Source organism: Chrysemys picta, chromosome 17 (genome assembly GCF_011386835.1).
Source record: "Chrysemys picta bellii isolate R12L10 chromosome 17, ASM1138683v2, whole genome shotgun sequence".
In the NCBI taxonomy this organism is placed as follows: domain Eukaryota; kingdom Metazoa; phylum Chordata; order Testudines; family Emydidae; genus Chrysemys; species Chrysemys picta.
The window spans coordinates 14,300,407-14,444,585 of record NC_088807.1 but is presented as its reverse complement, the minus strand read 5'-3'; the positions used below and the strand labels follow the sequence as shown (position 1 = coordinate 14,444,585).

The 144,179-nt window shown below is 49.0% G+C and overlaps 1 protein-coding gene, 2 long non-coding RNA genes and 1 pseudogene across 4 annotated transcripts in view; 2 read left to right on the top strand and 2 right to left on the bottom strand.

Annotated features, from left to right (window-relative positions):
* Positions 1-10,297, top strand: part of LOC135976336 (uncharacterized) — a 12,053-nt gene extending 1,756 nt beyond the window's left edge. The window contains exons 2-4 of the long non-coding RNA XR_010593489.1: positions 406-432; positions 857-1,420; positions 9,777-10,297. This is a non-coding gene — a long non-coding RNA (uncharacterized LOC135976336). The remainder of the gene's footprint in view (positions 1-405; positions 433-856; positions 1,421-9,776) is intronic.
* Positions 10,298-47,163: 36,866 nt separating this feature from the next.
* LOC135976335 (nuclear factor 7, ovary-like) lies at positions 47,164-48,241 on the bottom strand (annotated as a pseudogene).
* On the bottom strand, positions 48,226-96,356 carry LOC112060997 (butyrophilin subfamily 3 member A2-like). The gene is made up of 17 exons (XM_065571467.1): positions 96,118-96,356; positions 87,820-87,910; positions 86,269-86,616; positions 83,734-84,018; positions 70,086-70,187; positions 69,804-69,860; positions 68,444-68,470; positions 67,257-67,283; positions 66,495-66,521; positions 62,343-62,369; positions 61,590-61,616; positions 57,140-57,166; positions 56,110-56,145; positions 52,470-52,526; positions 49,467-49,487; positions 49,291-49,317; positions 48,226-48,638 (listed from the first exon to the last, which is right to left on the bottom strand). The coding sequence occupies exons 2-14, from the start codon at positions 87,887-87,889 to the stop codon at positions 52,495-52,497; spliced, it is 1,092 nt and encodes a 363-aa protein (XP_065427539.1). The 5' UTR covers positions 87,890-87,910; positions 96,118-96,356; the 3' UTR covers positions 48,226-48,638; positions 49,291-49,317; positions 49,467-49,487; positions 52,470-52,494.
* A 43,394-nt stretch (positions 96,357-139,750) lies between these two features.
* The window catches only part of LOC135976343 (uncharacterized), a 9,550-nt gene continuing 5,121 nt past the window's right edge, over positions 139,751-144,179 (top strand). The window contains exons 1-2 of one of the 2 annotated variants that reach the window (XR_010593495.1): positions 139,751-139,806; positions 144,078-144,127. This is a non-coding gene — a long non-coding RNA (uncharacterized LOC135976343). Of the gene's footprint in view, positions 139,807-144,014; positions 144,128-144,179 lie in introns of those variants that run through there. The other variant, XR_010593494.1, reaches the window with a different exon arrangement.

Here is a 144,179-nt window from a genome sequence, read left to right as displayed (position 1 = left end):
CCATCTCCCTTGTTGCTGCAGCCCATTTTCATCTCTCTCGTAGCAGGGAAGCCAGCAGCTCCAGGGAGAGACAATGCAGCTCCCCACACTGCCGGCCTCACCACACATATTCCCTAGTGATCTGCTGTCTCTGTCTGAAGCTGAGGAGTGAATGAAGCATGGAACAGACCTGGTGACTCCACAAGAGCCACAAATGGTCCCCAAAACTGTACAATAACCACAGTGTGTGTCTGTGTACCATTAGTGTGCTTTACTTTCTCTTTTCTGCTCAAGTAAATCATTCTGTATTGTGTCTGACATCCTCAGTTATCCTCAACCTGGGGCATTTCTGCTTCCCAAAGGTGGAAAATCAGCAGTATGTGCCTCTTTGAATTCAATGTCTATTGTTTCTCACTTTGATTTCAGATTGGAGAAGGACTCACAAGTATGCAGGTAATAGAATACACATCTCTCCTGGTAAAGAGAAATCATCTTCTTATTTAAAAAAAAAAAAAAACTAGAAACAGAACATATTGCTATCACAGAAATGAAATCTGAGGCCCTACTCCATTTCATCTCAGGCTTTTCTCATTCAGTTTCTTCAACCAGTGTAACTTATATCAGAATCTCGCAAAATATATTTGAGTATCAATAAGATAAACATTCCAGGATCCCTTCCATTTTTGAGTCATGTTCAATCAAATATCAAATCTCTGAAATATTTCAGTGTAACCAAATTGTCAGACTAGAACAAAACCCATTATCAGTCGGCATTTTGCCTGAGTAAGGACAGCAGGAATTGGTCCACAAGCCATATCTCCCATGCCTCAGTTTATACTGCAATTAGACATGGGTTTCTTAAATTCTCTCTTTGCAGATGACATCACTCTTAATCCAGACACAGCCCATCCCAATCTCTCCATTTCTGAGGATAAGAAGAGTTTTACACATGAAGTCCAACCTCAAAAAGTTCCACCAAATCCAGAGAGGTTCGATTCGACTGTCTGTGTGTTGGGCTCTGAAGGATTCTCCTCTGGAGAGCACTATTGGGAGATGGATGTCAGGAGAAGCACTGACTGGGACCTGGGAGTTGCCAGAAAATCAATAGTGAGAAAAGGAAAACTTTCCCTGTCCCCTAAAGAGGGATTCTGGGTTCTGGGTCTGAGTGGGAGGGATTACTGGGCAAAAACTGATCCATGGACCCGGGTCATGGTGCAAAAAAAGCCCAAGAAAATTGGAGTTTACCTTAGTTACCAAGACAGGCAGGTGACCTTTTTCAATGTAACTGACATGTCTGTGTTGTTCACATTTAATGATTGTTCATTCTCAGGAGAGGTTTATCCATTCTTTAAAAATTCCCACAAAAAAACATCAATGGGAATTCGTTCTATAAGCGAAGATGAATGAGCTTAAAGTGGCACTGCCAGTCACTTATGCCACTGTACCTCTGAAATCAAATTTCCCATCAACGAATTTGAATTACATTTTGCCTCTATATTAATTCTGTGGTGCCGTCTCGAACAGCACTGTTACTCGTTTTATGGCTGTGAACCTATGACATCAAGTTTCTTTCCAATAAAATTTGAGCTGTAGTTTTTACCCTGTACTTTGTGAGGTGCCATCTTAATTACTTGACTCATAGACTCATAGACTTTAAGGTCAGAAGGGACCATTATGATCATCTAGTTTGACCTCCTGCATGATGCAGGCCACAAAAGCTGACCCACCCACTCCTGGAATAATTCTCTCCTTTGACTCAGCTGTTGAAGTCCCCAAATCATGATTTAAAGACTTCAAGTTGCAGAGAATCCTACAGCAAGCGACCTCTGCCCCATGCTGTGGAGGAAGGCGAAAAACCTCCAGGGACTTTGCCAATCTACCTGGAGGAAAATTCCTTCCCGACCCCAAATATGGTGATCAGATGAACCCCGAGCATGCAGGCAAGATTCTCCAGCCAGACCCTCCGGAAACTGTTCTCTGTAGTAACTTTTAATATCCCATCATTGACCATTGTTACTAATTACCAGCGATGGCACGTTATTGACTAAAATCACGTTATCCCATCAAACCATCCCCTCCATAAACTTATCAAGCTTAATCTTAAAGCCAGAGAGGTCTTTCGCCCCCACTGTTTCCCTCGGAAGGCTGTTCCAGAACTTCACCCCTCTGATGGTTAGAAACCTTCCTCTAATTTCAAGCCTAAACTTCCCGACGGCCAATTTATATCCATTTGTTCTCGTGTCCACGTTAGTACTGAGCTGAAATAATTCCTCTCCCTCCCTGGTATTTATCCCTCTGATATATTTAAAGAGAGCGATCATATCCCCCCTCAGCCTTCTTTTGGTTAGGGTAAACAAACCGAGCTCCTCGAGTCTCCTTTCATACGACAGGGTTTCCATTCCTCACATCATCCTAGTGGCCCTTCTCTGTACCCGTTCCAGTTTGAGTTCATCCTTTTTAAACATGGGAGACCAGAACTGCACACAATACTCCAAATGAGGTCTCACCAGTGCCTTGTATAACAGAACCAGCACCTCCTTGTCCCAACTAGAAATACCTCGCCTACTGCATCCCAATACCGCATTAGCTTTTTTCACGGCCACGTCACATTGCCGACTCATAGTCATCCTGCGATCAACCAGGACTCCGAGGTCCTTCTCCTCTTCCGTTACTTCCAACCGATGCGTCCCCAGCTTATAACTAAAATTCTTGTTAGTCATCCCTAAATGCATAACCTTACACTTCTCACTATTAAATTTCATCCTATTACTGTTACTCCAATTTACAAGGTCATCCAAATCTCCCTGCAGGATATCCCGATCCTTCTCTGAATTGGCAATACCTCCCAACTTTGTATCATCTGCAAACTTTATCAGCCCACTCCTACATTCGGTTCCGAAGTCAGTAATAAATAGATTAAATAAAATCGGACCCAAAACCGAACCTTGAGGAACTCCACTGGTAACCTCCCTCCAACCTGACAGTTCACCTTTCAGTACAACCCGCTGCAGTCTCCCCTTTAAGCAGTTCTTTATCCACCTCTGGATTTTCATATCGATCCCCATCTTTTCCAATTTAACCAATAATTCCTCATGCGGTACCGTATCAAACGCTTTACTGAAATCGAGGTATATTAGATCCACCGCATTTCCTTTATCTAAAAAATCTGTTTCCTTCTCAAAGAAGGAGATCAGGTTGGTTTGGCACGATCTACCTTTCATAAAACCATGTTGTAATTTGTCCCAATTGCCATTGACCTCAAGGTCCTTAACTACTTTCTCCTTCAAAATTTTTTCCAAGATCTTGCATATTACAGATGTTAAACTAACAGGCCTGTAGTTACCTGGGTCACTTTTTTTCCCTTTCTTGAAAATAGGAACCACATTAGCTATTCTCCAGTCAAATGGTACCACTCCCGAGTTCCACAGATTCATTAAAAATTATCACTAACAGGCTTGCAATTTCTCGCGCCAGTTCCTTTAATATTCTCGGATGAAGATCATTCGGTCCGCCCAATTTAGTCCCGTTAAGCTGTTCGAGTTTGGCTTCTGCCTCGGATACGGTAATGTCAACCCCCGCCTCCTTTATTCCCATCCGTCACGCTGCCACTATTCCTAAGACTTTCATTAGCCTCATTAAAGACCAATGCAAAATATTCGTTTAGATATTGTGCCATGCCTAGATTATCCTTAATCTCCACTCCATCTACAGTCGTCAGCGGTCCCACTTCTTCTTTCTTTGTTTTCTTCCTATTTATATGGCTATAAAACCTCTTACTATTGGTTTTAATTCCCCTCGCAAGATCCAACTTTACACGGCTTTTGGCCTTTCTCACTCCATCTCTACATGCTCTGACCTCAATAAGGTAGGTTTCTTTGCTGATCCTTCCCATCTTCCACTCCTTGTACGCTTTCTGTTTTTTCTTAATCACCCCTCTGAGATGCTTGCTCATCCAGCTCGGTCTAAATCTCCTGCCTACGAACCGTTTTCCCTTTCTCGGGATACAGGCCTCCGACAGCTCCTGCAACTTCAACTTGAAATAATCCCAGGCGCCTTCCGCCTTTAGATCCATAAATATGTTAGTCCAATCCACTTCCCTAACTAGTCACCTTAATTTATTAGTTAGCCCTTTTGAAATCGTAAACCTTAGTCTCCGATTTAATTCTGTTAATTCTTCCATTTAGTTTAAACCAAATTCCTCCATTTTGTGACCTAGGCTTCTCGCATTGGTGTATAAACATCTTAATTTATGCCGTTTAGCCTCTGTCGCATTCGTTATCCAATTTGGTATGGACACCGTACCGCCAGTATGACCTATTAGTCTAGTATCCATCCCCCCCATCCTCCTTATGTCCAGTCTCTCCCCCCCGGCTGTATTCGTTCTTATCTCTTCGTCCTCCCTCTCAATGTTATAATCTGGTGTGGAGATTAACTGGACATCTCCCAACCATCTCCCCCAAATTCCTAGTTTAAAGCTCTTTCGATGAGATGAGCCAGCCTCCTTCCCAGAAGTCTATTTCTTTCCCTACTTAGGTGAAGTCCATCCCTTGAGAACAGTTTTCTGTCCCTGAAAACCTCCCAGTGGCCATACATCCCAAAGCCCTCCTTATAGCACCACTCCCTTAGCCAACTATTTATCATCACAATCCTGTCACCCCTTTGCTGCCCTTCTCTAGGAACAGGCAGAATCCCACTGAAGATGATCTGAGCCTCGATTTCCTTAAGCGTCTTCCCCAGCCTGGCATAATCTCCCTTGATTCTCTCCAGCGAGAACCTAGCCGTGTCATTCGTTCCTACGTGAAGGATGATCAAGGGGTTCTTACCTGCTCCTTTTAGGATCCTTTTCAACCGCAGGTCCACATCCCATATCTTAGCGCCCAGTAGACAGCACACCCTTCTGTTCTCTGGGTCCGCCCTGGTCACAGGCCTGTCTAACCTCCTCAGTAAGGAGTCCCCAATTATGTAAACCTGCCTTTGCCTGGTGACAGTGCGATCTACTAATATATCCATTGTTCCCTCTAGTTGCAACCCCTGTCCATTCCTATTTTCCCTTATAATCCCCATTATGCTATCCTGTATCCTCCTGGGGCCCAGATTTGGTGCTGTCTCCATCAACTCCCCCCTCTTGCTTTCAACAACAAATTATTTTTTTTGTTACTTCTGACAAATACTGTTATTTGACTAGGCTGTTAAGGAAAGGATATTTGTGTTGTAGATTTTCAATAGAAATCAGTGCCCACAATTAGGTTTTCAAGAGCTCAGCTGCCATTTACCCAGCATGAAAATCCTTAAAAAATCTGACAAAAACTGTCACAGTGGGTGGATATTAATGGGCAAAAAAATCCATCCTGTCTCACATATTCATTTTTCTCTTAGAGACACCCCCCCACCAAACTTATAACTAATGTAGGGCTTGTATACTCCCCATACCTCTCCACAGCCATGCAGGATTTACTGTCATAGTTACAAGGCAGTTGCACGTCTGACCCTTTCTAGTCCATCTGAGAGCTCCCACTTTGAGAATTCTTGCTCTCACAAGTCTTCAACACTTAGATAGGGGTCTGACTATAGTAACTTGGCAATACCATCCACTTACCACCCTTCAGTCCAGTCTTAGACTGGGCAACTGCTTGATCCTCCACTCAGGAAACTGTGACCAATGAAACTGACCAAAAGTCTTTTAAAAACTAACTTTTATTTAGCAGTTGTGTAGTTTGTAGAAATAGAACAATATCCCTTTAAATAGTCTATGAGCCTTCTGTCTGTGGTCACCATAGTCTATGAACCAGAAGCTGCCAGAAGCGGGTCAGAGCAGCAATATGTACACACCTAGTCTTGTGTAGATTTAGTAAACTCCTTTATTTGGAATGGGCTGTGCCTGTGTGGTTTCTTTATATTGTTTTGGCTTTGTAGGGCGTAATGGGGACCAAAGCCTATAACCTGTTGTGTAGCCTGACAGCTCCTGCTGAACCAGCAGACAGAACATTTGCTGAGCTTATGGAAATTCTCCAAGATCACCTCTCGTGAAAGCCACTGGCAAATGCAGAGTGTTTCTGATTTTATAAACAAAATTAAAAAGAAAATGAAACAATTCCTGAATATGTGGCTGATGTAAGGCTATTAACAGAGTATGGCCAGTTTGGAGAATTATTGTGCAATAAGGAAAATGAAGGAATCCAAAACCAGTTATTGACTGAGGCTGATTGGACCCTACAACATGTGCTAGAACTTGCTGTATCAATGGAATCTGCTACTGAAGATGCCATGGAGCTGCAATCACATCATGTGACTTGAGCAACAAACAAACTGGCTGTCAAGTGGAAAACACAACATGGACAGTGCTAACACAAAGACTGGTTCCTTTCATTTCATAACATCATAGAATATCAGGGTTGGAAGGGACCTCAGGAGGTCATCTAGTCCAACCCCCTGCTCAAAGCAGGACCAATTCCCAACTAAATCATCCCAGCCAGGGTTTTGTCAAGCCTGACCTTAAAAACCTCTAAGCAAGGATATTCCACCACCTCCCTAGGTAACCCACTCCAGTTCTTCACCACCCTCCTAGTGAAAACGTTTTTCCTAATATCCAACCTAAACCTCCCCCACTGCAACTTGAGACCATTACTCTGCTACCACTGAGAACAGTCTAGATTTGGAAAACAGTCTCACAGTGCAACTGATTGTTGGTTTAAGGACAAACCCTGTAGGAACTGCAACAAATGGGGGCTCACGCAGTAATATGGATGTTCATGAACAATGCACAATAACTACAACATGAGGGCAATACCAGAGGATTTCAGATGCATTAGCTTGCAGGTGACAACGTGGTGTCCGCTGAGAATGTTATAACAGCTCTACAACTGTTTAGTTTAGAAGACAATAAATGACTAGATATTAAAGGGTATTCCTGGCACTCTGTGTTGGATGATATACTGGAAGCTGGTGATTAAGGACATCATGGACACCTCCCAAGATACCGGTGAGGCTGTCTGACTGTGGGCTTAGAGCAAGCAAGGAGAAATATATTTATAGATTCAATTGAGTACTTCAGGCACACCATTGATAGAGATGGGTTGTGTTAATCACGCCACACAGTAGAAGCTGTCCTTACGGCACCTTATCCACAACATGTGTCACAATTGTGTCCATTTGTGGAGATGGCCAGTTATGACTTCCATAGTTCAGGACAGCTGCACCTCTATTTCCCCTCGGCGGCCCAGCAAGGGCAACCAATCTCAGGCTTCTGAATCCCCACCCATCCTCTTTCTTGGACAGAAACCCACGTCTCTCTGTCCCTTCTCGCCAGGTTATTTCTGGGCTGTACAGTTCCCTGCCTTCACTGTGTATTTCCCAGCACAGACAGATTGCCCAGGGGCACCTGCTTGCTTTCTCTTCTCAGATAGTTAACAGGTGTAATTGCTACAGTTATAAGGTATCACACAGCATGATGTATGTACTTTATCCATAAGGTAAAACGCATTAGAGAGAGAACATATTAAAATAATAAAATAACTCACACACATGCTAAGAAGCTTATCAGTGCTCACCCCCAACCCAGCATAGAATCATAGAATATCAGGGTTGGAAGGGACCTCAGGAGGTCATCTAGTCCAACCCCCTGCTCAAAGCAGGACCAATCCCCATACAGATTTTTGCCCCACATCCATAAATGGCCCCCTCAAGGATTGAACTCACAACCCTGGGTTTAGCAGGCCAGTGCTCAAAACACTGAGTTATCCCCCCCTGGATTCCGGCAGGAGCTGTCCTTCAAACCCCCACCCAAGGGGATTCTTTTATGGTCATAAATTCATCACAACTTCAGCCCATAGTAAGCGCTCAGTTTTATGTGGCCACATTAAGCCAAGTCCTTCCAATCCTCCTTATGGACTGGGGCCATCAGTGGGCCAGAGGTCCTGTCCATGTACAGGATCAGGGAGAAAGTCCTCAGTCAGTCTAAACAGGTTATTTATCCAACAACCCTTTCTTTGTCTGCTGGTCCCGGGACATCTGGTCTGAACTAGTCTATGCGCACCTTGACCGTGGATGGCTTCAATGGCTGGCCTCAGAGGGGAAAATTTGTATTTGCAGCACCCCAAGGGATTTCCTAGGAATCCACTTCACACACACTGTTCCAAAAAGTGCTTTGAAGTTCCACAGAATCCCAGAATACTGTATACATATTTGCACTGTTACTGCAATGAAATACAGAGATATAAATCTTAATTCAATAATAACATTACTTTGATAAAAATAATTCTGGATATTACAGGAACTTATCAGCCTGTCACAATTATCGTAGGTTCTTGCCTAACACAGAGTTACATCCTCCATGTGAACTGTTGGACAGGAATGGTGCTGGCCCACACACTGTGTGGGATGGGACCAAGAAGCTTGTATGATCTGAAAGGGTCCATACACCCAATAGTGCATCTTTGTCTATAAAGTCAGCTTATGACACTTCCCCATATGAAGAGGAGCAGTGATTCCACATGCACTGGAAGACCAGAATGGAAGGCCTATTGCCTTTGCTTCTAGATCTCTCACCTCTGTAGAATATATATATATACATATATATATATGTATTCTCAAACTGATAGAGAAGCTGTGAATTTAGTCAGGGTAAGGCTTTGTGAGCCAGGGCAGTAGGGGATAGGCTGGGTTACCCAAAATAACAGTGACCCAGCTACCCCTTTGACATCCATGTAATTGGGTGGGAATAAAATCCCATTTTGTCCAATCTGGAAAACACTGGATCTCCAGAGTATCCTGGAAATATGTACTCTGTCAGTGAATCCCATATTGGTGCCCATGAACCTTGCTCTCTATTGTCAGCCAAGCCCTGCTAACTGAGCTAACAGTGACCTTTCAACAAGGTAGTTATTACGGTTGTACTCTGCAGTATTGGTTTCTATATTTTCCTTTTATTAAAATGTAGGAAATTATATACAAAAATATGTACATTATAAACAAAACATTCTATGCATTAAAAGAACATTGTTTAGGATACAAAGTCAAGCAATCACGTTAGAAAATGAAGACATATGGTTACTTGAGCAACATCAATTTACCCACCCCCTGCCCCCCCATATATGTCTGTATTATGATACAATTGTCAATGATATGATCACTTATTCTTTTTTCCATAAGACTATAAGAACAGCCATACTGGGTCAGACCAATGGCCACATCACACGATCCATTGTCTATAGCCAAGTTCTAAGATACAACCGCATTTGCTCCAATCCCTCAGACAGAGACAAACACCTACAACATCTCTATCAAGCGTTCTTACAACTACAGTACCCACCTGCTGAAGTGAAGAAACAGATTGACAGAGCCAGAAGAGTACCTAGAAGTCACCTACTCCAGTACAGGCCCAACAAAGAAAATAACAGAACGCTACTAACCGTCACCTTCAGCCCCCAACTAAAACCACTCCAGCGCATCATCAAGAATTTATAACCTATCCTGAAGTATGATCCCTCACTCTCACAGACCTTGGGAGACAGGCCAGTTCTCACTTACAGACAGCCCCCCAATCTGAAGCAAATACTCACCAGCAACCACACAGCACACAACAAAAACACTAATTCAGGAACTTATCCTTGCAACAAAGCCCGTTGCCAACTCTGTCCACATATCTATTCAAGGGACACCATCATAGGACCTAATCACATCAGCCACACCATCAGAGGCTCGTTCACCTGCACATCTACCAATGTGATATATGCCATCATGTGCCAGCAATGCCCCTCTGCCATGTACATTGGCCAAACTGGACAGTCTCTATGCAAAAGAATAAATGGCCACAAATCAGAAGCCAAGAATTATAACATTAAAAAACCAGTCGGAGAACACTTCAATCTCCCTGGTCACTCAATTACAGACCTAAAAGTCGCAATTCTCCAATAAAAAAACTTCAAAAACAGACTCCAATGAGAAACTGCAGAATTGGAATTAATTTGCAAACTGGACACCATTAAATTAGGCTTGAATAAAGACTGGGAGTGGATGAGTCATTACACAAAGTAAAAACTATTTCCCCATGCTAATTTTTCCCCTACTGTTACTCACACCTTCTTGTCAACTGTTTGAAATGGGCATCCTGATTATCACTATTAAAGTTTTTTTTTCTCCTGTTGATAATAGCCCATCTTAACTGATTAGTCTTGTTAGAGTTGGTATGGCAACACCCATTTTTTCATGTTCTCTGTGTATATATATCTTCCTACTGTATTTTCCACTGCATGCATCTGATGAAGTGGGTTTTAGCCCACGAAAGCTTATGCCCAAATAAATTTGTGAGTCTCTAAGGTGCCACAAGTACACCTCGTTCTTTTTCCAGATCATAGGGTTTCACTCCTGTCCAACTTTGCTAATAGCTATTGATGAACCTATCCTCCGATGAGGATTACTTTCTGAATCATAGAGTAAACTAAAGGAGTGGGAGCCATGTGGGCTGTGCCAGGTGTGAGATCCTGAGACAGCCGGCAGGGCCAGAATGGGAAGGTTCTGGGGGGATTGGAGACAGTGCCAGTTGTGAGGCAGTGTGAGGGATGGGCTCAGCCCAACTGCCAGTGCCTCAGAGAGATGGGGACCCTGATCCTTTAGTTTGCTCTATGATTCAGAGAGCTCCGTTACTTCCTTCCTCGCTCAGTCTCCCACCTCATTTGTTCCCTTTTCATTCCTTTCATGTACCCCTAATTTTAAAGGTCATAAAACAATGTTCCCTGGGTTCCAAATACATTTAATATCCACACTTTTTAGTGTTGAAAACTATTTATATTACATACAGAAACTATAATGAAAAATGTCAGCTCCCAGACTACTGCACTGGGCCGCACAGTATGGGGAGAAGGTGACCAGCCCTCTGTGGAGAAAGAAGTGGTTCAGGACTATTTAGAAAAGCTGGACAAGCACAAGTCCATGGGGCCGGATGTGCTGCATCTGAGGATGCTAAAGGAGTTGGCGGATGTGACTGCAGAGCCATTGGCCATTATCTTTGAAAACTCATGGCAATCGGGCAAGGTCCTGGATGACTGGAAAAAGGCTAATGTAGTGCCCATCTCTTAAAAAGAGAAGGAGGATCCAGTCAGCCACACCTCAGTCCCTTGAAAAATCATGGAGCAGGTCCTCAAGGAATCGATTTTGAAGCACTTGGAGGAGAGGAAAGTGATCAGGAACAGACAGCATGGATTCACCAAGGGCAAGTCATGCCTGACTAACCTAATTGCCTTCTATGAGGAGATAACTGGCTCTGTGGATGAGGGGAAAGCAGTGGACATGTTATTCCTTGACCACATGCTGCAGATAACTTCTGCTCAGTGACTCTCTAATGGGGCAACAGATGCACTTACCAATCCTCTTGCTTCGATCATGCTGTTCTGGGAAGAGAAGACAGAAACACAGCACAAACTCAGTGTGTGGAATTTTGAGTAGAGCAATTTGAACCCCAGAGCCATGTATCTCAGAATCAAAGGCACACTGGGTGAGGTCCACAGAGGTATATAGGTGCCTAGCTCCCATTGAAATCAATAAGAGTTAGACAACTAAATAACTTTGTGAATCCCACTTGTTGTTGTTAATGAACAAGAGCAAAGGCAGCATGTGTAACATGCAGAAAGAGCTCTGAGTCTGCAAAGTGCTGTATGTCCTTTATGGGACTGATCTGTAACATTGTGAGAGAGGCAAGGTGGGTGAGGAAATATTGATCTTGGACCAACTTCTGTGGGTGACAGACACAAACTTTCAAGCCCACAGAGCTCTAAAAGATATCCCCTCACCCGCCTTGTCTTTCTCATACCCTAGAACCAACATGGCTACAACAACACTGTAACGTGAAACTACAAGGACCTGTTTGAAGGAGCTTGGCTATTGAGTGCTTTTGTGGGTTCCTGAACTTATCATTCGCCTTTATGTAAGCGGGGGAATGGTCCTGCTATTGTGGGCAACTTTCCTGGCTTCTGCACTATCCCAGTGAAGTGGGTTAGCAAAAGGATCTGAGTCCTCGCTGCCACTTCCTTTACCCAGAGGCCTCCCTGCCCTTGAGGACTCCCCTTCCACTCTCCTTTCTGGCAGAGTCCTTGTAACCCCCGACAAAGCTGGGCCCAGGATTCCTGGGGGGGCTCAACCCGCAACCCTGCTGTGGTCACCCAGGTCAGGAGCTAGGGTGTCCCCACTCCGGGGTACTCTCTCTGCACTGGGCACCTCCCTGACCCACTGATCATTTCATACAATTTAAAGCAAATACAAGTTGTTTAATTAACAATTAATTTAAAAAAGAATAAGGAAAAATGGGAAAGGTTAAAGGAAACACATCACCCTGCTCTGTGGCCGGGAACATCACAAACAGTGTCTCTGGAACGTCAGGGCAGTTCACAGTCTGTTCCTTGTAGGTCCCAGGCTCCTTCTCAGGCCCTGGCTGTGCTGCAGAGACGCTGCGGGTTGGACACTTGCTCTGGCGGTGGCCACATGCTCTCAGGCTCTAGGTGGCAGGACCCTTCTTCCCAGCGTTGCCCCCGTCCTGTCAGGGTTACGATCCCCCTCTGAGTCTGGCCTGCAGAGCCTCTTGGCTGAGGCATCTCCCTGCACTGGGCCCACTGCCCAGGGTCCCCCTCACTCTCCCCAGCTCCTCACCGCACCCGGCTCCGGACTGCTCCAGCCCCAGCTCCACTCGGCCTCAGCATGGCTGCTGCTGCTGCTCTGCCTCCAGCTCCCTGGGCTGCTTGTCTGGCCCCTCTGGCTCTGGTTGCTGCAGCTCTCCTCCCAGGGCAGGTCTGCTCTCTCTGGGCTGTGCTCTGGCTTTGGGGCTGCAGCTCTGCTTCCAGCAGCTTAGCTTGGGCCCCTGCTCTCTCCTTAGCTCAGCCCCACTCTGTCTGACCCAGGCAATTCCAGTTCACACGGAGGAGGACGGGACACCCCTGGCCTCCTGACTCCCTGATTAGCCTGCCTGCCCTGTCAATCAGGCTGACCTGGAGCTTTGGCCTCTTCCCGTTGTGCTGGGAGCTAGCCAACCAAAACACCCCCACTGAATGTTAGTCAGGGGGCAACAGTCCCCTTACATTCCCCCTTGTTAAAATTCTGCCACAGCCACAATATTCACACCGGTATATCCGGGCCCCATAGTAACAACATATACCTACATCATTTTATATCAAAAACCCATTAACAATTATCAAAAGAACATTTAACATATTTAACATTCCACATCTACTTCTTAATACCATACATAACAATATTCATTAAAACACTACATAGAACCAATAACATAATTATCTCTAAGTCTAACAGGAAGAACACCCTTATTAGCCCTCTGGGACCTTCTTAAAACTGGTGGTTTGTTACCCATATTTTCTATTTCCCTATCCTTGGGTAATACTGGGTCAGTTTGAAGGGTCTGGCCATTCTCGTTAGGGTTTGGGTTTGCCCCATTCTCTCCCCCTCTGTATTCAGTTTGTGGGACTAGAACCATTTCCCAATTGGTTTCAGCCTCCTCGGGGTGTATTGATCTACGCCTCCTATGGTCCCTGTCTGGACTAAGGGCTGGTCTACACTGGGGGAGCGGGATCGATCCAAGATACGCAACTTCAGCTACGCGAATAGCGTAGCTGAAGTCGAAGTATATTGGATCAAATTACCTGGGGTCCACACAGCGCGGGATCGACGGCTGCGGCTCCCCGTCAACTGCACTACCGCCGCTCACTCTGGTGGAGTTCCGGAGTCGACGGTGAGTGCGTTCAGGGATCGATATATCGCGTCTTAACGAGACGTGATATATCGATCCCGGATAAATCGATTGCTACTCGCCGATACGGCGGGTAGTGAAGGCATACCCTAAGAGTGCAATGTTTCAACTGGTCCGTATGTACTACTCTCTCAGGACATTCTCGTTCAGGCTGGTTAGCGTACACTGGCAGTTCGGGATTGTTGTGGGTGACCACAGTGTGGGGATTTGGCTTCCATTTGTCCTGTATTTTATTACATCTCCGGTGTCTACAGCTATGAACTGGTACACAGTCACCAGATCTGATGAGAGCCCCACTGGACTTGCTATCGTAAGTCCTTTTCCTACTTTGGGCTGTGTCTTTAGCTGTACTGTGTCTTTAGCTGCAACTTTCCAGGCTGTCTTCAGCCTGTCATGGTGACTTTTGACCTGGTCATCATAATTGGTCATCTCATCCTTAGAAAAGACTTCTTGATGTTTCTCTGGCAATGCCCTTATGTTAGCCACATGTGCAGGAATCAGCCCTTGGCGTGCTGCTTGAACTGGAACTAGCAATCTCCCATCACGTCTTTCTTGAAGAAAGGTAACTCGTCCTCCCTTCTCCCTCGTCACCTGCAGCTCATTTCCTGGTACACAGCGGTGTTCTTCAAGGATCTTCCCTCTCCAAGGAGGAATAATGGTCTTCCGTTTTCTGCCCACTTTAACATTTCCAATATGCCTTGTGGGGCCCAGGGAATGACTCTGCCTCTCCGCTCGAGCCAGTACTCTACTCAGCACAGCATTCTTCGTAGAGTGCTCGTGACAGTTCATCCTCCTGGTTCCTTCTCCTGGTAAGAGTAGCTCCTTCAGCTCACTAATGATGTTCATTCCTAGAATCCCTGGGACTCCTTCTCCCATATGGCTCCCTTTTGAGGCTTTGTCTTCCAGGATGAAGATGCATTTTCCTGGCAGTGTCTGGCTCATATACTCTATGCCTGCTTCAAGGTACCCCACCACTGGAATTGCCAGTCCATTAACAGCTGTTAGACGTACAAACTGTGTGCTGTGCATGGTCGGGTCCTTGTCCTTCAAATATTTTTGAAAATGTGACTCAGTAATGGTGGTGACTTCTGAGCCAGTATCTAACAAACATCTGGTCTTCACCCCTGCTATACATACTTCAGCAGTTAGACAGTCTCCAAATGCTCGCTTACAGAAGTCGCTAGATATGCTGGCACTGCCCACGTTTCTCTCAACACTGTATGCAGAGGGATTTTCCACGAAGGACAGGCCTAGGAATCCTTCTGCCACTGCTTGGCCTTCTACTGTAGATGGACCACTCGCTCCCGGTGCCCCATTGGTTTTGAGTGCCTGGGTCTCTGTTCTCCTTCTCAGTGGACATTCTCAGCTAGTATGCTCTGGCCTTTCACAAGTGTAACAAACGTATCTTCCCAGCTCATCCTTCAGTGGGGCTCTTCGGGATCCCGGTGCCCTTGGATACTTTGGCATACTAATGGGATTTTTTTCTTTCGTCAACTCGGTCATCACTTTCAGCATCAACCCCTGTTGGACAGCCAGTTTTTGGACAGTTTCACTTAAGCATTCCAATGTTACCTCTGTTTGGGGCAGTGCCTTTTCCCCAGCAGCTGCGTTCACTAGGCCCCCACTTCGTGTACGGGGGTTAGGCTTGGCTGTCTTTGCCACAGGAACTTCCTCTTCTTCTGACCACATAATGACAGCCTGCATGAGTTCATGGAATTTCTTACTGGGCTCTTCTTTAAACCTCCTTTTCATTTCACGTTGGAGGAAGTCGTCACGTAGCCCCAGCACCAACTGCTCTTTCAGAACCGTATCTGGGTCTGGAACTCGCTGAGGGTCTCGCCGCTCCACTTTGCTCATTCTCTCCTGGAGGTCATATGCGTATGCCTGGACAGTTTCATCAGGCTCCTGCTTTCTCTCAAAAAACTCCTTTAGTCGGGTTCCAATAGGTACCTTGTCTCCATACACTTCTAGGAGGAGTTCAAATACCTTTTCCACATCTTTCTTGTCTGCCACTGCCATGAACTTAACTGTGGCCTTGGCCTGGCCCTTGAGGTGCTCCTCTATGAAGTCCACATAATCTTCTTAGGGTACTCTTACCACACGCAGAGCCGCCTTCACAGACTTGACCCACTCCTCTACTGTAATGTCTCCTGGTCTCGTCCGGAAGCCACCAAACTCTGTGACCTTCCACTCCCGTGGGACATAAATAGTAGGGGGTTTCTTAGCTTCTGCTGTCTGTGGTCTATTACTGCCTTGGCCAGCGATAAGGCTTCTCTCTGTTCAGTTCTAGCTTGTTGTAATGCCTCTGCTTGGTCTGATAATCTGTGCTGAAGTTCAGTAAACTGGGTTCGTAGTTCTTCAATTCCAGCCATGATAGGGTGCTCAACCAGGCCTGGAAAGTGCTACTAGAACTCAACCAGTAAACCAATGGGGTGGACCCTGTGGATAGGATCCTGTTCGTGACACCAATTATGTAAGCGGGGGAATGGTCCCGCTATTGTGGGCAACTTTCCTGGTTTCTGCACTATCCCAGTGAAGTGGGCTAGCAAAAGGATCTGAGTCCTCGCTGCCACTTCCTTTACCCAGAGGCTTCTCTGCCCTTGAGGACTCCCCTTCCACTTTCCTGTCTGGCAGAGTCCTCGTAACCCCATCAAGGCTGGGCCCAGGATTCCTAGGGGGCTCGACCCCCAACCCTGCTTTGGTCACCCAGGACAGGGGCTAGGGTGTCCCCACTCTGGGGTACTCTCTCTGCACTGGGCACCTCCCTGACCCACTGATCATTTCATACAATTTAAAGCAAATACAAGTTGTTTAATTAACAATTAATTTTAAAAAAGAATAAGGAAAAATGGGAAAAGTTAAAGGAAAACACATCACCCTGCTCTGTGGTAGGGAACATTACAAACAGTGTCTCTGGAATGTCAAGGCAGTTCATAGTCTGTTCCTTGTAGGTCCCAGGCCCCTTCTCAGGCCCTGGCTGTTCTGCAGACAGGTTCATTCCCCCTCTGTAATTCCTTATATTAATGTAACAGGGTAGCCTGGCCCTTAAGGGCCAAGAGGCCTGGGGTTAGCCAGACATGTTCAATCAGCCCCACTTGTGCCATAATTAAGTGCATCTTAGCCAGAGAGGACATGGTTAATTGTGGTCAGGTGACAGCCTGGAATGCCTGGGCCTTGGAAAAGGGCTGAGAAAACCCATTTTACAGGAGAAACTCCAGGGAACAAGGTTGGGGTAGGGGCTGGAAGAGGGGCTGAGGATGTGGGAAGGAGTCTGGGAGTCAGGTCTCTATCTCAGAGCCAAAGAGACTTAAAAGATAGTCCAGAGGGGCTGAGAAATTATGATCAATATATGACAAGTTTATACATTGATATATCACATTATCAATATCTATTATTCACACTGAAATAAAATTATTCTACTTAACTGCCAGGGGGCAAATTTGTCACATACACATGGGAAACATGCAGCATCAGCTATTGATAATCTTAACTCAGGAAGTTCCTTCGAGAGGAAATGTAGCCAAATTCCAAACCTGGAGACAATGGAACTTTCTGTGCATGCGTCCTGTAGATAACTAACTGCTTGGTTTGCAAAATAAGGTAAGGGGGGGGCAAGAAGATGAACAATAAGGGGTCACAAGAGGGGCGGATACATGTAGCTTGCTAACTATGTATGCTAATGATGGCAAATTTTAGCCAATTATGGAGCGATAGATTATCATAGTAATAGAATCATAGAATCATAGAATATCAGGGCTGGAAGGGACCTCAGGAGGTCATCTAGTCCAACCCCCTGCTCAAAGCAGGACCAATTCCCAACTAAATCATCCCAGCCAGGGCTTTGTCAAGCCGGGCCTTAAAAACCTCCAAGGAAGGAGATTCCACCACCTTCCCTAGGTAATGCATTCCAGTGCTTCACCACCCTCCTAGTGAAATAGTGTTTCCTAATATCCAACCTAGACCTCCCCCACTGCAACTTGAGACCATTGCTCCTTGTTCTGTCATCTGCCATCACTGAGAACAGCCGAGCTCCATCCTCTTTGGAACCCCCCCTCAGGTAGTTGAAAGCAGCTATCAAATCCCCCCTCATCCTTCTCTTCTGGAGACTAAACAATCCCAGTTCCCTCAGCCTCTACTCATAAGTCATGTGCTACAGAACCCTAATCATTTTTGTTGCCCTCCACTGGACTTTTTCCAATTTTTCCACATCCTTCTTGTAGTGTGGGGCCCAAAACTGGACACAGTACTCCAGATGAGGCCTCACCAATGTCGAATAAAGGGGAACGATCACGTTCCTCGATCTGCTGGCAGTGCCCCTACTTATACAGCCCAAAATGCCGTTAGCCTTCTTGGCAACAAGAGCACACTGTTGACTCATATCCAGCTTCTCGTCCACTGTGACCCCTAGGTCCTTTTTTGCAGAACTGCTACCTAGCCATTCGGTCCCTAGTCTGTAGCAGTGCATGGGATTCTTCCGTCCTAAGTGCAGGACTCTGCACTTGTCCTTGTTGAACCTCATCAGGTTTCTTTTGGCCCAATCTTCTAATTTGTCTAGGTCCCTCTGTATCCGATTCCTACCCTCTAGTGTATCTACCATGCCTCCCAGTTTAGTGTCATCTGCAAACTTGCTGAGAGTGCAGTCCACACCATCCTCCAGATCATTAATAAAGATATTAAACAAAACCGGCCCCAGGACCGACCCTTGGGGAACTCCAGTTGAAACTGGCTGCCAACTAGACATGGAGCCATTGATCACTGCCTGTTGAGCCCGATGATCTAGCCAGCTTTATATCCACCTTATAGTCATTCATCGAGCCCATACTTCTTTAACTTGCTAGCAAGAATACTGTGGGAGACCATATCAAAAGCTTTGCTAAAGTCAAGGAATAACACATCCACTGCTTTCCCCTCATCCACAGAGGCAGTTATCTCATCATAGAAGGCAATTAAGTTAGTCAGGCACGACTTCCCCTTGGTGAATCCATGCTGGACTGTTCCTGATCACTTTCCTCTCCTCTAAGTGTTTCATAATTGATTCCTTGAGGACCTGCTCCATGATTTTTCCAGGGACTGAGGTGAGGCTGACTGGCCTGTAGTTCCCCGGATCCTCCTTCTTCCCTTTTTTAAAAATGGGCACTACATTAGCCTTTTTCCAGTCATCCGGGACCTCCCCTGATCGCCATGAGTTTTCAAAAATAATGGCTAATGGCTCTGCAATCTCATCCGCCAACTCCTTTAGCATCCTCGGATGCAGTGCATCCGGCCCCATGGACTTGTGCACGTCCAGTTTTTCTAAATAGTCCCGAACCACTTCTTTCTCCACAGAGGGCTGGTCACCTTCTCCCCATACTGTGCTGCCCAGTGCAGCAGTCTGGGAGCTGACCTTGTTCGTGAAGACAGAGGCAAAAAAATCATTGAGTACATTAGCTTTTTCCACATCCTTGGTCACTAGGTTGCCTCCCTCCTTCAGTAAGGGGCCCACACTTTCCTTGACTTTCTTCTTGTTGCTAACATACCTGAAGAAACCCTTCTTGTTACTCTTAACATCTCTTGCTAACTGCAACTCCAAGTGTGATTTGGCCTTCCTGATTTCACTCCTGCATGCCTGAGCAATATTTTTATACTCCTCCCTGGTCATTTGTCCAATCTTCCACTTCTTGTAAGCTTCTTTTTTGCGTTTAAGATCAGCAAGGATTTCACTGTTTAGCCAAGCTGGTCGCCTGCCATATTTACTATTCTTTCTAACATCGGAATGATTTGTTCCTGCAACCGCAATAAGGATTCTTTAAAATACAGCCAGCTCTCCTAGACCCCTTTGCCCTTCATGTTATTCTCCCAGGGGATCCTGCCCATCTGTTCCCTGAGGGGGTCAAAGTCTGCTTTTCTGAAGTCCAGGGTCCGTATTCAACTGCATATAATGATTTGGTGTAAGTATTTTCTTTGTTCTTGCTGACTTATGAACTTGAACCCAATTGCAATTGAAATAAACTGATCACCCCTCCCGGGGCTCCTTGCTTGATTAGCTGTGTCCATCTCTCCTTATTCCTCAGCTGGAACGGACAGGAATTTCTATGACAACACCAAATGTATTAATAAACACACAATATCAATATAACATCACTACATTGTGTGTGTATATCTATCTATCTATCTACCTATCTAGTGTGATGGGGCAAGGCCAGATGTCTACAGTAAAGTAGTGAGGAACAGGTATGTTAGCCCCAGGCTAAACAAATCCCTGGTACCATGGTAACCAAATGGCAGTTGCTGCAGGTTAATCAAGACTCCTGGGACCAATTAAGATCCTTCTCGAAGGCAGTGGAGATAGCTACACTGATTGGGACACCTGAAGCCAATCAAGGGCTGGCTGGAACTAGTTAAAAGCCTCCCAGTTAGTGAGGTGTGTGTGTGAGGAGCTGGGAGCAAGAGGTGCAAGGAGCTGAGAGTAAGAGGGTGTGCTGCTGGAGGACTGAGGAGTACAAGCATTATCAGACACCAGGAGGAAGGTCTGTGGTGAGGATAAAGAAGGTGTTTGGAGGAGGCCATGGGGAAGTAGCCCAGGGAGTTGTAGCTGTCATGCAGCTGTTACAGGAGGCACTATAGACAGCTGCAATCCACAGTGCCCTGGGCTGGAACCCGGAGTAGAGGGTGGGCCCAGGTTCCTCCCCAACCTCCCAACTCCTGATCAGACACAGGAGGAGTTGACCCAGACTGTGGGTTCCACCAGAGGGGAAGATCACTGAGGTGAGCAAATCCGCCAATAAGCGCAGGACCCACCAAGGTAGAGGAGGAACTTTGTCTGTCTGTCTGTCTATCCATCCTTGGCATTAGAAAACAGAAAATTTGTCAAAGACAAAGTACATTAATGTTGTGCCCTGGTACAAGCTGGGGAGGTACTTTCATGGACCAGTACCTGGAATGCTGGTATCCAAAACAAAGATAAGGAAAGATACAGAACAAGAAGTTAAGGAACTGGGGTGAACTGCTGGGTTTGATTTTAGTGATGTGTACAGATTTTTGTAACTTGTAAAATCATCCAATAAATACTACCAGCTGAAATGTGTAACTTTGTAAGCACGCCTTCTTTGTAAGGTGAATGTACAACATTTCATGAGACAGCTTCCCAGAAACTGGTATTGTATTGAGTTTTTCTTCCTCTGCTGTACTATTATTTACTTTTAGCAATAAACTTGACTGACATGGGTTGTTTGGTCTCTTGAGTATATTTCATATCAAACAAAAGTGTTTGACAAAGACTTCCATTGACTTCAATGAGCATTGGATCAGAACTGGCTGTTGGATAGTTTGGCACTATTTTAACATACTTTAATGGCCATATGAGATTTTCTTTTTTTTAAATATTTCTGGCAGATAAGGCCATTGAATGGAAAGCATGACTAGAATTTCCTTGAATTTAGTTTCTTATTTTTGTAAACTAAATGTGTGTATTAGCAATTTATCCATGAAGAAGGCATTCATTGATTGGATTAGGAGCCCTAGAAGAAGGACTAGAGTTTGACAAAGAGCCCATTCCTGGTCTCAGTGAAGTCAAAGGAAGTTTTGCCATTGACTTCAGTGGATACAGGATTGGGTCTTGAGTCAGGAAGCCAGAAGCAGCCATTTTCATAGGTCAGGAAGATCATGTTTACAGGTTTAATATGTATTGAAAGTTATTGTATTATAAGTGATAATTGCATGTGTCTGGTGTGTGAGACTCAAGTTTCTTGGAGCAAAATAGAGTTGATTTAATAGACAAAAACTAAAATATTTTTACTCCAAATAGCGCTATGATGTCTCATGTGAGTTAACCTCTGAGTACATTATACTCCCATTCTCCTCTGTGGGCTGGATTCTCTGTCCACACTACATCTCCAATGATGCAACAGGGACTCCTATGATCAAACACCTTCCCTCACCAAGAGTGGAGACCATGGTGCTTCTCAGAAGATTTAGGCTCAAAAGGAGCCTGGTCCATAGAGGATAAGGGATGGGAGAGACACAAAGACTACAATTCCCATGAGGCACCACAGCACCATTTGGAATAAAAATATTTCATTTTTCTGTATTTTGACAAAACATTAGAAATGTCCAGAGAAAGCAGATATTCTTCGCAGAAAACAAACAAACAAACCCTCTTGTTGAACATCCAATTTTCTATCAAAAATCATTTTCACAGAGAATTTTCGATCAGCCCTCGTCCTATCTCAGTGTACAAGGAATTAGGGCCAAGGATTCCTTCAGTATGGTCTGAAAAGTGAGAGGAAAATGCCAAACAAAATATTTTAGCCAGGGCACCAAAACAATCTTCACTTATAAATCTCTTTTAAGCAGCAAAGTCCATCTGTGTGAGGAAGATGGTCAATATCCCAGTTACTCTGTGCTTGTGCTTGGGGGCAGGATTAGAAGGGCAGGGGGCAAAGTGCCCTCTGTATTATGAGGCTGTTAGGTTGGACTGAAGCATTCTCATTTGTACCAGGTCCAGGGATGCCCCCTACAAAGCGGGATATCTCGGGGGGTGGGGGGAGGAGACCTTCTTAACCACTTGAAGGTCCTTTGTGTAGCCAGAATGGCCCAATGGAAAATTCCATTTCCATGTGGCCATCCCACCAAGACCTCAACCTCTCTCTTCACCCCATCTTCATCCCTCTGGCAACAAAACTGCCACTGCCTTGACCCTGTCCCTGATTTTTAGTCACACTCAGGCCTGTCAGGCCAGCAATGCACTTAACCTGTTCAGCCATTTGCTCTGTTGCCACAGGAAAATAAATGGGGGACATCCTCCCTGGTCACTGGAAATCCCAGACAGGGCCCCTAAGGAAGCACAAGTGCCAACAACTTCCACACCCATTTACAGTATTCTGTGTGGGCTACAGCCTTGTAGAAATACTCATCCTTCTTCCATCAGGGTTCCCTCAACCACCCTCATACCAAGGCATAAAGCCCCTGCTGTCTCTCAGCTCCCCAGGTCTCTCTGAGCAGGGGAAATCAGCCAGTGCTGTTCCACACCCCAGGCATCTCTACAGAAACCTCCCCCAGGACTTTCTTAGCCCAGCATCTCTTGCAGGCTCCAGCCTCAGTCGCTATGTGAGCACATTGTCTCTTATAAGAAATCCAATGCTATGACACCTGCCATAGGAAAACCCCCTCTCACTTCACCACATCCTGGCAGAGCTCTCCCTCCCCCAGGAGCTAGAGGACTTTTTGAGTAGGGGATGGAGGAGACTGTGCATCCAAAACTGTTCCCACAGGAGGGATGGGGGGAGGAAGGAGCAGAAGATGCCCAGCAGCTCAGGGAAGGTCTACTCACTTCTCCGTCTCCCCCTCCCTCTTCTCTATTCCACAACACTAGGCCTCAGAGGTGGTGCAGAGACCCTGGATCTGCCCCTCCCCCAAGTTTGGAAAGGGAGCACTAGAGACTTCACAGGTGCAGCAAGAACAGACCTGGGCCTGGGGGGCAAGGAGCGTGCGTGGGTGCAGAACTCATGTGAGTCTGAGGCAGATGTGGGAGCAGTGGGAAGGAAATTAATTGACATGTGGCTAGGGGAGGGAACAAAATTAATTAATTGATATTGGGGTGGGGGGTTGGGGAGAAGCAGAATGCTGTGGACCAGCATTCAATACTTTGTGCAAATGTGTGCCTTTTATCTCAGTTGGATCCTCTACCAAGAGCTCCTGTTCAAGGGACCAAAACCGTCTTACTCTATACATTTGTGAAAGTTGGCAACATTGCAGTAGTCACACAAGCATTGGGGGTGAGAGGAGGGAATTAAAAAAATCTGAAGACACCCTCCAAATCACAATTTAATCTCTTTACAAAACATCTCATGATTTTGGGGACGCTCTCATGAACACTTTGGGGTCTGATTCTTTCTCTTTCAGGAGTGGCCACATTGACTTCCTCATTACGAGACACTGAACATTCTCCTCACTGGCCTGACCACACAGACAAGAACCGTTGCTGTTGGGATGATTTGCTTGAGGGATATTTTTGTCTCGTTGCAAAGCACACAACACAGCACAACTGTAAATAGGTATGAGCTGAGCTTAAGCTGATGTAATGCTGTAATTATGTCTAACTATGGACACAATTTATTTCATAATAATCCGCATGCAGAGATGTGGTCACAAAAACCACAGGATGTGGCTAGAGTAAATTAAAAAGTGCATGAGAACCAGTGAAGAAACTTGTTTCCTGCCTGTCCATAACCTCCTCAAATCCTCCACTCAACACACTCACACTCAGGACTTGTCTACATTACAAAATTAAGTGGACTTTATCTAATTCGATAGTCCCCAAATTAATGAGTTCCCAGATTAATGAAGTAGATTTTGCGTGGCCACACCATGCTCATTGTCTCAATGGAGTGTGTCCTCACTAGCAGCACCTGCATCAATGCACAAAACAGTGCATTGTGGGTAGCTATCCCAAAGTGCATCTTGCCGCAGTGTGCTTTGGGAAGTTTGTGCAATGCCTCATGGGATGAAAACATTGTCTCAGGGGAGAATGGGAACATTGCATTGGCATTCAAAAGATCCCGAGGCTTTATTAGGGGAGGGGCTGTTTCCTGTGTACCTGGCTGCAGTGTAGCAGAGTTGAGAATGATCTCCAGAGCGGTCACAGATGAGCATTGTGGGACACCACCTGGAGGCCAATGAAATCAAATTACACAATGCTGTGTCTGCACTACCTCGCAGTCAACCCATAAAAATTGAATTAAGCACTACACCTCTCACAGAGGTGGATTACAGAAGTCGACATTAGAGACAACTTGGGTTGGCGTAAATGACCCACCCAGTAGTGTAGACACATACATTAACAGGTCGACTTAAGGTGGCTTCCTTTGACCTAACTCTGTAGTGTAGACCAGGCCTTAGCCTTAGCCTTAGCCAATGTCCCTGCTGCCTTACTCCAGTGGTGGAGTGCAAGAGCCTGGAAGAGTTCCCCATGCCCTCTCCCTGCCCCAGGGCTGGACTTTGCCTGCAGAATGTGTAAATTACTGTCTTATGCTACCACTTACTTATGTTGATGTTTATATGAATTTGACATTTTAAAATTAATTTCTCCCCTGCTTTATTCCCTGCCTCTTTCTTGTTACACTGTGTGTCCCTGATTCACTCCTTACTAACCTGGGGACTATTCCGGTTTCTCTCCCCAGTTCCCATCACTCTGGATCTGGATTGCAAAGCAATAATATGCAGAGAGAGTTACAAATATTGCAATCCTCCTGTTTATTGATGATGTCTCCCAACTTTGTATCATCAGCAAATTTCTTTAGCAGACTTTTACTTTTTGTGCCAAGGTCATTCAAAAATATCAAATAAGATTGGCCCCAAGACCAATCCTTGAGGAACACCACTAGTAATCTCTCTGCAGTCCGATAGTTCACCTTTCAGCACAACTGTTAGAGAGCTTATTCCTTCACTCTCCCACTTTCCTGGTCCTTCTCGCATGAACAGAGCAACAATACCCGAAGTCCGAAGGTGCAAACAATTCGATGTTTATTGGGGTGAACTTCCAGCAAGCTTAAATCCAAGTTCCTTTTTCCTTATTTCCTGTTACTTCCTGTTTGCCCCTAGTTTATATGGTAATATTCTTAGCTATACCTTAACCAATCATTCTACTAAAATTTACCTAACCAATCCTAACATATTGTAACATGATTAGCTAACCAATTATATCCCACCACCTTAATTAGTTTACACCCAGCAAAATTAATTATACAGCAGACAGAAAAAATCACAGAACCAGACAGAGACCATGCAAATAAACAATAGCAAAGTGGGCACTATAATGACAAAACAATACAGAAGTGAGGATTTCACAACTACATCTATACAGACATAAGGGTTCCCCAGCTGTGTCTATTGATCAGTGAGTTCTTAGCAGACAGAAAACTATCAAACTAAATTTCCTTTTACATCTTCTAGGCCAGGGGTTGGCAACCTTTCAGAAGTGGTGTGCCTAGTCTTCATTTATTCACTCTAATTGAAGGTTTCGCGTGCCAGTAATACATTTTAACGTTTTTAGAAGGTCTCTTTCTATAAGTTTATAATATGTAACTAAACAATTGTTGTATGTAAAGTAAATAAGGTTTTTAAAATGTTTAAAAAGCGTCATTAAAAATTTAAAATTACATTAAAATGCAGAGCCCCCCCAGACTGGTGGCCAGGACCCGGGCAGTGTGAGTGCCACTGAAAATCAGCTCGCGTGCTGCCTTTGGCACGCGTGCCATAGGTTGCCTACCCCTGTTCTAGGCTCTTCCCATTCTCTGGAGGTGATAGATCGGATCACCTTCCTAACAGCCCCAGATTGCCTTATTTCAATGTGACTAGTCTGGAATGTGAGGATGTGACCACACGCTTCCCAGTTTATGCTGCTTAGCCAAAGGCATTGGCCTAAGAACAGGGCCTCAAACTGTCAGAGTGAGAGAAGGCCCTTACACAGATTTTTTCTTTTATACCTCAATAATTAGCTAAATGATAAACATATACCTAAATTTAGGCCTTTACAGACAGGCTTGAATATCTATATCCTAACAATAACCCATTATCTCTCCCCTTTAGCCCATTTCATATCCACTTACAATTCTTGTACTAACTTCTATCTTCTCTAATTTGACTAATAATTTCCCATGTGACATGTCAAACACTTTGCTGAAGTCCAAGTATAGAGCTACTTAACTTCTCTTATTAAAAAAAAAAATCAGTTATTTTCTCAAAGGAGATCAGTTTAGTCTGGCCTGATCTACCTTTAATAAATCCATACTGGATTGCATCCACTTTTCCATTTGGTAGGAGTACCAGTGACAATGTAGGATTCCGGCCTGTATTTTCGTCTGAGATAGAATTTTGGTTCTTGCTTACCTGTTTGATTTTTTGCATTCCTACTAATATATGTGAACAAAGGAACCCTTACTAATATGTGCAAACAAAGGACAAAGACATTGTGTATGTTGCTTCTCCCTAGCCAGATGGGTTTGTTAGTATAATGGGAACAGATAAGAGCAGTTAGGGTGTTACTAGAGCATACATTTGAAGACTGCCTCAACTCCTACCTCAAGGCAAGGCCAAGCAACCAGTGGGGAGGGACAAAAGGGGGTTGGGGGGAAGGTATAAAACACTAAAAGGCCAAAGAAATGCCTGTCCCCAGCTGTAGCACAACCTTACTCCTCACCCCTCCCATGGGGTACAAAAGACGTGGGATGAAGACTCCAGACCCACGACCTCCCAAAATGGAACATGACCATAAGTTGTAAGGGGTGGGACTGTGGCTGTGCATTTCAGGTATAATTATGCCTGCTGCAGAGGGGGGACAGGACATTGGGAAACCAGACTCTGCAGCGTCAGAGCTGGGAAGGAGGATGCGGGTAAAGCCTCTGTGGCATCAGAGCTGGAAAGGGATACTGGGAAACAAGGCTCTGCAGTGCCAGAGTTATGGGACACATGCTTGCTGGAAACTAACCCCTATAAGAACATAAGTACATAATCACATTGCCAGCGTTTCGGACTTCTGGTCTTCTGCTTTCTGTCTGCGTGACAAGAACCAGGGGAGAGGGTGAAGGGTGCCCTCTAACACCATTTATCTCCATTAACTTAATTATTCTCTCCTTCACAATTTATTCTAAAGCCTAGCATACTAACTGGGTCAGACTCTGGCCTGGCTGGGAGTGAGCAGAGGGCTGCAGGCTGCAGGGCAGAGTGACTGACAGGATCCCTGACAGGGGAAGGGATGGGGAATGAGGGAGGCTGGAGGAGTTACCTGGGCAAAGGCTGTTACCACAGGGGCCTATTGTGCATCAATGACCAATGGTGTCGCCCTGCTCAGAACTGGTATCTCCCCAGACCCTTCTCCTCTCTCACTCTCAGTTTAGTTCACTTTGGAAGTGAGTTTAGTTACTAGTTGAATTAAGGGTTTAATTCTGAGTAAGAGTGTCCACACAGGAATTTAATGCAGTTTAATTAACCGACTTTAAATTCATACCTTTAGTTAATTCAGATTAATTTTCCAGAGCATCCCTGTATAGATAAAACCTTAAAGGCTCCAGCACCAGGAGGCAAATACAAAGAACCCAACACTGATCATTTCTAAAAGTCTCTTCTTTTTTAAGCAAATCTCATGATTTGGGTGGCCTGACTTGTGATTTTTGAGCACTGGGGGTGGCAAAGCTAAAGAAAATCCATCTCCGAGGGAGGAAAGGAGGTGGGTTATCATCTGCATAAACCTGAAGCAGAAGATTCTGATCACAAAGAAGATAATGCTTTCCGCCCCCCACAATTCATTTTCTTAATTACCTGAAAGTTGAAAGCTGCCCCGAGTTGCTATGGAAATGTGCCAGGGAGCTCAAAGCCCTGCAGAAAAGGGCTTCTCTAGATGGTTAAACACCCTTAAAGAGCTTGAACTAGCAACAGAAAACAAAGGTACAAGAGGGAAAGAACGATTCCCAAATCCACCAGTGTCTGTAGTATGATCCAGTGACATTGTTCAGGTGCTGATTGTACCAGCAGCAGGGCCTCTGTCCCTCATTTAAAAGCTCACAACACAGCCAGAATTTGCAGAGTTCAGCTCTCAGTTGGGCACCTAATACAGTAGCTAGATTTTTCCAAAGCACCCAGGACCGAGCAGCTGTCAATCATTGTTCTCAAATGCGAGTTTTTATCAGCTGCTGGGTGCTGGCACTTACAGAAATCTGGCCATCAGTCTACAATTCCTGCCAAACATCAGCTCAAACCCAGACACCAAAGCGATGTAATTGCTTCATGCATTGACTGCTTTCCAGGGAGCAAAATACTGGCATGATGTTCTCTTGCATCCACATGGCTGCATTCTCTGAAGGAGGCTAAAAACAGTTTCACAAAGCCATAGCTTGTGATAAATACTTTTTGCTTGACATTTATATTTCATCACATCCCTACAATTAAACGTGACATTAAACACATCTGCAAATTCAAAGGGGACCCTGACGCTGTTGTCAGTTCTCATTATTTCACAGCACATCTCATAACATTGACTGTTTTTCTTAAGACCAACTGCTGAAGTGCTGGGATTATGTGAGAATCTTGGGTTTTGTTGAAATGCGTACGTTTCTAGCCCTCCTGGTTGTGAAGAATACCTGGAAAATCTGACCTCCAAAAGGTTAAACACCAGAAGTCAAATAAAAGCAAACAAAATGTATAATTTAAAAAATCGCATGAATTCTTAAGGCAACCTTGGGATTTTAGGGGTTTGCCTCATGATTTTTGTACGCTTTGGGTTGGCAATGGAATCTCTAAATGGAGCTAAGAGGACTTGAGAGCAGAGCTGTAGATATAAAGAGTCGGGGGATAGGAATTCAGAGTTTGGGTATTTTTCCCGACTTTATTCAGAAGAATCTTTTTTTCCAAAAGGCAAAGAGGCTGCATTTGCCCTAAGAATATTCCAGTGTACTACAGTACTTTGGGTCACTGTGCCTTGTCCTGCTGTGGCCCTGGAGAAGGTTCCCAACTTCCTTGATGCATGGGACTTACAGTTGCTTCTGATTTGGGGATATTCTTTGATGCGGCAGTGCACTGACAAGTCCTGCATTTCAGCAAGTGGAGCATTAATGACATCTGTCCTGCTGCAGAGCGATGGTCGCGTATGTCGGTGTCTCTTCTCCCTGGGGTAGTGGAAGCATTAAGATAAACACAGTAATGTTACTTTTCTGCTAAACCAGCCTAAAGCAAAACAATGTCCATCTGACATCACTGCTGTACGTACATCAGGAGCAGTTCTAATGGGAATCTAGGCTGGGAAAAACCAGCGGCCCCACTTCCTACATAAACCCCTCTGAGGCAGGCAACTCAGATTTCCCCCTCCCCAGCCTTGGTCTGGCCCTTTTCTGCCCCCCAGTTAGGACAGCTGGGCTTTGCCCTGCCACCTGCCAGCTGGGCAGAGGAGCCCTTCTCCCTCTCTCCATGCCAGCCCCATCGAGGTAGTGCCAGGTTCTCCCTGTGATGGAGTGTTACTATGACTCATAGACTTTAAGGTCAGAAGAGATAATCATGATCCTCTAGTCTAATCTCCTGCACATTGCAGGTCACAGAACCTCACCCACCCACTCCTATAACAGACTCCTAACCTCTGGCTGAGTTACTGACATCCTCAAATCATGATTTAAAGACTTTACATTACAGAAACTCCACAATTTACCCTAGTTTAAACCTGAAAGTGACCCCATGCCCTATGCTGCAGAGGAAGACAAAAACACCCCATGTTCACTGCCAATCTGACCTGGAGGAAAATTCCTTACCGACCCCACATATGGCACTCAGGTGGACCTTGAGCATGTGGGCAAGACCCACCAGCTACACACCTGGCAACGAATTCTCTGTAGTAAGTCAGAGCCTGACCTATCTAGTGTCTCATCATCAGCCGGTGGAGATATTTGCTGCTAGCAGTTGTAGATCACCTACATGTGCTTATCAAGGAAGGGATAGCTCCATGGTTTGAGCATTGGCCTGCTTAAACCCAAAGTTGTAAGTTCAATCTTTGAGGGGGCAATTTGGTAAGCTGGGGTAAAAAACTGTCTGGGGATTGGCCTTGCTTTGAGCAGGGGATTGGACTAGATGAGGTCCCTTCCAGCCCTGATGTTCTATGATTATCATACAATAAACTTATCAAACCAGTTTGGTTTTTTTGCCCCAACTGCTCCCCTGGGGAGGCTGTTCCAGAACTTCACTCCTCTGATGGTTAGAAACATTCATCTAATTTCTAGTCTAACCTTGTTGATGGCCAGTTTATATCCATTTGTTCTGGGGTCCACATGGGTACTTAACTTAAATAACTCCTCTCCCTCCCCGGTACTTATCTCTCTCATGTATTTATAGAGAGCAATCATATCTCCCCTCAGCCTGTATTTGTTTAGGCTAAACAAGCCAAGCTCTTTGAGTTTCCTCCATTCCTTGGATTATCCTAGTAGCCATTCTCTGCACCTGTTCCAGTTTGAATTAATCTTTCTTAAACACGGGAGACCAGAACTGCACACAATATTCCAGCTGAGGTCTCACCAGTGCCCTGTATAATGGTAATAACACTTCCATGTTATACACGTCCAATGGTAATAACATTGTACAATTTAAGAATGGTAATAACTCTGTACAATGGTAATAACTCATCCTAGGACTGCATTAGACTTTTTCGTGGCTCATCGTATCTGAAACAAGGATTCTTTTGTGCTGCGGGCAGTGTAGTTTTTTCCTGTCCAGTTTCATATTTTAATCACTGCTGTTATTAATGCCGATATTTATAATAATGGTTCTATGCAAGTTTTTAAACTGTTGTTATGATTAGGTGGCTCCCAACAAGCGTGTCTTTGATCGATGGGCAATCACAGTACCTTGCTGAAGTTGGTGGCTGTGACAGCCACCTTCCATTCAGGCTAAATAAGGGAACCATTAAATGCCCCTCTATTTAGTTTCAGCTGAAGCAATGGAAAACCACCGCCCAAGGACTAGACCACAGACAAGTCTGGGTGTGGCAGGACCATGTGGTCCAAGAGGATTCCTCAGGGTCTGATAAGAAAAGCAGGGTCTGGCTATTTGAGAGAAGCAGCAGAAACACCTCAGAACAACCAGAGAAAGCAACAAGAAAAACAGACACAGCCAGAGGAGCACTTGTAGCAGGACCCAGTGAAAAAGGCTGAGAGAGAAAGAAGGCTGTTGGGCAGAGTGCTGGCTGGAAACAGCCTTGGAGCTTGGATCAAAGAAAGTGCCTCCTGTTGTCTGGTTCCTGTTGTGTTCAGGGAAACAGGACTTTGTAGATGTTATGTAAATAAATGGGGTTGCATCAACAAACATACCTGACTCTGTCATCAATTTCTCCTCTCAGTGTAACTATGCACAAAACCCAGAATAATGGCTCACTGCTTGGGTCAAAGGGAAACCTATATATATAATTTTCATAGGGTTAAACCAGCTTCTGAATTCATAGGAGTCATAAATATCCCTGTAAGTAGTAACCTGTCCTACAGTCATTTACTAAAGCTCTAAGGGATAAATCAGTGTTTGTTAGTATAAAAACAGCCAAAGTAATATTAGGGAAATCTCGGAAAAGTGAATGAGACTCCATATCTCTGAGATCACTTGAGTTCTTTGTCTCCAGCTTTCAGGAAAAGATCTTTGTGGTGATTAGACATGGTTATCAAATATCATATCTGCTGGAATGGATTTGCAGGGGTGTGTGTGAAAATCAGGTTGATGATGGGATGCTAACTTTAACCTTAACTTTGAGGAGACCAGCTATACTTCCATGATAGCAGCGCATAGCTCTTCCCTTTGTGACATTGCTTTAAATGCTCAATAAAATGTTACATATTAAAAATAACAATAATACTAGGACAGAACTTCAGCGACCCAAACTCCTGGAGTGGGAGCTTGGAGGAAGGGGTGGAGTGGGGGCAGGGCCTGGGGTGGACAGGGGGTGGAGCATCCCCCAGGATCTGAGTAAGTCGGCACCTATGTATGATACCCAGGGTGTGTGCACCACTGCAGAGCGGCTGCTAGCAGTGTGATACCGTGCATGCCCCACTGACATCTACATCGCATGCAAACCCATTGGGGGAAATCGTGCCCCCACTGAAGTCAAAGGGAAACTGCCAGGATTTCATCCCTTGCCTGTCTTCCTTCCCCTTTGGGAGGCCCGTGGTGGGGGGTTACCAGTGAGTGGTGCTGGGGCTTCACTTATAGGATCCGTCTCACTAGAGCCAATTCCCGCATGGGTAACATTTCAAAGGAGTTTTTCAAACTTGCCTGGGGGATTTGACCATCCAGTTGTCAGGAGTTTTAATGGGAACTTTGAAACCTTGAAAATCTCTGCCTTGGTTGGCTGTTTGACTTCAGAGGCTGGTGAGGAAAAGCCCCTCAGTAGCTGGATAGATTTTCAGGCCATGGGGGATTCTCCCCTATTGCTGTGGTGTGGAGTTTGGAAAGGATGTTTTCCTCTCACCTGGATGTGTGTCTGTGTGATCATGGGGGGCAAGGCCTGACTGGCCAGGCTAACAGCACTTATGGGAGGCATCTACCTGCTTCTGGGTGGAGATCTGGGGCAGCAGCAGTGAGACCAGGGAAACAGACACAACCGGAAGCCTGGGAATCCTGAGTAAATCCATGTTCCAAGCCCACAGGTCACTGCCAAGCTGGAACAGGCAAACCAATCGCTCTTTTCTATCACTTAATGTTGTTGTTAATAAAAGCTGCGACTCACCCTGGCGCTTCCCACCCAATTCATGGAGGCATCTGGGGAGAGAATGACAGTTACACATTGTCACTTGGGTGTAAATACCGTTAAGGGAAGGCACCTTGCTGGGCACGAATCATAACCCCACGGCTCCTACGGCTCCCCCAGGCAGGGCAGGGCTCCCTGTGGGCAGCACTGAGCACAATGAAGCCTGATCCTGACCAGGGTTGCTAGGGGATACCGAAGCAGAAGGATTTAATATGGCTGTTGAAGATGTTCAGTGGAAACTGTCTGGCTGGGTTTCGACAGAGCTATTTTATCACACACTGATGCGGCTTTTGGCAGAAAATTTCAAGATTTTGTTCAAAAAAGGAGTGCCCCCAAACTGAAATATTTGGTCAAACCAGAAATCTTCTGATTTGAAATACCACTGTGGTGCTGCATGGGACAAGTAGTTCAGTTGCCTTGTGTTGATGGTCTCCTTTACAGGATGAGCTGCCTGACTGGGCTTCATCTCCCATGGTGCACTGCAACCAGGGAGTCCCATGATGTACTACTTCCTGTCAGCAAGAGGGGAGAATGTGGAGCATCATGGAGGAGCCAGAGAGCCTGGCTCAAAGAGACCAGGAGCACGAGGCACCTGAACTACAGCTCCCGTGAGGCACTCTTGCACCAACTTGAATCGAAATATTTTATTTTTCAGCTCAAGTATTTTGATTTTTGATATTTCACTGAAAAGTTGAAATTTTCCACAGAAAATTTTGAGAAAAATAAAACAAATTAATTTTTATCTAAATATCCCATAGGAAAAAAGTCTGTTTTCCAACCAGGTCGAGACTTTGCAAACATACTGTGTAGGTGTCGGTTTGCTGATGCAGATGCTTTGGGGAGAGTTGGGGCAAACAGCCAGATTTGGACTCTGCTAACATCAGTTCCTGGGGCTCTTGCTGCCTGGGAACCGGGCACTGGTGCTGGGCTGAGATTCCTGAAAGAGGGGTTTGCCCACATGCTGTTTATGACACCTCTGCTCCAGGACTCAACACAGAGCATAAATAACTAATTACATGGAAAGAACATGTCAGCCCAGGTGTGATGATGTGTCTGGAGCCTTCTGCCAGAGCAACAACAAATACAGTGAGTGGAGAGGGAGGATATAATTCACTGACTGACGGTTTAGCAGAAGGGGTCCATGAACTCCAGATGAAACTCTTGCCCATCAGTACGGTTTGGGATTCTCCCTTTGAAAGAGCCATTTTTCTGCCCTGCAAAGATGTTACCCAGCATTGCAATGCTGGTTAAAGTCTGGGAGCGATAGTGCCACATTGGCGAGCATGTCACCTGTTGGGTGTTTCCTCTACATCCATCATTACGGCGATTCCACTCAAACTAGGGGTTGCCCAGCCCAGGACTCACCCTTCCCCAAATAGAATCCACCGGATAAAGAAACGCTTCAGAATCAGTTACCTTGGGAGAGGGGACCCCTGATACCACCACTGCTGGCAATAAATATGTAAGAGACCAGAGCCAGACCATGGCCCCACTCCAGGCCCATAAAGAGGACGGGGATCAATTGTTCTCCATGTCCACTGAAGGTAGGACAGGAAGTAATGGGCTTAATCTGAAGCAAGGGACATTTAGGTTAGATGTTGGGAAAAACTTTCTAGAGATAATGGCAATTAATCACTGAAACAGCTTCCAAGGGAGGTTTTGGAATCCCCGTCTTCAGAGGTTAAGAACAGGTTGGACAAACCCCCTGCCAAGGATGGTCTAGGTTTATTTGGTCCTGTCTCAGTGCAGGGGGCTGGACTTGATGACATCTTGAGGTCCCTTCCAGCCTGACATTTCTATGATGTCTCTGTTCCCAGCCTATCTGGACTGGGATATCTGAGCTGAGATGGGTGAAAAATAGGAATGGGGGAGGGGTTCCCTGTGACAAATTTTGAACAGAGATGCTTTGTTAGAAATTTTTAATTTCAGATTTTGAAAATGGATGATTTTTAGCTTTAAGATTTTCAGGTGTTTGTTATTTAATTATCTGTTCACCACCCCTTTGCCATCATGCTGAGTTGCTGGGCAGGGCCGAGCTGGGATATGGGCACATGCATATACACACTGGCCTTACCAGTGATGCTGAGGTGCTGGGCAGGGCTGAGTTGGGATCTGATCACCCAGTTGTCGCTGTCCTTGATCTCGTACCCACAGAAGTAATTCCCAGCGCTGTCTCTGGACACCACATTGTCATAGCCATAGGTGACCTTCTCCTCCAAACTAGTCTGGGATGAAACCTCCTTTCCGTCCGTATAGAAAACGACCCTGGTGGCCAGGGCCAGGGAGAACCGGAGCACTGGAGCTGCACAGAGACCCCTGGCTGGGCAGACGTCTGGCTCAGGTAGAGGGTGGGGGCAAGAAGAGCGCCTGGGAAGGAGAATGGAGCCATTGGTGGCACTCGGCATTGTTAGTGGTACAGGAAGTCAGTGGTGGGTGAGTCTGTGCCACGTCTGGGATGGAAGTTCTGATTCCAGCCCAGCTGTGTTGATGAGGGGACGAGCTCTCTCGTATACTCAGGAGGTTTATTACCTGGGATTTTTTGAGTTGTGGAAGAGCCTAAGAGCTCGGCTGGGCTGGGCTCCCATTGTCTGGCACTGTGCCCTCTCCTAGAACCAGGGGCCTTGGCGTGGGCACCCCGCTGACCCAGCTGGGGCAGTACTGTCTGGAGAGAGGCAGCCCCTCAGATAGTGCGGCCACTGGCCATTGGGGAATGTTGAGAGCACGGTCCACACCTCGGCCTACCCCGATAGCCCATGCAATGAAAGCCAGTTGTTGCCTCATGGATCTCGTCAGCCAACAGCCAAGGAGCTGTGTCCAGTCCCTATCCCCTCTGACATCTTCTCTAACATCCTCCCTGTCCTTGTGCCCCTCCCGCCCCTCAGCCCCCAGATGGCACAAGAGGCACCAAGAGCAATTCCAGTCCCAGGCTAAGGGAAGGTCCTGGAGCAGCAGCAGCGACCGGATCCCCTTTTCCCAGGAATCATGGCGATGGGACCCAGCTCTGAACTTGCAGGCCAGATCAATATCTGCTCACCACCTTCCTCACCCCCCTGCTACTGCCTTGGCCGGCAGCATCCCCTGCCTAGGCAGCCAGAAAAGACACACAGCCATGACTGAAAAGCCACCTCTGGGCTTGGCCAGCCCCTGCAAGGCTGGACGCAGGATCACTGGGCGCGGCTTCCTGGCCTGGGTCATATGGGAGCTCAGCCTGGGTGAGCTAATTTTCTCTTTTGACTGTACCCTTTCGAAAGCCCCATCTTTGCTCTTCCATTGACCCCCACTCACCTTCCCGGGATGCTGAGCAGGGCTGAGCTGATATGGTGATACACACACACACACACTCGTTACCAATGATGCTGAGATGCTTGGCAGGGCTGAGCTGGGATTTGGTCATCCAGCTGTCGCTGTCCTTGATCTCGTACCCACAGGAGTAATTCCCGGAGCTGCACCCGGACACCACATGGTCATAGTTGTAGGTGAGTTTCCCCACTAAGCCCGTCTGGGATGAAACTTCCTCCCCATCCTTACAAAAGACGATGTGAGTGGCCAAGGTCCAGGAGAACACGGAGCATGCACAGAGTCCCCTGGCCAGGCAAACGTCCGGCTCAGGTAGAGGATGGGAGCAGGAAGAGCACCTGGGAAGGGGAATGGGTCAGAGCGGTCACAGGTTGTCGGTGGTGCCTGGCGCTGTGGGTGGGGCAGGAGGTAAATGGCTTGTGGGTTTGGGCCACATCTTGGATAGTGGCTCTGATTCCAGCCCAGCTGGGCAGACAGGGGGATGAGCAGCGACCGGATCCCCTTTTCCCAGGAATCATGGCGATGGGACCCAGCTCTGAACTTGCAGGCCAGATCAATATCTGCTCACCACCTTCCTCACCCCCCTGCTACTGCCTTGGCCGGCAGCATCCCCTGCCCAGGCAGCCAGAAAAGACACACAGCCATGACTGAAAAGCCACCTCTGGGCTTGGCCAGCCCCTGCAAGGCTGGACGCAGGATCACTGGGCGCGGCTTCCTGGCCTGGGTCATATGGGAGCTCAGCCTGGGTGAGCTAATTTTCTCTTTTGACTGTACCCTTTCGAAAGCCCCATCTTTGCTCTTCCATTGACCCCCACTCACCTTCCCGGGATGCTGAGCAGGGCTGAGCTGATATGGTGATACACACACACACACACACACACTCGTTACCAATGATGCTGAGATGCTTGGCAGGGCTGAGCTGGGATTTGGTCATCCAGCTGTCGCTGTCCTTGATCTCGTACCCACAGGAGTAATTCCCGGAGCTGCACCCGGACACCACATGGTCATAGTTGTAGGTGAGTTTCCCCACTAAGCCCGTCTGGGATGAAACTTCCTCCCCATCCTTACAAAAGACGATGTGAGTGGCCAAGGTCCAGGAGAACACGGAGCATGCACAGAGTCCCCTGGCCAGGCAAACGTCCGGCTCAGGTAGAGGATGGGAGCAGGAAGAGCACCTGGGAAGGGGAATGGGTCAGAGCGGTCACAGGTTGTCGGTGGTGCCTGGCGCTGTGGGTGGGGCAGGAGGTAAATGGCTTGTGGGTTTGGGCCACATCTTGGATAGTGGCTCTGATTCCAGCCCAGCTGGGCAGACAGGGGGATGAGCTCTTTCTGATGCCTGGAAGTTTCATTCCCCGGGATCATTTGGGTTGTGTAAGAGCCTAAGGGCTCAGCTGCGCTGGGCTCCCATTGTCTGGTGCTGCACACTGTCCTAGTACAAGGGGCTCAAGCACTGGCACCCCGCTGACCCATCTGGGGCAGTATGGCTGGGAGAGAGGTGACCCCCTCAGTTAGGCCGCCCCTGGGCATGGCCAACACCTTGGCCCACCCCCATAACCTATGCAGTGAATGACCGTCACTGCCCCATGGAGCTCACCCGCTGACAGCCAAGGAGCTGTGTCCAGTCCCTAACCCCTCTGACGCCTGCTCTAACATCCTCCCTGTCCTTGTGCCCCCCCCACCCCCCAGCTGGCACATGGGGCACCAGGGGCAATTCCAGGTCCAGGCTAAGGGAATGTCTTGGAGCAGCAGCAAGGAGCCCCCCTTTCCTGGGAATGACCAGGCAATGGGACCCACTCTGAACTCGCAGAGGAATTGCTGATGCTGCTGGGCAGGTCAATATTTGCCCACCACCTTCCCCACCCCCGTGGTGCCCCCTGCTGCTTCCTTGGCCGGCACCATCCCCTGCCCCTACTGCCCAGGCACCTAGCAAAGAAACACAGCCACGACCAAAAAAATCACATCCCAGCTCAGCCAGCCCCTGCTGAACTGGACACTGGGTTGCTGGGTGCAACTCCCTGGCCCGGGTCATATGGGAGCTCAGCCTGGGTGAGCTAATGGTCCCTTCTGGCCGTGCCCTCTTGAACGCCACCTGCCTGCCCAGGGCTGACTGTTAATGGTGCTGCTGATATTTAAGGACAAGGCGAAGGCTGCATCCATGTGTGTGTGTGGGTGGGTGGGGGAGAGCTCCAGAGACAGCCCTGCGGCCACGAGGGGCTGGAGCTGGTACTATGGGAAGGTAAATCCCTTGGGGTCAGAACCATGGTGTTCTCTGCTTCCCAGGACCAGTGCCCAGGGGTGAGATGGGCTGTGGATGTGACTCTCTTCTTACCCACCTGTCACACTGGCCCCAGGTCACAGGAGAGATGCATAGGGGCAGGGAGGGCTCGGCCGGGAGACCTGCACGCCGCACTCAGATCTCACACAGCCCCGTCCACCTTTTTGTGCCATTGCTGCTGGCAGCACACTGAGCAGGGATCAGCCCAAGGGGTGGTGGCTGGAGGCCTGGAGAGGGAGGATTAAAGGCCCTCCATAGATTGGGGACAGTCAGACAGACGGATTCACCAGGAGCTGAGCAGATCTCCTGGCTGCTGGGACTCAGCGCTGGGAACAGAAAGTTGACGTGTGTTCAATGCTGGGCTAGAATCTCCTCTGCTGTGAGACGCCCTGAATAGCTGATGGGGTCTCGGCTCCCCCCACGGCCCTGCTCCTGAAGTGACAGCGCCCCCTGCAGGGACTGGTTGGCTTCGGGTCTGTAACATGTCCCAGCATCCTCCCCAGCCCCATGCACTGAATGGGATTCACATGCAGGCACCTGGGAGTCTGAATGGGCAGGTGATGCTGCCAGCCAAGGTAGGGTTACCATATTTGAACTTTCAAAAAAGAGGATACTCTGGGGGGGGGGGTAGCCCCGCATCCTACCCACTCCATCCCACTTCCCGCCCCCTGACTGCCCCCCACAGAACCCCCAACCAATCCAATCCCCCCTGCTCCTTGTCCCCTGATCGCCCCCTCCCGGGACTCCTGCCCCTAACCACTCCCGGGGACCCCTCCCTATCTAAGCCTCCCTTGTCCTTGTCCCTGACTGCCCCCTCCTGAGACCCCCCCACCCTAACTGCCCCCCTAGGACTCCACTCCCTATCTGTCCCCTGACTGTTCTGACTCCTATCCACACCCCCGCCCCCGCCAGATCCCCGGGACTCCCACGCCTATCCAACCTCTGCCTATCCCCTGACTGCCCCCCCGAACCTCCAACCCATCTAACCCTCCCTGTCCCCTGACTGCCCCAATCCCCCTCCACACCCCTGCCCCCTGACAGCGCCCCCACAGAACCCCCAACCCATCCAACCCCCCCCTGCTCCCTGTCCCCTGACTGCTCCGATCCCTCTCCACCCCCCCGCCCCCTGACAGCCCCCCCATAACTCCCAACTCATCAAAACTTCTCCCTGCTCCCTGACTGCCCCCTGGGACTCCCCTTACCACCATGCTGCTCGAGCCACTGGCTCCACGTGGAGCAGGCTGCCGCGCTGCTGAGCGAACAGCCCCTCCCCCACAGAGTGCTGAGGCGGGGGAGGGGGGAGCAGGGGAGGGGCTCTAGCTGCTGGAGGCCAATGGGAGCGGCTCAATCGGGCCCAGCCACCCTATCAGCCACGCCGCACTCTGCATGGAGGGGGGGGGAAATCTCGGACCTTTCTATCTTATTACCAATTCCTCCCTGACAGCTTTTTAAAGACGAAAAAGCAAGACATGTCCGGGGAAATACGGATGGATGGTAACCCTAAGCTAAGTCAATAGCAGTCGGGTGGGGAAGGTGGTGGGCAGATATTGACCCCTCTCTTTTCAGCACAGAGGAGCATGGGGCCCGGTTCAAGCTGCAGCCATCCCACCATGGGCATCCCCACCTGCTCCATGAGGCTGTGCCAGGCACTGTACAGATCCCTGACTCACAGGTCCCCTCTGGGCCAGTGACTCCCATGGGGGTGGCCTGGAGGGTTCCCATGCCCCCAGGGGATCAGTACTGAGCGTCTCTGTACAGGGCTCTGCTAACAGCCGGGAAGCGCCTACGTTCATCCCCATCCCTGATAACTGAGCTCAGCCCCTCATTTCACCAGCAAAGCCTGCAGCAGGGAACACGCTACCAACAGACAGAGGGTCGGGGCCAGACCTGATAGGGACGTTTGAGACACAGGCCCAAAGCAGAACCCTCGATCCCAACCCCTCCTGAAAACACAGATCTAGGGTTGGATCCAAGCTGTGTGACTTGGGCCTGGTCCTATAATGAGTCAGACCCAAGCCCCAGACCCAGAACCCCCAAATTCTGGGACAATCCAGAACTGTGTGGAGCTTGTCAGACAGCTGGGCTGGTCATGGTGTCCAAGCTCCTTCCAGGGGAAAACCTCAGGTGTCGACGGGCTCCTCAGTGCAGCAGAGACAGGCAGAACCAGACCCAAGGGCTGGACGCAGAGTCTGGGCAAACTCCAGTGAGAAAGGAGGCAGCAGTTTCTCCCTGTGTGAGGGATTAACCCCCAGCTCCAGCTCCCCAGGGAAATGGGGGAGTCACAGCCAGGCTGGAGGCCTTTCTGGGAGATGCTTTAGTCAAACAAAAGTTGCTGGGCTAAGTGCAGGGGAGCTGGGGGAAGTTCTCTGCTCTGGGCTATCAGGGCGTCAGATTGGATGGGCTAATGGACCCTCCTGGCCTTAAACTCTGTGAAGTTTAACCCCAGCCTGGGCTGACTGCTAGCCCTGGCCCATCCCCAGCACCGAGCGCTGGCCCTGTGCTGGTTTGGGACAGTCCCACTCCCTCAAATATTGCAACAGCACAATCCTCTCTGCCACTAAAGGGGATTTGCCGACTCCCTGGGCCAGGGGCTGCTCTTGGTTCTGTTTCCTCCCAACCTGCTGCTAATTAGCACAGGGGTCCCAGATACTCACCGGGCAGCAAGAAGCACAGAGACAGGATCATCGGGGTGGTGGGGGAACCGATATAGACGGAAACGGCCCAGCAATGACTGCTCCTGATAAGGTCGGGTGGGGATAATCTGCAGTCACTCCCTGCTCCGACTTGCCCCCTCAGCCCTTGCCCCCTTCTCCCCCAGGGCTCAGGGTGGAGGGACCCTCTCCCTTTTCGGCATCTCTGCCAGCCCCTCAGGGCTAAATTGTGAACCCAGACACTGTTGCTGCTCTGAGTCCCCGTCAGGGCCGTATGGCTGAGGCAGCAGGGACACTGCGGCCCCTCTCTGCTCTGCCCCATCCTGTTCTCATGTCATCACTCCCCGTTTCCTGTCCACCCCGGCCACAGCATCTTTATTTAATGCCGAAAGCCTGAGAATCAAACACATGTCAAATACACCTGTAAAAACCTTCCACTGATTTAGTAATAGAGGGGAGCACAGGCCTGGCCTGGCTGGAGGGTGTAACATTAACCACACCTCCCTCATCCATAGAGCTCAAAGTGCTTTACACAGGAGGGAAACAAGTGGAGAAACTGAGGCACAGGAAGGTGGGGACATGAATGGCCTGAGGACACCCAGGAGGGCAGAGCAAGGAACAGAAGCCAGGACTCCTGATTTCCAGGCCAGTGCTCTGTCCACTAGGCAACGCTGCCTCTCTTTACCCCAGGCACCAGTGTGACAAAGATATTTAGGCACCTAGTGCTGCAGCCAGGCATATAGTGGGATTCACTAGAGCTCCTAGGCAGGCCGGGCGTATGACTCCTATTGGCAGCCAATGAGACTTAGGCACCTCACTCCCTTGGGCACTCTGTCAGTCACACAAGGCGCCCGTCTGCATCGCTGGGCTCCTGAATCTGGCCCCAGGTGCTGAAGGACCCGGAGCAGCTGAGAAAGGGAAGCTCCTTCTCCGTGCAGAGCAGGGCCAGGCAACCCCCAAACCACCTGCCCTCATGTGTGAGCCGTGCCCTGCACGGGCACTGGGAGGTCACTGCCGGGACTGCAGCTGTGGTCCTGTGTCACCTGAGGATCTCTCAGCCATCACCTCGGGGCCACATGCTGCTGACTCCGAGGAGGTGGCGCCTTCCAGTCCCCAGGCATTAGTGGAGCTGGGCTCCATCTCCCTCGCGGGGGCCCTTGGGGCAGCCAGTCCCCACCTGTACAGCCCCCCTTGGTGACAGTGGTGAAGCACTGGAATGGGTTACCTAGGGAGGTGGTGAAATCTCCTTTATTAGAGGATTTTAAGGTCAGGCTTGACAAAGCCCTGGCTGGGATGATTTAGTTGGGAATTGGTCCTGCTTTGAGCAGGGGGTTGGACTAGATGACCTCTTGAGGTCCCTTCCAACCCTGATATTCTATGATTCTATGATTCTATTAAAGGGTCTGAGCTCTAGGGCTGACAATGCTACGCCAGAGCTCAGCTCACAGCCCAGGACTCCAGTGACTTGGGGCTATTGACCCAAAGCTCCCACCTCCCACAAACCCTCCTCCATCATGTCCCTCTTGCCTCTAATGCTGGGAACAGGCTGAGCCTTGGGGAGCCTGGGCTCAGACCAAAAGCCCCTGGACGTCTCCTGTTGTGATGGCACCTAGAAAGTATAAAACCATGAGGTGTTTTGTGGACTTTAGGAAAGTAAACCCATTCCCCAGCCTGACCTATGCCCCACACCCCGAATACAAGTTACCTACGGCTTGTAACTGCTGTTCTTCAAGATGTGTTGCATGTGTCCATTCCACTCCAGGTGTGTAAGCGCCGCCAGCACAGTTGCCAGAAAATTTTCCCTCTGTGGCACCCGGTGGGGCAGCTCGAACGCCCTCTGCTGCTGCATGCTCATAGTGCTGGTATAAAGCGCTCACTTTGAGTCCTACTGAACGAGTGTAATTTATTTGAGTCCATTGATTTTGGGGTTGCACAGGGAAGACCCTTTCTTTCTCTCTCATGGGCAACGGATACCACCAGGTATCCTGGGGGGGGTGTTGTAAAGCAACTCATAACCCTGGGCAGGAACAAAGTATTTGAAGTCGGAGGAAGGGACACGGGGAGCTCCCTCAAAGTCTTAACTGGGTCCATAATGGCATCATTGAGAGGCAGGGTTACTTTTGTAGGGCCTGAAGTGGCTCAAATATCAACTAGGCTGTGGGAGGACTCCTTCACTACCTCCTTCTGTATGCCCAGATTTAAGGCCACCCTCTTCTTATGACCTTCTCATAAACAAACTAGGGAAATACAACCTAGATGGAGCTACTATAAGGTGGGTGCAAAACTGGTTGGAAAACCATCCCCAGAGAGTAATTATCTGTTGTTCACAGTCAACCTGGAAGGGCATATTGAGTGGGGTCCTGCAGGGATTGGATCTGGGTCTGGTGCTGTTCAATATCTTCATCAATGATTTAGATAATGGCATAGAGAGTACATATATAAAGTTTGCGGACAATACCAAGCTGGGAGGGGTTGCAAGTGCTTTGGAGGATAGGATTAAAATTCAAAATGATCTGGACAAACTGGAGAAATGGTCTGAAGTAAATAGGATGAAATTCAATAAGGACAAATACAAAGTACTCCACTTAGGAAGGAACAATCAGTTGCACACACACACTGGGAAATAACTGCCTAGGATGGAGTACTGCAGAAAGGGATCTGGGGGTCATAGTGGATCACAAGCTAAATATGAGTCAACAGTATAACACCTGCAAAAAAAAGCAAACATGATTCTGGGATGTATTAGCAGGAGTATTGTAAGCAAGGCACAAGAAGTAATTCTTCTGTTCTACTCTGCGCTGATTAGGCCTCAGCTGGAGTATTGTGTCCAGTTCTGAGTGCCACATTTCAGGAAAGATGTGGTCAAATTGGAGAAAGTCCACAGAAGAGCAACAAAAATGATTAAAGGTGTAGAAAAGATGACCTAAGAGGGAAGATTGAAAAAATTGGGTTTGTTTAGTGTGGAGAAGAGAAGACTGAGAGGGGACATGATAACAGTTTTCAAGTACACAAAATGTTGTTACAAGGAGGAGGGAAAAATTGTTCTTCTTAACCTCTGAGGATAGGACAAGAAGCAATGGGCTTAAATTGCAGCAAGGGCAGTTTAGGTTGGACATTAGGAAAAACTTCCCGTCAGGGCGGTTAAGCACTGGAATTAATTACCATCACTGGAGATTTTTAAGAGCAAGTTAAAGAAACACCTGTCAGGGATGGTCTAATACTTAGTCCAGCCATGACTGCAGGGCACTGGACTAGATGACCTCTCAAGGTCCCTTCCAGTCCTACAATTCTATGATTCTTTAACAACTCCTGGTGCATGTTTTAGTCATCCAGGGGAAGCGATATCCTCCCTCTCCCAAGGCTGCCTCATTGGGGAAGAGGAAGAGGAGGCCAGCACTGGCTATGGATGCTCTTCCTTCCTTTCTGCACTAGCAAAATCCCCTTTAGCCAGCTCCAGTAGTTCAGTACCAGGCTCAGTACCAGAGTCCAGACCAGGCGCTGCCTGATGGGATGGTGCCACCCTTCTTTCCGAGGTGACCAAATAGGAGTGCCTGGAAACTGGGGGAAACCCCAAGGGTTCCAAAAGGGCCACTGGACTGTGAAGGTCCCCAGTGACCTCCTGGTCACTCGATGTTACTCCTGTGCCCGGGTCCATGGAAGGGTGGAAATGCCTGGAGCAGCAGTGAAAGCGGCTCCTCAGATAGGAGGAATAGAACCCAATCTCTGACTTGGAAGAGGATGTGTGTGTCCAGCAATCACTGGGTGCCATTCCCGCCAATGCTGGAGATGGGTGCAGTGGTGGAGAGGTTTGCACCATGGCAAACATAGCTGGTTCCCCTTTTGACAGTACCGAAGGGCACGGTACTGAACGCTGAAGTGACCAGCAGATTCACTCCTGTCCACCAGCACCAATAGTGCCGACTCCTGAACTACCGGCAATACCGGTACTGACAGCAAGAGAAGGTCCCTGGCAGTAGCAAATGCCTTCAGTGTGGTCGGTACTGAGATAGTAGAGGTACTGCACGGGGCTGCAGATATAGAAGGCTCTTCTGGTGCCAGAGTTGATGGTGGTTGTCTAGATGCCGGAGTGAAAGGTGCTAACTGCTGCAGTACCGAGGTGGAGGAGTGCTTTGGTTCAGAACGCACTCTACTCTGAACCCCATGCCTGGCTGTCTTCAGTGCCGGGGATCACCCCATTTTGGCTGGCTGTTTCTTATGCCTGTTTCTAGGCACTGGGGATGGTGATTGGTGCCGGGACTCCAGTATGTAGCAGCACTCCTTATGGACGCCGAGGCACTTGGTGCTGAGTCTGACCAGCCTGGCTCAGATGCAGGTCTCAGTGCCACCTCCATGAGCTGGAACTTGAGCCGGGCCTCCCAATTATTTGTGTGAGGCTTAAAGTCCTTGCAGATCTGTCAATGGTCCCCAATATGAGCTTCTCCCAGGCACCTCAAGCAGCTGGAATGTAGGTTGCTCAGGGGCACAACTTTGTTGCAGGAGGTGCAGGGCTTAAAGCTAAATCATGATAACCAATTTACTAAACGTCCCTAAAATTAACTCACACTCACTAAAACCAACTATGACTCACTATGTACAATAACAAGAAAGTCCACTGAGAAACTGGCAGATGCCAGGAGAGCGGTTCCAGCAACCGTCTCAGGCGGTAAGAAGGAGCTGAGAGGTGTGGGGTCGGCTGGGCGCTTTATACCTGTGCTAGCAGCGCGTAGCAGCAGAGGGTGCTCGAGCTGCCCTGACAGGTGCCACTGAGGGAAAATTTTCCGATGACCATGCATGGGTACCCTAGAATGGAATGCGTATGGGCATCACTCGAAGAAGAATTCCCCTTTCCCGGCAGCTCTAGCTGGGCTAGTGCACAAATATTTTGTCAGTTATAGGGCTGTCTGCTCCTCTGTTCCCTCACTGGGTGACTCTTCAGGCCTTCCCCTCTCAGACCAGCCCTGGGCAACAGCCCCCCGTGGACTGGCTGTGCTGACCCCCAGAAGGTCTGGACTTGGTACCTGCAGTTCCACCCACTGCAGCGGTGACCAGCCATAACGGCAATGACTCAAACAGATTCTTACAAAGTCTTGTTTGATCTCAACAGCAGAAGCCAGGCACAGCCAGAGAACAGGGTTTAACACAGTAACAGGCTCCTTGCACGTCTATCTCATCCTTAGACCTAGGCAGCCTGTTCTACCCCAGGCCCTCATCTCTGGGGCTGGGGCCGTCTGGTCCCCACAGTCTCTGCCTCCCTCTCCCCGTCCTTCCGGGTGTCTGTCAGTGCAGTGCAAGGTCTCTGTTCCCTCCTGGGTCCTGAGCCTAGTTCACCGCGGGTGGCTCAGCAGGGGGCCAAATGGGATATCACAGCGGGTGGCTCTGCAGTGTCTCTTATCCCTCGCAGTGTTTGCCAGGAGGTGGGGGCAGGGGAGCAGCCAACCCCGGCTCAAATTAACCCCTTGTGTTCATGCAGTGACCCCTGCACAACAGACAAACAGAGCAGACAATGTTCAGAGGTTATTACAGGGCAGCTCCAAACTCGTCACACCCAGTGATTCTCATTTGTTCCCCTAACTCCTGGCACCAGGGTGGAAATGGTTGGTTTAGGCGCTGGCTACACCAGGAGAACCATGTTCTCACACCATAACACCTCCCTGGGGTTCACCTACACCAGTTACAGGCAGTTAAAATGCCCATGGCACAGGTGGCCTTGTCTTCACTTGGATCTGATGCTGAGAGCACTGCCTGGGTCCAGCCAGCTCATCGCACACACACCTTTTACCTAGCGTGGACCCAGCATTTGTGGGTGGTGCTGCCCAGGGCTCCCCGCCCCCCATTTTCTGCTGGGTCCCATCACAACCTGCACTAAACTGACAGCCAAGCCCTAGGGTTTAAATGCAGCACACGCAGCAGTAAAGCCAGACACGGCGCACAGGGGCATTGGGGTCACACTTTTCAGCTCTACACCACAGCCGTAGGCTAGAAACTTTCTTTTTATTTGCTTTAAACCAAAACTGAGATTTTCCCACAATCCCAGGACTCCAGGAGCTGGGGCTTTAAAGGAAGCAGCAAATACCATGTGTCATGGATCCACAGGTCTGGTGCTCTGGAACAGCACCTGGGAGGTCCCGTGCTTCATGTTGTGAGCTCCCTTCAGCGAGTCCGTCTGAACTGGACACCTGGGGAAGACTTGCACACCCAAAGGGAGCAGTGCACCCCCGATTCCCTGACTCTGGAGTGACTCTCAGCCAGCACTGTAACAGCAGGGGGTTTATTAGGTGTTTAGAACACAGTGTAGGAAGTTGTTAGTTAACACAGAGAATCGAAAGTTCCAACATAATCCATCTGGGTCAGTCCAGAGCCCTCAGACCCCTCTTTAGTCCTAGTCCAGGAGCTTCTCTCTGCCTCCAACGGCCCACACATGTTGGGTAGATGCTTTTGGATTTATTGTATCCCACATGAGCTATTTTCTTTCACTTCCTTATCTCCAGGGCCGAGTGCTGTCCAGGCGCTGGGGCTGTTTCTTGGGTTGCATGTGGCTCTGTGTGATTTTTCTTGCCCCTCTCTGTCCCTGAGGGCAGGGGGTTGTGCAGGGGCTGTGGGATCTCCCTGAATAACAGACCCACTAACTCCTAATTTCTGTGGAAATCTCAGTCGCTGGGGGAGCAGATGCTGAGGGGTTTCCCCAGGTCCCTCCCCACAGCGTGACCAGGGCTGAGGAACAGAATCAATCGCTCAGAACCTTCCACAGGAATCTCCAGGGAAAGGGCCATTGAACTGACACTATAAAATGAGAGACTCCCCCCTTCTAGATCCAGATACACCCCAACCACTGTCGGCCTCACACTCCAGGTCTGGATCACAGTGTCGGCCTCCCTGGGATGATACCGCCCCCCAGATCTCCCCAGAGCCCAGCACCCCTCCTCAGGGGGTCTCTCCAGCCGCTTCTGACTCACTCTGTCCCTCACAGTCTCACTCAGCACCCCCAGCTCCCAGTCCGGGCTGTCCCCCACCTCCACCTCCCAGTACCCCCTGCAAACCCCATTTTTAAAGTTATGTCTTCACTAGCAATGTTAAAGTGCTGCCGTGGCAGAGCTTTAACATGGCTGTGTAGTCACAGAACCAGCGCTGGGAGAGAGCTCTCCAAGCGTAAAAAACCTACCTACATGAGGGGCACATCTCCCAGCGCTAGTGCACTGTCTACCCAGCCACTTTACGGTGCTGAAACTTGCAGTGCACACCCCTGAGCGAGAACGTTGCAGCGCTGTAAAGTGGAAGTGTAGACAAGGCCTAAAGCATAATGATTCCTGGACACAAACCCCTCATTCCCCAGGGCTATCAGGGATCCAGATAGGCCAGCCGGCCATGGAGATTGGGGGTCATGTTGGACTCTTCTGCCATCCCCAGAGACGGTGATTTCAAGGTGTTTCCAAACTGTCTCCAGGATGATGCAGACTGGGGAGAGAAACCAGAATAACCCCATTAGCCACGGGTCCATCAGGGGCCCCATGATTGCACAGGAGAGAGATTCCAGCCAGCACAGACGGAGCGAAGAACAGAGTATTAAGAGCGGAGGTGACTAGTGGGACTGGCACCACTAGCCTGGATCTGGCCGGGAGCTCCAGGGCTGTGGCTGGGCCTAGCCCCTGAGCTGGTGGGGAGGTGGGGGGAGCTGGAGTGGGTTTCCTCTCATTCCCCCATGCACAGGCTCTGTCTCCGAGAAGTGCTAGGGCTCCCGCAGGGCCAAGGAAGGTGCCCAGGGAGTGAAGACTCTGCAGGCTGTGGAGGGAGGGCTGAGTGGGGCTATTGGGGGAGCTGACAGGGTAGGGATGGATCATCGCTGAAGGACCAATGGGAGATGGGGTGAGGGTGTCAGGACTAACCAAGGAGGGGGGGGTTGTGAGGGGGCTGGCTGGGGCTGAGACTTACAGCTCAGGGCAGCGTGTTCAGGACCATTCGCGGCATCCAGACCCAAGGCTTTGCAGCCAGCGCACGCCCTGCCCTGTCTGCCCCATGGGGACCCCACACTTCTGACAGCTCAGCAACGTAATGCTGATACCACTAGCCCCAGTGCAGTGTCTGCTCAGCCCCTCCCAGCCTCACTCACCCACGTAGCTCCGAGCCCTCCTGAACTCTGAAAGGGAAGAGAAACAAACATGGTCAGGGGCACGGCAAACATGGGGAAGTCGCTCCCACAGGAGGTGCTGTTCTGGGAGAGGGGTCATTGGCAAATAGAAAGAGATCGAGTGATGTGAAATGCGACATGAAAACATGTCCTCTTACCTAGCTCTCTGACTGCCCTGCCTGAAATGGAAAGAGACGGAGTTATTCCCTGTCATTTAAGCAGAGGACTCAGTTCTGGGGGCTGTTCTGTGACTATGTGATAGCTTTACACATAGTTCATGGGCCCTCGCTGCCGAAGGAGAAATGTCCCGGCTGTTTGAAGTGAGAGACAGGTAGGATGACCAGACAGCAAATGTGAAAAATCGGGACAGTGGTGGGAGGTAATAGGAGCCTATATAAGAAAAAGACCCAAAAATCGGGACTGTCCCTATAAAATCAGGACATCTGGTCACCCTAGAGACAGGCCCTTTCATCCAGAGACCAGAGATCTCTGCTAATAGTAATGACCGGCTCTCAGGGATGCCTTTATATTGTCTCAATATCGGGGACTGGAGCAAATGTTGCTCTCAGAGACATTGCTGTAAATCCACAATAACTCCGTGTGCGTCACTGGAGTGACTCTGGATTTACACTGGTGTCATCCAGAACAGAATTCAGGCCTGTAAGAAGCTGCTGTTTGGCTGTGGTGGCTCCCAGCAGATTGGGAATTTTAAAGGGACACTGGTAGGATAAAAATCCTGGGTGGGATTCGCAAAGCATCTGGCCTTGGTGGAAGACTTGAGTCTGCATCCAGATACAGCTCTGACATTCTCAACCCTTCTGTCTAAGGGGAATTCCCTTTTTGTGTTGCTAATAACCTTTTGGAGCATCAAAGCTACCCACTGCAGCAGTCACCTATAGAAAGCAGCTGACTCCTCCTATTGTATCAGAACAACATGATTGGCATTGGATTGTCAAAGGCCAGGTGACACCTGCCTGTCTATCCAGACATGAGAGCAGGTAACCCTGTGTCTGCTGCAGAGAGCTCACAGTGCTGCCTTGGGACTGGGGTGGCTCTAACGTGACAGTTGGGTGTGTCCCTGCCTCTGGATGGCTGTGTAAGTGCAGAGCCTGTCAGAGGTTCGTAGCTTGAAATCAGCATCACAGTGTGAGAGGCAGCCCAGGTTGCTGCATTTGTGGGGGGTCACTGGTCCCACAGTCCAGGTTACACCCCGGAGACCACATCACACCCACCCACACTGCCAGTGCACTAGCTCAAGCAGAGCTAGTATGTGTCTGGCTACCCGTGCCAGGAAGCTCGCTCCCACCTGCAGTGTAAACGTACCCAATGAGCCAAGGATCTCAGAACTGACAGAATGTGTGAGACAAAACTGTTGGTAATGAACAGCAGACAAAGTCCCTGATTAGCCCCTAAACAGAGCCCACAATTTGCCCCTGGGGGCAGCACCCACCGCTGATGTCACTGGAGGTAATGAGGGGAGGGAGCATCACACCAGAACATGTATCATGTAAAGAGGGGCTTGCACTGCTGCAGCCTGTCACCCGGCCTCAGATCTCCTATTTCTGTGCCAAGCAATCCCTTTGTGGTGCTGATCTGCACAAGTTTGTAACTTCAGTAGTTAGTGCTTGGCAAGAACTTAGCTGGGGAATGGCTCCATGGGGCTGTGTGGCACTGGAGTTAATGTCCACACCAAAAAGCCGTGAATTAAGGTCCTGTCTCGACTCCTAGTGGAACAATGTGGGTGGTGGGGCCCACCAGAATGCACCTCACAAAGCCCATACAGAGCATAGCAGGGTTTGGAGGCTCTTTTCATTCGAGTTCCAGGCCTAGACGAGGTGGAGAGGAAACACGACAGGACTGAAGAGCTGAGGGCTTGGATAGCAGGGAGGCTCTGGGGGACTGAGGGATGCCAAAAGAGCTGGGGAAGGAAGCCCAGGACTGGGATGTAGGGGGCTGCAGGCAGTGGAGGTGTTTGTCCCATGGGGACCCCCTGCACAGCTCAGTTCTGGGGCCCCTACCAGTGACCTGGCATGTATGGTGTGTGTGAGGTCATGCTGTGCAGAGGACACAATTCAGAGCCCAGGGCAGCACTGAGCAAGACAGAGCAGCTGACATCTGGCCGGTGAGATTGCAGGTGCCTAATGCCACCATTAGCTGCAGGTTGGGATTGAGGGGCTCTGACAGAGCTGTGGGCCTGGGGAGTTGTGAGCGGGAATAAGCAGGGGGCTGCAGGTAGGGATTGAGAGTCACAAGCAGACTTGTGTATGTGGGAGCCCAAGGCTGGGATTTTGGGAGGCTGCAGGTGGGCACAAAGGGATCCAGCCAAGCTGGGTGCAGGCAGCCCAGCATTGGGGAACAGGGATTGTGCGAGTCTGAACTGAAATGTCTTCACAGAGCTGCACAGAGGAAGTTTGCGCAGCACCTAACCAAGGGTGAGTCTACACTAGAAGCGCTACCTCGGTGCTGCTGCACCACTGTGGTGTGTCTGGAGAAGATGCTTTATGCTGATGGGAGAGAGCTCCCCCGTCAGTGTAGCTAATTCAGCTCCCTTGTCTCTGTCGGTGGAAGAGCATCTGCCCCTGACATAGCACAGTTCACACCTGGGCTTAGGTCGCTGCTTTTTGACACTCCTGAGCGACGTCAGTTATATCACCCTAAGCCCTAGTGTAGACCTGCCCCGTGTCCTGCCATTCCCTTTGCACTACAGTCACTTTCGGTCATTAAGCAGATACTGAAACCTGAGCTGCAAACTCTTCTGGTTTTGTTTATTTCCCGGGAATGGGGAGATGATCATGAAGGTGACTGAAATCCATACAGCGCATGTGATGACTTTCCTATCACATGACAGTGTGAAAGCCCAGACACACGTTTACTAGGGGTTAGCCAAGTACCTGATTGCAAGAAATGGTCACTCACCCTGTGCAGGAACTGTGGTCCTTCGAAATGTGTCCCTATGTGTGCTCCACTACCCGCCCTCCGTCCCCTCTGCTTCAGAGTTCTCTGCTGGGAGCTTTGCAGCAGAGAAGGAACTGAGGGTGGTTTGCCCACCCAGAGCTATACAACAAGGGCAGGGGGTATGAGGCGATTAGCACACACACATGGGCTGAACAGACACTGCTAGGAGAAAGCTCCAATCAAAGGCACAGGGGGCACTAGCTCACCTAGAGTGGAGCTCCTGCAGGGACACTAACCGAATAACCAACCCTTTCTCTGAGATGCTGAAATGGAAAAGAGAAAAGAGTTAGACACAGAGACATACTGTGTGATGCTGTGTGCCCCATAATGACTGGGGTTAGTTACAGACACATCCACAGCCACGGACTCAGCCAGCAGCTTTGATAGGAACAGGGCTGGAGGTTAGTGATACGTATCGACACGCAGCAGACCTGGGATTTGCAAAGCATCTCGCCTTGATGGAAGACATAGATCTGGATCCCGATACAGCTCTGACATTGTCAACCTTTCTGTCTCAGGGGAATTCCTTTTCTGTGTTACTGACAGCCCTTTGGAGCATCAAAGCTACGCACTTCAGGGATAAGCAGGGGATGGACATGCAGATGATTGGGGCTCACATCTGGGATCTGGCCTTAGCAATAAAGCATGGAAACGTGATCCACTTTCTGGGAAATGGCCCAGAAGACCATGCACAGCGGCAGTCACCTATAGAAAGGGGCTGGCTTAGTGCTGCCTCCCCTGTGTTAGCTGCTCCTGCTGCCTGACTCTGATCTCCCGGTAACATGACCTGCTGTCTTCTCCTGACTCTCCGGCTGCCCTTCTGCACTGTCTCGATCTCTAATCTTCTGGTAGCCTGCCCTGGCCTGGCTCCTGGCTGCTGATCCCTGTTCTGACCACTAGGCCTGACTGCCCACATCCTGGTTCTGACAGTTTGCATGGACAATGTAGGCTACTCTGTTCCCCCAGACTAAGCAACAGTTGCATTCCTGCAACTGTGCCATGATTTTTCTCTAGTGGAACATTTGGAGAACTGTCAGGCCCAACAGTTAAGATCCCATTCCTTTTGGTGGCCCCAGATGCACCCCATAATACAGTCATTCATTGCTTCTTGTGATGTTTATGCCTATGCCAAGATGACACACACACCTATGATCTTCTCCATCCCTTGGTCATCCTGTCTCAACTCTGGGTGACTATCACTGCAGACTTTATTGTAGAAAGTCATAGCATTACTGACAGTAGTGGACACTTTACCAAAACGGCTGTTTTCGTCCCCAGCACAGGCATATCCTATGCTGCAAGGATGGCCCAACCATGTATAAACTATGCAGTCTGTAGCCATGGCCTTTCAGAACGCATCACTTCTGATCTGGGGCCTCAGTTCATGGCCCGGTTTTCATGTGAGGCCCTTTGCCTGATGGGGGCCTACACGAGTCTTTTCTCAATTTACCCTCTCAAGTCCAGTGTGCAAAAGCAAAAGACCAACCAGATCCTTGAACATTAGCTGCGATGTTACGTCAGCCACCACCAGGGTGACTGGTCCTCGCTTCTCCCTTCGGCAGAGTTTCCATATAACAACATAGACCATACATCTGTGGATCAAAGACCGTTTTCCACTAACTAAAGGTACCACTCCTGATTCCACCTGCAATTACCTATGTCCGCTCATATCCCAGCCACCTCAGACCTAGTACAGCGGATTCCTCATGACAGCAAGGCCCCACCTACTCAGTGGAGGGAAAAGTATGGCTCTCCATGAAGCATCTCTGAACAGACAGACTCTCTCGCAAGCTGGACTTTCAGTTTCTTGGCCCCTTTAGGATACAGCAACAGGTTAACTCAGGCATTTTGAACATCAACTACCCCATTCTCTGGAGATACACCCGGTGTTTCATGTCTCACTTTTGAAACCCTAAATGGGAAACCCTTTTGGCCAGCTCTGCTACCTTATCTGGGAGGGATACGGCCCGGAGAACACCTGAGAGATGGTGGAAAATATACCCACCCCTACACTAGTATGAGCATTCCATTAGAATCACCCCCCAAAAAGCCTGGTCCAAGGGACTGATGCCAGGGAGATGTCTTGAAGCCTGGCCCACAGGGCTCTTATCAGCCAGTAAGTTCCAACCCACCTCCCACTGACCTGCTGACAGTTACCAGACCTACAACCTCAACTGTAACAGAGGACTCCATTTCGGGTATCTTATTGGTGGAACACTGTGGGTCCTAATTGGTTTTCTGCTTCTATTTAAATGAAGCACGGGACCAGGAATTTTCCCATGCAACTGGGGTATTTCCTGCTCAGGACTGGATCCCTTCTCCCACCTGCTCCTTCTTCCTGACTCTGATCTCCTGGCAACCTGACCTTGCTGCATGTTCACACATGACTCCTGCTCCTGCTCCGACCACTAGGCTGACCACGCATGATACTCGAGCAGAGCTAGCATGAGTCAGTTACCCGAGCTGGGACACTCATTCGAGCCAAGGGTCTCAGAACTGGCAGGATGTGTCCGACAAAATTGTTGTTAATGAACAACAGACAAGGTCCCAGATCAGCCTTTAAACAAATTGCCCCTGGGGGCAGCACTTCCAGCTGCTGGCCCTGCTAGGAATGAGGGGATGGAGTGTCATACCCGAACATGTATCACGTAGAGAGAGGCCTGCAGTCCTGTAGTCTGTCACCCGGCCTTAGACCTCCTATTTCTGTTCCGGGCAATCCCTTTGTGGTGCTGATTTGTGTAAGTCTAGGGTTAGTGGTTGGCAGGAGCTTAGCTGGGGAAGGGTCCGTGTGACTGTGTGGCTCTGGAGTTACAGTTCATCCCTAGAGACGTGGGGTCAGGTCCTGTCTCGGTTCCTAGTGGAACAAGGTGGTTGGTGGGACCCATTAGAGTTCATCTCACGAAGCCCATATAAAGCGTAGTAGGTTTTGGAGACTCTGTTCATTTGAGGCCCAGGCCTAGACTAGGATGTGGAGAAACTGGACAGGACTGAGGAGCTGAGGGCTGGGATAGCAGGGAAATGGTGGATGGGGACTGAGGGATGCCAATAGAGCTGGGGCTGGGGGAGGAACCTCAGGGCTGGGATAGCAGGGGGCTGCAGACAGTGGTGGTGTTTATCCCAAGGAAACCCCCTGCCCAGCTCAGTTCTGGGGCCCCTACCAGTGACCTGGCATGTGTGGTGTGTGCGAGGTCACGCTGTGCAGAGGACACAATTCAGGACGCTGGGCAACACTGAGCAAAATGGAGCAGCTGACGTCTGGTGGACCAGCTTTGGCTTTCAGGGGGCCCCTCACTTCCTCGGGGTTCCCTGGAATTGTACGGCTTGCAGGAACCTAACATCACCACTAACTGCACATTGAGATTGAGGGTCACTGCAGAGCTGTGGGACTGGGCTGAGTCCAGGGCTGAGATAGCAGGGGGCTGCAGGTCAAGACTGAGTGGCACCAGCAGAGCTTTGTGCATGGGAGCCCAGGGCTGGTTAGCAGGGGGCTACAGGTCAGCATTGCTGTGTGTGGGAGCCCAGGGCAAGGATAGCAGGGAGCAGTGTGTGGGCACTGGGGGACCAGCAGAGCAAATCAGAATTGAGATATATGCATAGAATTGCTGGGAGGAAGTTTGTCCAGCCCCTGGTTAAATCCTGCTATTCCATGTGCACTAAATTCACACTCTGTCATTAAGGATGATATTGAAATGTGAGCTGCAAACTCTGCAGTGTTTGAATATTTCCACGGGAGGGGGGAGATAATCATGAAGGTGACTGAAGTCCATACTTTTGAGTGTGGTGATTTTCATGTCACGTTAGAATGTAAAAGCAGAGACACACGTTTACTAGGGATTATCCAAGTACCTTCTTCCAGTTCCTTGATCTTCTTTTCCTTAGATGCTAAAATGGGAAAGAGAAAAGAGTTAGACACAGAGACAGGAGCTGTGTGATGCTGTGTGACTCAAAACAACTGGAGTTAGTTACAGACACCCACAGCTACACTCCCAGCCCCAGGAGTCAGCAGCTTTGATAGGAGCGGGACTGGTGGTTAGTGATACGCACCAAGGCGCAGGAGCCCTGGGATTTGCAAAGCATCTAACCTTGATGGAAGACATGGGTCTGGATCCCGATACAGCTCTGACATTCTCAACCCTTCTGTCTAAGGGGAATTCCTTTTCTGTGTTACGAACAGCCCTTTGGGGCATCAAAGCTACACACTCCAGGTGTAACTAGGGGATGGATGTGCAGATGATTGGGGCTCACATCTGGGATCTGGCCTTGGCAACAAAGCATGGAAACGTGAGCCACGTTCTGGGGAGTGGCCCAGCAGAGCCTGCACTCCAGCAGTCATCTCTCTCTTCTTAGAGGGAGGGACCTACCTGCAGGGAGCTGAGAAGGTATCTGGAGTGGAGCAGGGCTGGGGGAAGGCCAAGGGGAGCTGGGGAGCTCCGGCCTGGAAACCCCCTGGGCTGCGGCCTAGCCTAAGGCCTACTGGGTACAGGGATTGCAGGGGGCAGCCCACGGGTAGGCAGAGGTAGCAGGTCCAAACCCCCTTGCCTGTGATGAGTGGCTGATACACGGCAGTCTGCCCAGGGAGTGGGGCTAAGCAATGACTGGCAGAAGCCAAGACTGAAGCGAGGTGGGGATGGTGGGTGGGGGGTTACCCTGGGTGGTGAGACCCCGAGACTGTGGGTTTATAGCCAGGGGGCAGAACCCAGAGTAAAGGGGCACCGGGGTCCAGGAGGGACTCGGGCCCAGTGGCAAGCGGGACACCGGCCTGCAGAGCGCGCTCCGGAGGCTGGAAGAGCTAATTCCCTGAGAGACCAACAGGAGGCGCCGCCGGGTGAGTCTGCACACTGTTACAGGGCTCTAATGGGGAGGTGGATGAACTTACCAATTGTCTCACGCAGCTTGTGGCACTCTGGGGAGAGAAGAAAAGGAGACCATCATGGGTTCAGTGTGGGTTGTTCCAAGAACAGTGACATGGGGCTGTTCCAAACATTGGTACATCTCCACTGCAGCTTGGAGGGTGCTTCCCAGTTCAGGCTGGCAGAGACATGTTAGTTCTGCTTAAGCCAGTGTGCTAAAGTAGCAGAGTGGCACATGCAGTATCTTGGGCTGGCAGCTCAACTACAAACATGTTCAGGTCTGCAGGGTGTGTAGTAGGGCAGCTACCCTGAGCTGCTGCCCCTGATACTCCTAGCTACACGGCTATTATTGGCATTGTCTGATGGGGCTGCCAACAACAGCTTGTGGGTCACTGGAGACTTCCAGGAGGAAAAATCCCCAAACTGCTGGAGATAGGACACTAGATGGTTCGCGCTCTCAGTTACTACAGAGGATTCTTTCCCAGGTGTCTGGCTGGTGGTTCTTGGCTATATGCTCAGGGTCTAACTGATCACCATATTTGGGGTTGGAAAGGAATTTTCCCCCTGGTCAGATTGTCCAAGACTCTGGGGTTTTTTTCACCTTCCTCTGCAGCATGGGGCACGTGTCACTTACCAGTTTAAATTAGTGCAAATGGTGAATTCTCTGTAACTTGAAATCTTTAAATCATTTTTTGAGGACTTCAGTAACTCAGCCAGAGGTTAGGGGTCTGTTACAGGATTGGGTGGGTGAAGTTCAGTGGCCTGCAATGTGCAGGAGGTCAGAGTAGATACTCATGATGGTCCAATCTGACCTTAGAGTCTATGATTCTATGAGTCTATGAACAGCAGGGCCCTCGAGTGTGGAACACTCGTCTGTAGGACTCGCAGGAGCCGGTGTCTTCCAGCCCCACACCCAGTGACTTGTCAACAGTCTCTGGAACGTGAAGCTCAGCTCTGACAGAGGATTCCAGTCCTGGGATCTGATTGGTGGAACTCTGGGAGTCCTGATTGGTTCCCTGCTTCTATTTAAACCAAACACAGGACCAGGAAGTCACCAGTGCAACTGGGCTTCCCCTGCTTAGTGCTGCCTCCCCTGTGCTAGCTGCTCCTGCCTGACTCTGATCTCCCGGTAACATGACCTGCTGCCTCCTGACTCTCTGGCTGCCTTTCTGCACTATCTCGGTCTCTGTTCTTCTGGTAGCCTGGCGTGGCCTGGCTCCTGGCTTCTGGCCTCTGTTCTGACCACTGGGCCTGACCACCCGTGTCCCAGTTGTGACTGTCTGCACAGACCACGTAGGCTACAGGAGTGGGCCTGGTGCTGGGAGAATGGATTCAGCTACCCAACTTCTGCCCTCTGGAGCACCAGACATGCTAGAGTGGGCCGCCTGCCTTCAGGCAGACACCAAGCCCTGCAGGCTCGGGCTACCCACCTGACCTTGCCGAACCAGCTATTGCAGGAGTGAGTAAGACAGCTGTGAATGGAAAATGCCACTCTCCAGCCATGGCCCATGGAGCCCTGTTCTCTGATACATCTGCCTGAATGGTTAGATGGTAACTGCCAGCAATTCCGGGAGGTTATAACCAATGTCACTTTCGGTTCATGATGCGTCCTCAGTCCTACCCTACTGATTGTGCAAAGGTGGTTATCAGCCTGGTATCAGGGGAAGCCCAAGACTGGGCCTCCCCTTTCTGGAGGGCAACATCCCGGTGCTATCAAACTGGGAAGTCTTCCTCTGAGCCACGTCACTTCTATTGGATGATCTGCACCAAGTTTGAACTGCTCAGGCTGTCCTAGGAAAGATCCCACAGGGGCAGGGCACCACAACCGTCTCGGCAGTGCATTTCCATCACCTCCCTGCTGATACAGGTTGGTATGAGGTACTCACTGATCATACCTATGAGTTCATATGAAGGGCAAAAGTCTTAAACCAACTGCACTCCCTTGGGCCCTATTTTTCTCAAGATTTGATTTCATCATCACATATTGTCCCAGAAACAAAAACAGCAAGGCCGAAGTCCTATGTCATAATGTTCTCAGCACAGCTCCTCACCAGGATACACTCACATTGATACGCTCTACCTCTGCCTCAGGAATTCCACCTGATGAATCATTGTCAACAAACAACAGCACAACTCCCAGAAAGGGATCAGGAACAGGAGAGGAACCTTTTCGTGTTCTTCCAGGCCCAGTAACATTTGTGGTCTGCCATGATTTTTTCTAGTGGAACACTCGGGGAACTGTAAGACCTAAGGGTTAATATCCCGTCCCTTTTGGTGGCCCCGGATGCACAGCATAATATAGTCATTCATTGCCTCCTGTGATATTTGTGCCTATGCCGAGATGACACACACCCAGAGGTCTCCTCCATTCCTTGGACATCATATCTCAACCTTGGGCAGCTATTGTGTGAACTTTATTGTAGAATTACCAGAGTCCAACAAATTCACAGTAATACGGATAGTAGCGGAACACTTTCCTAAAATGGCCCCATTTGTCTCCTGCATGGGCACACCCTGCACTGAAGGGATGGTCCAACTATATATAAACTGCAGTCCGCCTCCATGACTTTTCAGGACCCATCATCTCTGATCAGTGGCCTCAGTTCATGGCCTGGTTCTGGTGCCCTTTGCCCGATGAGGGTCCACACGTGTCTTCTCTCCGCATACTCTCCAACATCCAGTGGCCAAAAAAAAGGACCAACCAGATCCTTGAACAGTAGCTGTGTTGTTACATCAGCCACCACCAGGGTGACTGGTCCTCGCTTCTCCCTTCTGCAGAGTTTGCATATAACAACATAGACCATTCATCCATGGATCAAAAACCATTTTCCACCAACTAAAGGTACCACTCCTGATTTCACCTGCAATTACCTATGTCTTCTCCTATCCCAGCCTCCTCAGTCCCTATACAGTGGATTTATCAGGCCCATGAGGTATGAATAGGCAAGTGAAGACTATAAACGATACGCAGACCATCATCGACAGCAAGGCCTCACCTACTCAGTGGGACAAAATGTATGGCTCCCCATGGAGCATCTCCATACAGACAGATCCACTCACAAGTTGGCCTTTCAGTTCCTTGACCCCTTTAGGATCCAGCAATAGGTTATCTCAGTCATTTTTGAACATCAACTACCCCACTGCCAGGAGTTTCACCTAGTGTTTCATGTCTCACTTTTGAAACCCTACCTGAAAAACCCTTGATTACCTGTTCTGTTCATTCCCTCTGGGGCACCTGGAACTGGCCACTGTTGGAAGACAGGATACTGGGCTAGATGGACCTTTGGTCTGACCCAGTAGGGCCATTCTTATGTTCTTATGTTGTTCTTTTGGCAGACTTTGGTATCTTATCTGGGAGGGATATGGCCCCCATCACAACAGAGGGCTGGTGTAAAATATACCCTTCCCTGCAGCAGTATGTGCTTTGCATAATAAACACCCCCAAAAAGCCCGGTCCAGCATTGCCCAGAGGGCCTCACGTGGCAAAGGACTGATGCCAGGGAGATGTCCTGGAACCTGGTCCACAGAGGAACTGTAAGACCTAAGGGTTAATATCCCGTCCCTTAGGAGCCAGTAAGCGCAGCCCACCCGCTACCGTCCTGCTGACAGCTACCAGAACTACAATCTCACCTTTGACAGAAGACTCCCCTTCTGTTATCTGATAGGTGGAATGCTGTGGGTTCTGATTGGTTCTCTGCTTGTATTTCAATGAAGCACAGGCCCAGGAAGTTGTCCATGAAACTGGGTTTTTTCCCTGCTCATGACTGTTTCCCTTGTGTTACCTGCTCCTTCTCCCTGATCTCCTGGTAACCTGACCCTGCTGCCTCCACACACCTGACTCCAGCTCCAACACTAGGCCTGACCGCCCACATCCGGGTCATGATACTCAAGCAGAGCTAGCATGTGTCTGGCTCCCCGAGCTCGGAAGCTCGCTCCCTGCTGCAGTGTAGATGTACCCGATGAGCCAAGGGTCTCAGAACTCACAGCACATGTCAGACTAAACAGTTGTAAACAAACAACAGAGTTCCATATCAGCTGCTAAACCAAGTATACAAATTGCCCCCCCCCCCCCCGTGGGGGGGCAGCATCCCACACTGATGGCACTGCCAGGAATGAGGGGGAGGGAACATCACACCAGAACATGTATCCTGTAGAGAGAGGCCTGGACTGCTGCAGCCTGTCACCCAGCCTCAGATTTCCTATTTCTCTGCCGTGCAATCCCTTTGTGGTGCTTATCTGCAAAACTGTGTAACTCTAGGGTCTGAGTCCCTCCAGTCCATGTGCATTAAATTCATTCTCCATTGTTAAGGATGATACTGAAATCTGAGTCACAAATTCTGCAGTATTTCTTACATCCCAAAGCAGGGGGAGACGGTCATGAAGGTGACTGAAGTCTCTACATTGTATAGGGGATTTTTCTATTTTGTTACAGTGTGAAAGCACAAACACATGTTTACTAGGTGTTTAGCCAAGTACCTGATTCAAAGGCCTTCCTCTCAGCATCTGAAATAGAGAGGAGAAAAGAGTTAGATACAGAGACAGCGGCTGTGTGCCCCATAACCACTGGGGTTAGTAACAGATCCCCACAGCCTCACTCCCAGTCCCATGCAGGAGCCAGCAGCTTCGATAGGAGCCAGACTGTCGTTTAGTAAAACACACCAACATGCAGCAGACCTGGGATTTGCAAAGCATCTCACCTTGATGGAAGATGTGAGTGTGGATCTGACTACAGCTGTGACATTCACAACTCTTCTGTCTCAGGAGAATTCCTTTTCTGTGTTACTAACAGCCCTGTGGAGCATCAAAGTTACGCACTCCAGGTGTATCTAGGGGATAGATGTGCCGATGTTTGGGGCTCACATCTGGGATCTGGGCTTGGCAACAAAGCATGGAAACATGAACCATGTTCTGGGAGTGGCCCAGAAGAGCCTGCACTGCAGCAGTCATCTATAGAGAGTGGCTGCCCCCTTCTGCTGCATCAGCACAATGTGATGATAGGCATTGGATTGTCAAAGGCAAGGCATGAGACATGACAGCAGGTGACCCTGCGTCTGCTGCAGAGAGCTCATAGTGCTGCCGTGGGACTGGGGTGACTAATGTGAGTCAGATTTTGGCCCAAGTGTTCATTGAGCTCTGCTCTGCGGTGTTGGTGCCTCTGGATCTGCTTAGCACCATTTGTGGCTGGGAGCCTCCGCCCAGGACACTCTAAGGGAAGGTGGATAAACTTACCAAGTCTCTCACGTAGCTCCTGTCGTTCTGGAGAGAGAAGAAAAGGAGACCATCGTGGGTTCAGTGTGGGTTGTTTCAAGAACAGTGATATGGAGCTGTTCCAAACTTTGGGTGCATCTACACTGCAGCTGGGAGTGAGCTTCCCTGCTTGGGTAGGCAGAGACATGTTAGCTCTGCTTGAGAGGATGTGCTAAAAGCAGGAATGTAGCTGGGGGAAGCATGTGCAGCAGGTTGGCTTAGCTGCTCAAATACAAACTCACTTGGTTCCCCTGGGTACGTACTTGGACGGCCACCCGGAGCCGCTGCCCCTGCAACCCCACCCACACTGCTGTTGTTAGTGCACTAGTTCAAGCAGAGCTACTGTTTGTCAGCTGCCCGAGCTGGGAAGCTCGCTCCCAGCTGCAGTGTAGATGTACCCAATGAGCCAAGGGTCTCAGAAAATCAGACAAAACTGTTGGTAATGAAGAAAAAAGGGTCTCGGATTAGCCCCTAAACAGAGCCCACAAATTGCCCCTGGGGGCAGCACCCCCAGCTGCTGGCACTGCTGGTAATGAGGGGAGGGAACATCACACAAGAACATGTATCAGGTGGAGAGAGCCCTGCACTGCTGCAGCCTGTCACCCGGCCTCAGGCCTCCTATTTCTGTGCTGTGCAATCCCTTTGTGGTGCTGATTTGCAGAAGTGTGTCACTCTAGGGTTAGTGGTTGGCAGGCGCTTAGCTGGGGAAGGGTCCGTGGGGCTGTGTGGCACTGGATTAATGTCCGCTCCTCAAGCCGTGGGGTCAGGTCCTGTCTTGGCTCTCATGAGAACACTGTGGGTTGTGGCTCAGAATGTACCTCACTGAGCACGTACAGAGTGTAGTAGGGCTTGGAGTCTATGTTCATTTGTGACCCAGGCCTAGAGTAGAAGCGGGTGTATGGAGGGAAAGAACACAGCTGGACAAGACTGCGGAGTTCAGGGCTGGGATAGCAGCAAGGTAGTGGGTGGGGAATGAGGGACACCAGCGATGCCATGGGGAGCCCAGAGCTTGGATAGGTGGGGGACTGTGGCTGAGGACTGAGGGGCACCAGCAGAGTGGCATGCAGGGAGATCAGATATTTTGCAGGTCAGAACTGAGATATATTCATAGACATGGATGGAGGAAGTTTTCTCAGCCCCTACATAAGAATGGCCGTACTGAGTCAGATCAAAGGTCCATCCAGCCCAGTATCCTGTCTACCGACAGTGGCCAATGCCAGGTGCCTCGGAGTGAGTGAACCTAACAGGCAATGATCACATGATCTCTCTCCTGCCATCCATCACCACTCTCTGACAAACAGAGGCTAGGGACACCATTCCTTACCCATCCTGGCTAATAGCCATTAATGAACTTAACCACCATGAATTTATCCAGTTCTCTTTTAAACGCTGTTATAGGCCAGGCCTTCACAACCTCCTCAGGTAAGGAGTTCCACAGGTTGACTGTGCGCTGTGTGAAGAAGAACTTCCTTTTATTTGTTTTAAATCTGCTGCCTGCCCATTAATTTCATTTGGTGGCCCCTTGTTCTTATATTATGGGATCAAATAAATAACTTTTCCTTATTCATTTTCTCCACACCACTCATGATTTTATATACCTCTATCATATCCCACCTTTAGACTCCTCTTTTCCAAGCTGAAAAGTCCTAGCTTCTTTAATCTCTCCTCATATGGGACCTGTTCCAAACCCCCAATCATTTTAGTTGCCCTTCTCTGAACTTCTTCTAATGCCAGTATATCTTTTTTGAGATGAGAAGACCATATCTGTATGCTGTATTCAAGATGCGGGCGTACCATGGATTTATATAAGCGCACTAAAATAATTTCCGTCTTATTCTCTATCCCTTTTTTAATTATTCCTAACATCCTGTTTGCTTTTTTGACTGCCACTGCACACTGCGTGGATGTCTTCAGAGAACTATCCACGATGACTCCAAGATCTCTTTCCTGATTAGTTGTAGTTAAATTAGTCCCCGTCATATTGTATGTATAGTTGGGATTATTTTTTCCAATGTGCATTACTTTACATTTATCCGCATTAAATTTCATTTGCCATTTTGTTGCCTAATCACTTAGTTTTGTGAGATCTTTTTGAAGTTCTTCACAGTCTATTTTGGTCTTAACTATCAGGAGCAACAGAGGGTCCTGTGGCACCTTTAAGACTAACAGAAGTATTGGAGCATAAGCTTTCGTGGGTGAATGCCCACTTCATCACATGCAAGCCTTGCGTCTGATGAAGTGGGCATTCACCCACGAAAGCTTATGCTCCAATACTTCTGTTAGTCTTAAAAGTGCCACAGGACCCTCTGTTGCTTTTTACAGATTCAGACTAACATGACTACCCCTCTGATACTATCTGGAGCACTTCAGTAAAGTCTGCAAACTTTGCCACCTCACTGTTTACCCCTTTCTCCAGATCATTTACAAATAAATTGAATAGGATTGGTCCTAGGACTGACCCTTGGGGAACACCACTAGTTACCCTTCTCCATTCTGAAAATTTACCATTTATTCTACCCTTTGTTCCCTGTCTTTTAACCAGTTCCCAATCCATGAAAGGATCTTCCCTCTCATCCCATGACAACTTAATTTACGTAAGAGCCTTTGGTGAGGGACCTTGTCAAAGACTTCCTGGAAATCTAAGTACACTATGTCCACTGGATCCCCCTTTTCCACATGTTTGTGGACCCCTTCAAAGAATTCTAATAGATTAGTATGACATGATTTCCCTTTACAGAAACCATGTTGGCTTTTGCCCAACAATTTATGTTCTTCCATGTGCCTGACAATTTTATTCTTTACTATTGTTTCAACTAATTTTCCCAGTACTGACATTTGACTTACCGGTCTGTAATTGCCGGGATCAACTATAGAGCCCTTTTTAAATATTGGTGTTACATTAGCTATCTTCCAGTCATTGGGTACAGAAGTTGATTTAAAGGACAGGTTACAAACCAGAGTTAATAATTCCACAATTTCACATTTGAGTTCTTTCAGAACTCTTGGGTGAATGCCACCTGGTCCCGGTGACCTCTTACAGTTAAGTTTATCAATTCATTCCAAAATTAATTAATTCCAAAACTTCCTCTAGTAACACTTCAATCTGACTCAGTACTTGTCTACACAGTCCCATAGTTCAGCCTACAGGGTTGTGATTTGTAGCATGCGCGAAAGTGCTGCTCTGTAACTGTCCTGTGTGGATGCGGCTTATGTGCACTAAACAGTACCTAGTTCGCACTAACACAGTTCTCTTCAAATAGGACTGTATAAATGCACACTAGGAACCTTTTAATTCATGCCATAGCATCCACACGGGTTGTCACAGTGCAACACTTTGGTGTGCGTTGCTATTCACACTCCCATAATCTGACCTGTTGGGCAGTATAGACATAGCCTGAGTCCCTCCAGTCCATGTGCATTACATTAATTCTCCATTGTTACGGATGATACTGAAATCTGAGCCGCAAACTCTGCAGTGTTTCTTACGTCCCAGAGCAGGGGGAGATGATCATAGGTGCCGGGGGGGATAGCTCAGTGGTTTGAGCATCGTCCTGCTAAACCCAGGGTTGTGAGTTCAATCCTTGAGGGGGCCATTTAGGGATTTGGGGCAAAAATCTGTCTGGGGATTGATCCTGCTTTGAGCAGGGAGTTGGACTAGATGACCTCCTGAGGTCCCTTCCAACCCTGATATTCTATGACTCCGTGGGTGCTCCAGGACTTGAGCACCCATGGGGAAAAACTGGTGAGTGCAGAGCACCCACCAGCAGCTCCCCGCCCCAACTCACCTCCGCTCCGCCTCCTCCCCGAGTGCGCTGCCGCCTCCTGCTTCTCCCCCCTCCCAGCACTTGTGCCGCAAAACAGCTGTTTCACGCGGCAAGCCTGAGAGGGATGGGGGAGGAGGGGGAACACGGCATGCTTGGGGGAGGAGGCAGGGGCGGGGGGATTTGGAGAAGGGTCCAATAGGGGAAGGGAGGGGTGGAGTTTGGGCAGGGAGGTGGGGGAGGGGGGTGTGAGCACCCACCGGCGCTAACAAAAGTTGGTGCCTGTGGAAATTATCATGAAGGTGACTGAAGTCCCTAGATGTATAGGGGATTTTTCTATCTTGTTACAGTGTGAAAGCACAGACACAAGTACCTGATTCCAATGCCTTCCTCTCAGCATCTGAAATAGAGAGGAGAAAAGAGTTAGACACAGAGACAGGCACTGTGTGCCCCATAACCACTGGGGTTAGTAACAGACCCTCACAGCCTCAGTCCCAGTGCAGGAGCCAGCAGCTTCGATGGGAGCTGGACTGTTGTTTTGTAAAACATACCAACACACAGCAGACCTGGGATTTGCAAAGCGTCTAACCTTGATGGAAGACATGGGTGTGGATCCGACTACAGCTCAGACATTCGCAACTCTTCTGTCTAAGGGGAATTCCTTTTCTGTGTTACTAACAGCCCTTTGGAGCATCAAAGCTACATACTCCAGGTGTAACTATGGGATGGACATGCTGATGTTTGAGGCTCAAATCTGGGATCTGGGCTTGGCAACAAAGCATGGAAACATGAACCATGTTCTGGAAAGGGCACAGAAGAGCCTGCACTGCAGCAATCATCTATAGAGAGTGGCCGTCCCCCTTCTGCTGCATCAGAACAATGTGATGGCATTGGATTGTCAAAGGCCAGGTGACACCTGTCTGTCTATCCAGACTTGAGAGAAGGTGACCCTGTTTCTGCTGCAGAGAGGTCATAGTGCTGCGATGGGACTGAGATGACTAATGCAACTCAAATTTTGGCCCAAACTGTTCACTCAGCCCTGCCTTGTAGTATTGGTGCTTCTGGATCTGCTCAACGCCATGTATGGCTGGGAGCCTCTGCCCAGGGCTCTCTAAGGGAAGGTAGATAAACTTACCAATTGTTTCACGCAGCTTGTCGCACTCTGGGGAGAGAAGAAAAGGAGACCATCATGGGTTCAGTGTGGGTTGTTCCAAGAACAGTGACATGGGGCTGTTCCAAACATTGGGTCTAACATCTTGTCAGAACAATGTGGGTGGTGGGGCTCATCAGAGTGCACTTCACAGAGCCCACCCGGAGCATAGTAGGGTTTTGAAATTCTGTTCATTCGATGGTTAGGCCTAGACTAGGAGAGAGGGATCAGGACAGGACTGAGGAGCTGAGGGCTGGAATAGGAGGGAAGCAGTGGGTGGGGACTGAGGGATGCCAACAGAGCTGGAGCTGGGGGAGGAAGCCCAGGGCTGTGATAGCAGTCACCTGCAGTCAGTGGCGGTGTTTGTCCCATGGGGACCCCCTGCAAAGCTCAATTCCAGGACACCTTCCACTGACCTTGCATATATGGTGTGTATGAGGGCAGGGGGCGGTTACAGGACTTGACAGGATTGTGAAGCTCTGGTCTGGATTACAGGGAGGCAGTGGGTGGGGATTGAGGGGCATTGGCAGTGCTGTGGGGAGCCCAGCACTGATATAGATGGGATGCAGTGGGTGAACACTGAGGGGCACTGCCAGAGTTGTGTGTAAGTGGGGAGCCCAGCATTGGGATAGCAGCCATTTTGCAGGTCAGAACTGAGATATACCCACAAACCTGCATGAAGGAAGTTTGCCCAGCCCCTAGCTCAGGCATGTCTACACAGCCACATAGATCGGCATTTGGGGATATGATTTGCATCATGCACCAAAGTGCTGCACTGTGACTACCCTCTAAACATCACCTAGTTGGTCCTCTTCAAAGACGACTATTGGAAATGTAAACTAGGGACCTTTTAGTTCACACCCAGAGCACTGAAACAGGGTTGTTACAGTGCAGCACATTAGTGTGTGTTGCTATTCACACTCCTGTAATCTGAACACTGGGCAGTGTCGACATAGCCTGAGTCCTGCCATCCTATATGCATTAAATTCACTCTCTGTTGTTCAGGATGACACTGAAATCTGAGCTGCAAACTGTGCAGTGTTTGTTTATTTCCATGGCAGGGGGAGATGATCATGAAGGTGACTAAGGTCCATAGAGTGCATGTGGTGATATTTCTATCACATTATAGTATGAAAGCGCAGACACACATTTACTAGGGTTTAGCCAACTACCTGTGTCCAAGGTCTTCTTCTCGGTCTCTGAAATGGGGAAGAGAAAAGAGTCAGACCCAGAGACACACACTGGGTGGTGCTGTACACTCCCTAATGACTGGGGTTTGTCACAGACATCCTACGCCCACACTCCTAAACCCAGTGCAGGAGCCGGCAGTTTGACAGGAGCAGGGCTGGCAGTTAGTGATATGCACCAACACTCAGGAGACATGGGGGAGTCTCTCACTCCTTAGCCCCTTTCTACACACACATTTGCACCAATTTAATTAATTGGGTTTCAAAACACACCTTGAGTTAAACTGGTACAGGGCTGTGTGTAGCACAGGCCTGGCAGAGAACCATGGGGCAGGGTCAGTTACTCCACAGCGACCCCTGTGGCTAGTTACAGAACAGCACTGATTGCTAGGGGAGTCTCATCCAGCTCTCCCCAGCTGGAGGAATGTGGCCACGAGAGGGCATGGCAGAGACGAGATGAAAGAGGAGGATCCTCAGAGCTCTTCCGGGTTGTGATTACAGGGAGAACCTCAATCACCATGCTGGCATGTTGTATCCATTCTCTTCACCTTTCATCTGTATTTCCCTGCATGTGTGTGCAGTGCCCAGCAGAATGGGTCAGCACCATCACAATGCAAACCAATATTGTTACTAAATATTGAAAATTTCACAGTGGAATAAATTAGACGTGTGCACTTAATAAAATGCTGCTGCTGCGTCTATTGGCCCATATGAGAGAGGGAATGTCACAGATTTGTAGAGTTTCAGGCCAAGCAGAACCATTAGTTTATCTGCTCTGACCTGCTGTATATCACAGGCCAGAGAATCTCATCCAGTTCCCCCTGCACTGAGCCCAATAACTCAAGTTTGACTATAGCAGCTTCCAGAAAGGTGCCCAGTCTGGATCTGATGCCATCAAGAGATCGAGAATTCATCACTGCCATTGTGAGCTTCCTCTAGTGGTTAAACACCCTCCCTGTGTCCTGTGCATTCGACAGTCACAGGGATGGAATCATCTCACAGAGTGTCATTGACCTTGCCATGTCATTTCCTTTAGCCACCGAGCAATTGCCTAGGGTTAGTGGGACAGAATGTGACCCAGATTTGTCACTGCAAGCCCATCTCCCTGCTGCAGTCACGTGCAGGGAATCTCACAAGCACAGACCCTTTGGGTTTCTGTTGCAAAATACACATTTGTCAATCTGTTACCATCAGTGTGTTTGAGAATGTGGGGGAGATGAGGAACTACTGGGCAGCGACTTCCTGGCTCCATCCCTTTTTTGCACTGAGCCCACAGATAACACCAAGCAGTCAGAGAGCTCACACATCTCAACAGACAGAGCAAGAGATACTGCAGGAGACCTACCAAGATTTAACAGAGCCTCTTCTTTAGAGCGTTTCTTCTGAGAGGCCTTTCGCTTTGCTGTGAGACAGAGAATCAGACATCGCAGTGAGACAGGGAAAGAAGGGGAAACACTGAACAATACACTAATACAGGTGGGCCCAGGGACCCCAGTGTGTTTGTTAGTTTGGTTTATGTCCTAAAACGAATACAAGGTAACTATCTGAACAATAAAATGCTCCCATGCCCAAGCCCAGTGCCCTCTAGGGCCATGCTCTAAACATGCAAATAACACATTCCCATTACCTGTGTATCCAAGATATGCACAAGCTCCAGCAGCAATGAGAACCAGAGTGAACAATACCCAGAATGCAGCCAGCCAGGGAGAAACACGGGGGAAGATGTCACCTGGCAAACAGAGAGCGCAGTGTGTGAGGAGCACAGTCCCATTCTAGAGTTGGAGTTTGCCATTTGGCTTGACAGCTGAGTCCTGACTCAGGGACCCCAGAAATTCCCAGGACTGAAGGGAATGTCCCCTTCATGCTCTAATCATAGCCACAAATGGGAGCATTGGAACCAGAGAAGCCAGCGCATCATAGAATATCAGAGTTGGAAGGGCCCTCAGGAGGTCATCTAGTCCAACCCCCTGAAGGGGCCATTATGACCATCTAGTTTGACCCTCCTGTATAGCCCGGGCCAGAGACCCTCTCGCACTGATCCCTGCATCCAGCCCAGAACTTCTGTTCCAGCTGGAGCAGATGTTATAGAAAGAGACGCCCAGTTTGGGTTGAAGATTCCAAATAATGGAGAATCCACCACGTCCCTAGGGCAGTTCTTCCAACGGTTAATTCCCCTCACTGTTAAAATCCTCACCTTATTTCCAGTCTGAATTTGTCTAGCTTCAACTTCCAGCAGTCAGATCTTGTTCTTCTTTCGTCTGCTAGATTAGAGACCTATCGACTCAAAAATCTCCTCCACCTTGCGCTCCCCCCGCCCCGAGCCCTGCGGCAGCTCCCAGCCCCCCCACCTTGGCCTGGGGAGCCGTGCGGCAGCTCCCTGATCCCCCCTCCGCCCTGAGGCCCCCCCCCCGTGGCAGCTCCCCACCCCAGCTCACCTCTGCTCCGCCTCCTCCCCGAGCACGCCGTCACCGTTCCACTTCTCGCGCCTCCCAGGCTTGCGGCGCCAATCAGCTGGGAGGGAGAGAAGCAGAGCAGGGCAGCATGCTTAGGGGAGGAGGCGGAGTAAGGGTGGGCTGGGGGGGAGCGGTTCCCCTGCGCACCACCCCCCATTACTTGCTGCAGCCGGCCCTCCCCGCCCCAGCTCACCTCCACTCCACTGCCTCCTGGAGCGTGCTTTTGGCCGCCCCCAACCACTTGGCGCCCTAGGCGGCTGCTTAGTTTGCCTAGTGGTTGCACCGGCCCTGACTGTGTAGGTACTTACAGACGGTGATCAAGTCACCTTTTAACCATCCCTTGGATAAGCTATATAACTTGAGCTCCTATGTTTCTGACTATGAGGCAGGTTCCCAGATCTCTAATTGTTCCTATAGCTGTTTTCTTAGCACTTTCCAATTTCTCAACATCCTGTTATAAAGTGTGAACACAAAAACTGGACACAGTACCCAGCAGTGGTCTGGCTAACACCACACACAGGGGTGATGTCACCTCCTTTCTCCTGCTAGATATTCTCATTTATACAGACAAGGGTTGCATTCACCATCTTAGTTCCAGCATCGCTCTGGGAGCTCATGTTCAAGTCCTTTTCAGTAACTGCTTTCTTGGATAGAATCCCATCCTGCAATTGTGACCTACGCTCTCTGTTCATAGACATGAAAACTTGTGTGGCAGGGTGCTGCTGGAAAAGCCCTTAATCAGCGCCTGCCACTCCAGCCCCAATCAGCGAGAATGGATTGGGGCTGCGTGAAGGTAACTGACCACACCTGCCAGCCTCATTAGCAGGAGCTCTAAGGCTGGAAGGAAGTGAGAGAAAGGGGGGGTGGAGACTAAGAGCGGGATGTCAGACTCAGAGGGCGTAGGAGCCTCCTAGTCTGTTTCTGGCCCAGCCTGTGGTAGGCCAAGCAGTTGTGGAGCCTGTATATAGTGGGAAACTGGTAGTGGGAAACTGATCACAAATAAAGAACACGGGTGTGGCACCAGATTGAAGTGTCCCTGATTCATGGAGGAGAGGGGCCAAGGGACTGAATCCAGAGGGGTGCAGTGTATACCCTGTTACATGTGGGGGCTTGTCTGGGATCTCCTGCCACCACCAGGGCATGGCTACCCGAAGATGGAGTGAACCGTGCAGTGGCTAGCCAAGCAACAAGAGGAGATGCAGAAAGCACTGCAAGCCTTTCAGCAATCCCACCAGGTGGAGAGGCAGGCCTTACTCGCCTGGCAGGCGGAGCAACAGAAGACCCTCCGGGACTTCTTCAGGGAGCAGGCTAAGGTACCGCAGCAGCTGCTGCACAGGTTGGTGAGTCCCCAGGGAGGTGATGGCAGCCACATGCCAGGCTTGGGCTTATGTAAAATGGGCCCCGCCAATGAACCTGACACCTTCCTGTTTGAGCGGGTGGCCGTGGGCACCGGGTGGGACAAGGCAACCTAGGCCCTGCGACTGGTCCCTTTTCTGGACGGCGAGGCGCAGGCTGCCTATATGGGGTTCAGTGATGAACAGGCCAAGGATTATGATGCGGTAAAGGTGGCTGTCCTACACAGGATGGGGCTGTCAGTGGAAAAGTACCGACAGAAGTTTCAGGAGGGCTGGTGGACATGGGGTTTGTGGCCCCGAGCTTTTGCCAAGAAGCTCACGGACTGGGCCACTTGGTGGTTGAGGCCGGACACCCAAAGGGTGGGAGAGATTATGGACAGGGTGATCCTTGACCAATTTGTGCAGGGTCTCCCGGAAAACATAGAATCATAGAATTATGGAAGATTAGGGTTGGAAGAGACTTCAGAAGGTAATCTAGTCCAACCCCCTGTTCAAAGCAGGACTAACCCCAACTAAATCATCCCAGCCAGGGCTTTGTCAAGACAGACATTAAAAACCTCTAGGGATAGAGATTCCACCACCTCCCTAGATAACCCATTCCAGTGCTTCACTGTTTGGAAATCCTTTTTCCTAATATACAATCTAGACCTTCCTCACTGCCTCGTGAGACCATCCCTCCTTGTCCTGTCATCTGCTACCACTGAGAACAGCCGAGCTCCATCCTCTTTGGAACTCCCCTTCAGGTAGTTGAAGGTTGCTATCAAATCCTCCCTCACTCTTCTCTTCTGCAGACTAAATAAGGCCAGTTCCCTCATCCTCTCCTCATAAGTCATGTGCCCCAGCCCCCTAATCATTTCCGTTGCCCTTTGCTGGACTCTTTCCAATTTGTCCACATCCTTTCTGTAGTGGAGGACCCAAAACTGGACACAATACTCCAGACGTAGCCTCACCACTGCCAAATAGAGGGGAAAATTGACTTCCCTCAATCAATTACTGCTGGTAATGCTCCTATTAATGCAGCCCAATATGCCATTAGCCTTCTTGGCAACAAGGGCACACTGTTGACTCATATCCAGCTTCTCGTCCACTGTAATCCCCAGCTCCTTTTTGTGGAGAACTGCTGCTTAGCCAGTCAGTCCCCAGCCTGTAGCAGTGCATAGGATTCTTCTGTCCTAAGTGCAGGACTCTACACTTGTCCTTGTTGAACCTCATCAGATTTCTTTTAGCCCAATCCTTCAATTTGTCTAGGTCCATCTGGATGCTGTCCCTACCCTCCAGCGTATCGACCTCTCCCCACAGCTTAGTGTCATCCGCTGACTTCCTGAGGGTGCAATAGAGGTTGAACAAAACCAGCCCCAGGACAAACCCTGGGGCACTCTGCTTGATATCAGCTGCCAACTAGACATCAAGCCATTGATCACTACCCGTTGAGCCTGACGATCTAGCCAGCTTTCTGTCCACCTTATAGTCCATTCATCCAGTCCAAACTTTTTTAACTTTCTGGCAAGAATACTGTATAAGACTGTATCCAAAGCTTTGCTAAATTTAAGTTATATCACGTCCACCACTTTCCCCATATCCACAGAACCAGTTATCTCATCATAGAAGGCAATCAGGTTGGTCAGGCATGACTTGCCCTTGGTGAATCCATGTTGACTGTTCCTGATCACCTTCCTCTCCTCCAAGTGCTTCAAAATTGAGTCCTTGAGGACCTGCTCCATGATTTTTCCAGGGACTGAGGTGAGGCTGACCAGTCTGTATTTCCCCAGATTCTCCTTCTTCCCTTTTTTAAAGATGGGCACTATATTTGCCTTTTTCCAATCATCCAGGACCTCTCCTGATTGCCACGAGTTTTCAAAGATAATGGCCAATGGCTCTAAAATCACATCAGCCAACTCCCTCAGCACCCTAGGATGTGTAAACAGAGTCAGGATGAGCTCTACCCTTACATCTGGTGGTGAATTGTGGAGAGTTGTGCAAAAGAACTTCAGGGGTTGATCTTGTTTGCATAGGCACACCCACCCTGCCTGGCATGAGCCCACAGCAGCCCAAATGCTCATTTTGGCTACTGTGGGATCCCCAGTTTCTCTGTTATTGGGGCAGGAAGAATAAAGAGTTGTTACCCTGATTATATGACTCAAGGACAGTGGAACTGTTTTATGACAGAGGGACTTGCCATCAACTAAGTAGCACTCGCTAGACAAGGGACATGGGTTCCAATTCCCACTGAATGGAGAGAGCCTGGGGACAAGTATTTGTACTGGATGGTATGGGCCCCCTTTGAGGGACTCAAACACCAATTGCACTGCCTCCTTTCTTCAACTGTGAAATATCAGAGCTAATTTTGATTCTATTAGGAGTCTAGTTACAGGCTGCTGAGCTGAATTCACTTTGGGCCAATGGTACACCAGCACTCAGGCTCCCCTACTACAAGCTAAAATCACTGAGTGCTGTGTTAAGCAGTCAGGGGCTTGAAGATATATGGTTGAGCAGCTGGTGGAGCGGAGCAGTTTGCAGGATGGCTGGAGCGGCTCATGGGACGGCTGGTGGAGTTGGGTGGCTGGCAGAGCTGTTCGCGGAATGGCTGGAGCAGCTCACGGGATGGCTGGTGAAGCGGAGCAGCTAGCAGTGAAGGCTGCAACAGAATCTCACAGAGAGGCAGGGCAGTCAGCCTCAGACCACATAAGGTGCCCCTTAACACACCCGTGGGGGGCACCCCCATTTCCACCCAGGCTGGGAGGTAAAACTCTGCAGATAAACTTTTGAAATCTGGGGCTGCACTGACCAGGAACAGAGACTTTTGGGTGATTTTTGGTTGCTGGACTTAAGACCCTGAGGGGAAAAGAACGCTGCCAAACTTACTTGGGGGTGGGTCTTTTGCTCATGGTTTGTGTTATGAATCCTGTTTGTGGTGTTTCCCCAACATAATGCTGCATTGTTTCCCTCCTTTATTAAAAGGATTTTCATAGAATCGTAGAATATCAGGGTTGGAAGGGACCTCAGGAGGTCACCTACTCCAACCCCCTACTCAAAGCAGGACCAATTCCCAACTAAATCATCCCAGCCAGGGCTTTGTCGAGCCTGACCTTAAAAACCTCTAAGGAAGGAGATTCCACCACCTCCCTAGGTAACCCATTCCAGTGCTTCACCGCCCTCCTAGTGAAAAAGGTTTTCCTAATATTCAACCTAAACCTCCCCCACTGCAAATTGAGACCATTACTCCTCGTTCTGTCATCTGGTACTCCTGAGAACAATCTAGATCCATCCTCTTTGGAACCCCCTTTCAGGTAGTTGAAAGCAGCTATCAAATCCCCTCTCATTCTTCTCTTCTGTGGACTAAACAATCCCAGTTCCCTCAACCTCTCCTCATAAGTCATGTATTCCAGCTCCCTAATCATTTTTGTTACCCTCCGCTGGACTCTTTCCAATTTTTCCACATCCTTCTTGTAGTGTGGGGCCCAAAACTGGACACAGTACTCCAGATGAGGCCTCACCAATGTCGAATAGAGGGGAATGATCACGTCCCTCGATCTGCTGGCAATGCCCCTACTTATACAGCACAAAATGCTGTTAGCCTTCTTGGCAACAAGGGCACACTGTCAACTCATATCCAGTTTCTTGTCCACTGTAACCCCTAGGTCCTTTTCTGTGGAACTGCTGCCTAGCCATTCAGTCCCTAGTCTGTAGCAGTGCATGGAATTCTTCCCTCCTAAGTGCAGGACTCTGCACTTGTCCTTGTTGAACCTTTGCTACACTCAGACTCCGTGCTTGCAAGAGGGGAAGTATTGCCTCTTAGAGGCACCTGGGGGGTGGTATGTAATTGTCCCAGGTCACTGGGTGGCGGCTTGAGCCGGTTTTGCATTGTGTTATTGAAATGGAACCCCTAGATCCTGAACCCGGCCCTTGTTGCTGCCAACTCAGACAGGCAGAAGGGTTAAATTTTGGGGGACTCGTCCGGGATCCCTGGATCAGTATCCCTCGCAAACACCTGTTGAGTGTTCCACTACATTGGGAAACCATTGTGTTTATATTTTGAGGAAATTACTGTTTGTATAATGGCTAATATGTCACGTTTGTTGGGCCCTGGCTCCGCAGCCTCTAGCTCAGGGGCCGCAGCCTCAGCCAATGATTGGGCAAAAGCACTGGGGCAAACATTCGAAAAGGTTGTGCTGTCCCATGCTACATCAAACTCTTGTCGTAAGTTAAGGCTATTTGCTGGGGAAGAGGAGTTTGAACCCTGGTTGGAGCATACCACTGAAATGCTGCAGGAGGGGGCTGTACCCAATGCAGAAAAGCGAGGATGTCTAATAGAGAGCCTTTGTGGCCCAGCATTAGATGTGATTCGCGTCCTGAATCTCATTGACCCTGGGGTCAGTGTGAAGGACTGCCTAGAGGTTCTTGATCATACCTTTGAGAGCGTAGAGGGCCCTGAAGACAGTTACTGTAAGTTCCTTAATTCCTGACAGCAAAGGGGTGAGAAGATTTCATCCTATATACAGGTTTCAGAGTAGCAGCCGTGTTAGTCTGTATCCGCAAAAAGAACAGGAGTACTTGTGGCACCTTAGAGACTAACAAATTTATAAGGTGCCACAAGTACTCCTGTTCTTTATCCTATATACAGAGGCTGGAGAGACTGCTTCAGAGAGCTGTCATGAGGGGAGCAGTGACTGCTGAGCAGATGGATCAGACCAGACTGGCTCAAATTGTAAGAGGAACTCAGTATCAGAACCCGATTCTACTCCATCTCCGGCTAAGAGAACGACAGGAACATCCCCCAAGTTACTCCCAGCTGATAAAAGAGGTCAGAGAAGAGGAAGAAAGGCAGGCTGCCAGTGAGTTTTGGGAAGCCCAAACATCGGAGCCAGTCAGCACAACACCACTGCAAATGCCCAGTGTACTGATGGTGAGCACCACAGAGGAACTTGCCCAACAAGTGCAGGTCCTGACAGAACGGATAGCTGAACTGCAAAGCACCATTGACCGAGCTAAGACTTCCAGGAATAAGGAGCCTCTGACGGTGGCGATGGAGAAGTCAGCATTTAGAGACACCGTCCCATCTGGGCGAAGGGGGAAAGGACAATTCTTCTGCTACCGATGTGGTCAGGATGGACACAGTGCTGCCAAGTATCGTAATGAAGAAAATCCGTCCTTAGTGTATGGAAAGACGAGGATCAGTTGGGAGAGATCCGGTAACTGCCAGAGAGTCCGGGGACGGGGACCACCCAGGCCTGCAGTATTTGAAGATCCCCCCAGAAAAGACTGTCCAGCTGGGATCCCCACAGAACTGATAGGGCCTCGAGCAGAGATCATAGTGAGGATTGAAGGGGGGGAATGTAAAGCAGTGCTTAACATTGGATCTCAAGTGACTATTATATTTCAGTCATTCTACCAACAGATGCTTAGGCACCTGCCTATAAAGCCACTGACTGGCCTTGGTCTGTGTGGCCTCAGCATGGATGAATACCCCTACCAAGGGTATGTCATAGTGCACGGATGGAGCGATGATTGAAGGAGAGCTCCCGGAAGGAGTGCTGGTCCCCAGTGGAATCATAACCCTATCTGCTGCAGCCCAGGAAAAGGTGACTATACTGATTACTAATGAAACAAGTCGTGATGTTGTTGTGAAGCAAGGAAAAATGATAGCAGACCTCTTCGAGCCTAAATCAATTGTAAAACCCCAGTGTGAGACTCCAGTTCCGACAATAGACCCAGCAAAGTTTGACTTTGAAGATTCGCCATTGTCCAAGGAGTGGAAAGATCGCCTGAGGAGGAAAGTTTGTGAAAGATCCAAGGTGTTCTCACTGCATGAGTGGGATGTGCAAAAGGAGTAGAGCACAACATCAGACTACTTGACTCTTGACCTTTTCAGGGAGAGATCTAGGAGTATTGCTCTCTCCGAGATGGAAGATGTGCAACAACATCTTCAGGAGCTGGCTGCAAATGGTATCATTACAGAGTCCTGCAGCCCATACGCCTCACCCATTGTGGTGGTCCATAAAAAGAATGGTAAAATCCGGATGTGTATTAACTACCACACCCTAAACAGCCATACTGTGGTTTACCAGTACACTATGCCCCGAGTCCAAGATGCCTTAGACTGTTTGCTATGAAGCCAGTGGTTCTCTGTGTTGGATCTTCAGAGTGGATACTACTAGATTCCTCTGGGAGAAAAAGATAAGGAGAAGACAGCCTTCATCTGCCCATTAGGGTTTTATCAGTTCGAACGTATGTCCCAAGGGATTTCTGGAGCACCTGCCACATTTCAACGTCTTATGGGGAAAGTTGTGGGAGACATGAATTTACTGCAAGTATTAGTTTATTTGGATATTGGATAACCTGATTGTGTTTGGAAGAACCTCGGAGGAGCATGAAGAAAGACTTCTTAAAGTGCTTGATAGGTTGGAGGATTATGGTTTGAAGCTTTCAATTGACAAATGCCAGTTCTTCAGAACCTCAGTGAAGTATGTAGGTCACATCATGTCCCAAGAGGGTGTGAGTACTGATCCCAATAAAATAGAAGCACTCATACATGGCCATGTCCAAGTAACTACAGAGAACTCAAGACCTGTCTTGGGTTTAGTGAGTACTACCGCAGATTTGTGAAAAACTATGCTACGATTGTAAAACCTCTGAATGATCTTACCAGGGGATACCAGTCCAGTAAGAACAAATCTAAGACCAAGAATAAGGGGAGGTCCCCAAAGCCTCCTGTGCAGAGACACTATGGCCCCTTCGAACCATTTGGGCCACGGTGGGATGAGAGATGTGAAAGGGCTTTTCAAGAAATCATTACTTGCCTAACTCACGCTCCGGTCCTAGTCTTTGCTGACCCAAGCAAGCCGTTTATCCTGCATACTAATGCCAGTTTGGAGGGTCTGGGAGCAGTCCTATACCAGGAAGTGGAAGGCAAATTTAAACCTGTAGCCTTTGCCAGAGGATTGTCTGATAGTGAAACTCGCTATCCCACCTGGATATCCCACCCAGCGGGAGTTCTTGGCCTTGAAATGGGCCATCACTGAGATATTTCGAGACTACTTGTATGGTGCTCAGTTCCAGGTGTGGACAGACAATAACCCACTGACTTATGTGTTAACAAGTGCTAAGCTGGATGTTACAGGGAAAAGATGGGTGGCTGCTTTGGCTAGCTATGACTTCACCATTCAGTACCGATCAGGGAGAAGCAACGTAGATGCAGATGCATTGTCCGGGCATCTGTAGGCACCAGAAGTTGCTGTGATACCCAAGGATGGAGTGAGAGCTATTTGCAGTGTGAGTCGCCGAGAGCCAGAGGCCCATGAGAGCCTTCATAGATGTGTTGCAGAAGCTTTGGTCCTGCCCCCTGAATGCGTGCCTTCTGCTTCAATGAACTGTATTGCATTGGACCAATCTCCCTTGCCCATGCTCAATGCGGCTGACTGGCAAGAAGCCCAGCTGCAAGATATTGACATTTGTGATACACTACTTGCCAAAAGGGAGGGGCAAAGCCCAGCTGTGGTTACTCCATCCAACCTGGAGGGTAAACTACTATAGAGAGAATGGACCAAACTAAAACTGATTCAGGGAGTGCTACACCGAATGACCATGGACCCTTTACAAAAGCAACGAGCACAACTAGTGCTGCCAAAAGAGTACAGAGCCCTGGCCATAAGGGCCTTGCATGATGATTTTGGACATTTAGGGATGGAGAGGACCCTGGAACTCATTAGTAGTCCTGGACATCTTGGACCCTCCACTGTTAGAACTAGAAATGTAGGGGCCTATGCCAGTAGCCAAGGGACCCTCAGAAGAAACCTCTCCATCCGTCGCTCAAGAGGATGTCCCCCCTACCACAGCAATAGATATTCCCAATAGATGAGACAGGGTAATAAGACCAGTAAAACGGTTAACTTATGATACACCTGGGATGACTAGTGAGGAGCCAATACATTTAGCACCCAGGCTTGTGGAAGCTAAAGTGAGTTTTCTGAGGCCCTTTGGAGGGAACCAGTGAGTTGGTATAATAGGGAGTATGATTTGTCAGGATGACAAATTCTTGGCTGGGGGGAGGATGATTTGCCCATATGACTCCAAAACTCCATCTTGGAGCTGGATTTGCATAGGAGTGAGGAGGGGGTCTCCACCCACAAGAGAAAGTCTACTTAAACCCCTGGTAGACCCCTCCATTTTGTCTTCAGCCGGCTAAAGAGAGAGCCTCTCCACCCCCAAGGATACCCAAAAGAAACTGGAACAAAGGACAGTAACAGGGGGTGTGAGTGATTGCTGGACCCAGACTAGTAGGAGACTAGTTTGTAAAAGGAAGCTTACTGGAACTGGTGAGGTTTTATCTGTAATAAGCTTAGATTTGCATGTTTTATTTTATTTTGCTTGGTAATTCACTTTGTTTTGTCTGTTACTACTTGGAACCACTTAAATCCTACTTTCTGTATTTAATAAAATCACTCTTACCTTATTAATTAACCCAGAGTATGTATTATTACCTGGGGGGGAGGGCAAACAGAAACCCCCATTGGGAGTTGGGTATCTGAGTGTTAAAGACAGGAACACTTCTGCAAGTTGCTTTCAGTTAAGTCTGCAGCATTGGGACACGTGGTTCAGACCCTGGGTCTGTGTTGGAGCAGACTGGCGTGTCTGGCTCAACAAGACAGGGTGCTAGATTCCCAGGCTGGCAGGGAAAGCAGGAGCAGAAGTATTCTTGGCACATTGGTTGGCAGTTCCCAAGGGGAGTTCTGTGATCCATCCCATCACAACCCCTACACCCCTCAGTCCCAGTGAGGGGGAGGATCCAGGTCCCCAGAGGACAGGAGAGCCAAACCCTAGACAACAAAGCCAAAATGAAGATGGTGGAGAAGAGCCAAAGGAGTGCCCCCATTTAGGACAGCCAGGGAACGAGGCCCGAGGACTCTAAGGGGAAGCCCCCAGGGAGAGTCAGGTACCCCTGGGCTGGGTAACTGAACCTGAGGCCCCAGGCAGCCAGGGCGATGTCCAGACCTGTTTCTGCTGGACAGAAAGGGGGAGTAGCTGGGAGGACAATCGCTAGGCTGTGACTGGTGTGAGGACCTCTGGGTACCAGCAGACCTCTGGGGCAGTCTGCCCCCTACCCAGTGTGCCTTCTGTGGGTGGGGGCTAGATAAACCCTACGACAAGGATCCCGGGGATCACCCAGTGGGAAGCAGTGGGCTCCACTGGAGCAACCTCCCAGACAGAGGGAGAAGGGGCCAGACCAGGCCCCACCTGGCGGTTGCTTAAGTGGGGAGGTGTGTGGCAGGGAACTGCTGTAAAAGACCTTAATAAGCTCCTGCCACTCCAGCCCCAATCAGGGAAAATGGATTGGGGATGGGTGAACTGCCCTATGTTTGCCTGGTAACTGACTACACCTGCCAGCCTCATTAGCAGGAGCTCTAAGGCTGGAAGAAAGTGAAAGAAGGCTGGGGACAGAGACTAAGAGTGGGATGTCAGGCTCAGAGGGAGCAGGAGCAGGAGCCGGAGCCGGAGCCGGAGCCTACTAGTCTGTTGCTGGCCAGGCCTGTGGTAAGCCAAGCAGTTGTAAAGCCTGTATATAGTTGGAAATTGGTGATGGTACACTGATCATGAATAAAGAACATGAGTGTCCCTGATTCATGGAGGAGAGGAGCCAAGGGGCTGAATCCGGACGGGTGCAGTGTGTACCCCGTTACACCTTGCATTGGACCATGTTGAAATGCATGTGTGACAAAGAGGGAATTTTTGTAATATTTTTATGAAGCCTATGTGTGTCTCAGTTTCCCCCACATGCTGTATTGTTACTTAGTGGGGAGAAAGGTCTGATATCAGTGGAGCATCTGAGAAGATAATGGCAAATCCAAGTCACTGGGATTTTGATACCTAGTAACCAATGACCATGGCTAGCCCACATCTCAGTAGGAAGCCAAGCAGTGTTTGCCCCGCTGGGGAACAAAGGACTGGGGTGTCTGAGGTAGAAGCTAAGTGTGGGCTGCAGGAAGCAGCTGGGGCACACCTGAAATGGGACGGAGAGGTCAGAGGGCAGGGCGTTGGGCTCTGTGCTGTCCAGGATGGACAATGCTGTAACTTTCTTTTCTCTGTACTAACCAAGGATGTCCTGTGCTGGAGTAATGGTCTCAAGTTGCAGTGGGGGAGGCTTAGGTTGGATATTAGGAAAAACTTTTTCACTAGGAGGGTGGTGAAGCACTGGAATGCATTAGCTAGGGAGGTGGTGGAATCTCCTTCCTTAGAGGCTTTTAAGATCAGGCTTGCAAAGCCCTGGCTGGGATGATTTAGTTGGGAATTGGTCCTGCTTTGAGCAGGGGGTTGAACTAGATGACCTCCTGAGGTCCCTTCCAACCCTGATATTCTATATGCGTCAATCGACTAATAAACTCTTCTGTTTTACAACACTGGCTGAGTGTCACTACAAATGCTGACAGAGGAGATGCATTGCTCCCCAAGATTGTACCAGTCTCCTTTTGGGGTTTGTCTCTGTGGGACTTGCTGAACAGAGCTCTCAGTGGGAAACAGGGGTGCTGAAGGCCCAGGGGTCAAATCTAAGGAGGTGGTGAAGCCAGGTGGTTTTCCCTGGGGGGGCGGGAGTAGGACACCTAGAGGGTCTGTCAAACTGAAAGGTCCTCCCAGAGACTATTCTAAAACTGGGGCTATTGCACTGGTTCTGTGGATCTGTGACAGCATGTTGTTAGGGTGAATCTCCCCTTACCAATTGCTCCACGTCAGCCTGTAGTACTAACCTGTCACCATCATTATTTACCGCTCCACCAATGTTTGGGTCATCTGCAAATTTTACCAGCAATGATTTAATATTTCTTTCCAGCTCATTGATAAAGCCCAGAATAGGTCCCTGTGAGACACTGCTAGAAATATCCCTATTGGAGGATGATTCCCCACTACAATTACTCTGAGAGCTATCAGTTAGCCAGTTTTTAATCCATTTAATGTGGGCTACATTGATTTTGATATTATTTTATAGGTGTTTCATGCAGCACTAAGTCAAACCCCTTTCAGAGTCTGAAACCTGGTCTACACTACAGAGTTAGGTCGGCTTAAATACATCGCAGAGGACGTGAAACTCCAGTGTAGACACCACCTCCCAGAGAGGTGAATTTACTACAACCATGGAAGAACCCCTTCTGTCCCTGTAGCAAGTGTTTAAACCACAGTGTTGCTCCTGTAGCATTTCTAGTGTAGACACACCCTGACTCTCTTAGGTCAGCCCAGTTACCTTTATCAACTTAATGTGTCATCTCCTCAGCCCATTTCACAAGACTCAGCCCAGCTCCTGACAGGCAGTTTATCTAGATCTCAGAAACCTCCATCACTAATGGCCTCACAAATCAGATCAGAAGGACATTTCCTGTCTCAGTACCAGAAACAGGTCCTAGCCGAGTGCAATTTCCAAGTGACCCAGCCCCCCATCCCTCCCCCACTCCCATGGCGACCCCTTCTGCATGTGGGGACTCACCTGAGAGGTGAATGGCCGATTGTCGCTCGGTCTCCAGCAGGCCATTCCGCACTATGCAGCTGATGTCTCCATTGTCTTCTCCTTCTGTGACAGTGACGTGACTCAGAACACTATACAGATTCTCCATATCCTGAGTCATGTTGGTCACAATCTCCATCGCCAGGTTCTGCCAGTTCTTTCCAACCCACTGGAGTTCGGGTTTGGGGAACCAGCCTGCGGTTCTACAGGCCAGACCGATCCCCTGGCCCCGGGGGCCCAGCACCTCAATGAACACTGGAGCCACAGCTGCAGGGAGAGACAGAGAGTGTGTGTATCAGGAAATCAAGTCTTTAGTAGCACTATGTGATTCCCCAGATACCGCTGGGTATAGGGAGCTGTGACTGCAAAACTCCATTCCCTTATATGCAAAGCCTCCCTGGAACCCCTCATCCTGATGACTCGGGAAATTAAATAATACCATTTTGCATTTCCATATAGCACTGAGCCCTGAAATCTCACTGAGCAATGTGCAGGGTGAAACTGCTATACAGAGATCTCTGCACCTGCTGCTGAAATTCAGCCACTTTTGGGGTGGAGCCCAGGAGCTGTCAGGATCACTACACTTCAGTACAGAGCAGGAAGTGAGGGATGGTGACCTCGCCTACATCTCTGCTCCCACTCCACTTGTGCCACCCTTCTACATACTGGCCCTCTGGTGTCCTTCTCACGCACTGGTAACAATGCCCCAGGCCAAGCCACCCTCATGCTTGGATTTCCCTCTCCCTGTGCTGCACACAACCACCCTCCCCTCATTTAAATCTCTCCCTAAAAGCAGACGTCTCCTGTGGAGCCTTTGAACTAGGAGCCACCAAAGATAGGAGATGATTTAAAACAACCTCAATGCTCTGCATTATCACAGGAGGGCCCCTCAGTTGGGGCTGTCCCTTCCACTGCCCTTGTGCAGCACTGAATGTGGGGTCAGTGCCCAGGGAATAAAAAACTATATCCCAGCCCTTGGAAACTGCATAGGGAGTTTTAAGGGAGGCCAAATGTACTTATGACCTCACCTGGGATTTGGGCAGAACATCGGGGTAAAGGTCCCACTCCCTCAAACAGCACCCTAATGAGCCTGAGAGCTGAGGACTGTAGCTTTACATCTCATTGAAAACAGGTAGTTTAATGCAACACTGACCCTGCTAGCACCACAGTGCGGGTCAGTGCTGAGTATGAGGGGAGAGCGCCCCCTACTGAGTCCTACACATGACTCCCTGCAGCACAGGACCCTGCTGCTGTGCTGGGCTCAGTACAGGGGCACCTACATGGGTACAGAGCAACAGAGGGTCCTGTGGCACCTTTGAGACTAACAGAAGTACTGGGAGCATAAGCTTTCGTGGGTAAGAACCTCACTTCTTCAGATGCAAGAAGTGAGGTTCTTACCCACGAAAGCTTATGCTCCCAGTACTTCTGTTAGTCTCAAAGGTGCCACAGGACCCTCTGTTGCTTTTTACAGATTCAGACTAACACGGCTACCCCTCTGATACATGGGTACAGGAAGCTCTGGATGCCCAGATACAGTCCCCCGTGTAGTGGAGGGAGAGCCCGGAGATCTGGGCCTGGTGCAAGATCTGAGACCTGAACCAGAGGATGTAAACCAAAGTCAAGCCATGTATTAAAGTAGATGCTTCCAAGTTCACTGTCCAGTACATGAACTTAGCAAATGTGCTGCTAGCCTTGCCAAAACATAGGCACTCCCAAGAAGTACTAGGCATGAGATATTTATGTAAATACTTTCCAGAAGGCTGGTACAGATACACCCCAATCTATCACAAGGTAAGATGGCTTGACAGAACAATGTATAGAGATGTTCTGTCTGAAATATCAGGAACAAGGGGAGGTAACAAAGAGATGTCATGAAATACGTAAGGTGGTATGTAAGTTGTTTATTCTAGTTGTTTGCCTCAGTCTATAAATGTTGGGGTATCTCATCTTAACCCTTTGTGTGGCCGAGGGGACAGCAGGGACTCCCACTGCTGACTGAGCCACTCCTGGCCACTGGGCACTCATGTGTTAATGTACCTGTAACCACGGAGCCAGGGCACTAGGACTGTGCCTTGAGGGCAATAAATCTGGCCGAGTGCCTTTGTCACCAAACTATTCTGATGGTTGTTCTTTATGAGTAACATCAAGGTCTGCTGAATTAGCAGGCTGCACTATCTGCTAGTACTGATCCGGGCCGGCTCCAGCATTTCTGCCGCCCCAAGCAAAAAAAAAAAATAATAAAGCCGCGATTGGCGGCGGCAGTTCAGCGGCAGGTCCTTCGCTCCTAGAGGGAGTGAGGGACCTGCCGCCCCCGAATTGCCACAGGTGCCGCCCCTCTCCCTTAGCCGCCCCAAGCACCTGCTTGTTAAGCTGATGCCTGGAGCCGGCCCTGGTACTGATAACACTGGAGCTCCAAGAATGGAAACATTGAGCAGCTGGAACAGCTCCCGCAGCCTGGACATTGTTACCGAGGCAACAACATTTCATCCTTGTACACCCCTTAGTGCTCCGTCTCACCTGCAGCCTGTAGCTCAGTGGTGGCTTCCAGGGTCCATTCTGGGTTCCTCACAAAGCAATGGTATGTCCCAGCATCTGCCACTTGGAGCTGTTTCAGCTTCAGTGAGACATTCCCACTGCTGAACTCCTGCAGGAACAGTTCCGTCCGGGTCTGGTAACCCTCCCCCGGCAGGTCCTGGGTACCCTCATCCACGTATTCATGAACCAGAATAAATCCTGGTCCAGCTTTCCTCCACTGCACATCCATGCTGGGCAGCCCAGCTGGGGGTGAGAGCTGGCAGGGTAACACCACATCCTGGCCAACTACCCCCACCACAGGGCGCGGGGAGCCAGCCAGGGAGAACTCCTCTGAAACAGAAAACCCCAGGAACACAGTGAGTGACAAGAAAAAGGAGGGGGCATCTCTGAGCCAGGTCCCAGCCCTACAGACACAGTGAGTGAAAGAGGAGGGGGCATCATTGAGCTAATCAAAATTTCCTCAATCATGCATAGCTCATAGTAGAAGGTTCCCAAAGCTGAGTCATGTGTAGCTCAACTGAGTTACTCAGTCTGGACACAGGGCAGTGCAGTCATACCACCAATCCTGTCCTACAATCCCCCGGAAACTCTACTAAAGGTGCCTATCTTGCAACCTACCTACACTCTATTGGCAAGGGGTGGCCCCATCTGGAAGCCACCTGCAGGTCATAGCACCCTGAACAGCCCCAGTTATGAGCTCTTTCCACTACAAGCAACTTCTTTGATGAACCAGTTTCAGATCCCTGTAGACCCACAATGGCTGCTGAGGGGCCACCTCAGGAGACTTCTGCCTGGCCTGGGGGTATCGAGTCTTTGATGGATCTTTGGGCCGATGCACGTCCCTTCCATGGATTCAATAGACCCAAAACAGAAACTCACTCCGATGGGGATTCACCGTTTTAGTGGTCGTGTCTGGGGGAAAGTAAGCATCTGAGGGTGATTTATGTCTGCACAATAGCTGTGTCTGAAGTGTCTCCAGGCTCGTCCATTCCATCATGGGGCATGTCGAGCAATGACTACTGAGCTGCAGCACCTGACACTCACTGTGTGGCTACTGGTGATGAGGCATAAGGGGCAGATTTTCAAAGCCACCAAGGAGATTTTGATGACCTTCCATTCATCCTAATGGGAACTGGAACCCCCATCCCTCAGGCAGGTGGGAAGATCTCAGCCTTGCAGGCCATGAGAATCCAGGCTCCCAGTGGGGCAGGTCTAGCAGCATGGTGCCTTTGGCAGGACAGGAAGGGATCAGGGTCGGGGGCTCTGGAAGCCTCTCTCAAGGGCAGAGGGAAATGTGTGACTTGCTGCAAGATCCAACAATCCTGCCATCCAGAGCTAGGACATGCCCTGGTCACCCTGACATTATCCCCACCCCACAGCCTCCTGGGCCTTACCCTTTTACACTGCAGGAATGAGGAGGCCCTGGTGGGGGGGGTGGGTGTCATTGGCCTCTGATGCCCCTACCCCAGCCCTGCAGGGGGCTGTGTACATGGGGGACACGGAGAGAAATAATCGGGATTCAAACGTTTTTACCAGAGAGAAAACACGGCGTCAGGAGGAAGATCCCCAAGCTGCACACACAGAGCCGCCACCACGTCGCCATGGGGACACCCCAGGCAGGAACCTGTTAGGAGAGAGCAGGGATGGTTAACACCTCCCCAGACTACATGAGGGGCCGGCAGTGCAAGGAACATGCCCCATCCATTGTCTGACGTGATCCACTCTGCTCCCAGGCAGAGCAGCTTCCCAGGGACAGGAGAGGATTTCACCTCTCCCAGGCTGCCTTGCCGCCTGTCCAGGCCTGGCCCTAGGAATTTCCACCACCGGGAAGTGCTGGGTATCCACCCCGATTTCCTCCCCTTGTCGGTTCTCTGACCATCCATTGGTGCAAGTGTCCCCCCCGATTCCATTGCAAGCTGAGCCTGCAGCAGAGCAGGGCCAATTCTGACGTAACCCGAGTGGTACCCACACAGCTGTCCCCCCTGCAGAAGGGGCCTGTCTCTGTGCCTGCCTCCACCTGGGACAGCATGGCAGATGTGTGACCTGGGGCTCTCCACAGCTAACTGCATGAGGCCCTACAGCTAGAGTTAAAGAGCCAGGATGTGCAGCTGGGGCTGTGACAGACTCATGTGCTGTGTGGATCAGGCCCAGGGGGCTCCATCTCACACCCTTACCACTGGGTGACATCTGGGCACCTTCCTACAGGTCAGCCTGCCCGGAAGTCACCCACCTCTGTAAGTGATGCTGCCAAGTGACATGGACGGGGCTGGCAGTGGCTATCGCAGACAACAGGGGGCGCTGTCAGATACCTACTCCTCCTCCCCTGACGTCAATGAGAGACCATCACATCAGTAGACATTACAGTAAGATATACGATGGGGATCAGGAGGGATCGTCTCAGCTCTGCTCAGAGCCTCAGGCATCCTAGCCCCAGTTCTCTGGTCTGTGTACACAGGATCAGACTGGATGGACACAATGGGATCTTCTGGCCTTAGCATCTGTCAATCTATTTCTGTTTCAGTTCCAGCTCCTTCAAAGCCTGTCCGTATATGTGTGGTGCATTAAAAATTGCATTAGAATTGTAAACTGACACTGTAAATGCTCTGGGGGTATTCCTGATCCTGCTGGCAGGGGAGGGCTCTGTGTAGAAGTGTGTCCAGCAGCAGGCAGTTGTACAGAGAGCAGCCTAGAGCAAGACAGGGTGACCTGGGCCTCTCAGCTTTAGGGAGCAGCCTGCTTTGTCTCTCTCTGTTTTGGGTCCTTGTATGTTATTGTTCTGGATTCTAAGCATTAAAGTCATGTTCCACTGCAACCTTCCAGCCAGAGGATTTATGTTTATATCCAACTCCTCTGTGTGTGCCGGGAACATAACAATGGACACCCTCCCCACAAAGAGACCTCCCTTCTGAGCCCATCCAAGGTCACTTGGAAATGACATGATGTTCCTGAAGGCAGGGTTAAGACTTAAGCATTATAAGCCCCATTATAGGAGTTGGGGGTGCAGGGTACCAGCGGCACTTACCACGGCTCCCAGGAAGCGGCCGCCATGTCCTTGTGGCCACTAGGCACACGGGCGTCCAGGGAGGCTCCATCCGTGCGCTGCCTTCGCACCTGCAGGCACCTCCCTGCAGCACCCATTGGTCAAGATTCTCAGCCAGGGGGAGCTGCAGAGCTGGTACTCAGGGCAGGGCTGCAGGGACATGGCAGCTGCTTCCAGGTGCTGCGCGGAGCCAGGACAGGTAGTGAACCTGCCTTAGCTCCGGGCCCCCACTCTGCTGCTGACCAGACGTTTAACAGCCAGGTTGGCAGTGCTGACCAGAGCCGCCAGGGTCCCTTTTCGATCCGGGGTTCCAGTAAAAAACTGGACACCTGGCAACCCTAGGGCCGGGGACCAGAGCTCTGAGTGGGGAACAGCCTCATGCAGTCCAGCAGGAGTTTTCCTGCCAGTTCCGCTGCTCTGCAGGTCCTGCCAACCCCTCTGTCTTAAAGGGGATGCAATTAACTTTCAACAGAGTTCTGCTTACTTTTTACTTTTAACTCCTGCTTCCAAAACACACAGAGATCTGAAAAAGAAAACTCAATCTATTGTGACTCCTTTTGGAGCCCTAATAGGTTTTTAATTATGTAGCATGTTCTGTTTGCATTTTTTTTACCCCTTCTACAATATAAACTGCACATGTCGTGGGAAAAATGAACATTTTTTTCATAGTTTAACTTTTATAACATTATATTAACCATATTATTTTTTACATAAGGTATAACTGTTTTTTTTTTTTTTTGTGCTTACAGAGTTTTTATGTACCCTCATCAAAGTGACAGTCTGATTACACAGAGCCACCTTAAGGCTCAGTGTTTTTAACCTTGCTTCTTTGTGCACTTTACCCTGGCTATTGCTTTAGAGGGGTACTGTATTTTTTTATTTTTTTACTGTAATTTTTTATTTGCTATTTTGTTATTAAAAACAAATTTAGAATTTCTTCCCATTCTTCTGGGTTTGACTGCTCTGCTGCAGACATGACTTTGGTTTTTAAAAAGATATTGAATGTTATAAAGCATTTAGGTACCCTAAGGGTTAAATGCTAAATACCAAAGCCAAACAACACTAGTTACCTGTGTCTGGCAAACAGTGTCTGTTAGTTTTGCAACTTTGAATGAAAGATTCAAATGGATTTTAGTGTTGTTATTTAAAAACAAAACAAAACAAAAACCAATTCATTTTAAATGTACAAAATAGAGTTTTACAAACCAGGAGTGTTGATTTAGGTTCTTAAAACCTTACATATTTACACAATATATTTACACACACATTTTTTAAAAATATTTTTTTATTTTTACATTGTTTTAATTTTTACACAGCTGTACATAGATTACATTTATATATATTTGGGGGCAGTTAATTTCCAATAGAAACCACTTATGGTTTTTTAGCGAATTTGACTAAATTGTTTATAGTCAAATGATTTAAATTTGATTGTTTTTTGGCCTGGCTTATTTACAGACATTCCTTTGGAAAAGGGCCCATTTTTCCTTCAGAATGGCTGCAAAGAAACCAAGATTTTTTTTTTACACTTTTTTTAACATGTTTACAAAGTTTAATTGCTTAATTCCCTCCAGCCTTTGCAGAGTTAACTTCTCACTCTCTTTCCTTAAATCACTTGCTTAATTCCCAAAATGACACCTTCATTAGTTCAGATATCACCATTCCAAGTATTGTACCAGAAATCTGAATTTCCCATGCCTGTACTTACTCCTTTCCAAACTCCTGCAGCGATGCCCCTCAGGGCTCCCAACCTGTTTTTTAATTTCTTTATTGTTGCCTTTATTTGTTTGGGTCCGATCCTGCTTTCCTCACTGAACCGTCCCTTGCCATGAGCACAGGTTTTGTTCCACTAACCATTTAGCAAGGAGGGTGGGCTCCTTAACTAGCCCCCACCCCTCCTGGTCCCTTTTCTTAAACATTTTTCTTAAAATTGTGAAATCACAACAATATTTCACACTTATATTCTTTAGAGTGAGATCTTAGAGAAATCTACTTCTTATTTGCCAACGCTTGTGCTAGGACTTACACAACAAAAAAAGTTTATACCCACTAAAAACTCTGCCTCACAGAGCAGGAGGGGGGGGGACGCTAAACCCCCTACCTTTACGGATGGGTAGGTGCAAGGACTCTAATTCTTCCCCTATTGCCCGGCACTTCTATGACTGGGGGTGTGCACACTTGAATGATCGATCACTTCATACATATGATATACCTTTTAGTAATATTTTCAACAATTACGGTGCATGTCTTCCCCCGTTCACAATTCTCCACCAAAAATGTTATGCTTGTAAGAAGCACACAGGATTTTTTTAGGGCAAAAGGCAATACACTGCATTTATTGAAGATACAACAATTAGTGTATGCATTTAATTATACACACACACAGTGTTTCGCCAGTCAATGTTATAATTATTAGAGTCTGGATCAATCTAGTGGTCAGCTAGGTTGATCACGAGTAGGTAGGAACGGGGTTTTGTCAGTCACCACATGATGCTCCAGGGAATTCTTGGCAGGATGGACCCAAAGTTTTATGGCATGTTACCCTGTTTATATAGTGATTTTTTTTTATTGGGATCAACCAGTTTTGCACTGTTATGCTGTAATTAATTGTTGTTTTATGAGTGCTTGTTTTTTAAATATATATATATATTTAATTAATTTTTTTAGGGAGCTATTTTATACTGGTTTTGATTACAGCTATTTTTTTTATTGATAGGTGTTTGTTTTATTTTTAGAGTTGTTAATTTGCCCTTTTTAGATATTTTAATAGGGGCATGTTGCAGCCTTTTGGTGCCCTTGTGTTTGTTTTGGGGATTTTTTTAGAACATTTGGTTCAGTGATGACTTTGATATATATATATATATTAACATACACATTTTTTATTTACATACAAAACAGAATTGATTTACACAGAACATTTTGACCAGGAACATTAAATTGCAATGCAAAAGGAAAACAATTATTGCATTCCTTTACTTATTTTAAAATGCTAAACCTACAACAAAGTAGTGACCCTAAAAGGTCTGTTATTGCCTTGAAATTAGCTCAGCTACAAAATTATACAAAATACAAACATAAATCCTACTACTACATAACTACACTGTGTTCTTTATCCTCCTGCCAGGCATGGCTCAACACTTCTGTGTTCATAATACTGTCCCTTATGAGGGAGTCTCTCTACATTATAATCTACCACAAACATATCTCTACAACTGACACCTAGGTGCTGAGGGAAGTAGTGAGGGTGATGGGGGAAAATCCTTGTTAATTCCCCTACCTTTCTGGGGATGAGAGGGGGCCCATGTGCTGGCCGGTCTTTCTGGGGGGGAGGCAGGACCCAGCCACAGCCACTCCAGTGGGTGGGGGTAGGTCTATGGGCAGGGGGTAGGGTGAACAGACAGCAAATGTGAAAAATCGGGACGGGGGTGGGGGGTAATAGGAGCCTGTATAAGAAAAAGACCCAAAAATCGGGACTGTCCCTATAAAATTGGGATATCTGGTCACCCTAGCAGGGGGGGAGGGCATGACAGGGAGAGCCTAGGACCAGACATTGCTTTAATCCAGCCCCACCCTCAGCAGAGCTCCCAGCCCCTCCTGGCCCTGGAAGCAGGAATTGGAGTTTGACCCCCAGTCAAGTGCTCTCTATTATCATTGCATCTCCCGCCCCGCCCCAGAGCAAAGGGTGAGCGTAGGTTTCTGGGCCATTTTATTACCTATTTGCCCTTGTGCAAAGCGGGGCTCTGAGAGAGCCACAGAGCTGAGGCCCGGCAGGCGCTGAGCATTCTGGGAGGCTGGTGAAAATGGGGATGGGTTTTTTTTAGGAAAATTTTGTTTTCATTCAAAAGTTTGCCTGAAATCATCCAATATTCTGACAAAATGACTCAAAACAAAGCAGTAATGGTTTCAAATAGATTGGAAATTCAGTTAAGATCAAATGGAATCAGAATGAATTTTTTTTCAAGTTCACTTCTTAGTTTTTTCCTCCTTAAAAGCCCCAAAAAATTATTTTGATTCCATTAGACTGGACTCGAAATGAAAATTTTTTGTTCTGAATCATTTTAATGACAATTTTCAAATTATTCCTAGACTTTTGAAAGCCACTTTTCATTACAAATGTTCTTCATTAAATATTCTTGACCATCTCTAGTTTCCAGGTTCTTTACAGGGCTCTTGTTCAGCCTAATAACACAGGGTAAAATACTGAAAAAGCACCCATTGACTTTCAATAGGAGTTAAGGGCCAGATCCACAAAGGGACACAGCTAGATTAAGGGCTAACTGCTCTGAGAGCACCTACCAGTTCAGGTCCTCCACTAAAGGCAGTTGGGGTAAGGTGAGGGATGTGGGCATGTGGCCAGAATACCCAAGAGTCCTTGGTTGGAGCACTCACCTGGACTGTGAGTGCTCAACTAGGATTGATTTCCAATCAACCAGGATTGATTTTCTGTCTCTGATTTTGGGCAGGGATTTGACCCCAAGTCTTGCGCCTCCCAGGTGAGTCCCCTAGTAACAGGTTGCAGAGTGAGTCTACCCTATTGGAGCTGGTCCACTTTGAATAAATAGTTATTGGAGCAGGAATCTCACTCTGGGTACCCTGACCCCTGGGCTATTGGCTGTAATGCAGGGGATGGGGTTTATCTCTCTGGCTCTGTACAAGGAAGGGCTGACTGGGTTTAGGTGCCTAACTCCAGGCGAGGGTTTATTGCTGAGAACCCCAACTGGAGGGAGGTGCCTTCCTCCAGCCAGTCAAGCACCCAAGGCTCAGATTAATGGGAGTGAGGTGCCTAAATCCCTTTGTGTATCTGGAACCTAAGCCCTGCCCCATTTCCTCTGCATTTCACTGGCTGGCTTAGGCAGCTGCCTGCTTAGTGTGCTAGCTTCCGAGGGGCCCTTTGGTAGTTGCCCAGCTCTACCCAGACATTGTACGGGGAGCCTGCGTGCCAACTCGGGGCTTTGAAGTCCCCTAGGCAGCAGGGTACTTGGGAGTCAGGCCCTGCAATGCTGTGACTCCAGCCCTAAACTCCTAAGAAGAAGTTATGAAGAAGTTAACCACCAGCCAGCACAGTTGGAGCCCCCCCGCCCGCCCACCACCTTCCTGCAGATGAACAGTGTGAACTCCAGACACACAATAGAAACCAACACACAGCAACACCCAGGACACCTCTTAAACCCCCAGAGCTTCCCAACTTCTGATCAACAAATCCAGCTCTCCCCAGAGGAGCTTAGCCCAGCCAGGGCCTTTATGGCCTCTCTGCACACGATAATTGCCTTGTGCTAAAGTGTGTGTTAACAGCACTAACCACTTAGGGTGAAATCCTGGTCATACTGAAATCACTGGGCGTGTTCCCATTGGTCTCTCCAGGACTTAAGACTCAGTGTAGACACTGGTGCCACCACAATAACAATACTAGAGTGACTCCTGGGGTCACCATGACCAGCTGAAACGATACTGACCACAGCCATCCTTTTCCACACCAAGAGCAAAACCATGTTCAGCACAGTGCTCGTCACACCAGGCTAGTTACTGCTGTTGTGTATGATTTGCATTACGGTATTAACGAGGAACCCCAGTCGGGGGTCAGGGTCCCGCTGTGCCAGGTGCTGTACAGACATGTAACAATGACAGTCGCTGCCCCAGAGTACTCACCGTCTGACTCTAAATGTCAGACAGGACAGAGCCAGTGGGTGAAATAGACAAACCCCTCGGTGGTGCTGGGTTGGGAGGATGAGATAACAAGACAGAAGAGAGAGCATAGCAGGGAAGCAGAGTCCCAGCTGGCTGCTAGCCTAGCCAGCGCCAGGCGGCAGCGCTCAATAGACCCCATGGCAGAGGTAGCTCCTAGGGGGGATTTTGAGGAAGGGAAGATGGTGGCTTTGTGAACTTTGGTGGGAAGCTGTTCCCGTACATGGCGGCAGCGTGGGAGAAAGCGCGGAGGTGCCTGGGGGGACAGGGACAGGCCAACATTCAAGGCTGCTATTGTTGGCAGAGCGTGAGCTGATATTTGATGAACTACTAGGTCTGACAATAAGTTATCTAACACCACAAATCCCTCCAGCACAGACCAGGCCTGTGATTTCAGTGTCCTGTGCTGGATTAATTCATATGCCAACACAATGTAATGTCCCATGGAGACGAGGCTTGAAAGGGTCTGAGCCCAGCTAGGCTCAGCTACACCTGATACCAGACTGAGTTCTTTGGGCACAGACGGTCTCTCACAGTCTGTATGTGTCACCTGGCACAATGGGGCCGTGATCTCAGCTGGGGCCTCTAGGTGCTACTGTAATACACATAATAATAACAACCAGGAAGCACTTTCCATTTAGATCTCTGAACCAAATAACCGCCTCCCTGCCTTCCCCCCACCCAACTTCTGGCCTGGCAGCCCCTACTCCTAGGGCATCAGCAGGGCAGGGCTGTGAGGCCCTTTTGAAGAGGCACCAATTCAGCCGTGCTCCCCATCACATCCTCCAGGGAAAGGCCACAAGGAACCCCAGAGGGCCACACCCTGCAGTGAGGCGATAACAAGCTGAGCAGTCTGAAGAAGTGGGCTGTAGTCCACGAAAGCTTATGCTCTAATAAATTTGTTAGTCTCTAAGGTGCCACAAGTACTCCTGTTCTTCTTTTTGCGGATACAGACTAACACGGCTGTTACTCTGAAAGCTGAGCAGTGAATCACACCCACCATTGGGGTTTGCCCAGCACTGATGGGAGGTGGAAACATGCCATGGGAGTGGGGAGTGTAAGTACCCCTGAGAGCGAAGGATCAGGGGTAATAACGGGGAGGGACCTACCTTAAGGATTCAGCATGTTCCAGAAGATGCCATGCAGCGAGCCAGGGGTCCCGGTGCCACACAGAGCGCCCAAGGAACTGAACTGACGTGTTGGGGCAGAGGGGGAAATGGATCCCAGAGCTGTGTGTGAACTCTGACCAAGGGAAAATGAAAGTACCAGGGCACCTGTCACACATTAACTTGCCAGAGGTATTATCTTGCCAGGATCCAGGGCAGGTGTTGGGTTACCTGTGGAGACATGGTGAGCAACGAGGAATTTATATGCCGCTGGGGTTCCCATTCATCCTCCCATCACTCGGGAGGCCCATGGCAGCTAAGCACTGAATCTGCTCATCCCATTCCCTTTCCTCACCACCAAGCTGCCTTTCGTGTCCCAGCCTGTGCAGCACTGTGGGAGCACTAGCAGGGTGGGGGATGCACAGAAAACAGCAGCCCAAGGGGCTAAAGTTCAGTGCAAAGCAATGCAAGTGGCTTCATTGTGGGCAGGAGGCGGAGGATAGAACGGCCCCAATGATTTCTAAGGAGGAGTTGTTGTGACAGTGGGTACAAGTGCTTTTACTAGGGGTCATCAGTAGGGTTTGAACTCAAGATCTGCCATGGCACAGCACAGGCCTCGGACACTTGAGCTCTGTTAGCACTTCTTATCTGCAGCGATTGAACCTAAGCCCTATAGAGCAAAATACCTGGGTTACTATCACCTGGCTAAAGAGAGAAGTTGCTACCTTCCTGCCTGTAGCCACCCCAGAAACCTAATTTCTGTTCTCATAAGTATAGGAGCCCAGCTAGGTTAGCGGGAGTTACACCTGGGACCTGATCCAGCTCATCTTGTGTGAGAGCCAGTTTAGAACTGGCTGGCTGTGCCATTCTGGGTGTTTGTTGTGATCCGGACACACCCTGCCCAAGACAAATGGGAGTGTTGGCCCAGTGACCAGATCACTGCTGGGAAGGGAGGCTGGGTGGGGTGAAACATTTGAACTACCCAGTGAGGTTCCTGCAGGAACTCGCCTGTCTCTGAGACTCAGCCAGCAAGATCTCCATGGCTCTGAGGACTGGGCAGCACACAGCCTGGACAACGAGAATCCCGCCGGGCCCATGTCCACCTTCCCCGATTCACATTTGCCCCCAGAACAATTCAAGGTTCCTCCCAAGTGTCCTGGTATCACAGCATCCTTCCAGCCGGAGGGGAAAAATTCTGCCTGGCCAATGCATTAACCCCTAAGAGGTCGTAGGAGCCTCATGCAGGACAAAGGGCAGGATGGAGGATGACAGATTCCAGTAATGAGGATGTAAACATGATGCACTCTGGGGCAGGTGGAGATGTTCTTTTTTTCCTGAGGAAAACTGAGATGAATTTCCATTGAAACTTTCAACAAGAAAATTGTAACTTTTCATTAAAAAACTGAACACCTGAGAAGTGGGGGGAAACTTTTCAGCTGAAAACTTACAAATAATGAAACATTTGGAGGGGTGTGTGTGTGTGGAGGAGGAGGATTGGTTTTGTAATGAGCAAGCAGACACTTTACTTTCTCTCTTTCTCTCTCTCTCATTTAAAGTCAAAATCTAGTCTTCTATCAAAAAAGGTCTTGATGTAAAATTTTCAGCTGACCCGGTTCACAAGCTGGGAAGCTCTGCGGGTTTAAGTAAACCACATTAAACCCCTGTGTGGATGCTCTTATTCAGAATTAAAGTCAACTTAATTTGATTTAGCTCTATCCAGGTGTTCCAATCATCCTCAGCCCCTGGAAATGGTTCAGGCACAAAATCTGGGCATTTTGGTCTTCCCACTCCTGGGGCTCCCTGCTGCATGTCTCCCTCTTCCCTGCTGTCATCTGCCATTTTCCTTCCCTGCTAGCGGCTGATCCCAGCGCTGTCCCAGTGTCACAGGACTGTGGGTCTCCTGCTTGGTGGGGTGGCCCAAGCAGGCAGAGTGCCTGGAATGATGATTCAGGCATGAACTCAGTAACAGCAGCGCAGGTGTTCCTTGCTGGGTGAGGAGACAGAGGCAGCTCCCCTCCCTAGGGTGACAGATGTCCTGATTTTATAGGGACAGTCCCGATTTTGGGGTCTTTTTCTTATATAGACTCCTATTACTCCCTACCCCATGTCCTGATTTTTCACATTTGCTGTCTGGTCACCCTACCCCTCCTGTGGCTGGTCCTGCTGACTTCAAAACCACTTTCAGTTCCCCTAGGTAGCGAAGGAAGCACCCTCTCCCCTGCCCATCCTTTCAGGTTTACTACCTTACTGGAGGGGGCCGTCCCCTCTGAGAGCAACAACACCCTTTAGGGGCTGTCTTTGAATGTGCCCCGTACACAGATCCAGCCAGAAAAGTAATTCAGGTGCAGTATTTTGGTGATTCACACCATAATTTACAGATTATCATAGCATTTAAGTACAAAACCTGTTTTAAAATGGGCTCTTCACTTTGTGAATCACATAAACCCAGACTGCTCTGATTATTTACATTATAGTAGCACCTAGAACCCCAGTCACAGACCAGGACCCCATTGTGCTCGGTGCTGTACAAACTCAGAACATAAAAACAGTCACCCCCCATGTAGATCAGCAGCAGTATTTAACACTTAGGTGTCAGATGCCCAATTTAGGCCCTTTTTAATCCAGGCCAGCTAATTGAGAAGGACATGACAAACACCTTCACAATGGGTTACACAAGTATTCACTTGTCAGCAGTAGAATATTGGTGATCAGGAATCGTGGCTTCTACCCCAGGTCTGGGAGAGAAATGTGGCTTATAGTGGTTAGAATTAGGCTAATTCCTCAGTTAGTCTATAAGGTGCCACAGGACTCTTTGTTGCTTTTCAAACTGGGTTAGTCACTCTGAAAGGTTGGTGTGGCATACCAGTCACTCAGAGTGGGGTTTAGTTATCTTAGAGACCTGGGTATCTCTGTCTCTATTTTAGCCACGGCACATTTGTTGTCATCGTATTAAAATTTGGCAGCTTCAGACTGGTACACAAATTTAAAGTTATAATTTTAAAGTACTTTTTAAAAACAAATATGCCACATTCTGAACTAAAACTGGTTTTCTTGGAATTCCTATTACAGAAGGCATGATATATACAGATGTGGAACATATGTCTGACTGGATCTTTCTGCTAGTGGAGTATATAGAAATGTGAGACATTTCCCAGGGGGAAAAAATCACCAACATACCTATTTTTCAACAGTTTATCATAAACTTTCCAGAACTACATATTGTACAATCAATAAACCAAACAGTCCATCACTGACTAAAGATTATAACCCAGATTTTGTTTAATTAAAACTCACTTAAATACACAAGATATTCATTTTTTCCACTGTCAAAAACACAAATGTCTTGAAAACAAGCCTAGCTATGGTGCACCTATCACTGTACTTAATTTAGAAAGTATCAGAGGGGTAGCCGTGTTAGTCTGGACCAGTAAAAATCAACAGAGTCCTGTGGCACCTTCTAGACTAACAGACATATTGGAGCATAAGCTTTCGTGGTTGAAAACCCACTTCGTCAGATGAATGTGACGAAGTGGGTATTCACCCATGAAAGCTTATGCTCCAATATGTCTGTTAGTTTAGAAGGTGCCACGGGACTCTTTGTCGCTTTTTAATTTAGAAAGATTCCAGCTGCCAGTTATGTTCTGCTTCCATACCCAATGGTGTCAGTTCAGTCCACTGACAAGAGGTGATATTTTCCATTACAGAGGGTGAGAAAAAAGATCTTGTGGCTAACACCCACTGCTTGGTGGATTCCTGGGTTCTATTCCCAGCTGTGTCACTGACTCACCCTGTGAGCTTTGCTAAATCCCCTCCTGTCTGGTGCCTCAATTTCCCCCTCTAAAGCCAGGGCAAATAACATCTGTGTGCTTCATACCGGTGTTAACAACCAGCACAAATCTGAAAGCAGACATGGAAATGACAACAAACCAGTGTGTGCACAGAGCCAGTGTCTGACCCTACAATAACAAAGCAGCATGTGCAGCGGCAGCACTCAAAAGACCCTTGTATACAAGAAGCAACATTGTTGCCAAAAAATATTGTAAAACAACACTGCCATTGCCAAACACTCCCAGGGTAAAAACCAACAGAAAAATTATTTGAAAATCATCAGTGTGCTCACCTCACTACCTCGGGTAATATTAGCTGCATCCTTGGAGGCCTGGGCCACCGCTCTCTGTCATTCCCTGATATCTCAGGTTCAAGGGCCTCAGCGTCTGTTCCAGGGCGTAGACAGAGACCATGGGACAAGGCCTGCTTTCCTCCAGCAGCTCATTCAGGGTGTGTCCACTGCTGTGACTGCCACTGCCCCCACTTCCCTCAGTCACATGTTACAATGTCACACGTCCTAACTTGAGGGGGGACGCAGTGGGATTGCTCCTTCCACTCCACCCCCTCCAGCTATGCATGACTTCAGTTTCTCACTCACTCTGCTGTAGGGGAAATAGCTGAACCCCTAGGGGGAAAGGGCCCAACCCACAGACTGGCCCTTATCTCAGCAGTGGGGTTTACAAAAGAAACCAACCCAGAGGGATGAATTTGTGGGAGACAAGGAGTTTCTGCTCTGGGGCAGAGCTGGGGAAACAAAGCAGAGAAATACAGGGAGGTCCCCCCGAAACAGTGAAGTCTCCTTCCCTACCCCAAAGAACAGTCTCACGCCATGTGGGGGTTTCAGTCTGAGCAGGCTGCCAAGTTACACATGGAAACAACTGGGGATTCTCATTCCACTTCACTGTTGTTATTATCAACAAACCCAGCATTCATAAGCAGACCTACAATAACAATCCAGTGCAACCCCAGCTCCAGCACTCACAAGCAACCCTACACAACAAACCAGAGTGATTGCAGCCCATAAACTCACAAGCAACACTACAAAAACAAACCAGCAGGAGTGGTCCCAACAGCTCACAAAAAGACCCTGTGACAACAAACCAGTATGCATGCAGTCCCAACATATCAGTAACCTCAGCACCTATGGAGAACCCTACAATAACAATCCCACATAGAAAATGTCCCAGTGCTCATGGATGCACATACAAAAGTAAATCAAAATGAAACCCCAGCAGCCACAAACCTTCAAACAAACACCTTTGTGTGCAGTCCTGACACTCAGCAATGACCCCACAATAACAAACCAGTTTCTGTTCTCACAAGCAGAGCTAGGCAAACATTTCTGCATGAATAGGTTACCTGCTGAAAATGAAGTTTCGGCCACAGCAAAACCATTCATGAATTTGACCCAATTAGTTTTCTTGGGACAAAGGTTTTTAATACGTTGTTCAGGCCAGCTTCAGAAGTGTGTGTTTGACCGCTAAATAGCAGCTAATAATTTGCTATTCCTTGGGCCAAAGAGCACGAGAACGACTCTCCAGCCTGGGGATTAAGGCACTCAGGAGGTAGGAGACGCTGACTCAAATCTTCTCTATTCCTGATTCAGAGGAGGGATTTGAATCCATAGCTCCTTCAGCCCAGGTGAGCCCCTCAATCACCAGCCTCTACAGTTGTTCTCACTCCTTTGCTCTATGGCCCAATTAATATTTAAGGCGTTATACAAAGTGGAACAGCCTCCACAGGAGAGCAGCGCACCCCAGAGTGGCCTGTGCCCTGGGGATGAGGATGCTCATGCTAAGTTCAAGAGTCTGCTCCAAAGTGGGGTTGCAAATGTGGGTCTCCCACATCCTAGACAAGTTTCTGACCCTCTAGGCAAAGAATGGGAGGGGCAGGTACTTTTAGGAAGCTGTTCTGAATGTTCTGGGGGGAGGGATAGCTCAGTGGTTTGAGCATTGCTAAATCCAGGGTTGTGAGTTACAATCCTTGAGGGGGCCATTTAGGGATCGGGGGCGGGGGAGAGAAATCTGTCTGGGACAGTACTTGGGTCCTGCTAGTGAAGGTAGGGGACTGGACTCAATGACCTTTCAAGGTCCCTTCCAGTTCTATGAGATAGATAGATAGATAGAAGTTTTCTACGACCTGAAACAGACTTTCCTGATTTACTGGTAAATTCCAAACACATTTGCAACAGACCTGAATACCTGCTCTGATTTTCCAGTTTGCTGCCGGACCCAAACATCAGTTATTCGCCCAACTCCACCCACCAGTGACCTGCAATAACACACAGACCTAGGGACATTGCATGTAAACCCAGAACCAATATCTTCAAAACAAACCCATTGGAAATGGATGAAACCCCCAGACACTGACTCTGGTGAGGCTGCTTGGCTCCAGGATGTGCCCTGCAGCATCAGGATGGGGATCACCGCCTCTGAAGACAGCATGGGATGTGGGGCAGGAGGGGGTCTCTTCCATTCGGCTCGCAGTGACTTCCCCTGGCCTCTGTCACATGGGGTCCCAGCTAGGGTGACCAGACGTCCCGATAAAATCATGACTGTCCCGATATTTAGTTGTTTGTTCCACGTCCTGACCGATGTATGGTTGGGACGCCATTTGTCCTGATATTTTGCACTCCCTTTTCTTTTTTTTTAATTTATTTGCTGCGGCGGCGGCATTCCGGCTTTTTTTTTTTTTTTTTTGCTTTGGCAGCGTGCCCCCCACCACCACCATATGTCCCGATATTTTGTTCTTGTCATCTGGTCACCCTAGTCCCAGCATGCCCCATGTGACATGAGGGATCTCGTGTCAGCAGATCCCTGCCTCACGATGGGGGAAGCTGGAAAAGATGGGGCCTTAATTATGCACTTGCATGTGGGGGAAATCCCTGGCCACCCAGGGACAAAAAGGGCAGCTTCCCTCAGCCCTGTCTGGGCTCTCATCACCCTCCCCCATCATGTTTCCATCCCCTGTTCTCCTCCAACCTCCACCCCCTTCCCTTCTCCTCCCCCTCCCCATTTCTATCCCCCTTCCCTCTGTCCACCTCCTGCCCCCTCCCTCCATCCCACTGGCCCCCTCTTATCTGAGGGCTTTTCCTGCCCCCCACCCCACAGCCTATTGAGATCCTCCCCCAGGTGGCAATTGGCCATTCCCCCCCTTGACGGTCCCATCGCTGACTCTGCTCGCCAAGCCCCTCCCCCCACAGGCGTTTCCCAAGTAGCTGCAGGCAGCTCCGGCCCATCCCCCGAGCTCGCCGCACCCAGGGCTGGAGGGTTCGGCCCATCCCAGCAGGGCCCTGCCAGGCTACAGCAAGTCTCCAGCCCACAGAGCAAACGGCCCACGTAGCCCCTGACTGTTTGCTTCCCTAGTGACGTTGCCGCGCCATGAAAAGCATACACGGGGGTTACGCTGGCATTGTTCAGCCGTGGCCAGATGCCCGAGCAAGCGTGGGGAAGAGACGGGCTCTGCCTGCTGAGGTGCCAGCGCTGGAGAGGTACCATGCAAAATTCCCACCTTTGTGAGCTGGCCCGGAGTCCAGCTGGTCCAGGGACTGTGGGATCCCCACTTTGTTGGGTGTGTTTAGTTTTTATTAGCCAGACAAGGCGGGTGAGGTCAAACCTTCTATTGGACCAACTTCTGCTGGTGAGAGAGACACGATTTCGAGTTACACAGCTCTGCTATCCTGGGACCTACACGGCTACAACAACACTGCAAACAATTCTTTTTACAGTAAGACGTGCTGGGGTAGTGATGGCCTGAAGAGGAAAGACCAGTTGCCGCCACTGTGAAAGGAAAGGCTCGTTATTAGCAAAGCTGGGATTGAAACCTATCGAAGCAGAATACAAGGGATCAGCCTTAACTCCTTGGCCGCCTCTTCACCCTCTGGGGTTTCTTTCATATCAGCTGTCATTTACTCAGCAAAGTCTAGGCACCCAACTGAATGTAGAGAAGAAAACACAGGCCTGGCCTGCCAGGATACCAAGCTCACAGCTATACCATGCACCGCTGGCTGAGTGGTGAAGGTTGTGGGCTACTAATTCATTGTGTGCTGCACATGTGTGTTTGAATAACCTTGAATATGAGTCAGCAATGTGATGCAGTTGCAAAAAAGGCTAATGTCACTTTATGGTTTATTAACAGGAGTGCTGTATGTAAAACATGGGAGGTCATTGTCCTGTTCTGCTGGGAACTGGTGAGGTCTGAGCGGGAGGGCTGTGTCCAATTCTGGGTGTCACATTTTAGGAACGATGTGGACTAATTGGAGAGAGTCCAGAGGAGAGCAACAAAAATGATCAAGGGTGAAAAAAACTGACCTAGGAGGAAAGACTAAAAACCTGGGCATTTTTAGTTTTGAGAAAAGAAAACGGAGGGAGAATCTGATAATCTTCTTCAAATATGTTAATGGCTGTTATGAAGAGAATGGTGATCAGATGTTCTCAGTGACCGCTGATGGTAGGACAAGAACTAATGGGTTTAATCTGCAGTAAAAGAGGTTTAGGTTAGATCGCAGGAAAAAATTTCTAATGATTAGGTAAATTAAGCTCTGGAATAGTTTCCAAGGGAGGTTGTGGAATCCCCATTGTTGGAGGTTATTAACAACAGGTTGGACAAGCCCCCTGTCGGGGATGGTTTAGGTCTACTCGGTCCTGCCTCAGTGCAGAGGACTGGACTTGATGACTTCTTGAGGTCCCTTCCAGCCTGACATTTCCATGATACCATTATTACCAACATTCCCACATTGTTCACGCAGTCCTTCAGGCTAATATCCATTAACCACTAGGAGATCATAGGGGAGTCATCGGGACTTAGGGCAGAACAGAGCATTAGCACATTCCACCTGCAACCAGTGAGGGATTAAACATGGTGCACACTGGGGTGGGATGTAAAATGGAATTTTGTTCTTTGTGGAAAATTCAGATGAATTTCCCTTGAAATTTTAAGCAATAAAATTGTAACTTTTCACCATCAAAATTGAAAACCTGGAAAATGAGGGGGAAATATTAGTTTTGGCAACGGAGAACTGAAAATTTTCAGCTGAAAACTTCCAAAAACTGAAATATTTTGGGGCTGTTGGTCCTACAACGAAAAATCAAAAATGTCAAAGAAAGCAAAGACTCCACAAATAAATAAATAAGCAAAATAAAAAAAAGATTTAGTTTTAGTTTTAGTTCACAAATCTAGTTTTCTATTGAAAATGTCTTGATGTCAAATTCTCAGTTGGCCTTTGCGCAATCGTCATTATGATAATGTTGTTTCCTCAGTGCCATTGGTTTGCATGTTGCTGTATTGTCAGGTGTCACACAGCATGGCCCCGTCCCTGACAAGCTGCCATGGTTTATTCTCTGAACTGGAGTGTTAAAACCACCCAGCATCCTTGCTAAAGATCCTGGGTAGGTCTGTGGCCTGGTCTAGCTACTCAGTCAGTCTGTCAGTGTCAGGCTTTGGATACACACCAGATCTGGACGCTCCATTGAGCTTCCTGAAATCTATGTCAAGACCAACAGCTCCACCTTGTCCCTCTTGACCGTTCACCGGTAGGTGGCTCAGCCACCCCAGATAGAGAATCTTCTTCCCCTCCTCGGTCAGACTCTGGATCATCATCTCTGGTACCTACTGCACTTTTGGTTTCAAAGGGAGAGTTCCCACACTCAGACTTTGGGGCTGTCTCTATTAAAGGCCCAAACCAGAACCCCAAGTCCACACCCCTAAGCTCTAGGGAAGGTCAGATTAGGATCCACAGCTGGAGCTAAACCTCAGGTCCCATCTCCAGTTGCTCTGTCCCAGTCCAGCATCTCCCCTCCCCCTGGTCCCCTCTTTCACTGATCAGCCACAGCCACCTTAGTGTTTAGAAATTTTAGCCAGTGTGGAGTCTTTAAACCGAGAGGGGACGTCTCTTTCTACCAGAAAGGCTCTAGTTCAGCCAGAAGTTAGCAGCACGATACAGGGATCCCTGCGGGAGGCTCTCTGGCCTGTGCTGTGCAGACGCTCAGACTAGATGGTCCCATTGGTCCCTTCTGGCCTTTAAATGTACGACTATGAAAATAAACTGCCCTGGAAACCTCATGACAACAGCGAGAGCGAGAATGAGGCAGCTTAGTATGTGAGGACAAAAATAACATTGTGTGAGTGGGTTATTCAACCCCACATCACAGCATGTGATACGCCCCCGCCCAGCTGGGCTGCTAACTGGGGGTCAGGCCGGGGAGAGCTCATTGCTAGGCAGGAGAAGAGGTGTCTGTACAGGAGACTCTGCAGATGCTCAGGGCTCTGTCAGCTTGTCCTATGGTTCCCTCCCTACACTGCTGCATGGAGCAGCTGGACTGTGTGTACAGAAAGTCGCTGGGCAGGAGTTGATGCTCATGGTACCCAGGCACGGCTCTAGGCACCAACAAACCAAGCACGTGCTTGGGGTGGCACAATTTCAGGGGCAGCATTCCGGCCATCTTTTTTTTTTGCTTTGGCAGTTGTGCTCCCGGAGGTTTTTTTTTTTTTTTTTTCTGCTTGGGGCAACAAAAAACCTAGAGCTGGCCCTGATGGCACCGACACTCCTCTCCCTTTCCTCTTCTGAGCAGCAGCCAATCGCTCTTTCTTCCTGCAGTATCTGACTCCATCAATATCCCCTGCAGGGCTGGGGAGAAGGGTTTAATTCTGCCCAGGCTGCCTAGGGGTTTGCACAGGTGGGAGAGAAGCAGGATCTAGCCCAGAAGCAATAGGGGGTGGGACACTCTGTGAGCTAAATTAAATTCCCTGCGGCAGATTTCCCATATTGTGTCTTTGCTGTTTTCCCTCATTCCAAGTCCCATCCCATCCAGGCTCTTCCACTCTTTGGACAAAATAGCTTGGGGTCATTGGCTTTCCAGGCAGGTACCAGGTTGGTCATTGTCACCCAGGCTTTTGGGCTGGGGGCAGCAGGGAGGAAGGACAATCTTGTGGCAAGGGCAGTGGACTGGTGCTCAACATCCCAGGTTTCAATCCCTGACCCAGCTGTAGACTCCCGTGTGCCCTGAGGTCAGTCACTGAGTCTCTCTCTGTGCCCCATCTGTGAAATGAGAATGAACTTCCCTACCTCTCAGGTGTGTGTGAGGATAAAACCCATTAATGACTGTGAGAGGCTCCAATAGTCCAATGACAGAGGATGTAGAAGGAGAGGGGGAGCATTGATGGGAAGAGCTGTTTTATCTCAGGGCTTCTCTATAGACAGAGAAATTTACAAGTAAAATTAAACTGCTCTAGCTTTGCTGGTATAACTCCCACGGGGACACTCTTATTGTGGAATCAGAGCCTTTGTCTGGTTCAATCATAGATTCCAAAGCCAGAAGGGACCACTGTGACCATCTAGTCTGACCTCCTGTATAACACAAGCCAGAAAATTGCCCCCAAATAATTCCTGATTGACCAAGGCCAGTGGAGTCAGTGGAGTCTTTCCATTGACACCAAGAGGCTTTGGATCAGCCCCTTTCTGGGCAGCATTGTCTGAGCTACAAGCAGGGCCCGGCTGCCATCCAAGGGTGCCAGCAGCTCAGCCTGACCCACAGCCCCAGGGATCATTCTGGGCTAGAGCTACCATAATGTTCTCATCTAAAAGGGACAGATTTTTCAAAGTGAAAGTTTTTGTCAAACATTTTCATTTTTTCCGAAGTTTTCATTTTTACAAAGAAAAAAATTAAAACTGTTTTGGGGGTTTTGTAAAAACAAAATTGGAAAATTAAAAGAAAAAATGAAAACGTACATTTAAAAAGCCACTTTTTCAGAGAATTTTTGAAAAGTTTTCAGGTTTTGGTTTCCCCTCCCTCCCTTTTTACCATTTTGCCACCACAAGAGGGGAAAAACTGGGGAAACAATATTTTTCACATACGTTTTTTAACAATAATTTTTTTATAAATTGCAACAAATATTTACCCTTTTTCACTCTGTCGTCTTCTGGGCACTGCTTATAACAGGGAGTCTTAAACTGTGCTCCAATGACCCTCACCTGAGCATCTGAGCTCCCCAAATATCCCCTGTCCAACTGCTCTGCAGAGCTGACTCCATCCCAGGGGTGAAATGTGCTCAGTCACCATCCCAGGACAATCCACTTGAGCATCAATTACTGCAAAGTTGCTCTGCAAAACTGCTCTGCCTTGCACTCCTGACAGATTTCCCTTGAGGCCCTCCATTGTTTGTCTTCCCGCACAGGTGTTAATGTCTATTCACAAGACTTTCTTTCCCACATGTTTCTTTGACCTTTTGCCTGGGTTCCTCCACTTCCTTAGTCACACTGATTCGGATTCCCTTCTTGCTCAGAGGTCACTTCTGGATGCTCTTTCTCAACTGCCTTGTGTTCTTCCCCATCCAGCAGTGTCCCGGTACCCGTCTCTCAGCAGGGACAGCAGACTCCTCAGGAACCCAGAATGGGGAGCAGAGGAAGTCAGGGCAGTACAAGAAGAAGTGGCTGGAGCTGGGTGTGGAGGACGGGGCAAGTGGAGACTAAGAAGGTGGGGAAGCCAGTACAGTTCCATGGTAGGTATTCTCTGGGTGGGAAATCACCCCTGTGCACCAGGACTAGACCCAGGTCCCATTTATGTCCCCTTAAGCCCAGAGGATGAATTTCCCCCTGGGGGAGCTGGGTCCTTCTCACCAGGGACTGGAGACCAGGGTGGAAGCAAAAGGTTCAGGCTCAGCCAACATCCCAGGCCCCCCAGTCACACAGTGACCTTTTACCCTGGCCCAGCTGTGCCTTTAGGCAGGGGGCTGTCTCAGTCCCCAGAAAGTGAGATGGGACGGGAGGTGTTTCCTCAGTGATATGTTTAGAGTAAAACAAGCAAACCAGGCCCCTTCGGTTCTCAATCTTGCAGCCCTAAATAGAGATGCTGTGGCCAGGGCGGGGAGGGGGGGCGGTGCGGGGCAGGAAACGGGAAGAGGTGACGAATATCAGACCTGAGGAGGGGACAGAGCAGGTCAGAGATAGGCTGTGGAGTCTCTGCTGCCTGAGCCCTACGGATCCCAGGGAGTCTGGGAGCAAGGAGAGGTGCTGACTGGAGAATCTAACCCTGGGGAGCATACGGGGCAGATCGGAGCAGAGAGAGCAGAGAGAGAGACTTCTCCTGAAGTCAGACAGGGCAGTGGGGGCAGATCAGAGCAGGGAGCAACTGTGGATTGTCCCCTCCTGACCCCATTGAGGAGCAGAAGCTGCTGGGCTGTTTCCATCCTGATCTGTTCCCGCCACCACCGTGATGATCCTGTCTCTGTGCCTCTTGCTGCCTGGTGAGTATGAAGGAATCCTGTGCTAATTATATAGCAGGTTGGGAGGAAACAGAACCGAGAGCAGCCCCTGGCTCAGACTGTCAGGAAATCCTCTTTAGTGGGAGAGAAATGGGAACCAGTGTAAACACTGAGTGTGAGAGCTACTGGGCCAGATCCCCAACTGGTGTAAATCAGTGTAGCTCCATTGAAATCAATGCCGGTTTACACCAGCTGAGGATCTGGCCCTCTAGAGAGCTGAAGGGAAAGTTGGTGCCAGCTCAGCCAAGGTCTGTGTGTGCAAGGAATCTGTCATGCCCAGATCTAATGTCCTACCTGGTTTGCTTCTTCACCAACACAGAAATCAGGAATGCATTTCCATATCTATTAAGGCAGTTTTTGTCCCTGAAGAGGGACCTTTTTATCTCCAGCACTAAACACACGTCACCTTTCTGTTCCCAGCACTGAGTCCCAGCAGCCAGGAAATCTGCTCAGCTCCTGGTGAGTCCGTCTGTCTGTCCCCAATCTACCCAAAACATTTACCCCTCCCCTTCCAGTTGTCCAGCCATCACTTCTTGGGACGTTCCCTGGTCAGTGAGGTGCCAGTGGCAATGGCATGGGAAGGTGAATGGGCTGTGTGGGATTTGAGCGGGGATCCAGCCGACCCCTCCTTGTCCTTCTGCCTCTCAGCTCTGCTCTGACTCGAGGCCAGTGTGACATGCAGAGAACCACGTCCACAACCCATCCCACCCCCGGGGCACTGGCCCTGGGAAGCAGAGAACACCACAGCTCTGACCACAAGGGATTTACCTTCCCATGGCACCAGCTCCCAGCACCTTGCAGTCACAGGCCTCTCCCCTGGAGCTCACAACCCATATAGATTCAGCCTGCACCTCGTTCTTAAATGTCAGCAGCACATTTAATAGCCAGCCCTGGGCGGGCAGGCAGCATTCGAGAGGGTACGGCCAAAAGGGACCATTATATAATCCAGGCTGAGCTCCCGTATGACCTGGTCCAACAACCCTGTGCCCAGCCCAGCAGGGATTGGCAGAGCCATTTCTTTGCTGGCTGCCTGGGCAAGGCAGCAGCAGAGGACACCAAGGGGGTGGGGAAGGTGGCAGGCAGATATTGACCTGCCCAGCAGCAGCAGCAATTCACCTGCGAATTCAGAGCTAGGTCCCATCGCCCTGGAAATTCCCGGGAAAGAGCGATCTGGTCCCTGCCGCTGCTCCAGGACCTTCCCTTAGCCTGGGCCTGGAATTGCCTTCTGTGCCTCCTCTGCCAGATGAGACCTGGGGGGTGGGAGGGTCACAAGGACAGGGAGGATGTTAGAGCAGAGTCAGAGGGGTTAGGGACTGGACAAAGCTCCTTGGCTGTCAGCTGCCGAGCTCCTTGGGGCAATGACTGGCCATCACTGCATGGGCTGCGGTGGGCCTGTCATGCTGAGGGGTCACCTCTCTCCTGGCCATACTGCCCCAGCTGAGTCAGCGGGTGCCCGCATCAGGACCCCTTGTTCTAGGAGAGTGAGCAGCACCCAGCAATGGAAGCCCAGCCCGGCTGAACCTCTGACTCTTCAGCAACCCAAACAATCCTACTTAATAAAGTTTCTGGTCACAAGAGAGAGCTCGTGCTCCCATCTGCACAGCTCAGCTGGAATCAGAGCCTCCATATGAGACATGACACAGACCCACCTGCCATTTACCTCCTGTCCCATTGACAGCACTGGGCACCACCAACACCTCACTGACAGCTGTGCCCCATTCCCCTTCCCAGGTGATCTCTCTGCCCCTGCCCTTCACCTGAAACAGACGTCCGCCCGGCCAGGAGACTCTGTGTTGCTCAAGTGCTTCGTGTTGTCCCATAAGCTGACCACCCGCGTCGTCTTCTGCAAGGAGGGAGAGGAGGTTTCATCCCAGCGGGGTTCAGAGGAGAAGGTCACCTACATCTATGACCATGCGGTGTCCAGGGGCAGCTCTGGGAATTACACCTGTGGGTACGAGATCAAGGACAGTGACAACCGGGTGAACAGATCCCAGCTCAGCCCTGCCCAGCACCTCAGCCTCACTGGTAAGGGGTGTGGTGTGTGTGTGTGTGTGTGTGTGTGTGTGTCATCTCAGCCCTGCCCAGCAACTCAACATCACACTAAGGGGGAGAGGGGAGGGATGAATGGCAGAGCGAGAACCACAGTTAAATAACAAACCCTGAAAATCCAAATATTGAAATTCATCAACATCCGAAATGAAAAATTTCTAACAAAACATCTTCGTTCAAAATTTGACACAGGGAACCCCCCAGATTTTCACTCAGCTCAGCTCAGCCAGCACAATCCTGGCAGGTGGGGGACAGGGACATCATAGAAATGTCGGGCTGGAAGGGACCCCAAGATGTCATCAAGTCCAGCCCCCTGCACTGAGGCAGGACCCAATAAACCTGGACCATCCCTGATAGGAGTTTGTCCAATCTGTTTTAAAAACCTCCAATGACAGGGATTCCACAACCTCCCTTGGAAGCCTATTCCAGAGCTTCACTAGCCCTATGGTTAGAAAGCTTTTTCCTACTGTCTAACCTAATCCTCCCTTGCTGCAGATTAAGCGCATTACTGCTTGTCCTACTGTCAGTGGGGCTGAGAACAATTGACCATCGTCCTCTTTATAACAGCACTGAACATATTTGAAGACTGTTATCAGGTCCCCCCTCAGGCTTCTTTTCTCAAGACAAAACATTCCCAGTGTTTTTAACCTTTCCTGCTAGGTCAGGTTTTCTAAACCTTTGATCACGTTTGTTGTTCTCTGGACTCTCCAATTTGTCCACAACTTTCCTAAAGTGTCACACCCAGAACTGGACCCTGTGCTACAGCTGAGGCCTCACCCATGTCAAGCAGAGCAGAACATTTTATTTTTTATTTGAGCAATGACCTCCCATGTCTTACATACAACGATAGCCCTTTTGACAACTACCTCGCACTGCTGACTCAGATTCAGTTTGTGACCCACTCTATCCCCAGGCCCCTTTCAGCAGCACGGCCACCAGCCAGTTATTGCTCCTGGTGTAGTTGTGCTAGGGCAGCGTATGGGCCTGGAGTGGGGCCATGCTCTGCTCTGATCTCTTGTGTATTTATTGCCTACGTGATGACTCCAGCAGCGGCAGTGACAGGGGTTCAACTCCAAAAGGTAAATGATTCTGAAGTGTTTCTTTATTCTGGGGACTGTATTTAGGGAAAGGTGGGTCCTGGGCTGGGGAGCCCCCAGTCTGAGTGTGATCACCGTGATGATGGATGTAGAGGAAACACACAATTACACAACAGGGTGACGGGCTCATCCAATGCAGCGCATTCTCCCTGCAGCTCTCCCAGGTTTAACCAGCATTGTTGAGCTGGGCAACATCTTTTCAGGGCGGGAAAATTGCTCTTTCAAAGGGGGAATCCCAAACCCTTCTGATGGACAATTCTTTTATCTGGAGTTCACGGGCCCCCTCTGCTAAATTGGCAGTCAGTGAATTATTTCCTCCCTCTGCACTCACTGTAAATGGTGTTGTTCTGAAAGGAGGTACCAGAGGCATCATCACACTGTGTGCTCCAGTCTTAGAACAGAAGTGTCACAAACAGCATGTGGGCAGGGGTGGCTCCAGGCACCAGTGCAGCAAGCGCGTGCCTGGGGAGGCAAACCGCAGGGGGCAGCCTGCCGGTCGCTGTGAGGGTGGCAGTCAGGCAGCCTTCAGCAGCATGCCTGTGGGAGGTCCTCCGGTCCTGCGGCTTCGGCGGCAATTCGGCGGTGGGTACGCTGAAGGCGCAGGACTGGCGGACCTTCTGCAGTCATGCCGCAGAATTTGCATGACCAGCGGACCTCCCACAGGCGTGCCACCAAAAGCCGCCTGACTGCCGTGCTTGGGGCGGCAAAAAACATAGAGCCGCCCCTGCATGTGGGCAAATCCCTCGTTCAGGAATCTCAGCCCAGCACCAGTGCCCGGTTCCCAGGGAGCAACCATGTCCCAGGATCAGACTTTAGCAGAGCCCAAACCTGACTCTTTGCCTCAGCTTCCCCAAAGCATTTGCATCAGCAAACCAACCCATCCTCTCCTGAGAACAGTTGGTACCAAGGCCTCATGCTGCCCTCTGCCCAGGGCGGGGTCTCCTCCGCAGTGACCTGCCATCTACACTGGAGAGGGGCGATAGGGTCTGGGCTGCTGTGTCTGTCGTTGGCTCTTGTGAGGCCTTTGAACAGAATCCTGGTGCAGCCTGAGCAAACTGGGGCAAGAGTGACCCTGTGCTGGGAGAAAGGGATGAGCCTCCCCAACAACCTCCATCTTCTAGGCCTCCCGTCAGGGGAACATGCCTCCCTGCAGCATGATCCCCCCCTTAGATCTAGGCCTCTGGGAGCTCACACCGGATCCCCGTTCCAGAGCTGCTGCTCTGTGTCTAGTGCTGGCACTGCAGTCCCACATGCTTTGCACACAGCCATCAACATGTCCCTTTCCATGTTGCAGGGCCAGACATGTTGTCCATCATCATCTGGGCCACTCGCTGCACCCTGGTTTTTCTCCTCCTGGTGTCTGCGCCCGTCATCACCTTCATACTGGAGAAACAGGACCTGCCCCAGCCTGCAGGGCTAGAGGAGACTCGTGGGGGGAGCGTCAGCATTTTGTGGGGGGAGGTAATGGAGGATCCCCATTGACCAATTGTGAGCAGGAGGGAGGGTGAGGAGGGGGCTGGGGAGATACCAGTGACCAGCTCTGAGAGGGTGTTGGGGAGACACCATTGGTCACTGCTGCAGAATAGGCCCCTGCGGTAACAGTTTTTGCCCAGGTAACTCCTGCAGCCTCCTTCAGTCCCCCTCCCTTCCCCCATCAGGAACATTGTCAGTCACTCACTAGGGTTGCCAAGTTTCTATTGGATGAAAACACTGGTCTACAATTTTTGAGAAGTCGTCTGCTTGAGAGATAAAATGTGCTATTTATTATGTATTTTGATGTGCCGAATTCAAATATGACAATTAAAACAACTGATTGGCTACTGTTTCTAAGCTATTTAAGTTTTTACATTTTATGTCTATGTATATTGTGTAGCTAATAGAGTTTTAATCATAAATTGTAAACCTAGGTCTTTTCACGTGTCTATGGTTGCTTTACATGATAATATTTCACCTATCCTGTTTATGTAAGACTTTAAAAATCAGCAAAAGGGTTATATAAATAAAATTTATTATGAAACAAAAGGCAAAAAACTATTATGTACATAGTTTAGTCCTATTCAGTGTCTACTCGGCGCTTCTTGGCTTGTCTCTTGTATTCATTAAATGGAGCATCTCTTGTCACTGTCCAGCAATAGTGTGCAAGCACTGATGGGCTCCATTTGCCCTGATAGCGTTTCTCCATTGTTGCAATGTCCTGGTGAAATCGCTCGCCGTGCTCGTCGCTCACTGCTCCGCAGTTCGGTGGAAAAAAATCTAGATGAGAGTGCAAAAAATTTATCTTTAGTGACATGTTGCAACCAAGGCTTTTGTATGCCTTGAGGAGGTTTTCCACCAACAGCCTGTAGTTGTCTGCTTTGTTATTTCCGAGAAAATTTATTGCCACTAAGTGGAAGGCTTTCCATGCCGTCTTTTCCTTGCCACGCAGTGCATGGTCAAATGCATCATCTCGAAGAAGTTCACGAATCTGAGGACCAACAAAGACACCTTCCTTTATCTTAGCTTCACTTAACCTTGGAAATTTTCCACAGAGGTACTTGAAAGCTGCTTGTGTTTTGTCAATGGCCTTGACAAAGTTCTTCATCAGATCCAGCTTGATGTGTAAGGGTGGTAACAAAATCTTCCTTGATTCAACAAGGTGGATGCTGAACACTTTTCCTCCCAGGCTCCAATGACTGTCAGAGTGGCCAATCTTTCTTGATGTAGTGGGAATCTCTTGCACGACTATCCCATTCGCAGAGAAAACAGCAGTACTTTGTGTATCCAGTCTGCAGACCAAGCAAGAGAGCAACAACCTTCAAATCGCCACAAAGCTGCCACTGATGTTGGTCATAGTTTATGCACCTCAAAAGTTGTTTCATGTTGTCATAAGTTTCCTTCATATGGACTACATGACCAACTGGAATTGATGGCAAAACATTGCCATTATGCAGTAAAACAGCTTTAAGACTCGTCTTTGATGAATCAATGAACAGTCTCCACTCATCTGGATCGTGAACGATGTTGAGGGCTGCCATCACACCATCGATGTTGTTGCAGGCTACAAGATCACCTTCCATGAAGAAGAATGGGACAAGATCCTATTGATGGTCATGGAACATGGAAACCCTAACATCACCTGCCAGGAGATTCCACTGCTGTAGTCTGGAGCCCAACAGCTCTGCCTTACTCTTGGGTAGTTCCAAATCCCTGACAAGGTCATTCAGTTCACCTTGTGTTATGAGGTGTGGTTCAGAGGAGGAGGATGGGAGAAAATGTGGGTCCTGTGACATTGATGGTTCAGGACCGGAAGTTTCATCCTCTTCCTCTTCCTCGTCTGACTCAAGTGAGAATGATTCTGGTGCATCAGGAACCGGCAGTCCTTCTCCGTGGGGTACTGGGCGTATAGCTGATGGAATGTTTGGATAATGCACAGTCCACTTTTTCTTCTTTGACACATCTTTCCCAACTGGAGGCACCATGCAGAAGTAACAATTGCTGGTATGATCTGTTGGCTCTCTCCAAATCATTGGCACTGCAAAAGGCATAGATTTCCTTTTCCTGTTCAACCACTGGCGAAGATTTGTTGCACAAGTGTTGTAGCATATGTGTGGGGCCCACCTCTTGTCCTGATCTCCAATTTTGCAGCCAAAATAAAGGTGATAGGCTTTCTTAACCATAGTGGTTATACTGCACTTTTGTGATGCAAAAAAGTCACTTCACCACAAACATAGCAGAAGTTATCGGCACTGTTCACACAAGTACAAGGCATCTCTGCTCACTTTGGCTAAACAGAAATGTGTCCCTTTGCAAAATCAAACACTGACAAATAAGAGAGCACGACACTGTATGATTTCTAGAGCTGATATAGGGCAATTTGTTCAGCAGAGTGATGTAAGCTTCGTTATGATTGCATCATCCATAACTTCTAAGAATAACATGATGCAATTCATATCATGTATGAGGCAAAAGCAGCTTCAGATTGCATCATTCATTGTTTTGCCTAAAAAGCAAGTACTGTCCAAACCCAGTCATAGAGTTATTCATAGATCCAGTCAAAGATGTATTTTAGTCATTTCTGGTTTAAATTGAGATCCCTTCCCTTTATAACTCACTTATCCTCCACCATTCCCAAGTCAAGGGTCGTATATACTGACCCAATAGCATATCTTGAAAACTAGAGCCAATCAACAATTTTAAGCTTCATTTTCATTCTCAGTGACCCAGAATTAGTAAAGTTTGACTACATTTATTTCATAAGCATTTTGGCTGTAGAGCAGTGAAACCGGACCCCTGAGGCCTTGCATCTTCCCACCGCTTACCCCAAGGCCCTGCACCTTCTCCGCCTCTTCCCAGGCCCCATTCCCTGCTTGCTCCTCTCCCACCTCCCCCCCATCACTCTCTGCTCTCCTCCCCATTCCTCCTCTTTGGATTGTCTCCTGACTCTCTGGGCTCCCTCTGCTCTGGGGCTGGGCTGGGAGCTGCTGCAGCCTGACACAGCTTCTCTGCAGGTAGGAGGTAGCCCTGGCTAAGCAGCGACTGGCGTGAGTTGATGACCCGGCGCCTCACCCCTTCTCCCAGTAACTGGACCTTCAGGGTCCGATCAGTACACCTGGCCGGACACTGATAGATCCCCTTTTTGACCGGACATTCTGGAGAATAACTGGGCACCTGGTATTGGCAACCCCCTGCCCTGCAGACTTCTGCTCACTCCCAGCCAGGCCAGGGCCACGCTGAGCTCTGTCAGATCTTAGCCCTGCCATGAACTGTCCCAATCAGACAGCCCAGCCCGGCTCCTTCCTTCTGTACAAATAATCCGTCCTGCAGAGGGGCTGTAACTTTAGAGGAGGACAACGAGCTAATGGTTAAGGCACCAAGGTTAAGGCACCTAGGAGGTTTCCGAGTAGCAGCTGTGTTAGTCTGTATCAGCAAAAAGAACGAGGAGTACTTGTGGCACCTTAGAGACTAACAAATTTATTTGGGCATAAGCTTTCGTGGGCTACAGCTCACTTCATCGGATGCATGTAGTGGAAAATACAGAAGGAAGATATATATACCCAGAGAACATGAAACAATGGGTGTTACCATACACATTATAAGGAGAGTGATCAGTTAAAGTGAGCTGTTTTTAGCAGGAGAGAAAAGGAACTGTTTGTAGTGGTAATGAAAATGGCCCATTTCCAGCACTTGACAAGGAGATATAAGGAACTGGGGGCGGCGGGGGAGGGGGAGGTAAGGTTGGGGAAATAGTCTTACTTTGTGTAATGGCCCATCCACTCCCAGTCTTTATTCAAACATAATTTAATGGTGTCCAATTTGCAAATTAATTCCAATTCAGCAGTCTCTCATTAGAGTCTGTTTTTGAAGTTTTTTTGTTGTAATATTGCAACTTTTAGGTCTGTAATTGAGTGGCCAGGGAGGTTGAAGTCTTCTCCAACTGGTTTTTGAATGTTATAATTCTTGACATCTGATTTGTGTCCATTTATTCTTTTACATAGAGGCTGTCCGGTTTGGCCAATGTAGCCCACGAAAACTTATGCTACAATAAATTTGTTAGTCTCCAAGGTGCCAGAAGTACTTCTGCTCTTTTTGCCCCTAGGAGATTAGAGTTAAATTCCCAGCTCTGCTATAGAGCCCTTGGGCCTGTCACTTCCTCTCTCTGGACCTCAGCTCCCCATCTATTAAATGGGGATAATAATTCTGTCTTGTCTCAGGGGAGAATTTTCAAAGCCCCTAAGGGATTTAGGAGCATGAATGCATGACTGTGCTCTGTGCCCACTGCCTTGTGCTTGCAAGACCCTCAGGTGCTTTTGAAAATTCTTCCCTAGTCTGTGAACTCTTCCAGCTGGGAACTGTCTCTCACTGAGGGTTTGTCTGCACAAGGAAATCAACCAGCAGAACTATACTGTAAATAGTCACTGTAGTGATCTCGGGATCAGCCCCTGTGGGGACACCCTTATTCTGGAATTAGAGCGCCTTGATCAGAGTTAATTTACACAGTTTTCACCATGAGGTAAACTGGAAAAAAAAACTTATACACTGGAGTAATACTAAGAGAGTCGCCACCGAGGGTTATCCCGGGATAGCTGTAGTGGTTTAGCTAGGCATCATAGTTCTGCTGGTCAATTTCCCCATGCAGAAGCCGTTAGTATCTGTGCAGCACCCAGCACAAAGGGGCCTGCACTTGACTGGGGTCTCCAGGGGCTGCTGTAACGTCTATAGTCACAGTAAATTGCAGTTGGGGGCTCGGTGGATAGGAGCTAAGGAACGAGGTCTCTGTTTCTGATTTGATATTCTGTCCTGTGGATACATTGTAAAGTCAGTGGCTTGACCACACTCTGATTCGTTATGAAATGTATTCAAGAGCCCAAATAACCAATATCAGTCAGGTTTATTGCTCTAAGACAACAATAATAAAACATAGGGAAAAGGTTCAATACTATACCAATCTCCGGGAAGCCCTCTTGTGCAGCGTTGTTACATTCCCCTTACGCAAAAGGTTTGCTCCCCAAGTTACACCCCTAAAGCCCTCTTTGTATACCCTACCCGTTTAGAGGTACAAGGTGCTGGGTATGTCATCTGACACTAGATTTAGCCAATCAGCGTTCTACCTTGTTTTTCTGGCACCATGCTGTACCCCTTATTTCTTTCTTCTGAACTCAAGGGCATGACGGCAACACCTAGGTCTGTACTAGGCTGGAATAATCATATATCTTGCCCTCTTTCTTTGACATTTGAATATAGACCTGTTGCTATGATAAAACACTCACATGTCCTGATCCTGACAGTTTTCCTATTTATAAGCCAAAGCTTCCTTCAGCAAATGCAAGATGTGATAGGATACTTAGCACAAGTGAACAGGACTATAATAAAGGTGTAGGTCAGTTTAGGCTACATAATTGCTCTAATATTTGTGCTTAATACTATTTGTGCTTAATGCATATATATAAGGTGAGGATAATACATGTTATTAATAAGAGAGATACAGATGCTAGCGAGCATATATTGGTCAAACTTCTGTTTCCAGTGGATGCTTGGGATTCAGATATTGAACTGCGAGCTCTTTGGGGCAGGGGCTGTCATTTGCTCTCTTTGTAGAGCGCCCAGCTGGACTCTAGGTGCTACCACAATAGAAATGTTAAATCAGAGAGTGCAGAGTGTCTGAGTGAAAGGTCCCATCTCCTGTTAATTATTTAGCTTTATCTTGTTAGTTTCCTTGTTTTTTATTTTCAGATCAGTGTAAAATTCCCATCAGGGGAGTCACAGGGCGACAGGCCAGAGAACAGTGATGGGGGCTAATCTGTGGGTGGGTGTGGGGATATTTCCCACCACTGGAAGGGCACATGTCCCCTTGGATTTCTCACATCTATACAGGGTCTTCAGCGATATGCACTTGGCTGCATTTCACACCTGGGAATGTCAATGGTGCTGCCAGGTCTCCACTGTGGGGTTTATAGACAATGTACAATTCTTGAAGTAGGGAAACAGAGATAATAAGAAACCCCTGGAAATATATCATCTCTGACCCCTGCAACTTTGTCCTGGTGAAGGCACCTTCCCATCCACTAGATGGCACTTTGCACCAGTCCCAATGGAAAACTCCATCTTACCTGTGTTGGTCCAATAAAAGATATTACCTCCCTCACCTTGGCTCTCTATGTTTTTTGTCACCCATTAATGCTGCCATCTACTGACCAAAGGTATAATTGCAACTGTGAAAATTTGTCATGGTTTTTGTCTCTACACCAGAGTTTCATGAACTTGCCCATCGTGAGGAGTTGACTGTAACAGACAGACTGTCATTAGCACCCGTGTAACATCCCTGTGGCCACCCCCACAACAGCTTTTCCGGAAGTTCAGCATTAGAAAACGGCTGGTTTCTCAACAGGAAAAATTCTCTCTCCCTCTTTCTGATTCTGTTCCCCTCAGTTCTGACCCCATCCTGACACCCCCCACTCAGGGGGGAATCTCATGCCAGCTTCAGCTAAAAACAGAGATCAGGAGCCAGAGCTCCAACCCTCCAGTGTCAGCCAGAAATTAAATGGGATATGGGGTCTTTCCAATAGAGGGGACTCAGGCTCTGATCCAGTCCCAGGTTGGGGGAACTGGCTGGCCCAGTGGGATATGGAATGAGGCACAAATTGTACAATCAATACACCAATAGTCCATCACTCACTAAAGATTATAACCCAAGTTTTGTTTCATTAAATCTCACTCAAAACCACAGTATATGTGTCATCCCTTCCATTGTCAAAACACAAATGTCTTTAACACAATCCTAGCTATGGTGTAACTATCACTGCACCATAACCCAGACGGATTCCAGACCTCGATTATCTTTTGCTTCCATGGCCAACAGTGTCCGTTCTGAGCACTGACAAGTCATGAGACTTCCCATTGCAGATGGTGGAAAGAAAGATCTTGGGACTAACACCCAGTGCTTGGTGGATTCCTGGGTCTCATTCCCAGCTGTGGCACTAACTCACCGTGTGAGCTTTGCTAAGTCCCCTCCTGTCTGTGTGCCTCAGTTTGCCCTTCTAAAGTGAGGACATGTAACATATGGGTGTTAGAAACCAGGGCAAATCTGAAAGCAGACATGAAAATAACAACACACCAGTGTGTGCACAGACCCAGTATCTGACCCTACAATAAAAAAGCAGCATGTGCATGCAGCCCCAGCATCCGAAAGACAACCACAATATAAACAAGCCAGGGTACAGAAGAAGCAACATTATTGCAAAAAATAAAATAAAACATCTTATAAACCAGCACTGACATTGCCAAACACACCAAGTGTAAAACCAATAGAAAAATGATTCAAAAATCCAGTCTGCTCCTGCTCATGGGTCTAGATCGCCGCTCCCTGACATTCCCTGACAGTCAAGGGCCCAGGGTTCTGCTCAGGGCACAGACACAGGGATGGGGCACAGCTTCCTTTTCTCCAGAAACACATTCAGGGTGTGTCCACTGTTGTGACTGCCACTGCCCCTGCTCCCCTCAGTCACATGTCACAGTGTAGGGATCCTGAAGTGAGGGGGCACCTAATGGGATTGGTCCCTCCCCCACTATAGGTGGCTTCAACTTCTCACTCACTCTGCTCTAGGAGAAACAGGGGGGCCCTTCGGGGGGCAGGGCCCAAACCCACAGACTGGCTCTTATCCCAGCAGTGGAGTTTATTAAAAAAAAACCACACACACACAACCCCCTGAGGGATGAATTTGAGGGAGACAGGGATTTTCTGTTCTGGGACAGAGTTGGGGAAACAAAGCAGAGAAATAAGGGATGTCTCCCCCAACAGTGAAGTCACCCCCCCCACACACACCCCATAGAACAGTCTCACCCCACTTACAATCATACAATCATAGACTTTAAGGTCAGAAGGGACCATTATGATCGTCTAGTCTGACCTCCTGCATAACACAGGCCACAGAATCTCACCCACCCACTCCTGTAACAAACCCTGACCTATGTCTGAGCTATTGAAGTCCTCAAATCATGGTTTAAAGATTTCAAGATGCAGAGAATCCTCCAGCAAGTGGCCCCTGCCGCATGCTGCAGAGGAAGGCGAAAAAACCCCAGGGCCTCAGCCAATCTGCTCTGGAGGAAAATTCCTTCCCAACCCCAAATATGGCAATCAGCTAAACCCTGAGCATGTGGGCAAAACTCACCAGCCAGACACCCAGGAAAGAATTCTCTGTAGTAACTCAGATCCCACCCCACTTAGGAGTTCCACTCTGAACAAGGCAGCAATTTACACATGGAAACAACTGGGGATTCTCATTCCACTTCACTCTTGTTATTATTATTAACAACAAACCCAACATTCATGAGCAACCCTACAATAATAATCAAGTGTGACCCCAGCCCCAGCGCACACAAGCAACCCTACAATAACTACGCAGCAGAAGTGGTTCACAGAGCTCAAAAAAAAAAGTTCCAGTGATAATGAACCAGTATGCGTGCAGTCCCAACATATGAGTAGCCTCAGTACTTATTGACAACCCTACAATAACAATCTCATGTGGAAAATATCCCAGGAGTGCTCATGGAGGAATTTACAAAAATAAATCAAAATGGAACCCCAGTAGTCACAAACCTTGAAAAAGAACAACTTTGTGGGCAGTCCTGGCCCTGGCAAACAACCCTACAGCAACAAACAGTTTGTGTTCTCACAAGTAGAGCTGGGTGAAAATTTCTGGACAAATACTTTACTCACTGAACAATGCAATTTTGGCCAATGCAAAACTATTCACAAATTTGACCCGATTAGTTTTCGCTGGACAAAGGTTTTTAATACGTTGTTCAGGTTAGCTTCAGAAGTTTGTGTTTGACCCCTAAATAGCAGCTGTGATGCTGCACTCTATATAATTTTATGAAAATATGCTAATGAGTATGAATATAATGTAACTGGAATATGCTTCAAGCAAAAGGTCCCTTGCAAGGTATCATTACAAAGCTTATAATCTACTGAGTGTGGTCATCCTATTTGTATAAATGTATCACTCTTGTATCTGAAACTAGAAATATGAACTATAACCCTGAGGTCCTATTGTAGTTATGCAAAGTGTGGGCCATTAATGGTGTTTGCAATCCTGATGGTTCCCATTAACTAGGACAATTGACTGTGAATGGCTCTGTTTGCTTGCAGGCCTTCCTGTGAGTCAGGCTGGAAGGAATGAGGGCTTGAAGTCTTACAGTGACATGTGATCATGTCACCTAAACTGGAATCCATCTTTAACCTGGTGCTTTTCCATTGAGAAGGAGGGGTGGGAACCCAGAGAGGGACAAAAGATTCCCGCTTTGTGCAAAAGATATATAAGGGGGTGGAACAGAACAAAGGGTCTGCAATGATGAGAAACCCCCTAGCTACCACCTGAGCTAGAACAAGGGCTGTACCAGGGGAAAGGATTGTGCCCAGACTAGGAAGTCGTCCAGTCTGTGACAGAAGCTTATTGAAACATCTGAGGGTGAGGTTTTATCTGTATTCAGTTTTCTTACCGTACTAGGTTTACATTTGCATGTTTTATTTTGCTTGGTAATTCACTTTGTTCTGTCTTTTTATTACTTGGAACCACTTAAATCCTACTTTTTGTATTTAATAAAATCACTTTTTACTTATTAATTAACCCAGAGCATGTATTAAAACCTGGGGGGGGGGGGGGAAACCAGCTGCGCATATCTCTCTATCAGTGTTATAGAGGGCGAACAATTTATGAGTTTACCCTATATAAGCTTTATACAGGGTAAACCGGATTTATTTGGGGTTTGGACCCCATTGGGATCTGGGCATCTGAGTGTTAGAGACAGGAACACTCCTTAAGCTGTTTTCAGTTAAGCCTGCAGCTTGTGTGGGATGTGGTTCAGGCCTGGGTCTGTGTCTGTAGCAGGCTAACATGTCTGGCACAACCATGCAGGGTTCTGAAGTCCCAAGCTGCCAGGGAAAACGGCCTTAGAGGTAGTCCCAGCCAGGGCCGGCTCTAGGCACCAGCCCTCCAAGCATGTGCTTGGGGAGGCACTTTCCAAGTGGCGGCACTCCAGCCCCCTTTTTTTTGCTTGGGGCACAAAAAGCCGGGAGCCGGCCCTGAGCGGAGGTGAGGGGCGCGGGGGGTGCGGGGATGGCCGCAGGAAGTAACCCTGGTGGGGGGCAGAGGAACCGCTCCCCCCCAAACTCACCTCCGCTCCACTGCTGTCTGCTCCCCCGAGCGCGCCACTGCTCCGCTTCTCCCCCCTCCTTCCCGGGCTTGCTGCACGAATCAGCTGTTTTGCGGCATGCCCTGGGAGGGAGGGGGGAAAAGCGGAGTGGTGGCGGCGCACTCAGGGGAGGAGGCAGAGTGGCTAAGACTGTGGGTTACTAATTCCTTGTGTGCTGCACACATGTGTTTGAATAACCTTGGTTGTTGGCCATCTGTTCTCCTTTTTGTGGAGGCACCCACTGGCTTGTTCTCCCATGCCTGTTCCACCCAGTCCCCAAAAGAAGAAAAGCTCCCCACAGATTGGGTGCCACAGCACTTCCTACACCAGCTAGGACTCAAACTCAGCCTTCAATAATGTGACTTATACATGAAGTCTCTATACCAGTAGTCTGCTTGCAGGCCTCCCTGTCGTGACTTCTCTACACTGGCTTAGGTGCCTGACCTTGACTGACCAGCTGGAGTGAAAGGGGTCCTCTTGGCGAATAAAGTGACTGAGTGGTGAAGGCGCTGGATTGCTAATTCATTGTGCTCTGCGAGCCTGGGTTCAAAGGGTCCCAAGAGCAACTAGAAGATGTGCTTGTTCGTTTCCTGCATATCGAGAACACTGGAGGAGGGCAAACATAGCACCTAGCCTCAAAATGGGGAAACAAGACCCAGGGAATTACTGACCAATCAACCTAACTTAGATACCTGGAAAGATACTGGAACATATTATTAAACTATCAGTTGATACGCATCTGCAGGATAACAGGATTATAAGGAATAGCCAACATGGATTTGTCAAGAAGAAATTATGCAAAACCTTCTCTGACAGAATTACTGGCCTAGTGGATAGCAGGGAAACAGTAGACGTGATACATCTGGATTTTAGTAAAACTGATGACACAATCCCACATGGCATTCTGATGAACAGACTAGGGAAATGTGACACAGATGAAAATATTTTAAGGTCAGTTCACAACTGGTTGAAAGACAGTACTCAAATTGTCTGTCAAGTGGGGAGGGTGTATCTAGTGAGGTCCCGCAGAGATTTGTCCTGGGTCTACTACTATTCAATGTTACCATCAACGACTTGAATAATGGAGTGTAACATATGTTTACAAAAGTTGCAGATGACACCAAACAGGGAGGGGTTGCAAGCACTCTGGGGAACAAGATTAGAATTAAAAATGCCTTGACAAATTTGAGAATGAGTCAGAAACGAAATGAGAAGAAAATCCATGAAGACAAGTGCAAAGTACATCACTTAGGAAAGAAAAATCTAATCAAAACTACAATATGGGGAATAACTAGATAGGTGGCAGTACTGCTGAAAAGGATCTGGGGGTCACGGTGGATCACAAATTGAATATGAGTCAACAATGTGATGCAGTTGGAAAAAAGGCTAATGTCACTTTATGGTTTATTAACAGGAGTGTTGTATGTAAAACATAGGAGGTCATTGTCCTGTTCTGCTGGGAACTGGTGAGGTCTGAGCTGGAGGACTGTGTCCAATTCTGGGTGTCACATTTTAGGAACGATGTGGATTAATTGGAGAGACTCCAGAGGAGAGCAACAAAAATGATCAAGGGTGAAAAAAACTGACTTAGGAGGAAAGGTTAAAATCCTGGGCATTTTTAGTCTTCAGAAAAGCAAACTGAGGGGGGAACCTGATAATCGTATTCAAATATTAAGGGCTGTTATGAAGAGAATGGTGATCAGATGTTCTCAGTGACCGCTGATGGTAGGACAAGAACTAATGGGTTTAATCTGCAGTAAAGGAGGTTTAGGTTAGATCGCAGGAAAAATATTCTAATGATAAGGGAAGTTAAGCTCTGGAATAGTTTCCAAGGGAGGTTGTGGGATCCCCATTGTCGGAGGTTATTCAGAACAGGTTGGACAAGCCCCCTGTCAAGAATGGTCTAGGTTTACTCTGTTCTGCCTTGCTGCAGCGGGCTGCACTTGATGACGTCTTGAGGTCCCTTTGAGTCCAATATTTCCATGATTCCATGATTACTAACATTCCCACATTGTTCATACAGTCCTTCAAGCTAATATCCATTAACCTCTAGGAGGTCATAGGGAAGTCACAGGGCAGAAGAGAGCATTACCAGATTCTACCTGCAACCAGTGAGGGCTTAAACATGGTGCACACCGGGGTGGGACGTAAAATGGAATTTTGTTCTCTGTGGAAAATTCAGATGAATTTCCCTTGAAATTTTAAGCAATAAAATTTTAACTTTTCACCATCAAAATTTAAAACTTGAAAAAATGAGGGGGAAATATCAGTTTTGGCAACCGAGAATTGAAAATATTCAGCTGAAAACTTGAAAAAAACTGAAATATTTTGGGGCTGTTGGTACTCCAATGAAAAAGAAAGCAGAGACTCCACAAATATATAAATAAGCAATATCAGAAAATTATTTAGTCACAAATCAGTTTTCTATTGAAAATGTTTTGATGTCAAATTCTGGGTTTAGCAGGCCAATGCTCAAACCACTGAGCATACCCCCCCCCCCCCAGTTTTTCCTCAGTGCCATTGGTTTGCATGTTGCCAGGGCCGGCTCCAGCATTTCTGCCGCCCCAAGCATGTTGCTGTACTGTAAGGTATCATACAGAACAGTCCCTTGCCTGACAATCTGCCATGGTTTGTTCTCTGAACTGCAGTGTTAAAACCTTCCAGCATCCTTGCTACAAATCCTGGGTAGGTCTGTGGCCTGTTCTATCTACTAAGTCAGTCTGTCAGTGTCAGGCTTTGGATACACACCAGATCTGGACGCTCCATTGAGCTTCCTGAAATCTATGTCAAGTCCAATAGCTCCACCTTGTCCCTCTTGACCGTTCACCGGTAGGTGACTCAGCTACCCCAGATAGAGAATCTTCTTCCCCTCCTCGGTCAGACTCTGACTCATTATCTCTGGTACCTACTGCACTTTTGGTCTTAGAAGGAGAGTCCCCACACCCTGGCGTTGGGGGAGTTTAGATCCTAACCGTGTGACCTGGGACTGTCTCTACCATAAACCTAAACCGGAACCCCAAGTCCACAACCCTAAATTCTCAGGAAGGTCAGATTAGGAACCACAGGTGCAGCTAAACCTCAGGGCCCATCTCCAGTTGCTCTGTCCCAGTCCAGCATCTCCCTTCCCCCTGGGTCCCTTCTTTCACTGATCAGCCACAGCCACCTTAGTGTTTAGAAATGGGAGCCGGCTTGTAGTCTGTAAACCGAGAGGGGACGTCTCTTTCTACCAGTCAGGCTCTAGCTCAGCCAGAAGTTAGCAGCTCAATGCAGGGATCCCTGAGGGAGGCTCTCTGGCCTGTGCTGTGCAGATGCTCAGACTGGTCCCATTGGTCCCTTCTGGCCTTTAAATGTACAACTATGAAAATAAACTGCCCTGGAAACCTCATGAGAACAGAGAGAGCGAGAATGAGGCAGCTTAATGTGTGACGACAAAAACAACATTGTGTGAGCGGGTTCTTCAATCCCACATCACAGCATGTGATACACCCCTGCCCCACTAGGCTACTAGCTCAGGTCAGGCTTGGGGAGAGCTCACTGCTGGGCAGGGGAAGAGGTGTCTGTATAGGAGACTGCAGATGCTCAGGGAGCTGTCAGCTCATCCTGTGGTTCCCTCCCTGCGCTGCTGCACGAAGAAGCTGGACTGGGTGTGCAGAGAGTCACTGAGCAGGAGCTGTTGCTCACGGAATTGATTCTCCTCTCCCTTTTCTGAGCAGCAGCCAATCGCTCTCTAGTCCTGCAGCATCTGACTCCATCAATATCCCCTGCAGGGCTGGGGAGATGGGTCTAATTCTGCCCAGGCTGCCCTGGGTTTGGGCCAGGGGAAGAAAGGCAGGATCTAGCCCAGAAGCAATAGGGGGTGGGACGCTCTGAGAGATCAATTAAATCTCTTGCAGCAGATTTCCCTTGTGTCTCTGATGTTTTCCCTCATTCCCAGTCCCGTCCCATCCAGGCTCTTCCCCTCTTTGGCTGAAATAGCCCAGGGTCATTGGCCTTCCAGGCATGTACCAGGTTCGTCATTGTCACCCAGACTTTTGGGAGAGCTGGGGGTTACACGAAGGAAGAAGAATCTTATGCCTAGGGCAGTGGACTGGTGCTCAAGAGCCCTTGGTTCAATCCCTGACTCAGCTAAAGACTCCTGTGTGCCCTACACTCAGTAACTTAGTCTCTCGCTGTGCCTCAGTTACCCCACCTGTGAAAGGAGGATGAACTTCAGGGGTTTCTGAGGATAAACCCATTAATGATTGTGAGGGGCTCAGATACTCCAGCGACAGGGCATGTCGGACAGGCAGAGCATTGATGGGAAGAGCTGTTTATCTCAGGGCTTCTCTATAAACAAAAAATTTACCAGTGTAATTAAACCGCTCTAGCTTTGCTGGTGTAACTCCCATGGGGACACTCTTATTGTGGAATCAGAGTCTTTGTCAGGTTTATTCATAGATTTTAAAGCCAGAAGGGACCACTGTGACCATCTAGTCTGACCTCCTGTATAACACAAGCCAGAAAATTGCCCCCAAATAATTTCTGATTGACCAAGGCCAGTGAAGTCAGCCTTTCCATTGGCACCAAGAGGCTTTGGATCAGCCTCTTTCTGGGCAGCATTGTCTGAGCAACAAGCAGGGCCCGGCTGCCATCCAAGGGTGCCAGCAGCTCAGCCTGTACCACAGCCCCGGGGATCACTCTGGGCTAGAGCTACCGATATGTTCTCATCTAAAAGGGACATATTTTTCAAAGTGAAAGTTTTTTCTCAAATATTTTCATTTTTTCCCGAAGTTTCCATTTTTACAAAGAAAAAAATTAAAACTGTTTTGGGGGTTTTGTAAAAACAAAATTGGAAAATTAAAAGAAAAAATGAAAACGTACATTTAAAAAGCCACTTTTTCAGATAATTTTTTAAAAGTTTTCAGGTTTTGGTTTCCCCTCCCTCCCTTTTTACCATTTTGCCACCACAAGAGGGGAAAAATGGGGAAACAATATTTTTCACATACGTTTTTTTTTAAATTTTTTTTTTTATAAATTGCAACAAATATTTACCCTTTTTCACTCTGTCGTCTTCCGGGCACTGCTTATAACAGGGAGTCTTAAACTGTGCTCCAATGACCCTCACCTGAGCATCTGAGCTCCCCAAATATCCCCTGTCCAACTGCTCTGCAGAGCTGACTATCCCAGGGGTGAAATGTGCCCAGCCACCATCCCAGGACAATCCACTTGAGCATCAATTACTGCAAAGTTGCTCCGCAAAACTGCTCTGCCTTGCACTCCTGACAGATTTCCCTTGAGGCCCTCCATTGTTTGTCTTCCCGCACAGGTGTTAACGTCCATTCACAAGACTTTCTTTCCCACATGTTTCTTTGACCTTTTGCCTGGGTTCCTCCACTTCCTTAGTCACACTGATTCGGATTCCCTAACTTGCTCAGAGGTCACTTCTGGATGCTCTTTCTCAACTGCCTTGTGTTCTTCCCCATCCAGCAGTGTCCCGGTACCCGTCTCTCAGCAGGGACAGCAGATACCTCAGGAACCCGGAATGGGGAGCAGAGGAAGTCAGGCCAGGACAAGAAGAAGTGGCTGGAGCTGAGTGTGGAGGACGGGGCAAGTGGAGACTAAGAAGGTGGGGAAGCCAGTGCAGTCCCATGGTAGGTATTCTCTGGGGGGGAAATCACCCCTGTGCACCAGGACTAGACCCAGGTCCCATTTATGTTCCCCATAACCCCAGAGGGTGAATTTCCCCCTGGGGGAGATGGGTCCTTCTCACCAGGGACTGGAGACCAGGGTGGAAGCAAAAGGTTCAGGCTCAGCCAACATCCCAGGCCCCCAATCACCCAGTGACCTTTTACCCTGGCCCAGCTGTGCCTTTAGCCAGGGGGCTGTCTCAGTCCCCAGAAAGTGAGATGGGACGGGAGGTGTTTCCTCAGTGATATGTTTAGAGTAAAACAAGCAAACCAGGCCCCTTCGGTTCTCAATCTTGCAGCCCTAAATAGAGATGCTGTGGCCAGGGCGGGGAAGGGGGGCGGTGCGGGTCAGGAAACGGGAAGAGGTGACGAATATCAGACCTGAGGAGGGGACAGAGCACATCAGAGAGAAGCTGTGGAGTCTCTGCTGCCTGAGCCCTACAGACCCCAGGGAGTCTGGGAGCAAGGAGAGGTGCTTTCTGGAGAATCTAACCCTGGGGAGCAGACGGGGCAGATCGGAGCAGAGAGAGCAGAGAGAGAGACTTCTCCTGAAGTACAGGGCAGTGGGGGCAGATCAGAGCAGGGAGCGACTGTGGATTGTCCCCTCCTGACCCCATTGAGGAGCAGAAGCTGCTGGGCTGTTTCCATCCTGATCTGTTCCCGCCACCACTGTGATGATCCTGTATCTGTGCCTCTTGCTGCCTGGTGAGTATGAAGGAATCCTGTGCTCATTTTATAGCAGGTGGGAGGAAACAGAACTGAGAGCAGCTCCTAGCTCAGACTGTCAGGAAATCCTCTTTAGTGGGAGAGAAATGGGAACCAGTGTAAACACTGAGTGTGAGAGCTACTGGGCCAGATCCCCAACTGGTGTAAATCAGTGTAGCTCCATTGAAATTAATGCCGGTTTACACCAGCTGAGGATCTGGCCCTCTAGAGAGCTGAAGGGAAAGTTGGTCCCAGCTCAGCCAAGGTCTGTGTGTGCGCGAGGAATCTCCCATGCCCCAGATCTAATGTCCTGCCTGGTTTGCTTCTTCACCAAAACAGAAATCAGGAATGCATTTCCGTATCTATTAAGGCAGTTTTTGTCCCTGAAGAGGGACCTTTTTTATCTCCAGCACTAAACACACGTCACCTTTCTGTTCCCAGCACTGAGTCCCAGCAGCCAGGAAATCTGCTCAGCTCCTGGTGAGTCCCTCTGTCTGTCTGTCTGTCCCCAATCTGCCCATGGCATTTACCCCTCCATCTCCAGTTGTCCAGCCATCACTTCTTGGAACGTTCCCTGCTCAGTGAGGTGCCAGTGGCAATGGCACGGGAAGGTGAACGGGTTGTGTGGGATCTGAGCAGGGATCCAGCCGACCCCTCCCTGTCCTGCTGCCTCTCAGCTCTGCTCTTACTCGAGGCCAGTGTGACATGCAAAGAGCCACGTCCACAACCCATTCCACCCCCGGGGCACTGGCCCTGGGAAGCAGAGAACAGCACAGCTCTGACCACAAGGGATTTACCTTCCCATGGCACCAGCTCCCAGCACCTTGCAGTCACAGGTCTTTCCCCTGGAGGTCACAACCCATATAGACTCAGCCTGCACCTCGTTCTTAAATGTCAGCAGCACATTTAATAGCCAGCCATGGACGGACAGGCAGCATTTGAGAGGGTATGGCCAAAAGGGACCATTATATAATCCAGGCTGAGTTGCTGTATGACCTGGGCCAGGGAGCTACGTCCAGTAACCTTGTGCCCAGCCCAGCAGGGGCTGGCAGAGCCATTTCTTTGCTGGCTGCCTGGGCAAGGCAGCAGCAGAGGACACCAAGGGGGTGGGGAAGGTAGCAGGCAGATATTGACCTGCCCAGCGGCAGAAGCAATTCACCTGTGAATTCAGAGCTGGGCCCCATCGCCCTGGAAATTCCCGGGAAAGAGCGACCTGGTCCCTGCCACTGCTCCAGGACCTTCCCTTAGCCTGGGCCTGGAATTGCCTCCTGTGCCTCCTCTGCGAGATGGGACCTGGGGGATGGGAGGGGATCAAGAACAGGGAGGATGTTAGAGCAGAGTCAGAGGGGTTAGGGACTGGACGCAGCTCCTTGGCTGTCGGCTGCCAAGCTCCTTGGGGCAATGACTGGCTGCGGGGACAGACCAAGGTGTTGGCCAGGCCCTGGACAGCCCTCAATCGCCGGGGGCCTGCCATGCTGAGGGGTCCCCTCTCTCCTTCCCGTATTGCCCCAGCTGGGTCAGCGGGTGCCCGCATCAGGACCCCTTGTTCTAGGAGAGTGAGCAGCACCCAACAATGGAAGCCCAGCCCAGCTGAACCTCCGACTCTTCAGCAACCCAAACAATCCCACTTAATAAAGCTTCCGGTCACAAGAGAGAGCTCGTGCCCCCATCTGCACAGCTCGGCTGGAATCAGAGCCTCCATCTGAGACATGGTACAGACCCACCTGCTATTTACCTCCTGCCCCATTGACAGCGCTGAGCACCACCAACGCCCCACTGACAGCTCTGCCCCATTCCCCTTCCTAGGTGATTTCCCTGCCCCTGCCCTCCACCTGAACCAGACGTCCGCCCGGCCAGGGGAATCCGTGTTGCTCAAGTGCTCCATGCTCTCCCAGCACCTGCCCACCCGCGTCGTCTTCTGCAAGGAGGGAGAGGAGGTTTCATCCCAGCGGGGTTCAGAGGAGAAGACCACCTACGACTATAACCATGTGGTGTCCGGCGGCAGCTCCAGGAATTACACCTGTGGGTACGAGATCAAGGACAGCGAAAACCAGGTGAACAGATCCCAGCTCAGCCCTGGCCAGCAACTCAGCCTCACTGGTAAGGGGTGTGTGTGTGTGTGTGTGTGTGTGTGTGTGTGTGTGTGTCTGTGTGTGTGTGTGTGTGTGTGTGTGTGTGTGTGTGTGTGTGTGTGTGTGTGTCCCATCTCAGCCCTGCCCAGCAACTCAGCATCACACAAAGGGGGGGAGGGATGAATTGCAGAGCGAGAACCACAGTTAAATAACAACCCCCTGAAAATCCAAATATTGAAATTCATCAACATCCAAAATGAAAAATGACAGGGAACCCCCCAGATTTTCACTCAGCTCAGCTCAGATGGCTCAGCCCTGGCAGGTGGGGGACGGGAACATCATAGAAATGGAAGGGACCTCAAGATGTCATCAAGTCCAGCCCCCTGCACTGAGGCAGGACCAAGTAAACATGGACCATTCCTGATAGGAGTTAGTCCAATCTGTTTTATAAACCTCCAATGACAGGGATTCCACAATCTCCCTTGGAAGCCTATTCCAGATCTTCACTAGCCCTATAGTTAGAAAGCTTTTCCTACTGTCTAACCTAATCCTCCCTTCCTGCAGATTAAGCCCATTACTGCTTGTCCTACCTTCAGTGGGACTGAGAACAATTGATCATTGTCCTCTTTATAACAGCCCTGAACATATTTGAAGACTGTTATCAGGTTTCCCCTCAGGTTTCTTTTCTCAAGACAAAACATGCCCAGTGTTTTTAACCTTTCCTGCTAGGTCAGGTTTTCTAAACCTTTGATCATTTTTGCTGCTCTCCTCTGGACTCTCCAATTTGTCCACAACTCTCCTAAAGTGTCACACCCAGAACTGGGTCCTGTACTACAGCTGAGGCCTCACCCATGTCAAGCAGAGCAGAACAATGACCTCCAATGTCTTATATACAACGTTAACCCTTTTGACAACTACCTTGCACTGCTGACTCAGATTCAGTTTCTGATCCACTCGAACCCCAGGCCCCTTTCAGCAGCATGGCCACCAGCCAGTCATTACTCATGCTGTAGTTGTGCTAGGGCAGCGTATGGGCCTGGAGTGGGGCCATGCTCTGCTCTGATCTCTTGTGTATTTATTGCCTAGGTGATGACTCCAGCAGCGGTGGTGTCGGGGGTTCCTCCCCAATTGGTAAATGCTTCTGAAGCGTTTCTTTATTCTGTGGACTGTATTTAGGGAAAAGTGGGTCCTGAGCTGGGCAACCCCCAGTCTGAATGTGATCGCTGTGATGATGGCTCTTGTGTATTTATTGCCTAGGTGATGACTCCAACAGCCGAGGTGTTGGGGGTTCCTCTCCACAAGGTAAATGCTTCTGAAGCATTTCTTTATTCTGGGGGCTCTATTTAGGGAAAGGTGGGTCCTGGGCTGGGCAACCCCCAGTCTGAGTGTGATCGCCCTGACAGTGGATGTAGAGGAAACACACAATCACAGAACAGGGTGACAGGCTAATTCAATGCAGCGCATTCTCCCTGCAGCTCTCCCAGGCTTTCACCAGCATTGCTGAGCCGGGCAACATCTTTGCAGGGCAGGACAATGGCTCTTTCAAAGGGGGAATCCCAAACCCTTCTGGTGGGAAAGAGTTTCCTCTGGAGTTCACTGACCCCTTCTGTTAAACCGACAGTCAGTGAATTATTTCCTCCCTCTGCAATCACTGCATTTGGTGTTGTTCTGGCAGGAGGCACCAGATGCATCATCACGCCTGGGCTCAAAAGTACTGTAATTCTCTCTGTGTAATTAGTTATTTACGCTCTGTGCTCCAGTCCTGGAACAAAGGTGTCACACACAGCATGTGGGCAAACCCGTTTCAGGAATTTATTTCAGCCCAACACCAGTGCTCAGTTCCCAGGCAGCAACCAAGCCCCGGGAACTGACCATAGCTGAGCCCAAACCTGGCAGTATCCCCAGCTCCCCCGAAAGCGTCTGTATCAGCAAACCAACACCTAACAATATGCTAGCAATAGCCATGTACACCCCTCCCAAGGCTAGAAAAAGATGGTGTCAGACTTTGTGTAACAGCGCCATCTACTGACTCCTGCCAGAGCAACACTAATAATATATGCATCCGAAGAAGTGGGCTGTAGTCCACGAAAGCTTATGCTCTAATAAATTTGTTAGTCTCTAAGGTGCCACAAGTACTCCTGTTCTTTTTGCGGATACAGACTAACATGGCTTCTACTCTGAAACTAATAATATATGTGCCTCCAGAACTTGAGGGGAAATCATAGAATCATAGAATATCAGGGTGGGAAGGGACCTCAGGAGGTCATCTAGTCCAACCCCCTGCCCAACTAAATCATCCCAGCCAGGGCTTTGTCAAGCCAGGCATTAAAAACCTCTAGGGATGGAGATTCTACCACCTCCCTAGGTAACCCATTCCAGTGCTTCACCACCCTCCTAGTGAAGAAGTGTTTCCTAATATCCAACTTAATCTTCTCCCACTGCAATTTGAGACGATTAATCCTTGTTCTATCATCTGCCATTACTGATAACAGTCTAGATCCATCCTCTTTGGAACCCCCTTTCAGGTAGTTGAAAGCAGCTAGCAAATCCCCACTCATTCTTCTCTTCTGCGCACTAAATAATCCCAGTTCCCTCAGCCTCTCCTCATAACACATGTGCTCCAGTCCTCTAATCATTTTTGTTGCCCTCTGCTGGACTCTTTCCAATTTTTCCACATCTTTTTTTGTAGTGTGGGGCCCAAAACTGGACACAGTACTCCAGATGAGGCCTCACCAATGCCGAATAGAGGGGAATGATCACTTCCCTCCATCTGCTGACAATGCTCCTACGTATACAGCCCAAAATGCCATTAGCCTTCCTGGCAACAAGGGCACGCTGTTCACTCATATCCAGCTTCTCGTCCACCGTAAACCTTAGGTCCTTTTCTGCAGAACTGCCACTTAGCCAGTTGGTCCACAGCCTGTAACAGTGAATGGGATTCTTCCTTTCTAAATGCAGGACTCGGCACTTGTCCTTGTTGAATCTCATCAGGTTTCTTTTGGCCCAATCCTCTAATTTGTCTAGGTCCCTCTGTATCCTGTCCCTACCCTCCAGCGTATCTACCACTCCTCCCAGTTTAGTGTAATCTGTAAACTTGATGAGGGTGTAATCCACGCCATCCTCCAGATCATTAATGAAGATATTGAACAAAACCAGCCCCAGGACCAACCCTCGGGGCACTCCGCTTAATACCGGCTGCCAACTAGACATGGAGCCGTTCATCATTACCCGTTGAGCCCGACGATCTAGCCAGCTTTCCCATTTGTATCCCGCGATAAATTCTGACCTTTCACATTTTATTTTCATCCAGAATCAGGATGAAAAGTCAAAATTTCAGATCTTGCAAGGAACAGAAATGTAGCAACATTTAGATTCCGAAACACCAAAGAGCCGTGTCAAAAGGTTTTGTTTTTAAAGAAACATCATTTTATGATGGAAAACTCTTCCACTGAGTATTTGTGGATCGGCTCTGCACAGATCTCTGCGCATGCCATAGGGCTCTGAGGCCTTGACTCAGGAATGTTCTGAAGCATGTACTCAAGACCATCCCTATTCAGGACAGCATCTATGTATGTGCTTAACTTTAAGCACCTGCTACTGTCCCATTGCTGGAACTAAAATATTTGTTTGAAGTTAAGTTTGTACCTGGGTGCTGTCCTGAAAAGTGATGCTTCCCTGAAGCAGGGCAAATCTCACAGGCATGTTTCCTGCCCTGAGGAGCTCACCCTTAGAGCTGGGAGGAAATCCAGGTTTATTTCCACAAGCAATTGTGAACAAAACTATTTAATTCAGAACTTATTATGGAAAATTTCAATGTTTCATGAAAAAATATTCATGAGACTCAACAAAAAAATTTTATTTGGCTTCATTTCAACTAGACATTTTCATTTGTTTTGGGTTTTCACAACCAAAAGGCGACAAAAATGTCAGAAACACAAATAGCTTTGCTTTGTTCAGTTTCACAGATAATGGACATTTTCCTTCCATTTCTAGATTTTGAAAACCGATATGAAACAAAACTGTCAATTCAAAATAAAACAAAAAAAATTCTTTCATTTCAAACCTTTTTTTGTGGAAAGCCTAAGAAGGCCCTTGCAAGTGAATTGTTTGGGAGAAAGATTTTGATTTTGGTTATACTGTGTTTGGATTAAAAAAAAGTTTGGCAAAAAAAAATGTGGAAAAACTTCAACGAGCTTTACTCACAAGAAGCAGCGAATAACGTTACCCTGCAGATAACCGCGGGGTGAGCTTCCAGGTATGAAGAAGGAGGATACAGGGAACTACAGGCCAGTCAGCCTCACCTCAGTCCCTGGAAAAAGCATGGAGCAGGTCCTCAAGGTATCAATTCTGAAGCACTTAGAGGAGAGGAAAGTGATCAGGAACAGTCAGCATGGATTCACCAAGGGCAAGTCATGCCTGACTAACCTAATTGCCTTCTATGAGGAGAAAACTGGGTCTGTGGATGAGGGGAAAGCAGTGGACGTGTTATTCCTTGACTATAGCAAAGCTTTTGATACAGTCTCCCACAAGTATTCTTGCCAGCAAGTTAAAGAAGTATGGGCTGGATGAATGGACTATAAGGTGGATAGAAAGCTGGCTAGATCGTCGAGCTCAACGGGTAGTGATCAATGGCTCCATGTCTAGTTGGCAGTCGGTTTCAAGTGGAGTGCCCCAGGGTCGGTCCTCGGGCAGGTTTTGTTCAATATCTTCATTAATGATCTGGAGGATGGCGTGGGCTGCACTCTCAGCAAGTTTGCAGATGACACTAAACTGGGAGGAGTGGTAGATACGCTGGAGGGTAGGGACAGGATACAGAGGGACCTAGAAAAATTAGAGGATTGGGCCAAAAGAAACCTGATGAGGTTCAACAAGGACAAGTGCAGAGTCCTGCACTTAGGACGGAAGAATCCCATGCACTGTTACAGACTAGGGACCGAATGGCTAGGAAGCAGTTCTGCAGAAAAGGACCTAGGGGTCACAGTGGACAAGAAGCTGGATATGAGTCTACAGTGTGCCCTTGTTGCCAAGAAGGCTAACGGTATTTTGGGCTGTATAAGTAGGGGCATTGCCAGCAGATCAAGGGACATGATCGTTCCCCTTTATTCGACATTGGTGAGGCCTCATCTGGAGTACTGTGTCCAGTTTTGGGCCCCACACTAAAAGAAAGATGTGGAAAAATTGGAAAGAGTCCAGCGGAGGGCAACAAAACTGATTAGGGGGCTGGAGCACATGACTTATGAGGAGAGGCTGAGGGAACTGGGATTGTTTAGTCTGCAGAAGAGAAGAATGAGGGGGGAATTTGATAGCTGCTTTCAACTACCTGAAAGGGGGTTCCAAAGAGGATGGATCTAGACTGTTCTCAGTGGTACCTGATGGTGTCAAGTATCAGGGGGTAGCCGTGTTAGTCTGTATCCACAAAAACAACAAGGAGTCTGGTGGCACCTTAAAGACTAACAGATTTATTTGGGCATAAGCTTTCGTGAGTAAAAACCTTATTTCTTCAGATGCATAGAGTAAAAGTTACAGATGCAGGCATTATATACTGACACATGGAGAGCAGGGAGTTACTTCGCAAGTGGAGAACCAGTGTTGACAGGGCCAATTCAATCAGGGTGGATGTAGTCCCTGCTCTCCATGTGTCAGTAAATAATGCCTGCATCTGTAACTTTCACTCTATGCATCCGAAGAAGTGAGGTTTTTACTCACGAAAGCTTATGCCCAAATAAATCTGTTAGTCTTTAAGGTGCCACCAGACTCCTTGTTGTTTTAGTGGTACCTGATGACAGAACAAGGAGTAATGGTCTCAAGTTGCAGTTGGGGAGGTTTAGGTTGGATATTAGGAAAAACTTTTTCACTAGGAGGGTGGTGAAGCACTGGAATGGGTTACCTAGGGAGGTGGTGGAATCTCCTTCCTTAGAAGTTTTTAAGGTCAGGCTTGACAAAGCCCTGGCTGAGATGATTTAGTTGGGAATTGGTCCTGCTTTGAGCAGGGGGTTGTACTAGATGACCTCCTGAGGTCCCTTCCAACCCTGATATTCTATGATTCTATGATCATGAGGACATTAGAGGTCACTTACCACAGGACTCAGCCAGCTCCAGCCAGTGGGGACTTGCCGGTGGCTGCTTGGAGAGGCCATTCACATCGAGGTTCTTTCCTAGGGACGGATCTAAAGCTCCTGTTGGGAATTACAATCCCTGCCGTCCTGGTTCTGGCTGTGGTGTTTTATCTGCTGGGAAAGAAAGGTGGGTATGAGAGTGAGGCCAAGCCGTGTTAGCAAATGTACAGACAGACGTGGCAGAGACAACCCCTTAGATCCCCTGTCCTCAGTGTGTCTGGGATGGGGGAAGAGACATGATCAAAGACACAGTGAAATTGTGTTTTGGGGAGGCTGGCTGGAGAGACAAATCAAAAAGATGATGAAAGAGATTATCATTGTGATTAATTATTTGTATTGAAGTAGCACCCTGGAGCCCCAGTCAGGGATCAGAGCCCCACTGTGCTAGGTGCTGTAAATTTTTATTAGGTGTGTTACTGTAGTGCCCTGGGCCTCAATCAGGAATCGGGCCTCCACTGTGCCAGGCGCTGCACACATCAGTAATGAAGGGGACAGACCCTGCCCCAGAGATGGTCACAATCTAGGGCTCAGCCAGGGGCGTGTGTCTGGATGGAATATCAACACACAGGTACCTAATGCTGCAGCTCAGGAAGGAATCCCCTAGTCAGGAAAGGCCCTTACACCTGTGCCCGTGTGTAAGTGGTTTCTTGAATCAGGATCTAACAATTCTGAAAATAGAGCTCTGGACACAACTCTGCCCTGCCAACCTTTCCTCACACAGCATCCCCAGCCCCAAGCTTTCACAGCACTCGAGTCACCCCAACAATCTCGAGATTGGCTTAAAACTCATGGGATTTCCAACAAGTCACCAGTGTGGGGTCTTTGTATTTGCCTGGGGGATTTGATCTTTGTGGGGTCTCTCAGTCACATTTTCAGGCTTTTCTTCCCAAACACGAGGGTTATAAATTTATACTTTTTTTTTTTAATGAAAGCCAAGATTCTCATTGAAGCCCCTGATTCTCAGATCTAGGACTTTACGTAGAACATGAAATGCCATGAGATTGCCATTAAAATTTTCAGACTTGGCCACACCACTCCCAGGGGCAGTCAGTGGGGCTGGTTGAGGCGAGTGCTGGGCTGGGCCATGGGTTCTGCATCAATGTGATGATGAATTTGGGCCGTGTCACTCAGTTTCCATCTCTCTCTCTCTCTCTCTGCCCACGAGAAAACGTGTCCTCGTCTCTGATCACATTGTCTCATTGCTTCCAGTTGCATCTCTACCAAGGGATCAAAGGTAGGAGGAGATAATTCCCTCTCCCATCTTGTTTTCTTTCTGGGTCCCTTCTCTCTGCCTCATGGAAGGGCCGGCAGCTGAGTAGCTCAGCTCTCCTGATGCAGGGGGTTTCAGTCTGTTCTGGAGGAATTTTTGAAAAGGCCAGGGAAGGATGAACTCCCTGGTTAGGATGGGATCTGGGGATTAGGAGAAGACACTTTAAGGAAGGGGTGTGCCAAAGTGACGTGTTCCCATCAAATTCACTGACAGAAGAGTGAGTGTGTTTGAAAATCACCCCAAGATGTTTGAAAGAATTAGAGTGGCCCTGCTTCACACTCAGGCAGTGATGGGGCTGGTCGGCCACAAAGCGACACCGACCGAACCATCCAGTTCCCTAGAAATGGGTCTGTTCTACTGGGGCAGAGCTGGGAGTGGCCAGGCCTGGCTGGGAACCAAAGGTCTCCAGTCCATCCAGATACTGTGGGTAACACCAGGGGCGTAGCCAGGTTCTAACATCAGGGGGAGCGAACACATAAAAAAAGGCGCCACCCGACATATCAAATTACTAATTATATCCACTCCCTCCCACTTCCTGCCCCCCTCAGAACTTCCAACACCCCCCGCTCCTTGTCCCCTGCCTACACCCTCCCGGGACCCCTGTCCCTAACTGTCCCCCAGGACCCCACCCCCTACCTAAGCCTTCCTGCTCCTTGTCCCCTGACTGCCCCCTCCTGAGACCTCCCCATCCTAACTGCTCCCCTAGGACCCTACCTCCTACCTGTCCCCTGACTGCCCCAACCCTTATCCACACCCCCGCCACCAGACATACCCCCAGGAATCCCACGCCTCCTGACAGGAACCCCAATATACACCGAGACACACCCCGTAATCCAAAGTGGGGCGGGGTTGGGCGAGGGACCACACACAGCTCCTGCCATTGAGGGTGCATGGGCAGCTGCTTCTGCCCTAGCACCTGGCTTTAGTGTTTAGCCAGAAGCCTTTGCCAGCAGGCAGAGGGTTACTGCTAGAGTCTGGTACAAACAGACCTAGCAGAGAACTCAACAATAGCGCTGCCTCTGCTATCCCAGCACAGAGCCCATCAACAAGAGAGGCAGAGACGTGCTTAATACAGTGCATGGGGTTGGGAGGGAGAGGGAGTACAGACAAAGGGATGGGGCAAGGAGAAAAACCACAGAGACAGAGAGAAGGAGAAAGTGAAGAAGGAGGAGAAGCCACAAGGCTGTGTCTCTGGAGGGAAGGCCTGGGGGAGGGGCGTTCAGATGCAGCAAGTTAATGAGACCCTTGCAAACACAAGGGAAAGAAGCAGGGAAGGGATTGTGTCTCGGCAGAGGACACAAGCGGGACTACTCACTCAGTCTCCCCTGTGGGACTCGGTAGCAGGGCCCAGGAACTGAAAATCTCTTAACCACACAGAATTGTTAACTGCTCCCAAATCCTTTTGTGCCATGGCTGCAAGTTTAGAAGCGCTTAAGCTGTGCAGTACTTCAAGCAGGTTTGCATTGTATTACCCAGATGAAAAGCCCAGCAGAGAAAGCTTGCAACTTTCCCAGCTCTTTCAGCAATGTTTGAGGCCCTTGAATCACTCGGGATACATCTTCCAGCCCCTCTCCACACCCCCAGAAATCCCACCACCACCATCCAACCCTCTTCCTGACTGCCCCCGGGTACTCCCCTTACCACCATGCAGCTCCAGCCACTGGCTGCCCCTGAAGCCAAAGTTAAACATGCTGCCAGCACACAACCCTTCCCCCGTGGCATGCTAAGGGAGGAGGGAGTCTGGCTGCTGGAGGCCCAATGGGAGTGGCTCAACTCGGCCCAGGCGGCCAATCATCAGTGCCGCACTCTGCATGGGGGGGAAAAGGGAGGGGGGAAAATCCCGGACTTTTTCTACTAAGGCGCCATGTGCTCAGTGGGGGAGCAGCCGCTCCCCCTGCTTCCCCCCAGCTACGCTACTGGGTAACACCCAATGTTAGCTCCATCGGCTGCATCTGGTTTAGTGCCAGGCTCGGCGCGTCCACACACGGACTCGCCCCGAAACACCCATAGTGGGTTCTCTCACAGCGGCTGTGATTTCGGTGCAGGTCTGTGCATGGGGCAGCCGTAGCGCTTCCCCACCTGCTGGGGAGAGACGGGCAACAGGGGGATTCATAGCACGCTCTCCATGTGAACAACACACTGTGCACAGGGCCGGCTCCAGACACCAGCCGACCAAGCACGTGCTTGGGGCGGCACCTTGGGGCAGGGCGGCACTCAATTTTTTATTTTATTTTATTTTATTTTGGATTCGGCGGCGTGGGGCTCGGAGGGTGGGCGGGGGCTTTGGGCGGCATGGTGCTCGGGGGGGCGGGGGCTTCGGACGGTGTGGTGCTCGGAGGGGGGGTGGGGGCTTCAGGCGGCACTCGGAGGGAGGGCAGGGGCTTCGGGCGGCATGGTGCTCGGGGGGCGGGGCTTCGGGCGGCGTGGTGCTCGGGGGGGCGGGGTCTTGGGGCGGGGGCTGGCGTGGTGTGGTGCTCGGAGGGGGGGCGGGGACTTCGGGCGGCGCGGCACTTGGAGGGGGGCGGGGCTTCGGGTTGCGTGGTGCTGGGGGGGGCGGGGATTTTGGTGGCGCTCGTGGGGGGGGGGGTACAGCGGGGCGGCGCTCTTCTTCTTTGCCTGGAGTGGCAAAAAAGTTAGAGCCAACCCTGACTGTGCAGAAGGGACTCTGAGCCAGTTGCCTTTGCAGCACGGCCCAGGGGGACCAGCTCATTGGGGCCCAGGCTGCCCCCAGTGCCAGGGGAGCTGCTAAGTACTGCTGTCTCGCCTTCTACCCACCACCCTGTCAGGAGGTTTTGAGGGAACCCTCCCGCACCCTCCACATACACAGACTCTGCAGGGACCCCTCATACAGTGTCTAAGGGTTGTTCCCCATTGCTCTGCAGCCAGCACCTGCCACTCAGGGCTCCCCCAGACTCCTGCTCCCCTCCCCCTCTGATTCCTAGTCACCTTTTGAAACCTGCTGGGCCAACTGCTGCCCTTCTCAGAGCCACGGTAGCCATACACTTGTTCTAAAACCCTGCCTGGTCCATGCTGGCCTCACAGCCCCAGAGCTCGGAACTGATTCAACAGCTGCACATTGCCCCGAGAGGGACTCCAGCAAATCTCCATGGCCCCAGCCCAGCCGGATATGATGGGGCAGAATCCAGCCCTCAGGGTGGGGCAGAGAGAGCCAGGTGGGAGTCCAGGGAGTCCATGGGGTGACCAGTTGGACACAGAGAGGGAAAGGCGCATGGGTAGACTAAGGGCCGTTTCCAGGTTCTGCCAGTGTCCGGCCCAGCCTGGATTCCCAGTGCAGCAACTCTGCTAATAAAACTGTGGGGACACAGGGGACACGACACACAGGCCCTTGGTACTGAGAGCCCTCATCCCTGCCTGCATCCTGCGCCCCCATCCTATAGGCTCTTAGCTGCCTATCCCCTAATATTCCCTCCCTCCCTCCTCCTGACATATAACCAGTCTCTCCTCCCAAACACCCCCAACCTGCCCTCCTGGGACGTGAGAGCTGGTTAGCAGACAGGGCCAGAAGTGGGGTCTGAAGTTGCATTTTCACACGGTGCAGAGTTGAGCTTTAACCATGAACATTCCATCTTTCTACATTGTGAGCAGCCCTGGGCCAAAATTCCAGTTTTATTTGAATGAAAAAATTTCAAATAAATAATTTTCTTCAAATTTTTCACAAAAAAAGTTTTTTTCTGACAAAATAATTGAAAGTGAAACAAAACAAAAATATTAATTCAAAAGAATTAAAAATTTCATTAAATAAGATGGCTTTGGCCAAACATTTGATTCTGGTTAAACTATTGTTCATGAAAAATATTTCTGTGGAAAAATGTCACCCAGTTCTAACGACTGAGTTCTCTTCAACTTCTGTCCTGAGATGTCAGGGATTTTCGGTTCCCTCCCTCCCCCCCCCAAAGCTTAACTCCATGCTGACCTAGTAGGGTTTTGGTTAGTTGGTTTCTTGGCCATTTTACAGAAGTAGAACAGTATGTTCAAGTCTCAGTTTTATTAGACTTTCCCTGCATAAATGGTGACGCCACCATTTTCACTGCTTATCCAGAAGTTGGATTTGCTGCCTTTCTCCTGAGTGTGAGCTGAATGGAGATGTAAGGTCCTAGCAGCAGAACCAGCCATGGGAAGAAATCTCCTCACAGCTGGAGCTCTGAAAACAGACTCAGTGTCACCAATGTGACAGAGAGAGCACTGATACCCCCTGTCTTTATTACTCCCCACAGGGAACGAGCCCAGCACGACACCAGCAACACTCCTGAAGATCATATTGAATGTAAGAGCTTTTGTAGAGTATTGGGGTTCCTGGGGTCACATTCACATGAGGG

Coding starts and splice junctions, on each gene's coding strand:
- LOC112060997 (XM_065571467.1), bottom strand. CDS start 87,889: ATGGCGACGTGGTGGCGGCTCTGTGTGTGCAGCTTGGGGATCTTCCTC. Junction 66,522..67,256: donor CAAGCTGCGTGAAACAATTG/GTAAGTTTATCT, acceptor TCTCTATTTCAG/ATGCTGAGAGGAAGGCATTG. Junction 62,370..66,494: donor GAGGAAGGCATTGGAATCAG/GTACTTGTGTCT, acceptor TTCTCTCTCCAG/AACGACAGGAGCTACGTGAG.